General features: G+C 37.8%; 25 protein-coding genes across 25 annotated transcripts; 13 read left to right on the top strand and 12 right to left on the bottom strand.

Annotated features, from left to right (window-relative positions):
• The first annotated feature begins 8,832 nt into the window (after positions 1-8,832).
• Positions 8,833-10,885, top strand: K444DRAFT_622946 (uncharacterized protein). Its single transcript, XM_024882202.1, has 7 exons — positions 8,833-9,262; positions 9,315-9,387; positions 9,442-9,617; positions 9,693-10,084; positions 10,160-10,426; positions 10,488-10,577; positions 10,637-10,885. The coding sequence occupies exons 1-7, from the start codon at positions 9,205-9,207 to the stop codon at positions 10,817-10,819; spliced, it is 1,239 nt and encodes a 412-aa protein (XP_024726289.1). The 5' UTR covers positions 8,833-9,204; the 3' UTR covers positions 10,820-10,885.
• K444DRAFT_299006 (uncharacterized protein) lies at positions 10,742-12,740 on the bottom strand. The gene is made up of 2 exons (XM_024871703.1): positions 11,898-12,740; positions 10,742-11,833 (listed from the first exon to the last, which is right to left on the bottom strand). Exons 1-2 carry the CDS (start codon positions 12,451-12,453, stop codon positions 11,010-11,012), a joined length of 1,380 nt encoding a protein of 459 aa, XP_024726288.1. The 5' UTR covers positions 12,454-12,740; the 3' UTR covers positions 10,742-11,009.
• Positions 12,741-13,444: 704 nt separating this feature from the next.
• On the top strand, positions 13,445-15,165 carry K444DRAFT_298993 (purine and uridine phosphorylase). The gene is made up of 2 exons (XM_024871702.1): positions 13,445-14,543; positions 14,614-15,165. Exons 1-2 carry the CDS (start codon positions 13,532-13,534, stop codon positions 15,111-15,113), a joined length of 1,512 nt encoding a protein of 503 aa, XP_024726287.1. The 5' UTR covers positions 13,445-13,531; the 3' UTR covers positions 15,114-15,165.
• Positions 15,166-42,957: 27,792 nt separating this feature from the next.
• K444DRAFT_622944 (uncharacterized protein) lies at positions 42,958-45,274 on the top strand. Its single transcript, XM_024882201.1, has 4 exons — positions 42,958-43,273; positions 43,350-43,505; positions 43,578-43,639; positions 43,696-45,274. Exons 1-4 carry the CDS (start codon positions 43,056-43,058, stop codon positions 45,132-45,134), a joined length of 1,875 nt encoding a protein of 624 aa, XP_024726286.1. The 5' UTR covers positions 42,958-43,055; the 3' UTR covers positions 45,135-45,274.
• Positions 45,275-47,292: 2,018 nt separating this feature from the next.
• On the bottom strand, positions 47,293-48,271 carry K444DRAFT_605521 (uncharacterized protein). Its single transcript, XM_024878860.1, has 3 exons — positions 48,081-48,271; positions 47,676-47,995; positions 47,293-47,624 (listed from the first exon to the last, which is right to left on the bottom strand). The coding sequence occupies exons 1-3, from the start codon at positions 48,228-48,230 to the stop codon at positions 47,471-47,473; spliced, it is 624 nt and encodes a 207-aa protein (XP_024726285.1). The 5' UTR covers positions 48,231-48,271; the 3' UTR covers positions 47,293-47,470.
• Positions 48,272-49,187: 916 nt separating this feature from the next.
• Positions 49,188-50,211, bottom strand: K444DRAFT_622942 (uncharacterized protein). The gene is made up of 3 exons (XM_024882200.1): positions 49,837-50,211; positions 49,701-49,781; positions 49,188-49,611 (listed from the first exon to the last, which is right to left on the bottom strand). Exons 2-3 carry the CDS (start codon positions 49,779-49,781, stop codon positions 49,507-49,509), a joined length of 186 nt encoding a protein of 61 aa, XP_024726284.1. The 5' UTR covers positions 49,837-50,211; the 3' UTR covers positions 49,188-49,506.
• A 4,624-nt stretch (positions 50,212-54,835) lies between these two features.
• K444DRAFT_577789 (FAD/NAD(P)-binding domain-containing protein) lies at positions 54,836-56,329 on the top strand. The gene is made up of 2 exons (XM_024877585.1): positions 54,836-55,802; positions 55,850-56,329. The coding sequence occupies exons 1-2, from the start codon at positions 54,918-54,920 to the stop codon at positions 56,174-56,176; spliced, it is 1,212 nt and encodes a 403-aa protein (XP_024726283.1). The 5' UTR covers positions 54,836-54,917; the 3' UTR covers positions 56,177-56,329.
• A 457-nt stretch (positions 56,330-56,786) lies between these two features.
• On the top strand, positions 56,787-58,597 carry K444DRAFT_657979 (uncharacterized protein). Its single transcript, XM_024886206.1, has 4 exons — positions 56,787-57,319; positions 57,366-57,406; positions 57,452-57,599; positions 57,643-58,597. Exons 1-4 carry the CDS (start codon positions 57,079-57,081, stop codon positions 58,386-58,388), a joined length of 1,176 nt encoding a protein of 391 aa, XP_024726282.1. The 5' UTR covers positions 56,787-57,078; the 3' UTR covers positions 58,389-58,597.
• Positions 58,598-62,532: 3,935 nt separating this feature from the next.
• On the top strand, positions 62,533-64,998 carry K444DRAFT_577783 (uncharacterized protein). Its single transcript, XM_024877584.1, has 5 exons — positions 62,533-62,817; positions 62,888-63,230; positions 63,345-63,855; positions 63,939-64,424; positions 64,498-64,998. The coding sequence occupies exons 1-5, from the start codon at positions 62,661-62,663 to the stop codon at positions 64,729-64,731; spliced, it is 1,731 nt and encodes a 576-aa protein (XP_024726281.1). The 5' UTR covers positions 62,533-62,660; the 3' UTR covers positions 64,732-64,998.
• Positions 64,928-65,842, bottom strand: K444DRAFT_622936 (uncharacterized protein). Its single transcript, XM_024882199.1, has 2 exons — positions 65,355-65,842; positions 64,928-65,269 (listed from the first exon to the last, which is right to left on the bottom strand). The coding sequence occupies exons 1-2, from the start codon at positions 65,481-65,483 to the stop codon at positions 65,141-65,143; spliced, it is 258 nt and encodes an 85-aa protein (XP_024726280.1). The 5' UTR covers positions 65,484-65,842; the 3' UTR covers positions 64,928-65,140.
• Positions 65,843-67,305: 1,463 nt separating this feature from the next.
• K444DRAFT_605508 (GMC oxidoreductase) lies at positions 67,306-69,307 on the top strand (the record flags this gene model as incomplete). The annotated part of the gene is made up of 2 exons (XM_024878859.1): positions 67,306-67,542; positions 67,601-69,307. The coding sequence occupies 2 exons, from the start codon at positions 67,306-67,308 to the stop codon at positions 69,239-69,241; spliced, it is 1,878 nt and encodes a 625-aa protein (XP_024726279.1). The 3' UTR covers positions 69,242-69,307.
• A 138-nt stretch (positions 69,308-69,445) lies between these two features.
• K444DRAFT_671003 (uncharacterized protein) lies at positions 69,446-71,090 on the bottom strand. Its single transcript, XM_024887699.1, has 3 exons — positions 70,637-71,090; positions 70,302-70,584; positions 69,446-70,239 (listed from the first exon to the last, which is right to left on the bottom strand). Exons 1-3 carry the CDS (start codon positions 70,945-70,947, stop codon positions 69,706-69,708), a joined length of 1,128 nt encoding a protein of 375 aa, XP_024726278.1. The 5' UTR covers positions 70,948-71,090; the 3' UTR covers positions 69,446-69,705.
• A 1,207-nt stretch (positions 71,091-72,297) lies between these two features.
• K444DRAFT_671002 (ketoacyl-synt-domain-containing protein) lies at positions 72,298-79,230 on the top strand. The gene is made up of 8 exons (XM_024887698.1): positions 72,298-72,487; positions 72,547-73,373; positions 73,423-73,533; positions 73,587-73,775; positions 73,826-75,305; positions 75,421-75,494; positions 75,569-76,800; positions 76,857-79,230. The coding sequence occupies exons 1-8, from the start codon at positions 72,364-72,366 to the stop codon at positions 78,913-78,915; spliced, it is 6,096 nt and encodes a 2,031-aa protein (XP_024726277.1). The 5' UTR covers positions 72,298-72,363; the 3' UTR covers positions 78,916-79,230.
• A 1,079-nt stretch (positions 79,231-80,309) lies between these two features.
• On the top strand, positions 80,310-81,946 carry K444DRAFT_549477 (MFS general substrate transporter; the record flags this gene model as incomplete). The annotated part of the gene is made up of 3 exons (XM_024876459.1): positions 80,310-80,633; positions 80,693-81,511; positions 81,590-81,946. The coding sequence occupies 3 exons, from the start codon at positions 80,310-80,312 to the stop codon at positions 81,944-81,946; spliced, it is 1,500 nt and encodes a 499-aa protein (XP_024726276.1).
• A 1,006-nt stretch (positions 81,947-82,952) lies between these two features.
• K444DRAFT_671000 (citrinin polyketide synthase) lies at positions 82,953-91,626 on the bottom strand (the record flags this gene model as incomplete). Its single annotated transcript, XM_024887697.1, has 3 exons — positions 82,953-83,541; positions 84,118-90,921; positions 90,982-91,626. The coding sequence occupies 3 exons, from the start codon at positions 91,624-91,626 to the stop codon at positions 83,062-83,064; spliced, it is 7,929 nt and encodes a 2,642-aa protein (XP_024726275.1). The 3' UTR covers positions 82,953-83,061.
• A 1,238-nt stretch (positions 91,627-92,864) lies between these two features.
• K444DRAFT_622932 (Clavaminate synthase-like protein) lies at positions 92,865-94,301 on the top strand. Its single transcript, XM_024882198.1, has one exon. The coding sequence runs from the start codon at positions 93,214-93,216 to the stop codon at positions 94,210-94,212; it is 999 nt and encodes a 332-aa protein (XP_024726274.1). The 5' UTR covers positions 92,865-93,213; the 3' UTR covers positions 94,213-94,301.
• Positions 94,302-94,642: 341 nt separating this feature from the next.
• Positions 94,643-95,284, bottom strand: K444DRAFT_648989 (cupin domain-containing protein; the record flags this gene model as incomplete). Its single annotated transcript, XM_024885527.1, has 2 exons — positions 94,643-94,978; positions 95,060-95,284. 2 exons carry the CDS (start codon positions 95,282-95,284, stop codon positions 94,643-94,645), a joined length of 561 nt encoding a protein of 186 aa, XP_024726273.1.
• Positions 95,285-95,871: 587 nt separating this feature from the next.
• On the top strand, positions 95,872-97,701 carry K444DRAFT_622930 (dehydrogenase). The gene has a single exon (XM_024882197.1). It carries the CDS (start codon positions 95,927-95,929, stop codon positions 97,403-97,405), a length of 1,479 nt encoding a protein of 492 aa, XP_024726272.1. The 5' UTR covers positions 95,872-95,926; the 3' UTR covers positions 97,406-97,701.
• Positions 97,702-97,816: 115 nt separating this feature from the next.
• Positions 97,817-98,483, bottom strand: K444DRAFT_638861 (uncharacterized protein; the record flags this gene model as incomplete). Its single annotated transcript, XM_024884311.1, has 2 exons — positions 97,817-98,240; positions 98,380-98,483. 2 exons carry the CDS (start codon positions 98,481-98,483, stop codon positions 97,817-97,819), a joined length of 528 nt encoding a protein of 175 aa, XP_024726271.1.
• Positions 98,484-100,147: 1,664 nt separating this feature from the next.
• On the top strand, positions 100,148-102,806 carry K444DRAFT_549608 (uncharacterized protein; the record flags this gene model as incomplete). The annotated part of the gene is made up of 2 exons (XM_024876472.1): positions 100,148-100,994; positions 101,053-102,806. 2 exons carry the CDS (start codon positions 100,148-100,150, stop codon positions 102,804-102,806), a joined length of 2,601 nt encoding a protein of 866 aa, XP_024726270.1.
• A 189-nt stretch (positions 102,807-102,995) lies between these two features.
• Positions 102,996-104,200, bottom strand: K444DRAFT_657971 (uncharacterized protein; the record flags this gene model as incomplete). Its single annotated transcript, XM_024886205.1, has 4 exons — positions 104,018-104,200; positions 103,895-103,963; positions 103,479-103,833; positions 102,996-103,410 (listed from the first exon to the last, which is right to left on the bottom strand). The coding sequence occupies exons 1-4, from the start codon at positions 104,046-104,048 to the stop codon at positions 102,996-102,998; spliced, it is 870 nt and encodes a 289-aa protein (XP_024726269.1). The 5' UTR covers positions 104,049-104,200.
• Positions 104,201-107,338: 3,138 nt separating this feature from the next.
• K444DRAFT_298703 (uncharacterized protein) lies at positions 107,339-109,885 on the bottom strand. Its single transcript, XM_024871701.1, has 3 exons — positions 109,769-109,885; positions 109,072-109,718; positions 107,339-109,000 (listed from the first exon to the last, which is right to left on the bottom strand). Exons 2-3 carry the CDS (start codon positions 109,664-109,666, stop codon positions 107,499-107,501), a joined length of 2,097 nt encoding a protein of 698 aa, XP_024726268.1. The 5' UTR covers positions 109,667-109,718; positions 109,769-109,885; the 3' UTR covers positions 107,339-107,498.
• A 626-nt stretch (positions 109,886-110,511) lies between these two features.
• K444DRAFT_549613 (WD40 repeat-like protein) lies at positions 110,512-112,057 on the bottom strand (the record flags this gene model as incomplete). Its single annotated transcript, XM_024876473.1, has 4 exons — positions 110,512-111,058; positions 111,120-111,434; positions 111,488-111,614; positions 111,670-112,057. 4 exons carry the CDS (start codon positions 112,055-112,057, stop codon positions 110,512-110,514), a joined length of 1,377 nt encoding a protein of 458 aa, XP_024726267.1.
• An 8,895-nt stretch (positions 112,058-120,952) lies between these two features.
• On the bottom strand, positions 120,953-122,914 carry K444DRAFT_622925 (uncharacterized protein). The gene is made up of 2 exons (XM_024882196.1): positions 122,218-122,914; positions 120,953-122,165 (listed from the first exon to the last, which is right to left on the bottom strand). Exons 1-2 carry the CDS (start codon positions 122,475-122,477, stop codon positions 121,376-121,378), a joined length of 1,050 nt encoding a protein of 349 aa, XP_024726266.1. The 5' UTR covers positions 122,478-122,914; the 3' UTR covers positions 120,953-121,375.
• A 1,575-nt stretch (positions 122,915-124,489) lies between these two features.
• Positions 124,490-126,430, top strand: K444DRAFT_549353 (WD40 repeat-like protein; the record flags this gene model as incomplete). Its single annotated transcript, XM_024876449.1, has 4 exons — positions 124,490-124,625; positions 124,680-124,761; positions 124,814-125,687; positions 125,732-126,430. The coding sequence occupies 4 exons, from the start codon at positions 124,490-124,492 to the stop codon at positions 126,428-126,430; spliced, it is 1,791 nt and encodes a 596-aa protein (XP_024726265.1).
• Between the last annotated feature and the right edge of the window lie 11,831 nt (positions 126,431-138,261).

The following is a 138,261-nucleotide window of genomic DNA, read 5'->3' as shown; positions in this document are numbered from 1 at the left end:
GTATAAGATTACTTATTTCGAATTCTTACTTTATTCTTATATATATTCTTTATTCTTAAGAGATTTTGCTTTCTAGAAAAAAGTATAATAATTATTATTACTTATAATACTTTCTTAAGAATTAATAAAAGTTAGTTTATTTATCCTAAAAACTACTATTATTAATCTAAAGAAATTAATAGACTTTATTTAATAAATAGATTCTCTGATTTCTGAGAATCTAGTAATTATATAACTAGTAAAATACAAATTAGATTTATAAGATTTCTCTCTAGTATAAAACCCTATATTATATATATTTTAAATCTAAAGATATCTAAATACTAGAATTATATATTAACTAAGTACTATAGGAATTATAATTTTAGTATTTAAGAATAACTTTTAGGAAAAAAGTTACTTAAATATAATTATTTAAGGAAATATAAAAGAAAACTATTAGAAAGGAAATTAGCTTAAAATTCTTTTATTTATCTAATAATATATCTTTTTTATAAAAAGAAAAGTTATTTGGCTTTCCTTATTTATAAATCCGAGAAAGCTTATTAAAAACTAGTTCTAAAGTTTCCAGATTACTTTTAAACTAGTAATCTCTAATAAAGTTTCTAGAAATAAAATTAAATATTTCTTATATATATACCGAGAACTTAATACTATAAATCTAATAAATATTTTCTTTACTAATTTTTATAAATATAAAATTCGTCTCATTCTAGAAATAAAATCCTAAAATATAGAATAATAGAGAAAATAGCTCTTTTAGTAAAAGTTCTAGCTAAATAAAACTATCTAAAAAAAATATAAATTATAATTTCTTTAAATAAACTATTATTATAAACTAAAAGCTTTTAGACTAGAATATCTAAGCTATTTTTATAAAAAAGGAAAATACTAAAATTACTAAAAAGTATTAAATTATTATTAATTATTAAAATATATAAAAGACTTTCTAGAGTATTATATAATTATTTTTTTAGAAATATATAATTCTTTTTTATACTTAAATTACTAGTATTTTTTTTTAGTATAATATTAAATATATTTATTAGTTTATTAAAATCTTTTCTTTATACTAATAATACTTTATATTATTTATATTAGATTATAAATAGCTCTAGCTTTTTAGGGTATTATAAGAATTAGTAACTATAGCTTTCTTTATAATAGAGCTTATATATATAGTACTTGAACTAATTCCGAAATTATAAAAGGCTATTTAGAAAAGATATAATAATTCGGAATCTTTTTATTTATTTATAAAATTACCTAAAAGTTTTCTACTAACTAAGTTCTATATAAATAATATTTTCTTTAATCTAAAAACTTTTAAGAAAAGATATAAATTTCTTTTAAAATATCTTCTTTTATAATTATTATAGTTTTAACTAAAGCTTTTTTTAAAAAAAATTAAAGCTTTTTATAGACTAAATTATTATTTTAGGTATTATTTATAAAGCTAGAAATCTTATATAAGTTAAATCTAATTATATAAAAAAGATTTACAAATTTCTAGTATTTCGAAATATAATAAATATATAATAATTTATTAGATTAATTAGTATTATATAGTATTAGATTAAAAATTATATAAAGCTATATTATTTATTTAATTATTTTACTAGAAATATAAAATAAAAATAAAAAGATATAGAAATACTATTTTTCTAAATAATTAGAAATAAAGCTATAATAATAGTAAAAACATATAATTAAAACTTTCTTTATAAAATAATTCTTTATTTAGATACTAGTTTCTTTATAGTAAAATATATAATTATATAAAAATAATAAGAAATAAAACTTTCTATTTCTTTTAATTTCTTTACCTTTAGTAACCTATAAAGAAATTATAAGATATTATTAAATTCTTATAAAAATATAAAAATATATTATAAGAAATCGAGATTAGTATTATTTATATAAATTATAAGCTTATTACTTTCTTTCTTTAGTATTTATACTTAGAAGAAATCTATATATAATAGACCTATAAGCTTAAAGAGCTAAATATCTAAGTTTTCTATATTTTAGAAAAAAAGAATAAGATTATAAATATCTTTTCCCGAACTATTTTCCGAAATAAAGAGTATAATAATAATCTTTTTTTATATAAATATATCTTATTTAAATAAAATAAATTCCGGTAAATATAAAAAAACAAAAAGAGAAATTACAAGATTTTTTTCTAAGACTAAAAAGAACTCTTTAATAATTAAGAATTTATAGAACTTATAAGAATATAAATAAAGAAACTTATTAGAGACAAATAAATAAATAGAGTCTTTTTTATAGCCTTATATATGGAAATATTAAAAGCTAAATATATATTTGACTTTTTAAAAATTATTATATATTTATTAGAAATTCGTTTCTAAGTTTCTAAATATAAGAAGTTCTTTTAATACTAATATATTATTATTTACTTTATTAAAAGTATTATTTCCAGAAATCAGGAATTAGTATAAAAGGCTATTTTCTTTTATATTTATATTTACTATAAATAGGAAAATGGGAAATTATAATATAAACTTTAGAAAAAGAATTAGTACTTTTATATTATAAAAAAAGAAGTTATAGATATTCTCTATTATACTTATAATAAGTCCGGTTATTTTACGAGAGCTATTACTATTTAGAAACTCAAAGAATATTATTAGTCCCAATTAGTAATTAATATTATAGATTATATTAAAAGATACTTATTATATTTAAAGTATAAAACTATTTAGTACTTATAGATCTTGAATCCGGTAATATAAATTCCCCTATATAGTTATTTGAACTTAATTTTATTAGTTTATTTCTTGTTTTTCTAGGAATTATCTAATATTATATTCTAGTAATTATAAATTATTTTTTAAGGTTTTACTAGGCCTATTTCTATATTATAAATATCTAGAAAGAAATTATTAATATACTTAAGAACCTATTTAAGAAGAAAGAAGTATTTATAAAGTTTTATATAGATTTAGGTTCTTATTTTAAATCCAGGATATAAGCTTTTATAAAGAAAAGAGAAGCCTTATAGATCTCTTTTTCTTTTATTTCTAAAAAATTAATTAAGATAATTAAAAAAATTAATAATATTTTTTAAAAAATCTTTAATAAATCCGAGAAATTCTATTTCTTTTATCTAAAATTTATTAAGTTTTTCTTTAAATTAAATTATTATAGAATTATATATCTCGGCTTTTCTTTATATAAAATTTATTAAGAATATTAGCCTTTTAAATTATTAGAAAAAGCTTATTCTAACTATTATTAATTCGTATTAATTATTATTATATTAAATTACTAAGACTATATTAAAGCCGGAAATAAATAGAAAGACTTAGTTTTATAATATATTATTTATTTTTTTAAAATCCGAAAAAAACCTAGTAAGTTCTTAAGTAAAACTAAGAACTTATAGAAATAGTATTATAATTATATATAAAAAAAATACTTTATTTTTAAATAATTAATTATATTATATAATTCTAGATTTACTAGAAAAAAGCTATAATCTTTATAGAAAGAATTTTTTATAATTATAGGCTATAGAGAAAAATATTAGAAATCTTATATTATTAGATAAATCTATAGAATACTTATTTATAGAACTTTTTATAAAGATTATTTAAAGTATTTTTATTTTAGGAAAAAATACCTTATTAGTAGTAAAGAAAAAGACTTACTAGTCTATTAAAATATTTAATATAGAATAGATATATATTAATTATCTAGGAGTCTTTATATAATCTCTAAAGCTTACTATTAATAATATTCCTAGAAATACTTTAATTTTTAAAAGTTATTTAAGTTTTATATTTACTTTTTAATTCCGGCTCTATTTTATATACTTAATATTAATTTATTTATTTTTCTAACTTCTTATTTTCAAATATAACCTTCCAAAAATAATATCTTATTTCTTAATTATACTAACTTATTAATTTCTTAATAATTTTATACTAGATATAATTATAAGTTCTAATAATAAAAATAGCCTTCTAGATCTATTTATTATCTAGAGTTAAATACTTATATATTTAGAAAGTTAGGAAATTATTAGAAGTATTTTAGTTTCAAGATACCTATTTATATTAAGATTATTTTAATTATATTTCCTTAACTTTTTATTTTCTTAGAACTTATCTTTTCTTTTATTTATACTAATTATATTATTTTTATATAATAGTCTATTTATAACTAGATAGCTATTTATAAATTATATTTAGAAAATATAATTATTATATTATTATTCGTATTTATTATTTTATTATATCTTTAATTTCTTAGAATTACTTTAATTTAATAATAAATACTAGTATTTAATTTATAATATAATAATATAATACTTTATTTCTAAAAATAAAATAATTCAAAATACCTTATTTAGTTATTCTAATTAAGAATTAAAGAAAGGCTATAAAGGCTATTAATAATAAAGCTAGAATTATCTAATAAAATATCTATATCTAGATAATTTATTAGTTTCTAGTAAATAGAAATAGTAATCCGGTAACCCGGATAGAAAAGAGGCTTATATATAATTTAATTAGTTTTCTTACTAATAAGAATAAACTATTATATATAATATACTACTTATATTAGGATATATAAGCCTAGCTATATCTTAAAATAAGTTAAATAAAATATATTCTAATAATAAATACAGATTATTATATATCCGGCTATATTTTCTAAAAATAATTAATCTATAAATTACTAGTTCTTAATTTAAATAATAATATTATTTAATATTAAAAATATGTTTTTAGTAGCTATATTTTTAATTCTTTACTTAATTTATATATTTTTATAAATTCGGAAAATATTTCAAGTTATTTTATATAACTAGATCTAATAATAAATATTAGTAATAATACTTATTTATTTATAATAAAAGAGGGTTTTAGAAGAAATGAAATAGTATTCTCGAATGCCTTATACTAGTATTCCTATACTATTTCAGTTCTAGCCTTATTTATCCCGGAATAGCTATATATTTAGAAAAAAAAAGATTCCGGAAATTAAAGAATACTATTAAAAATCCGTTTATAGAATAAATAAATCTAGCTAGTAAATTAACTTAGTATAATATATTTATAATCTTAGATTCTTTAGCCTTTTTTAGGAATAATTCCCTTTTTCTAATAAGGCTAATAATAAGCCTTTTTTAGAACTATTCCCTTAATAAATACTTTAGTTCTTAGTTAATACTTTACTTTTCTGTATTCTATATCTGCTCTAAAAAAGATTAAGTTTTCTAATAAGAATTCCTTATTCTAATCTCGGCTTCTTTTATTAGCCTCTTTTATAAATAGCTTAAACTTAGCCTTTTCTAATAAAAGAAGCTATTCTCAGATAATTAAATTAATATTATTTATTTGTAAGACTAGAGCCGTAACCCTGTCTCTTGCTTCTAATTCCTAGCTTGGGAAAGAATAGAAAAGCAAGAAATAGAAAGTAAAAATAAAGAATACCTAAATAGGAATAATACTAGTATTTAAGTATATATCTAGACTTTTTTCTAAAAACCTACCGCTTGCTATAATATATTAGAGAGAAAAGATAAAGAATAAGGAAATCAAGAAACTTTAGACTAAAATCAAGAAATTATAATAGAAAGACTAAAGAATTCAAAATATATTAGAAACTATTTATAAATAATAAAGTAAGTTTCTTTATATATTCTAGTAATTCGCAAATAACTACTAATAAGAAGTTATAGCCTTTAAGAATATAGGATCCATATTTAGTAAGTATTTAAACTAATTATATTTAGTTTATATAACTAGAATTTCCTTAGTCTTAATACTTATTAAAAATAGAAAGATTAATAAGAAGAACTTTAAGTTTTACTAGAAAATAGAAGCCTTACTTAGGAATATAAATAAACGGGAGTAGTAGGATAAAATTATTAACTAATAGCTTAATATATAATACTATTATAAGTAATAATTAGCTAGTTATAAGTAATTAATTAAAGTAGCCCCTAAACGAATTCGGTTTATTTTTTTAAGAAATAGCTAGTATTATTATAATTAAAGAGAATTTAAAGAACCTTAAGAATATTAATAATATAGATATATATAGTATTAAAAATAATACTAAGAAGAAAGATACTAATAAAAATAAAGATAAAATTAAAATTAAAATTAAAAATTAAAAAAAGAACCTCTAAAAAGAGAATATAAGAAAGAAAAGAACCCGGGTTAATAATATAATTAGAAGAACTTGCCTAGTTAATTAGAGGAAAAGATAGCTAATAAAGAACAGGAGGATAAGTACTATAATATTACCGAGAATATTTAAATATATACCTGGAATAGTTATTATTCTCTTATAAAGATTTATATTCTTTTTTAATACGGAACAGGTATTATAGAAAGATAATTATATTTTGTATATTACAGATTAGGGAGGTATTATAGCTGGAGGTTAGCTATTAATTATTTATATACTATTTATAGTAGTTTCTTTATTTCTATATATTCTCCGGACAGATCTTGGAAGAGCCTTGTATAAGGGCCAGGGCCTACTATCTGGGATACGGGAATCGGGAGTCGATAGTATTAGAAAATAGGATATAGAAGGACGGACGGGGTATCCGGTTTTCAGAGAGGGAGTCCTCAATATGGATTACTAAGCTGGGTATATATAGCCGGGCTTCGCCTTACTGAATAGAACCACCATTCTTCCCTCTAATCTCCATCCTTGACTTTCTGGGGACAGTTGCTATGGAGCTGATTAGAGGGGATGCTGGTACGTATGTGATTCCTTCTATGTACGATTACTCCGCGCGATTTGTCATGCCTAACACCTCAGCCGCCCTGCTTCAACTGCGCAGCTTGACCGACTGATGAACGTGACGACTTGCCCCAAGGCAGGGCCTACTCGGTTGAACCTCGGGTCCAACCAAAAAATCAACACGGTTTGTTATATGAGCCAGCGGCTAGGATTCACGTGATCGCAGACCTTGTACCAGCCATATCCCAAATCAGCCATACAAAGAGGCCTGTGTGGGAGTCGTTTCGTACTAAGGGCCTGTTTCGAACGGACTCACGTAAGTTGGATACCGGATATTAGTAACATCGAACTCTAGCGTTCAACGCTCGATATTGAACGCTGGTATCGGTACAATTTAGACCCGTTTCTCAAACCGTAGATACTCAGTATCTATTGTAATTACAGAGGTTTCAGCTTCATCTCCGCTAGCGTTTTCAGCCTCTATTTTCAGCCTCACTAATCTCCCACTTCTCCTTCCCTAATAATTAGCGATTACTCCCTATAATTATAGCGTCTTGAAGCCTGGATTTATTTTATTATTAAATGGAAAAGTAATTAATAAAATAATTACATCTTATATTACTTACTACTAAATAAATTAATCCGAGATTTATTCTACGAGAATCGCAAAATATAAAGCTTTAGAGAGAATTTATGCCCTGGAGTCATTATCAAACTGGTCCCAGAATAATATAGTTGCAGTAAAGGAAGGAATTGATAATTATTAAATGCGGGTGTACTGTAAATTAGGGCATTTGGAGTGCATATGGTGGCCTAAGGCCGTGCGTTCAACTCCCAGTATTTTCAGATTGACCTACTAGAGGTCGTTCTGAAAATACTGGGATTAGTATGGGGGCAGATACTGGTATTTAAATACCAGCGTTCAACTCTAGTATCCAAAAAAATGCGAAATACTTATTTTTGTAATATCTGAATACTAGCATTACGATATCGGCAGTATCCGAATATTCAAGGGTTGCGAAACAGGCCCTAAGTTAACCAAAATCGTTACTCGCTTTGATCCGAGGTACCGATCTGCGTAGCGATTTTGTAAAGATCTCGATACTACAACAGCCACAAGGCTTATAACAGTTACTGGGCTAGTAGAAACGTCCTAAAGCTTAGATATGAACTTTTTATAAGTATTAAGGGTAATAAGAGCTTAATAGTAGAAGTATATAGATAGAACTCTCTTTTGCTATTAAGAGAGATATTCTATAAACTAAGCGTAAGTATTACGGGCCAAGTCTTTATATAAAGGAACTATAGTGCGTATTTGACTAGGTAAGAATTCTCTAAAGAGAAAAGAAAAGAAAAGAAAAGAAAACGTATTCCTAAGAGCTGTCTAAGCTCCCTCTCTCACGTGTTATTGCCCTGGCAACTGGAGGGGGCGAAGGCCTTAGGCCAAGTATAGAATCGGGTCTCAACCCGCTATAGTCCTATTAAGAGCGTTAAAAGCTACTATAGCTATTACCCCCTATTCTATTATAACGATTAACTTGTCCTCGGAATTCGGGGCCGTAGTATAGAGCTTCTATTATGATTAAATACAGCTTCAAAGTTTGAAGACATAGAGTATAAGGAAACCTGCTTACCGGGTTTATCCGGATAAAGGTAAGAGGTACACAAAATACCGCATCTTAATAAGCGAGGAAGGATTTATCGCCCTTACCTAATATTATATTTACAGCCACGTGAGTCGTATTTTATCCTAAATCTTTTTATATGTCATGTAAAGCGTGGCGTGATATGGCGTTCTTCTAGAAGGTTCTACAAGCCCACGCGTCCAATCCTGTACCGAGTTGCCACTCCCGTCGTGCCAAGTTCCAAAAAATAGAGAAGCTCAAAATCTCGCACGAGCCCTGTATGGCCCCACCAGCCTTACTTCTCATGCTGGAGTAATACTGTAATTGGGGTGTTGTGTTGAGTGTGGGGAAAAGCGATCGGGCCAACTTTGGTCCGAGAAATTGAATGGAGCACCGTACGGAGGTAGAACGTCGAAGGTAACAGCGCGTTGAACGAGTCGAAAAATACCGCACCACGTTGCACTGCGCAAGCCTCCTGCAAGTCGCTATCTGCAATACAGCGTCATCCCTGGACAAATAAGTTGCACTACTGAGCTTATGCAGCAAGAAGCTAATATATCCCCCGCACAAGGGATGGCCGATAGCACGCGTGACTGATTGTTGCGCAGAAGGTTTGTCTCTCCTACTGAGCAAGCCTCACTTCACAAATGATCGCTGCGTCACACATAAATGCCAGCTTCCGACCCCGAGTGTTAGCAACAATTCCTACTTTCTTAGTGTCCGTTAGGCAGAGGAATGACGTGAAACTATTCTTGGCTCCTCGTTGATTTGATACATCCGACACCGTTGAGGCCATTTCAGCAACGAAATTAATCTCAGAAAGTCCTTGCCCCAGAAGCTCGCCATGGCCGTTAGACCGGCTACTGCAACAAAAGCTCCTGCAAAAGTACTGGCCTATGACGGTAGGCATTGAGAATCGTAAAACTCGAACATCAAATATTGACGTTCTTCCAGCGGCCACAAAGACCTGGAAGTCCAGCGAACGTGATCTTCTCGAGGGAACCCCTCCGGAAGTGTGGTGCTATATGTAAGAATAAACAATGAGCTTTCCCGGTCATGTAACTAAACTGTTTTTCTTTAGTTTTCTGGAAGATGCGGATTGGTTCGGCAGCAAAAAGTGCTTAAAAGAAGATCGCCTCAAGATTCTGAAGCCATTTGGCTCCCCAGACTTGCTCAGTGACAACCTGTGTGTCCTGCTGAACGGCTATTTCGGCAGCAACAGCTCGCTAAGCTCCGACGGAAAGCTTGAACATCTCAGTAAGACCTCACCCACCCCATCAGTCAGCCAAGTAGAACTTAGATAGCATATTGACGCTTCACACGCATCCACAGGTACCTGGTTTCGATGGCTCACCAAGAAAGTCTTGACGGATAAGGAGATAAAGGAAAAGTCTGACAAGATAAAGGCAAACACGCAAGTACCCACAGGCACATACTTTCCATGGCACAAAAAGAAAGACTCGGCGCCTAAGGAGAACGACGTAAAGGGTTATGAGTGGTATGAGATGGGTTTCTTTACGAGCTGGAGTTATCCGGAGTCCAAGGTGCTGTGCATCGGCACCCCGAAAGAGGTTCGTGAACAGCTCACAGAAGTTCTCGAAGCATCGCCCGAGCTTCAGCTCCGAGACCCTTTTGCCTTGCTTCGCCCCCTATTTGATGAGGTGATAAAGGCCTGTGACCTGTATACCTGGCGAGCGACAAACGCTGTGCGCGACATAGAGAAGGTAAGAGGATTCGCAATGTGCCGCCATGTTGACACTCATCATGGCTCCTAGTAAGTGCAAGCTGACTCTTCATAGGAAAGGTACAACAAGAAGCCGGGGTTTGGAGACCTGCAGGAGTTATACAGGCACGTTGTTCACCTTGTGGAAGTTGAGGAAGTCGCCATCGACACACTAGCAAGCTTGGCCAGGAGGCAGGAAACGAATTTCAGACTGTCCACGGAACTCAGCCAGAAATATCAGATCCAGGCGCAGGAGTATTTGTCGTTTCAGATCCAGCTGATGAGTAGCATGAAGGCGCGAGCAGTGGCCGCTGAGCGTCGACTTGAATCAGAAATCACTCTGGTATTTACGTTCCCAATGCCGAATCAAACGCGCGTTCAAGATTGCTAACGAGCCCATGAAGGCACACAACATGCTGGCCAGCTCGGATAATTCAATCATGAAATCGATCACCCTCCTGACAATGATCTTCCTGCCAGCTACTTTCATATCGGTTGGCGCGCTCTGGCTGGCAACTACGACTCGGGATTTGCATCGCTAACCACTTTTTAGGTATTGTTCAACACTGCCTTCTTTAGCTTCGACAAGGACGGGTGGACCATTTCAAGTAAGTTCTGGTTATATTGGGCCGTTGTGGTTCCTGTGACGGTGGTGGTGCTCGCAGTTTGGTGGTATTGGGGAGGATCGTACAGGAAAATCCGAAGTCGTATTCTACACAATAACTCAATGGTCTAGGGGGTATACACCGACAGGTCGAGAGTCATATTGATGATGCTAGTCTAAAAACCCTTTCCTTCTTCGAGTTCTTTTCATAGGAGGAAAAGGTCCTATAATTTGAAATTCTCATTTCTCACCCACCCGGTTTTATCTCTACATGCGTATTTGCGAGAGTAAATAATATTCTACACCAGATAGAACCGTGGATCTACCACGGGATAGGCATCCCCCTAAGAGCCTCCTTCAAGAGATCATACCTTGAGCATCCAGCGAGCACCGCGTGCCAGTTAGCTTTATCCAGTCCCGGCACACGCGCCGCCAGGACCTGGCCGACGGTGATCTTGCCGTGGTCTTCATCTCCATCATTGCCGAACCGTCGAGCCCGGCGGACGTACTCGGGCGGAAGCGTCACGCCCCTGGACGCGCACGCGCCGGTCCTGTTGGTCGTGGCGTTATGAACAACCCCGATGGCGAAGTCGGCCGGGCGGTCAACGTCCTGCGTCTGGATGTAGTTCTCGATGGACACGGCCATGACGGTTCCTATTCTGTTCTGTGCAAAAACGGCTGCGAACTCTGCGCCGTGCAGTCTAGCAAGGGCGTTACTGACGCGGTGATACGCCCCTAGGGCGCCGGCCTTGTTATAGGGCTGCTCGCCTGCGTTCGATTCCACAGGCACGGTGATGGTGTGAACTTTCAGACCGGTAGGGTTTCGCTCTCCTATACATTCCCGGATGATCGCTTTCTTGCTGTCGTTTTCGGTTGGGATTACCAGCAGAACTTCGTTGCCATGTGTGGGATACTGGTGTAGGGGAAATGGAGGTAGCTGTGGAGCTGGCGGAGCGGGGACGACTTTCTCTGTCCCTTCCAGAGTCGGAATCTCCCTGACTGATGGATCAGCCATGAGCTGGATAAGTTCTTTCGCATATGACGCCGTATTCAAGGCAGCGTTCGGCACCAGGAGGTCACGCCCTGACGACTCCACATCATCAATCCCGAGTACAACAACCGTGGGGGATTTGTTGTCCCAGAACCCTATTGTCCAGTCTATATTAGGTGACTTCAGAACGAAGGTGATACCTATGGAATGTTCACTCACTCAGGCCTGCTTCATCCAACACCCTAAATCTCTTCACCTGGTCGAAATCTTGAAGGTAATGAAGACGCGGAGAGTTCGCAGTGTCTCGTTCGCCGATGACGGAGGCAGGAGACTCGCTTTGTGGATGGTTCGTTGAGAGCCAAGATCCATCATCTCCAGTCTCTCCATGGAGCACACGGAGAGCGCACTGCACCAAGTCTTTTCTGGCCGAGGCATCAGGACCGTTGGCGACTTGTGAGGATGGACTGATAAATAAGTCCCCGGGACAGGCATCCGGCGACTGCTGAGCTATACGACCAGTGATGACGACAGCCTGAAGTGTCTGGAGGTGCGGCGTTATGGTCTCTACTCGGGTCTCGACATCTGCTATCGAAAGCGAAGTCAGAGTATGAAAGACGACGACATGGGCAAGCCCAATCGTGCCGACATAAACTTTGAGGTTATCAGGCTGCGGCGGCGAGGTATCTTGACGGGCATCTTCCAATAGGGCCGCTGCTGCCTCTACCTGGATTGCAGCGAGACAGATCCAGGCAATTGTGGGCGTGGAGTTCGTCATGGCCCTCCAATTCGGGATGGCGAATGGGATATCGCGCCACTTCACTCTCACCGCAGGTGTGGATGGCGTCTGAATGATTAGGCCTTGGAATGCGCACAGGTTAAAGGACAAGACTTGTGCACACAGAGTAACGGGAAAAGTCGCTTTTGATGCGGCGACATGATGGGCACCATAGGCTAGCTGTCGGCGCGGGTGAGATTACCGTATAAATTGGGGAGAGTGGGTTTGGATCTAACTTAATCAAGCGAGCGGAAACGTTGTTTCTGCCAAGCAAAATATAACTTCAGTGCACTTTAGGCTTTACACCGCCAGCTGTTTTCGGTTAGATTCAAACCCACTCTCACCAATTTATACGGTACCCGTACACGATACGTGCGCTGCATTCAGGTCGTGACTCGACTCAAGAGAGAAACCCACCAGCCACGCCACGCCACGCTATGAATGTCGGGAGATGCGGGAGATGCGGCAACACAAGACACGCCATTCTCCACGCTCCACGATTCTGGGGCGTAGGCGTACTGATCAAATATCTCTGCCCGGTCGGACCGAGCCAGTTGAAATCGTTGCCTCGATACACCATTCGCACCGTCAAAGCGGCGTCCCGTGCCGCTGTCTTTCACACCCACCCACACCCACTCCCGCAAGTGGGAAGCTGGAAGAGGCGAAAGTGGTGCACGTCAAACTGACAGGTCCTCTTGCCGAAGATAGACTATTTGCCTCTAACTCTGCAGCCACTATTGGCTCTTTCAAGTTGGGAATCTACGAACATGAGCTGCGGCTGCACTGGCTGCACTGGCTGCAGCATACCGAGTACAGACAGCTGCTTTGTCTGCCACACCTTCTGCCCGACTCTTTCCCTTCTCCGCCTTCCTTTACCGGTCGAGCTTCAGCCAGTCCGTCCTAGTCGAATTCGACTCTCCTAGTCTTTTCAGAGATCCTGTCTTTGCGCATTTTTCCGCCTCGGCGACACACCAAAAGGAACTCCCGCTGCGAATCCGTTTGCCGCTTGACTCCTAGTACGGTCCGTCTCCCTCCCGAGCACCGCACGCCAGAAGCCAGCCATAGTATCTTTTCGCCGATGACTCCCCCGCGTCGCCATCCCAAGGGCAGCTATACCGTGGGCTGGGTGTGCGCCTTGCCAAAGGAGCAGACCGCCGCTCTGCTCATGCTGGATGAGAAACATGCCGATCTTCCAAAGCGGGAGAATGATCCCAACATGTACAATCTCGGATCCGTTGGCCAGCACAACGTAGTCATAGCTTGCCTGCCCAAGGGCACTGTAGGTAATAACGCCTCGGCGACCACTGCGACCTGGCTGATCTCCAGCTTCCCGTCCGTAAAATTTGCTCTAATGGTCGGCATCGGCGCCGGCGTTCCACCACACGTTTGTCTCGGCGATGTTGTCGTCAGCGTACCCGTGGGGGAGTATTCCGGCGTGGTTCAATGGGACTTCGGCAAGGCAATGCAAGACAAAGTTTTCAAACCGACTGGGCACCTAGACTCTCCTCCAAACTTGCTAAGAACCGCTTTCGCCAATATGGAAAGTAAAATTCCGATAAATGGCTCCAAGATACGCAACCATCTAGACAAGCTAAAGGAGTCGGTAAAGAAAGAAGCTAAGCAGTGGAACAACTTCGATTCGCTCAAGAATATCTTATACCGGGCAGATTACTCGCTTCAGACTGCGAAGTCTACAGTTTATCCAGGTCATGCTCCTATCCGGGTCCGGGTATGGGATACTCATGACGGAGGGGAAGAGAGAGAAGATAGGACGCCAGGAGAGATGCTCATACACCAAGGTCTAATCGCGTCGGGAAACCAAGTTATTAGGGAAGCAGATTCCCGCGACGAGATCAATAAAAGACTCGACTACAAAGTCCTTTGCTTCGAGATGGAAGCGGCCGGAGTACTAACAAGTTTCCCCTGCATGGTCATCCGGGGAATTTGCGACTATGCTGATTCTCATAAGAATAAGGATTGTCAGGAATATGCTTCCGCCGTAGCGGCTGCCGTTGCGAAGGAACTTCTGGAGTATGTAGCGGCTAGTGAGGTTGACGAAGAACCTACAGCGACGGAGATACTCCACCGAGGTAAGTTATTCTTAAATTCCAATGTCAAGTCGATTCCTAATTACAAGACTTGAGAATAACAACAATCTAGACCGTTTAAACCCTAATCTTCAGGCGCTACAACATGCCCTGATTGAGATAAAAATACTCTGTGCTCGACTTAACGACCGACTCTCAAATAAGAGAGAACTGATTATCAAGTTGAAACTCGAGCTTAAAAAGACTTATAAAGGGAGAATTCAGGCTCGCGGCTATAAAAAGGCAAAAAAATGGAATGAAAGGTATAGCCGGCTGAAGAGAGAGCTTCGTACGGCTGAGAAGGAGGAAGACGCACTGTGGCGTCGACTGGACAAAGCCAAAGCCGCTAGACAAAAGCTACAGAGACGATTAGATAAGGCCAAACAGGCGGCCGGCGATATGAATAACGGATTTGTAGAGCGTTTACAATCGACCGCGGTGCCCGGGGGCAGAGGCAATCGTCTCACCAAGTCGAGATTCGCGAGCTCCGACAAGCCCCGGATTTATATCGTCCGTCCCAGGAAAACTGCACAGTTCGTCCCTGCTAGTGGAATACACAGGCTTTGGAAGTGATAGGCGAAGATGACTCTGCACTGGAATCTTGGGACGGCCTTTTCGGCTACTGCCAATCCTTCTCTGCAGATGTTGACCACCAGCTCGAGACCTTTGGAGAACGATTAGATGCGGTCAAGAGCCAACAAACTCGATTCCGTGCGACGTCCGGCAGTCATTTTCGACTCCTCCTGTTCCTGCACTAGCCACTTCAAAACGGTGCGAAAAAATAGCTGCTGTGGGCGAGGCCTGCAGGGACTATAAACCCCTTCCCAATTCTTCACTTCAGGGGGAAAGAACTCTGGAGACAGCGCCCGCTGATACTCCAGTAACTCTACCAACCCCAACCATGAGAAACAGGTATACGTTTCGTTCCTCTGTATCGTTCTCAGCGCACCGTCATTTTCTAAGATGATGAGAGAGCAAAGCAGCGGTCGGTTTGTCAACGTTATCGTTCCGTCAGTATGGAACTGGAATGAGCCGATTCGAGGCTGAGGGATATTGGCCAAGGAAAGCGTCAAGCGAGCCATGCCTCGGAAGAGCTTCTGCCTGTGGAATGGGTCATGCCGGTGCTTCTCCCACGTGCTGGAGAGCATCTGGCCCGTATTAGGACCGATATACTCAAGTATCATATATGTAGTAGAAAGTCGTTAGCTCGTTGGGTGGGCGGTATAGGGCGAGAGAGTATGGCATCGAAGAAGAGTGCGGAGACGGCGTTGGAACATGCGCCAAAGGCGGATGTAGAAAGGTTTTTATTGCTCATGGACAAACTATACACCAGTAACACGGTTAGTACGGAAGCTATCAAGCGGTATGTGTAGTAGCTTACATGGCGGCGGTCAGAGAAGCCGAAGCCGTATAAGTGTGGAATGCGAATGTTGGGATATTAATATTGTATCCACGCATACGTTCCCACCTCAGAGCTCCACTTTTCATATACTGTGCCAGGGTACTTGGCTTCAGCAAGCTTGTGTGGTATAGGACAACGAAAGATGAGCTTCCTGTAGTAGCGGGTTAATCGTACCTCGATAGGTATACAGACATTGAAGCTGCCACGAATCCATTAATCCTCTATATTAATAATAACGGTAAATTATATAATAGAATTAGTAGCTTTAGAAGTATTATAAATATAGTCAAATTTCTATTATAAGTATCTAATATAAATTAATTATATCCGGAAAAGAAATTAATTAAAAAAATATAAATATATCTAATAAATTCCTTCGAGATCTTATTAGTAAATAGAAATAGATTAGTATTTTATAAAGTTACTAAATTCATTTTTATAATAGTATTAATTAGTCTATAAGTTCTAGTAATCTTTTTAGTAACTAAGAATTATAAATTCTAGTAAGGTCTATTATATTTTTTAAGGATTTTATAGTTTAGATATTCTAATAGTATTTTTACTATTATTAGTATTAGAGCTTTAGAATATAAGAAATTCTTCTTTTACTAGGTTTTATATTTAATAGTTTTAATTAAAATAAATAAATTAATATTTTTATAAACTTTTCCTATTTCTTTTTAATTAAATATAATTATATTTTCTTAATTAATTATTAATTCTCGGAATATAGCTAGTTTCTTTTTTTTAGAACCAGTTTCTAATATTTAATTATTTAAGACATTTCGGAATAAATTATAAATCTCTTAAAATAGCTAATATTTATAATAAAAAGTAATTCTTATATTTTCTAGTATATTTCTATAAATATTCTCTAGCTTTAAATCTCTTAAACTAGTTCGGATATTTACTAGAATCTTTTCTAGTTCTATTATTAGTATTTATTAATTAAATCTTTTTATTCTTTATTTTATATACTCTTATAACTAGAAATAAATTATAATTTTTTTTTAAAAGCTATAACTATTTTTTCTAATACTATTTTTATCTAATCTCTAAGGTTTATAACTTTTTTATTTAGTTTCTTTTTATCTAATATCTTAAAGTGTTTTTCTTAAGCTTTTATATATTCCAGAATTTTTTCTAGTTTTGGATTCCAGGTTCTATAGCTTCGGAAATATATTTCTTTATTATTAGAAAATACTTTTTTTTTAAATTTTTTTAGAAATGTTTTTATTTAATATTCTTTTTTTATATTTTTATTAAATCCGGAACTACTTTTAATAATACTTTAACTAGAAACATTTCTATTTTAGTTTCTCTAAAAATATTATTAATTTCCTGAATTTCTAAACCAAAAATAAAAAAATCTATAGGAAATCCCAGCGTTTTTTTATTTCTTTTAATATTATTACTAGTTATAATATTAGGCTCTATTTTTTATTTTTATTTTTAGTTTCCTATTTTATATTACTTAATTCCTTAATTCTAGAAGCTTAATATTTTTAAACTATTATTTTCTTTTACTTTTTAGTATTCTTTAAAAATAAAATAATTATAATAATATAAGTATTCTAGTTATTTTTAGGATTAGTAAATCTTCTATTTTATAAACTATTACTTTTATATATAATTTTTGTTTTTATTTTTATTAAGAATAATTAACTAAATAGGATCTTTAAAGCTTTTTTAATTAGGAATAATATATCTTTATATTTTATTCTATTTATAATCTTAGCTTTAAGCTTTACTATTTCTATAAATCCAAATTTAGTTCTAATAATAATAGATATTTAGTAATTTATAATATTATATACTACTTTATTAATATTTCTAGAAATCTTTTTAGAAAGAATATTAATTTTAGCTCTAGTATTAATTATTTCTTTATATTTAATATTCTCTTATTATTCTCGAAATATATATTAAATGTATAGAAATTATATAATATATTTATAAATTAGTAATATTCGAATATTAATACTATTACTTTTAAATTAAATAATTCTATTAGTATTTAATATTTGAGCTAGTATTTCTAATTCCTTAAATATTCTATTTATTATATAAGCTATAGCTACTAGTTTTATAGATCTTCTAATATATTTAACTATATTTAATATAATAGTATTTCTTATTTATAAATGTCGGTTTACTAGTAATATATAATACTATTATATAGGTATAGAAATACTAGTTATATTAGTTAGTAAAGTTATTATTATTTTAGAAGTAAGAATTATAGTATTATAATATTAATATATAATTCCTAAATCTACTAAGCCTAATAAGGTCTAGTCTACTAGTCAAGTTATTTATATAATATAAGATTATATAATTATTGCCTATTACCTATATCCTATTATTTCTAGTTATTTCTATATTATATAACTATATTATATAACTATTAATAACTATAGCTATACTAATAATAAAATAATAAAATAGAAAGTATTATTCTTTATCTATTAGTTTTAAAATATAATAGCTAGATCTAATATTTTTAAAGTATTAATAAATATTCTTATTCTTTTTTAAGTTTTTAGAAATAGAATAATTACTTTTTTTTAGTAATTTTATTAAAATATTATTTGCTTTAAAAATTCTATATTTATTTTAGTTAAGGATATATTAGATTTCTAATTTATTTTATTTATTTCCGGAAGTATTAATATTTATATTTTTAGCTAGACTATTCTTTTATTTATTATTTCTTAGAATAATATTCTTTTAGCCTCTTATATAGAATAGCTTTTTTTTATTTTAATATATTTTTGGAAAACTTCTTTAATTATTTCTATTTCTTTTTCTTTTCTTTTTAATAAGAAACCTATTATAGTATTAATAGAAATACTATTTATAGCCAAATTTTAATATTATTTATTAATTCCAGAACCTGAAATATTAATAATTCTAATATAATTTCCTTTAAAGCAAAGCGGCTATTTAGATTTCTTAAATATAATTTACTTGTTTTTATATATAGATTCTGGTTAGCTAGTTCCTTTATTTCTTTTTTATTTAGTAAACTAGATATCTTCTATTACTTTCTGAATATTCTTAAATTATACTTTCAAGTTATAATTAAATTTTTTCTCTAAATTTAGAAAATAATTTAGTTAAATCATTAGTATTTACTAATAAAGAAAAAAAAAACTTTTTTATTTAGGCTCAAATAGCTTTTTATACTATTTTCTATTAAATTAATAAATATATTTATAATTTATAAACTCTTTTATTAATAGATAATATAACTAAAAAATATAAATATATTTTAGATTAATATTATTATTCTTATTTCTATTATAATACCTATAGTAAATTTATTATCTCGGTTCTGGATCTATATTATAGGCTATATTAATTTGAGTAATATTCTCTAATTATATTTAAAATTAACTTTTTCTAAAATATAATTATCTAGATTATTTATTTATTCTAGTTTAATTACTATAGCTATTATAATATCCTCTATAACTTCTATTATAATTTCTAGTATATTCTTTTTAAAACCCCGAATATATTTATTAAGCTATTAATATTATTATTCTTATTATAATTAGCTAGATTATATAAATAAATTATAGATATTTTCTCGAATTATAATAATAGCTATATTAAGTTATTTTTATAGGTTCTCTTAAGTTATAATAGTAATAAATAGTTTTTCTAGACTTTTTACTAGCTAGTTAATATTATTTCCTTTAGGTTTACTACTTTTAATAAGTTTTATATAATTAGCTATAAGCTGGGTTTTCTTTTTATTTATATCTATAATAGCTTTAGGAAATATAATAAAAGAAACTAATAAAAAATTATTATTTTTTAATTTAGGAACTATATTATAAATTACTATATTTAAATATTCTTATCTGAATCTAAATATATCTAGGTTATTAATAATATTAAAATAATATTTCTTTTTTTTTATATTAATAGAATATTATTATCTTTTTATATATTTTACTATATTTATAAATAGAAGTATTTATAGGCTTAAAATTTATATTTTTAAGAATATAATCTCTTATTAGAATAAATAATATCTTTATAAATTCTCGATACTAAATTTTTATTTTTATTTTTTTTCTTTTTAATAATTCTTTTAATACTTTATTAAATATATTAATATAAGACTTAAAAGAGATTCTTTTATTCTAGACTTATATAATAATTTAATTAAGAAAATTATAGCTAATTTTAAATATTTTCTAGTTCTATTCTCGGAATTCTTTTAATAAAGCCTTAAAGAACTTAGTTTTCTAATAATTTCCTGAATTATTAGTATAGTATTCTAATATAGCCTTAATTTAATTCTTATAAATAAGAGAGATATAATAGATAATTCTTTCTTTTTTAGTATTATTAGAAATATAATAGTTTTTATATATATTTATATATTATTTTAAGAATATAAAATTATTACTTTTCTAAAATTATAGTATTTCCGGAATTCTTATAAATACTAGATTTAAATCCGGTATTAGTATATATTTGCTTTTAGCTATATTAATTTTAATAATTTCTTTTATAATTAATTATAAAGTTTTCATATCTGAAACTTCTATTAATAAGATTTCTAAAAAGCTAATTTTTTATTTAAATATATCTTTTAGTTTAGAAACTAGAATTTAAAAAAAAACTAGTTAATAATAATAAATATAATCTAAATTCGAGTTTTAATATTAGTAATAATAAGATAATAGCTTTTCTAGTTTTATTTCTATTACTTATATTCTCTTTTTTATTCTATTAGCTTAATACCCATAATATCTTTTTTTAATTTTATTAAACTAGAAGTATTTAATAGTATTATTAAAAGTAATAATAATAATAATAAATATAATTTTACTAATTTCTCTGATTTTTTTAAATTCTTTTTTTTATCTCTATTTAATATTTTTTTTTCTCTAAAAGCTTTTCTAGATTATTTATATAATTTCTTATTTCCGATTTCTTTTTAATTCTTATTTCCGGTTTCTATTTACTATTTTATTTAAAATTAAGGATATTTCTTCTTTTAGATATCCTTTCCGGATTTAGATATAAGTTTTATTACTAAAACTAAAGCTGCCTTTATTTCGGTTTTTATTATAACTAAAAATAATATATAAATTAATAATATAACCTTATTTCTATATATTAAAGTCTATTTCTAATTAAGGTCTAACTTATACTATTTTAATATAATATTTCTTATTCTATTTCCTTTATTTCTTTTCCTTTTATAATTAGCCTCTATTCTTATTATTATAGAAAAAAAACTATAATAAAACAAAAACTTATATAAAGTATACTAGAATATAAAAGGTGACTTAATAGTAAAATAATAAGATTAAAAGTATAAATAATAAAATATAAATAATATATAATATATAAAAGCTTAATTAATTAAATATAGAAAAGAAATTATTTTTTAGGACTATAGAAAAACCAGCTTTTTTATATAATTCCCGTAAGTTATATATAAAAGGCTACGGCTTTTACTATATAATTAAAATCTCAAAACTACTAAAATAATATAATTTTTTAGAAAATATAGCTTACTATATTATATCCGATCTCTTATTTATTTATACTTGTTTTCTAAATACTAAAACTAATAAAGAAATTTTATTTAGAATTCAAAATAATAAAATAATTAGAATTCTTTTTTATTAGCTAATTCAATTTCTCTTTAATATATCTAAAATAAGATCTATTATTCTTAAATAATTTTATTTTATATTTTCGAACTTGCTTAAAGGCAATTCAAATCCGCTTAGCTATATTCTTATACTAAATCTAATATAGTTCTCTATATTAATTAGTATTTACCTTTAATTATTACTTAATTTCTGCTTTTACTATTAGGTATTAAGGAGGCTTATTATAGCGAATTATATTATAAATTATACTAATATACTCTAAATAGATAGCTTTTTCGAATTTCGTATTATTTATAGTATTCTTGAATTAATTTTTAATAGAAGAGAAAAGCTCTAGATAAGAAACTTTAATAATCTTATAGAAGATTTCATTTTTATATATTTTATTCTTAATAGTAATTAGACTTATTAGAATTATAATAAAAGGCCTATTAAATAGCAAATTATTATTAAGCTATTCTTTAGTTTTTATATTATTTAAAAATTATTACTTGTTTATAATTCCAGACTTATAAATTACCTCTCTAAAGCTATTTATTTGCCTAATTAAATAGATTATATTTAAAGTTTTTCCTTCTATTACCTTTAGTAAATACTTGTCTATTTCTTTTATTATTTCCGGCTTAAAATTATTAGAAATAGAGAAATAATTAATATTTTTAAAAAACTTTTTATTAAAGATAATAGCTTTTTTATAATTTATAAGAAAAATATAGCTAATATTCTAATACTTTTTACTAAAATAGAATTCGCTATTTAAAGCTTTAATAATAGCCAGATCTTTAGGATTACCTTTATATTAATTATAATTAATATTTCTAGAAATATAATATTAAACTAGCTAAAAATAAATAACTAGGTAAATAGGGTATTTATTTAATATCTTATAAAGTTCGAGCTATATTAATAAATCTGCTATTAAGAATTAAAAGGTTAAGGTAAAATAACTATTATCTAGATTTCTATACTTTAATATTTTATTCTTTTAGAAATAAAATTATAGTATTTCTATTTCTTATATTAAAAGTTCTCGAATATTAAGCTTTTTAATTTATTTTAAATAGTTCTTTTTATAAATATAATTATTTATATCCAGATTACTAATACTAAATTCAAAAATAGAAACTATAATATTAAATTAGAGCTATAGATTTGAGTAGAATTAATTAGAAATATAATATTTATATTTATATTCTATAATTTTCTGGTTTTCTAAAAAGAAATCCCGTATTTTCTTATTTATTTAAGTAATAGAAATATATTTCTTGCCTTTAGTAATTTTATAAATTATAATAACTAGCTTTAGAGCGTTCTTATAAATATTAATATCTCCTATATTAATAAATAAAATATTAGTAAACTATTAAATATATATTTTATAAGAAGCTTTAAGGAATTTATTATTAATTTTATAATATTCTCGTTTATAAATAGGTCCTAAAATACTATTATATATTTCCTTAAAAGTATATTTATTTTATTAAGCAAGTATTAATTTCTATTTAACTAGTATCTTATAAGTATATTTATTATTTTTAATTTCTCTAAAGTTAATATTCTTAGTTTTCTGCTTTTTAGTTTTAGATATAATTATAGGAGTTTTTCTAGATAATATCTTTTTCTTTAAAATAGAGAATTTCTCTTTACTTGCCTCTTTTTTATTTTCCTCTATTTTATTAGCCTTATATTTAGACTAATACTCGGATTTTTACTATTTATTAAAAGTTTTAGACTTAGCTTATTTTCTTTTCTGGCCAGGTTTTTTTTATTTAGTTATACTAGTTTTACTAATCTTACTAGTAGATTTATTATTAGACTATATTAAATTAGCTCTATTCTTATTAGCTGGATCTAATTAAATTAAAGCTGAAATTATAATAAAAGCCTATTTTTTAGGCTTATTTCGGAAAGTAGAAAAAGGCTTATTACTATAAACTTTTTTAATTAGAATTCCGGAAGTATTAAAGATATATTATCTAGCTTTAAGAATATTAGCTAATAGTAGCTTAAAAACCAATTCTCCAGGTTCCAAAATAGCTTTAATATACTTAAATACCTTAATAATATCTGATTTAGTAAATATACTAGTATTTTAATATTTCTTATTTTTAATATATTCTAAAATAGTTTTATTAATTAACTAAATAGCTTTATATACTAAAGCTTTTATTTTAAAAAGGAAATATAATTTCTTATAAATATTTTTATTAAGGTTATTATAAATATTATTAATATATTAGCTAAAGGCTTTACTATATTATATAATTCTATTCTAATTCTTGATTTCTAGACTATTTACTATAGTCTTAATCTTATTAAGCTTCTTTTATTTACTTTTAGTAATATCTTTAATAATATTCTCGAATTTCCTATTATTAGCTTAGTAGTTCTTTAGTTCTTTTTTAGTTAATTCTAGTCTAGTTCTATTTCTAATAAAGGCTTTCTATTTCAAGAGCTTATTATATATATTACTTAGCTTATTTAGGATATTTATATTAAATTCGGTAATTATAGCTATTTTTTCTAGTATTAGTAAGCCTTTTATAATTACTTAAGCTTTCTTAATATTCTAAATTTTAATAATATTATAGCTTATAAGAACTAGCTATTATACTTTATTAGCTTAAGGAATCTATTCTTTGGCTATTTTATTATTTTTAAAGAGGTTATATAAATATTATTAATATAATAATTATAAGTTATAAAATTAAAGATTTTCGAAATTATAAGAAATTCTTTTAAATATTTTCTAAAATAAAAAGTGAATTAGAATAAACTTGAATTATATAAAAGTATTATATATATTCGAGTTTTTCTTTTTTTATTAAAAAATAAAGCTAAAATAGTAGTAGATATAATAGGAAAAGTAGATATAATAATTAGATATATTTAAAGTAATATAATTATAAATTAGAAATAATTATAAAAAATAAAATATAGAATTAAGCTTTTATTATAGAAAAAAAAAACTAATATATATATTTAAAAGAATATAATTTAGGAAATAATTAAGGCAGGTTAAACTAAATAGTAATAATAGGAAAATAAAAAGGTAATATAATAGAAATATAGATATAATAATAGTATTTGAAATATTAGAATATAAAAGAAAATAATAAAAATTTTATAATATAGATAGATCTTAATTTCTTATTTATTTAGAAACGTTTCTATTAATTTAAAGAATAGTATAAAAGAAGAAAAATAATATAGGAAATATATAAAAGATAAAATATATAAATATATTAAAGATTTCGGGAAAGTATAAAATAAGTATTAATAGAAAAGAAATTAGAATAATAGAATTAAAAAATAACTTAAAATAAAGTATTACTTTTTCCGAAACTAATTTATAACTTTTCCGAAAGCTAATTATATTTATTTAGTATTTATTAAAATCGATTTTATATAATAGAAGGCTATTTAGTTAGTTAAACTTTAAAGTAATATTTATATCTAAAAAAAGTAATATTAAAAGATTCGGAGATTATAGAAAAAAGAACTATAAAATAATATAAATAAAGTTTATAATATTATTATTAAGCTTGAAATAGTTAATATTAAAATTAATATAGAATATAGAAAAATTAAATATTCTAAATTAGTATTAAGAATATAGAATTAAAGATATTTTTCTAATTATTTAAATAATATTTAATAGTAAGAATTAATAAATTATATTAGCTTTTTTAAAGAAGTAATTAGTTTCTAGTAATAAAATAGTATTAGAAATAGGTTTTATATAAAAGAAGTTCTTTTTATATAGAAATAGAAATATATAATATACTAATTAAATTTCAATATAGGTTTTAAATATAGCTATAATTATATTAAAAAGAAAATAGGGTTTTTAATATAAGATAGGCTTTAAATAAGTAAATCTAGTTTATCTAATATCTAAAAGATTTCTAGAATTATATATTATTAAATATTTTCGGAAATAATTATTAGATTTAATAAGATTTCTCTTTTTTTTTTTATAAGACTTCTAGTTTAGCTATTTCGTTTATATATAACTTTCTATTAGGAAGTTTATTTAGATATTATAAGTAAACTTATAATAATAGTTTAAGTTAAAATCGAGATTTATAAGTATTATAATTAAGTTTTAGACTGGTATAAGCTATAAGAATAGCTAGTAAAAAAGCAAATAGAGCTTCTAAAAGGCTTCTAATTTAGTATTTACTTCTTTCTAGAAATATATAAAAGGCTCCTTTCTTCTTTTCTTTTCTATATATAATAACTTTCTAAGAAATATTATAGTTCGGAATTAAGAGTCTATAAAGTAATTTCTCGACTCTCTATTTATTTTTATATTAAAAAGAATATTTTATATTTGATTTCCAAGATCTAGTAATAGAATCTTATATTAATAGTATTATTTAGTAATAATAATTAGATAATAATAAGAAATAAATAATAGTAAGGCTTATATAATTTCCAGAATAATAATTTAATAATAGTCGGGAGAAAGAAAATAAAAAGTATATAAATAATTAAAAATAATAAGCTTTAATTCAGATTAAGAAAAACTTCTATTATTAGATACTTTTTTCTAGTTTTTTATAAAAGAAATATATTTTACTTTTTTTAATTCCAGTAATTCTAAAATATATATAATAATACTAGTAGCTTTTTTAATTTCCTAAATACTATTTTATTTATAGTATTTTACTATTATTTCCTTTTTTAATTCTATATCTATTTTGAAATATTTATTTATAGATATATACTTATTATTAATTTCGTTTTTAGGGAAATATTAGAATCTATTTCTTTTAATAAATTACTTAAATTAATTTCCGGTATATATTCTTTAAAATATAATATTATTAAGCTTTTCTAGAATATAATATTCTTTTAGTTAATTCGTATATCTTATTCTATATAGGCCAAGCTAGTAATATAATAGCTTTATATTTCTTGACTTGTTTTAATTTATTAATTTAATATTATATATAAGAACCAGATTCCTTTCGGAAATAGGCTTTAAATAAATCTAATAAATAGTATTAAATTACTTTTTTTTCTCTCGGTATTTTCTGTTCTTTTTTATTTTTATTTCTTATTTATATTCGCTTTATATATATTTCCAGAAATATTTCTCTATTATAAACTTTATTCTATTCAAGTATTTTCTAAATTAGAAAATATATTTCTATAAATAATATAGCTTCTTTACTATAAATTATATAAAAGAAGGTAAATCCAGTCGGTTTATATATAGTAATTCGATTAATAAATATATTTAAGGTTTCTTTCTATTTATTATAAATATAATAAATACTTAAATAATTAATTAATATTCTTTTTCTATTATATTATTTCTTTTGAAATTATAGGCCAAAATTATAATTCTATTAATTCTTAGCTTATTAAGTTCCTAAATTATTATTTCTTTAAATTCCGATTTACTATTTACTTTAAGATATTTAAATAAACTATATTTATAAATAATTTCTTTTTAAATAAATTTAGTAATCTTTTTATTAATCGGGTTCTTTAAAGGTCTAGTTTTAATTTATTCTAAGAAATTGTTTCTAGTAATAACTAATAAATTATATTCTTTATAATTTAGTAGTTTAACTATATTAATTTCAAGGTAATAAAAAAGAAATATAGCTTTTATTAAATATAGAGCTTCTTTTTATCTTCTTTTACTCTTATATAATAGACTTTATAGATACTAATATACTTTTATATATAATTATAATAATTTTTCTAGTAATAATAACTAGCTATTAAATAAAAAGTATTTTCTCTTCTAATATATTTAATTTTATTATATAGCTCTTTAATAATAATCTTTCTTTATTCTTAGTTATTAATAATAAGTCGAAATAGATATACTTTAGATATAATTCTTTATAATAATTAATTCTTTATATTATAATTTAAAGCTTCTTTATTTAATTTTCAAAACTCGGCTCTAGATATTTCTTCTAGTCTAAAGAGTATTATAAGATATTATATAATATTCTAATATTATTTAAAATAGCTATTATCTAGGAAATCTAGTAAAATAGTCGGGTTATTAAATAAAGTATAGGAATTAGTATTATTATTTACTATTTTACTAGAGGTTATATATAAAAGACTATAGCCTTTACTATATAATTTCCGGATATTATTATTTTTTAATATTACTAATTTGCTTCTAGATATAATAAGGCTTTAATTATTAATTTCTAATAACTAGATATTATTATCTAAATATCTAGTAAAGATCTTAGGAATCCGTTTTCTTAAAATAATATTATATAACTAAACCGGAACTATTTCCTTTAACTAAACTTTTCGTTTAATAAATATTATTCTAATAATATTAAACTCTATTACTAATTATTTATTAATATTCTTATTATCTTTAGTATTACTTTCTTATTATAAGTATCTTAATAATTTATTAGTAGTAATATATTTAGTTCTTTTAATATACTTGACTTTAAAATTAAATAATTAAATTCATACTAGCTAGTAAGTAACTAGAGCTCTAGGAAGATCTATAGCCGCTTTATTTAGCTATATAATAAGTATATTAGTATTTAGTTTAAGAATAAAGTAAACTTTATATAGCTAGAATTATATTTTCTATAAATACTTTACTAGCTCTTAGTATTTTCTCTTAGTAATATTATATCTTTATTTAATATTATTTCAGATTCCAGATTTATATTATATAATTCTCTTTTTTCCTTTATTATTATATTAGCCAAAAGTTCTATTTTATCTATTTAAGCTAATATCTACTATTAATATAATTATTCTTTAATCTTCTAATAAATTATAGTATAATTTATAAAGTATTAAAATAGTAATAAGCTTTTTTTAAAGAATTCATATAGCTTATATTTATTTATTATCCTATTTCTATATTATATTTTTTCTTATTAAGTAATAAATGAATTTAGTAATAATTATAAAGCCTTTAATCCAAATATAATAGTAAATAATAATTCTAATAAATGCCTTGCCTTTAGTTATATTATTATAATATTTCTATTTCAAGATCTTAGTAATTCCTAAGCTTAAAGAGCTTTTTCTAAGTACTTTATAAATAAAGCTAATAATAATTATATTATTATAATAGAACTATAATTTTTCTCTAATACTAGTTCTAGCTTATTTAACTTTATCTAAGGTTATATTCAGGTTTTAAAGATATTTAAATATAAAATACCAAATTCCAGGTAAAATAAACTACTTATTATAGTTTATATAAGGTTCTTTAACTCTAATATTATTAATAAATAGTATAGTAATTTTGGGAAATAGATTCTCTAAAATAGTTATAATAACTTATATAAACTATATAACAGAATTAGTAGCTTCCTAAGATAATATAGTTAGTCTTAATAGTTCCAGAAATATTATAAAAGTAATTAAATCTCTATTATAAGCATCTAGTATAAGTTAATTATATCCGAAAAAGAAATTAATTAGAGAAATATAAATATATTTAGTAAATTTCTCCGAAATCTTATTAGTAAACAGGAATAAGTTAGTATCTTATAGGATTACTAAATTTATCTTTATAGTAATATTAATTAGTTTATAAGTTCTAGTAATCTTTTTTGTAACCAAAAACTATAGATTTTAATAAGGTTTATTATATTTCTTAAGAACTTTATAATCTAGGTATTCTAATAGTATTTTTACTATTACTAGTATTAGGGTTTTAGAATATAAGAAATTCTTCTCTTACTAGGCTTTATACTTAATAGTCTTAATTAGAATAAATAGGCTAATATTCTTATAGATTTTTCCTATTTCTTTCTAATTAAATATAATTATATCTTCTTAATTAATTATTAATTCTTGAAATATAGCTAGTTTCTTTTCCCAGAGCTAGTTACTAATATCTAATTATTTAAGATATTCCGAAGTAAGTTATAAATTTCTTAGAATAGCTAATATTCTTAATAAAAAGTAATTCTTATATTTCCTAGTATACTTTTATAAGTATTCTCTAGTTTTAGATCTCTTAAACTAGTTCGGATATTTATTAGGGCCTTTTCTAGTTCTATTATTAGTATTTACTAATTAAACTTTCTTATTCTTTATTTTATATATTCCTATAACTAGAAATAAACTATAATTATTATTTCTTTCTTTAAATATTATAGTTATTTTCTCTAATATTCTTTTTATCTAATTTCTGGAATTTATAACTTTCCTACTTAGCTCCTTTCTAGTTAGATATAAAGAGTGCCTTTTTATTTAGTATTTTAATATACTTTTCTTAAGCTCTTATATATTCCCGAATTCTTTCTAGTTTTAGGTTTTATATTTCTTAGCTTTAGGAATATATTTCTTTACTATTAGGAAATATTATTTCACCTTTTCTTTAGAAATATCTTTATTTAATAATTTTTTTTTTTCTATTAAATCCGGAACTACTTTTAATAATACTCTAATTAGAACCTTTTCTGCTTTAGTTTCCCTAAAAATATTATTAATTTCCTAAATTCCTAAACCTAAAATAAAAGAATTAGTAAGAAATCCCGGTATTTTTCTATTTCCTCTAATATTATTACCAGTTATAATACTAGGCTTTATTTTTTCTCTTTACTTTTAGTTTCTAGCTCTATATTACTTAATTCCTTAATTCTAGAAGCTTAGTATTTTTAAACTATTACTTTCTTCTATTTTCTAGTATTTTTTAAAAGTAAATTAATTATAATAATATAGGTATTCTAGTTATTTTTAGGATTAGTAAATCTTTTATCTTATAAATTATTACTTTTATATATAATATTTATTTTTATCTTTACTAAAAATAGTTAATTAAATAGAATCTTTAGAGTTTTTTTAATTAGGAAGAATATATTTTCGTATCTTACTTTATTTATAACCTTAGCTTTAAGCTTTATTATTTCTATAAATTCAAATTTAGCTCTAATAATAATAAATATTTAATAATCTATAGTATTATATACTATTTTATTAATACTTCTAAAAATCTTTTCGGGGAAAATATTAATTTTAGTTCTAGTATTAATTATTTCTTTATATTTAATACTTCCTTAAAGTTCTTAAAATATAAATTAGAGATATAGAAATTATATAATATATTTATAAGCTAGTAATATCCAAATATTAATACTATTACCTTTAAATTAAATAATTCTATTAGTATTAGATACCTGAACTAGTATTTCTAATTCCTTAAATATTCTATCTATTATATAAGCTATAGCTACTAGCTCTATAGATTTCCTAGTATATCTAATTATATTTAATATAATAGTATTTCCTATTTATAAAATAGTAAAATAGAAAGTATTATCCTTAATTTATTAGTTCTAAAATAAAATAGCTAGATCTAATATTTTTAAAGTATTAATAAATATTCTTATTTCTTTCTAAGTCTTTAAAAGTAAAATAATTATTTTCTTTAGTAATCTTATTAGAATATTATTAACTTTAGAAATCCTATACTTATTATAATTAAGAATATATTAGATTTCTAATTCGTTTTATTTATTTCCGGAAGTATTAATATTTATATTTTTAGCTAGGCTATTTCCTTATCTATTATTTCTTAAAATAGTATTTTTCTAATCTTTTATATAGGATAGCTTTTTTTTCTATTCTGGCTTATTTTTGGAAAACCTTTTTAGTTATTTCTATTTTTTTACTTTTTCTCTTTAATAAGAAACCTATTATAGTATTAATAGAAATACTATTTATAGCTAAGTTTTAATATTATTTATTAATTCTAGAACCTAAAGTATTAGTAATTCTAATATAATTTTCTCTAAAATAAAGCAGCTATTTAGATTCTTTAGATATAACTTACTTGCTTTTATATATAGATTCCGGTTAGCTAGTTTCTTTTTCTTTTTCTTGCCTAATAAACTAGATATCTCCTATTAATCTTTAGATATTTTTGGGTTAAGTATTTAAGTTATAATCAAATTTTTTTTTTTAGATTTAGGAAATAATTTAGTTAAATTACTAGTACTTACTAGTAAGAAAAAAGGAAATACTTTTTTATCTAGGCTTAAATAGCCCTTTATATTATCTTTTATTAAATTAGTAAGTATATCTATAATTTATAAGCTCTTTTATTAATAGGTAATAGAACTAAGAGATATAGATATATTCTAAATTAATATTATTATTCTTATTCCTATTATAGTATTTATAATAAATTCATTCTCTTAGTTCTAGATCTATATTATAGGCTATATTAATTTAAATAATATTCTCTAATTATATTTAAGACTAACTTTTTCTAAAATATAATTATCTAGATTATTTATTTATTCTAGTTTAATTACTATAGCTATTATAATATCCTCTATAACTTCTATTATAATTTCTAGTATATTCTTTTTAAAACCCCGAATTATATTTATTAAGCTATTAATATTATTATTCTTATTATAATTAGCTAGATTATATAAATAAATTATAGATATTTTCTCGAATTATAATAATAGCTATATTAAGTTATTTTTATAGGTTTTCTTAAGTTTTAATAGTAATAAATAGTTTTTCTAGACTTTTTACTAGCTAGTTAATATTATTTCCTTTAGGTTTACTACTTTTAATAAGTTTTATATAATTAGTTACAGGCTAGATTCTTTTCTTATCTATATTTATAATAGCTTTAGGAAATATAATAGAAGAAACCAGTAAAAAATAATTATTTTCTAGTTTAGGAACTATATTATAAACTATTATATCTAAGTATTTCTATCTAAGTCTAAATATATTTGAGTTATTAGTAATATTAAAATAGTATTTCTTCTTTTTATACTAATAAAATATTATTACCTTTTTATATATCTTATTATATTTATAAATAGAAATATTTATAGGCTTAAAGTTTATATTCTTAAAAATATAATCTTTTACTAGAATAAATAATTTTTTTATAAATTCTTAGTATTAAGTAATTTTATCTATTTTTTTTCTCTTTAATAATTCCTTTAATACTTTATTAAATATATTAATATAAGACTTAGAAGAAATTCCTCTATTTTAGGCTTATATAATAATCTAATTAAGAAAGTTATAACTAATTTTAAGTATTTTCTAGTTATATTCTCGGAATTCTTTTAGTAAGGCCTTAAAGAACTTAGTTTTCTAGTAATCTCCTAAGTTATTAGTATAATACTCTAGTATAACCTTAATTTAATTCTTATAAATAGGAAAGATATAATAGATAATTCTTTTTCTTTTAATATTATTAGAAATATAATAGTTCTTATATATATTTATATATTATTTTATGAATATTAAAATATTACTTTCCTAAAACTATAGTATTTTAGGAGCTCTTATAAATAGTAGGTTTAAATCCGGTATTAGTATATATTTATTTTTAGCTATATTAATCTTAATAATTTCTTTTATAATTAATTATAGAGTTTCTATATCTAAGGCTTTTACTAATAAGGTTCCTAAAGAACTAACTTCCCGTTTAAGTATATCTTTTAATTTAGGAACCAGGATTTGGAAAAAACTAGTTAATAATAATAAATATAATTAAAATTCGAGTTTTAGTATTAGTAATAATAAGGTAGTAGCTTTTCTAGTCTTATTCCTATTACTTATACTTTTTTTCCTATTTCTTTAGCTTAATATTTATAGTATTTTCTCTTAATTTTACTAAATTAGATATATCTAATAATATTATTAAAAGTAATAATAAAAATAATAAATATAATTTCGCTAATTTTTCTGACTTTTCTGAATTCTCTTTTATTTTTTTATTTAGTATTCTTTTTTTTTCTCTAGAAGCTTTTCTAATTTATCTATATAATTTCTTATTTCCGATTTCTTTTTAATTCTTATTTCTAATTTCTAATTACTATTTTACTTAAAATTAAAAGTATTTCTTCTTTTAAGTATTTTTTCCGGATTTAGAAATAAGCTTTTTTACTAAAACTAATAATATTTCTAGTCTAGTCTTTACTATAACTAAAAATAATATATAAATTAATAGTATAATTTTATTTCCGAATATTAAAGTCTATTTCTAATTAAGGTCTAACTTATATTATTTTAGTATAATATTTCTTATTTTATTTTATTTTCTTTACTTTTTTTTCTTTTATAATTAGCCTCTATTTTTACTACTCCTATATACTATACTAGTAATTATATCTTATAACTAACCTGTATTCAAGTTACTAGATATATTAGAAATTAATATAAAATACTAAAATTAATATTTATATATTCTTAATATTTCGGTTTTAGGCTTAAGGTATTATAATAGCCCTTTTCTTTCCTAACTTACTAAGCTAATAATCTGCTTTATAAATACCTCTCAGAACTTTATAAAAGTATTACCTTAATTATAAAGTTTCTATCTTTCCTATATTACTTATTATAAAATATATAGAAGAGAAACTATAATAAGACAAAAACTCATATAAAGTATACTAGAATATAAAATATAACTTAATAATAAATTAATAAATTAAAAATATAAATAGTAAAATATAAATAGTATATAATATATAAAAGCTTAATTAATTAAATACTTATAAAGAATTATTTTCTAGAACTATAGAAAAACTAGCTTTTTTATATGATTTCTATAAGTTATATATAAAAGACCGCGGCCTTTACTATATAATCTAAATCTTAAAACCGCTAAAATAATATAATTTTTAAAGAGTATAGCCTATTATACTATAATACTCTATTTATAAGCTTTCTTTATAAATTCGTAATATTATTTAAATTATATTAGTAAAATTACTTTTTAAAATACTAGAAATTTACTTGAATTAAATATTTTATTAAAATAAATTAATAAATCTTAAAAATAAAATTCTAGAAAAGAAATATAATTACATATAACTTAAGAATATATAACGAATCTTGAATATTATAAATATTAATTAGGGAAATTAATAGTTCTTTAATATTATAGGCTTTAGGCTTATAAATTATTAAATATATATATATATTATTAGAAGCTTTTATTTAAAAGAAGCTCTTTTAAATCTTATAAAAAAAACAGAAATTAGTTTTATACTAAATTTAATATTATAGCTTTATAATTTACTAATTTATTTTATTATTTTATTATTTATTAATAAATATTTTATAATTTATGAAGAATTTATATTTATTTAATTAATTATAATATTATTAAGAATTATTTAAGTTTCTTTATTTAAATTAAAGCCTAAACTAGAAAAAGAACTTTTATATCTAGTATTAGATTTTAGTAAAAAGTTTAGTAAAAAGCTTTTTAGTAAATAGCCTTTTAAAGTATTAATAAATATTAGAATTAATAATATATATTTTAGTTTAATAAGAAATACTTATTAAAATTTAATTAAAATAACTAATTTTCGGAAAATATAAAATTATTATTAGTTTACTAGTAATATATAATACTATTATATAGATATAGAAATACTAGTTATATTAGTTAGTAAAATTGTTATTCTTTAGAAATAAGAATTATAATATTATAGTATTAATATATAATCCCTAAATTTACTAAGCCTAAAGGGAACTAGTCTACTAGTTAAATTACTTATATAATATAAAGTTATATAATTATATTATATAACTATTAATAATTATAGCTATATTAATACTAGAATCTTTCTAAAAAATATAAAAAATAGTATTTCTTTCCGATTATATACAAATTGCCTAATCCGGTATAGTATTAGATTTTTTAAATACTTTATATATCTATATTACTTCTAAGGTTTTAGTTATATATTAAAGGCTATAGTCTTTTATATATAACTTCCTCTCTTATAATATTCTCTTGTCTTATATATTTATTTCCTATTTTATTTATATTTAATTTATTTCTTTATATCTAATTATATAGTATTTATATTAATTAGATACTTAAGAATATTTATTAGCTTTAATTTTATTATAGAATTAGTAGAATTTGATTTTTTCTTAATTTATTTAACTTCTATAATCTTTTATTATTTATATATCTAGTAAAGATATATTATATTAATTATTAAATACTTTTCTTAAATAGTTTCTAATTTAATAAAGTATTTATATAATAACTTCGAATTTATATAAATTGCTAGTAGTAATTCTATTTCTAGTATTCTATTAATTATAGATTTAACTAAAGCGCTTATATTAAAGCTATAAGTTATATTATAAAGTTCTAAAGCTAGAATACTTCTAGTAATTCTCTTATATTTAATAGAGAACTAGTAAATAATATTAGTATATCTAGTTCTATTTACTAGAATTAGAATATATCTAATTTAAAAAGAAAGGTCTCTATTATTTATAAATAAAGTATCTATAAAAACGATTAAATATAAGAATTTCTTTACTAGCTTTATAAATCTCAATTCTCTAGTAATATTCTTAATTTGCTATTAAATATATTTATTAAATACCTTTATATTAGTTTCCGAGGATTTAATAGCTTAAATAGTAATTAATAGATTATATAAAGCTTTTAGTTAATAGACTAATATAATATATATTTCTCTAGTATATTAGGTAATATATTAGTTTTTAATAGAAAGATCTTAATAAATAGTACTCCTATTACTTATAATAGTAATATTTTTTATAGAAATAATTTAGAGGTTTTTATACTAGTATTCTTATATAAGAGTAATTCTAGTAGTATTTATATAAATAATACTTTTATTAAACTTGAGATTATAATTAGAAATAAAGCATTTATATTTCTTAGCTAAAAACTTAGCCTTATAGAACTTTAGTTATTCTATTTTTATAAAATTATTAGTTCTAATAAATAGGGTATTATTAGTTTAAAGGCTAATAATTCCAAAGAATTACTTACTATAAAGAAGGCAAGAGTTATAAATTAATTATTTTATAAAAAGCTTATTAATATAATAGAAATAATAAGTTTTAAACTAGTAGTTTCTAGCTTCTAATATATTATATAATAGTTTTATAACTTTTAGAACCGAATTATTATTTAGATTTAGCTTTCTAGTAAGCTTATAAAATGAATTAATATAAAAATTATAGTTAAGTAAAGTTATTAATTAGATATAAGCTTATAAGATATTATATAAATATAGTTCTATAATATTAAGGATAATTCTCTAGCTAATATATTAAATAGTAGGTAATTATATTAATATTATATATTTCTTACTATTATTATAAGCCTAAATAATTAGTCTCGATTTCTTAAACTTTCTCTTTATATCTTTATTCTTGATTTTATTAATAAACCGGGAATTAAAAATATATATTTCTTTTAGTATCTAAGATCTGAAAATAACCTTAAATATATTCTTTTCTAGAAAGCTAGTAATTTTAACTTAATAAGAGTTCTTATATAGGTTATTATATTATAAGAATACTATAAAATCCGGGTTCTTATAAAAATATCCTTTATTATATTTTAGTAAAATAACAGAAATAATAAAAGGAATTATATCCGTATTACTTTTAGCCTTATTATAAAGTTTAGAAACAGATTCAGGTTTAGGGCTATTAGTAATAACCTTAATATTTCCTATATAAAAGAACTTTATAGAGATTAAGTAGAAAGTAGTATTACTATATAGTAAAGCTAGTATATAGTTCTCTTTATTAATGGCTACTAGCTTATATAGCCTATTCTAATTACTAGATTAATTAGTATTTCTTTTATATTATATAAGAATATTCGAATTTAAAGAAAGTTTATAGATATTAGTAGTATTAGAACTATTTCAGGTATTTAGAGTATTTATAATCTAGTATTTAGTTCGAAGTTTTTGAATTTCTACTATTACCTTTTTAAATACTATTAATTACTATAATATAATTAGTAATAGGATATTATATTTAGTTATTCGAGATAAAATACTATAAACTAAGAGAATTAGAATAATACTATTAGATCTAGTAGAATTATTAATAGCCTTAAAAGCTATTTAAAGTATAATATCCTTATTAATTCTATTAATTTCGGCTATAATAATAAGGTAAATATATTAAATTAGGCTATAATAATATTCTGTAATTCTAATAGAATTATAAGCTTTTACGGAAATATTTTTAATCTTAGTTCTTATAGTATTTGCAAGTTAAATAAACTTTTTACTAGTAAACTACTTTCCGGTATTTATTATAATCTAATTAGAAAGGCCTAAATAGATATTAATCTAATATTACTTTAGGATATCCCAAATATATAATATACTAATATTTTAAAGCTATTAGCCGGCTTAATATTAAGTACCTTTATTAATAATATAGAATATAGGCTTACTAGAAATATAGAAAATATTAATAATAATAAAGTAATTAAAGCTAATATTATTTCTTAGATTAAACTTGAATTATTCCGGTAATTATTCGAATTTCTGGTATTATTTATAGTACTTTATAAGGTATTTAAAGGCTTCTATATTAATATTATAGCCTGTTTATTCTAGTATATTTCGGAGCTTACTAATAAACAAATAACTAAAATAGTAATATAGATATTATAATTTAACCTCTATAAGAAAGTAAAGGTTATAAATAAAGAATTCGGAAATAAAGCTTTATAGAATAGTATTCTAAAGCAGAAAAGAATATCTAAAACATTATATTATAGGTATAAAGCATCTAGTAAAAGTAATAAGATAATTAGTAAAATTATTAAAATAGATCCCTAGCTTATTTATATTAGCTAAGCTAAATAGAAATAAAGTCTTTATAGATATAATATGGAATTATACTTACCTAATTAGTATTCTTACTATTATAGATCTAATAGAGGATATAGATCTAATACTAAACTAGATATTAACTTAATTCTTAGTAGTTTTATTAAGTTTAATACTATTATTAGTCTGCTATAAAGCTTGGAATTAGTTAGAAAGAGAACTAGTAATTAAGAATCTAGAGGCTCTAGTATTAATTATAACTTTATAAAAGTAATAAATATTATATCTTAATATATTATTAACTATAAATATTTGAGTATTTTCTATTTATTTAGTAGGTTCTAAAATATAGTTTTTACTTATTATCTAGTATATAAAAGAAAGAGAAGTAAGGTTATCTATAAGAGTATTAGTTATAGAAATAGTAGAAATAGAGGCTATAAAAGTAGCTAGAAAGCTTTTAATAGAAGTAGAATAGAAATTAAAGTAATATTTCTTTTCTTTATTTATTTCTACTAGTAAGGCTTTAAAAGTATTATTTATTAGTTTGTTTTTACTATTCTTATTATTTTTTTCTTCTTTAAATTCCGTAATATACTATATATAAATATTATTAAAGCATTTATTAAAGTTATAGATATTTTGAAATCTAAATTAGTAAATGTTTTTATTCTTAAATTAAGTCTTCTTAGCCTTTTATTTCTCTAATATATACTTCTATAAGTAGTATTTAGGTCTTTTATATATAAAATACAATTTCGGAATATAATTATTATAATTATAGAACTTGAAGTAGTTATTATAGATTCCGAAATTATAGCTAGGTTCGTATTAATAATTTCCGAATAAATAGTAGTTTAGAGAATTTTAAGAATAGTATTATTAATTAGTAAAAAGAATCTGAGTATTAATTTATTATTTCTTTTTATAGGTAATAATAAATAATTAGAGCTTATTAATAAGCTAGCCGAAATTATTAGAAGAATCCGAAACTATATATTAGTATACCGGTAAGCCTTAATAGGAAATAATAATCTTATTATATAGGAATTCGGTATTTCGTAAGGCAGGAATAAAATTATATTATAATTTATATAGGTTATTAATTAGTATTTAGACAAGTTCAAATATTGTTTTTTCAGAATTCTTTATTATTATAGTTACTAAAATAATAGTATTTTATTTGTCTAAATTTTAATAATAGAAACCGGGGCTTTTAAAAAAGCTATAAATATTTATATAAACTTCTTTATATATATAGCTCGAGAGCTAGTTATTATAGAAGTAGTCTTATATTAGTTCCTTTAATATACTAGGAAAAGCTCTTACTAGTACTTCTTCTAAAAGCTTTATATATTAGTAAATATTAAGAAAGATAATAAGTTTATAATTAAAACTACTATTAGTTCTATTATATTTTTATATTTTGAAATATATCTTTATTACTTCTCTAATAAGCTTCCTAGTAGAAATAGTAGATATTAATTAATAGTAGTTCGGGTTTAGTAATAATACTAGTAGTAATAAAAATAGAAGTAGTAAATAGCCTTAGTTTAAAGGAAATAAATAGATAATTTAATTTCTCGACTAAGAATATCTAGTTCTTTTATATCTAGTTCTATCTAGAATAAAATAAACTAATATAATAAGTTCCTAAAAAAGATTATTCTAATTAGACTATTATTAATAATATTAGCTTTATTCTATATATTTTTTATTTTCTCTCGAGTAAGATTAATAAAGAATTATATAATAGTAAGGTTTCTATAGTTCTATTTAATATAAATACTATTATATTAAAGTTAGGCTCGAAGATTTTATATAAGTATATAATTAATTAGACTATATATTATAATATTAAAGTTTTTAAAGTTATTCTAGAATAGATTCTATAGATTATTATTACTTTTCTTATATAAGATATATTAATATATTTTAATAGTTATATATTTCTAAAGATTAGCCTTTATTATAGTTATTAGATTAATACTATTTTTCTATTTCTTAATTAGTTTCTTTTCCTTATTAGTATTTATACTAAACCGAGTTTAGGTTTTCTCTAATATATATATATATATAGTTTATAGTAGGAGGAGTTTAATGGTAAGATAGTTTATAATAGGTTTATAGAAAGGATTTAGTAATAAAGGTATCTAGATATCTGATTTAGATATTAGATATCTAGTTCAGATACTAAATACCTAGTTCAGATATCTAATTAAGATACTCGATACCTGGTTTAGATATCTAATTAAGATACTCGATACCTGGTTTAGATATCTAATTAAGATACTCGATACCTGGTTTAGATATCTAATTAAGATACCAGATACCTGGTTTAAATACCAGATACCCAGATACCTAATAAGAATATTAAAATAAATATTTTATTCTTAAATATTTTATCTATAATAAGAAATTTAGGAAGTGAAATATTATAATTCTGGAAGAGTCTAAAGCTTAAAGAACTTATTTTAATAATAAAATTAAAGTTATAATTAAAGAGCTTTAAGGGTATATATAGGATATATATTTCGGAAAAAGAGTTCTATAGATACAGATATTATATAAGTAAAAAAGATAGTTTCCAAAAAGGTAGTCTTAAGGCTAAAAGAAGTTAGTTTTAAAGAATAATAGAAGTTAAATAGATAGATAGTTAAATAGCTAACTACTTATTAATTAGTAAGAGCTAGATATTTTTTCTATAGGCTACTAAATACTTTTATAAAATTAATAAGTAGTTTCTCTCTTTAATATAAAATAGACTAGATTTGTCTTAGGCTACTAAATGCTTTTAGAACTAATCTAAAATCTTCTCTAATTTATATATATAAACTAATTAATATCGGTTTACTAGTAATATATAGTACTATTATATAAGTATAGAAATACTAGTTATATTAATTAGTAAAGTTATTATTTTTTAGAATTAAGAATTATAGTATTATAATATTAATATATAATTCCTAAATCTACTAAGCCTAAAGGGAACTAGTTTACCGGTCGAGTTACTTATATAATACGAGATTATATAATTATTACTTATTACTTATATCCTGTTATTTCTAGTTACTTTTATATTATATAATTATATTATATAACTATTAATAACTATAGCTATACTAATAATTATAATATAAAATAAAATTAATTTATATTTCTAGATTATAATAGAAATATATTTTCTTATTTATTTTAATTAAATATAATTTATATTTAAATTTATTTTATAAATAAAATTCTAAACTATTTTAAAAATATATTTATATTAAATCTTTATAAATATTTTATAATTTAATTATAAATATATTTTACTTATATTATTTATTAGCTTTAAAAGTAATTTATTCTTTAAAATTAGCTTATTTTATAAAAGTATTTTATATTATAATATTATAAAAATAATAACTTTTTAATAATTTATATATTATTAATTCTAATATTTAATAATAAAGAAATCGTTTTCTTAAAATAGTTTAATATAATATATAAGAGAATTTTTAAAAGTAGCCTATTATAATATATAAAAAGCTTTTTAAAGATATATATATATATATATATAAAAGAGAAAGAAAAAAGTTTTTTATAAAATAGCTTATTATAATATATAAAGAATAATTTATTAATAGTAAATATAAGTCTAAATATAATTTTAATATAATTCTATATCTAATTTCAAATAGTAAATAATTTATAGTTTTAATTTTGCGATTTTTATAATTTTTATAATTTTAATAATTTAATTCTCGAATATTTTAGTTTTTTGGTTTTTAATTACTTATTTAAATAAACTTTTCAAATCCGGTTTTTGACTTTTAATATTTATTCTATTAAAAATTATTTATATATTATTATTATTTTCTATTTATTATTATTATTTAAAATATTATTTTCTTTTTAATTCTTTTTAATTTTTTTATAAGTATAAGAATAAAAGAAAAAAGAAAAAAAAGAAAAAAATAAGATAAAGGAATTTTATTAATAATTTATATTATAAAATACTAAATTTTTAATATTTAAAGATTTATAATTTAATAATTATAGCCCTAAACTTTGCTTTTTGCTTTTTGCTTTTTGCTTTTTACTTTTTGCTTTTCTGCTTTTTACTTTTTGCTTTTTTGCTTTTTGCTTTTTACTTTTTGCTTTTTGCTTTTTTGCTTTTTTGCTTTTTGCTTTTTACTTTTTGCTTTTTATTTTTTACTTTGGCTCTTAATTCCTTTTTCTTTCTTTCTTACTTCTATTTATTTCTTATAATATATTAAAGAATTAATTGTATTAATTAAATTAATTAGATTAATTAGATTAATTATAATTAACTAAATTAATATATAAATAGAATACAATTAATAAATACATTTCATAATTAGATTAGATTAATAGCTATTAATCTAATCTAATCTAATTCTTTAATATACTAATTCTTTATTTTTTGCTCCTCTCTTATATATATATAAATAAGAATTAAAGAGAGAGTGATATTTTAAGTAGTAATAATAAGTAGAGGCACAGAAAGAGGGGGCATAATATATGGGTGATTTTTAATGGAATGAGTACGGGCCAAGTCGGATATCAAAAGTCGAAAACCGGATTCGAAAAGTTCGCTTGGACGAGTGATCCTTATGGCTTTCCGTATTTATCGCCTAAAATCCTGCCCTAACTCTTGGCCTATTGAAAGAGGGCGTGGTAAGCGAGGAGCTGCACAGCCGCTTTCTGCAGAGTACTTTTGCAGGTTCGCGTCCCTCTGGTCATCATCACTTTCTTCTACAATATTTTCAAGATTTCCTCAATATGTCTGCCTGCATTCCTTCTCCATCTCTTGGGACGCGATCCCAATTCCCACGCTCACCAGCCGCAGGCAGCTGGGCCCAACATGGAAGCTATCGGCGATCTGGATCCTGCAGCCTTGTCCTCGAGTGATCTTCTATGCTTGCAGCCTCGACCGCAGAACACTGATCCACCCGCGAGAACCCACACCCGGTCGGAATGGAATTCCCACAAGGAGAATATCAGACTACTGTATTGTGTCAAAGGCAGAAAATTGCAAGAAGTAGTTGAGTTGTTCAAACGTCAACATGACTTTTTTGCGACGTAAGACAAGAATCATTTACTTCATCCATTCCCCTGAACACCGTGTATGGCATTCACTAACAAGTATGTCTGCCAGAGAAAAGCAATTCAAGGATCGAATTCGTGTGTGGGGGTTTGACAAGAAAATCAAGATGCGGGAGATGAAAGCGATTATTCGAAAGCGACACTTCCGGTCTCTACAGGGAAAGGAGAGCAGCTTCGAGGTCAGAGGTCGCCCTGTTGACCAGGCCCAGTATTACACCCCACACCTACTTTCTTCTCACTCCCTCTTGGCTTGTGCGCCCCCGCTAAGACGTACAAATAGCATAAATCGAGCCAGTGCAAGATACGGGAGTTGCCACGCCCCGAGTAGGAGCCCAGACGTAGGTAAGGATCCTAGCATTTAGAGTGCAATTGGCAGTTTCGCTGATAGTCAATTATAGCCACCCCTCCAGATGTACGTTACTACACACCTCCCGAAGAATGGTCGCCGAACTCGACTGCTGTCAATGATGTTATTTTCCCCGTTGCAGATGATATGATCACCTTACAACATCTTCTGCTTCAGGAGCAGCAGATTTCTGGCAGCACCACTCTAGTGAGCACTTTCAAGGAACCTTTATCGACTGGCCGGGAATTCCATTCCATGAATTCCAGCTATAGTTTCAACTCCGTTGATTACGACGTCAGTTATGCAACAGCACCTATGTGGAATACTTCACCAGTTGCATCTGTCCAGTTTGGAACCTGTGCAAACTCCCAATCGTCATTAGCGACTCACATTGATCCTCGTATCCTCCAAAACGAGTTCTCTTGGGACAGTGTCGAGAGTATGCCACCACCACAGGCCCCGGAATGCACCTCGGATGAGGTTTTTGGATCCAACCAAGCGGCCATTCCTGAAGCACACTCACCAACGAATGCCGAAGCCAGTCCACCCACTTCTGCGCCTGCCAAGCGATACGGAGCAAGTGAAGAAGACGAACTCAGTCTTAAATTTGATAAACTGCACGCTGTACATGGGCTCCACCACACTGAGACTATCCGAACGCTAGACAACTTGGCATCTCTTCTCAAGGCCCAAGGCCGCTATTCAGCGGCCGAGCATTTGGCCAGTCAAGTCGAAGTAGCCTGCGAACACACCTTCGGCAAATACAACCGAACCACTCTTCTTGCAAACATGTCCCGAATCGACGCTATAGCTTGTCAAGGCCGGTATTACACTGCAAAAACTGAAATCAATGATCTACGCAGGCGCGCTGGGAGATATCTTGGCTTTACGGACCTGGCCACTATCAGCATAACCAGTCTGATGTCAAAGATCCTGTATGCCCTAGCGGAGTATGTCGAGGCTGAGAAGCTAGCTGGAGAGGTGTATCGAGTGCAATCCAAGAAGCTAGGAAGATTCCAAAGGGATACTCTCGCGGCGAAGGCTTTCTGGGCTGTAGTCTTGGTAGCGTTGAATCGACGTTCTGCAGGCGAAACTCTCCTCCGAGAGGTGGTGGACGAGCAGCGCCCACAGGATGATCTTCGGGCTCTTGATAGAATTGGAGATCTGGCTTATACGCTGTGTATGCAAGGCCGATTCAAAGAGAGCGAGGAGCTAGAGTGCTATATACTCCAACGTCAAACCCCTATCTTGGGACCTGATCATCCAAACACGCTGCGCACAATTGTTCGTCTTGGAAGAACACTGAGTCTCCAGAGAAAATTCAAGGAGGCGAGGGATATGTTGATGGAGGTGTTGGAAAGGCAGGGTCGGGTGCTTGGAGAGAGGCATCGTGAGGTGTGGATTACGTGTGAAGAGATAGCGCGTTGCTTGAGGGATATGGGAAACGGTGATGATGCGAAACAATACTTTAGACGAGCTTGGGGAGAGTGAGAGTGGGTGAGCAAGAGTGACGAGGCGTGTATTGAGTCACATGAATAAACCATACGGAGAGTAATAGCAGCTAAGATAACACATAATGCAATATGTCTCTCTTTGATCAATAATATTAGATTGAGGCCCTTCCAAAATCGCCATTAGCAAAAGAAACTCCCTTCCCAACGTTTCCTCCGAGTCCAGACGAAAAGTAGTAACGTCACGTGAGATGCTTTTGTCTCTTTCCTACTCCAATCCTACCATCATTACATCCTGTTCTTTTTTTATTTTCAAGTGCCTTACTGCTGTCAAATTCTACCTGTTACATTTCCTACACATTCCTGCCTATTTCTAGAAGCACTTCACAGACTCATCCTGCCTGTAACCTCATACAAGAAGGCTATAGATCAAAGAGCGGCAAGCTACTATAGCACATGTAGAGTTGCCATCTGCATTTCCTAGGTATTATACCCATTTTTTCAACCTCCCCACAACTGAGCTTTATATTTTTTCGCGGCTGTTCGCTCTATCCTCCTTTCGTGGAACCTTTAAATTGAGGCGATTCACTTTTTTCCTTTCTTTCAATATCCGTGTACTGGACCCTTCTAGCTCAGAGGGATTGCCGAAAAGGTGGCGGCAGTTCACTGTTCCACTTGGAACTTGTACAATGGAAAACTAGTAAGAAAGGGAAGGGGCATATATTTTAGTGGAGGCTACGCCGAGAGACATCTCAGTCCTGTCTGCATGTGGAGAGCCCATTGTCGAGGTCGAGGGCAATTATATTCGTGTCCGACGAGAAACTCATCACTTCTCCTTTTCCATTAGGATTCCTCAGCCACCTATCGACTAAACCTCATGCTCACATAAAGAATCAGAACTCCCACCACCGACCCAAATATCCAAGAACCACAATTTCATCCCCAATGCAACGCCTCCAAACTTCTTCTTCACTAATACTCCCCCACAGCCGGTGGTTTCCTCACATAATCAAGCACAGCCAACCCCATGGCCGCAAGACAAAGCCCCTAGTCCTCCTTTCTCCCCGCATTCCGCACGACCTGATACCCTCTCCCCTCTCTGGAACACAAAAACCAGCTATTGTTATCTCCCACCCCAAAAGTGAAGACTGGACTCGGGGCCGCTGTCAGGAGTGGGCATGCTGGAGCCTTCGCCGAGGTGCAGGAACAGGCTACGATGGCGGATGGGTGGAAGGTTGAGAAAGAGTGGGGGATGTATGTCAGGTGGGAGGGTGCGTCGGTGGCGGCGTTAAGGTAGATTCATTGTGTGTGGGGGAATATTGTTTGTGGGTTGTTAACTGGGTGTGGAAGGAAAGGTAGTTGGTACAAAGGAGAACTGCACGAGGTGAAGGGGCGGAAGTGCAGACACAATAGTGAACCTAGCCGGTGCCATTTACCAGAGAACTGGGCCTCGCCTGTTTGAACTCGGAGCTGGGAACTGTTGGTTTGAACAGAGAGGTACAAAGGTGTGCTGTCAAAAACCGCAAGATCGCCCCAACTGTGTTCGTGGTTGCAAAGCAAATGGAATGGTTCCGCAGGAAGTTAACAATAACCCAGATATTGACAGTAAATATCGTTCAGTCAATCTTCAATCCTTGAAGCCCTGTTTACTATCTCAATCCTTGAGCGTTCCCCTCAAAGCCTTCTTCGCTAAATGAAAGTTCTGAATGCCTGGTAATCTTACATCAAAGAATCCCAGCTTCACAACACAACACAATACAATAGAAACGAGCATGCTCCCTTGATCGGATCACTCTCTGTCAAGTTCGTGTTGCGAATTGTCTAAGAGCGAAAGAGGGTGCTTATACAGATGGGCGAAAAGTGAACTATTGTACCCGTTTAAGCTGCAGCTTATCAGCTTCTCTGCTTAAGCTCTCAATCAGCGACTGGTAACGCTAAGTGATTGGACGCCATGGTGATACACGCTTCGTCTACAAATATCGATTCTGCACAAAGGCTTGCAATGCGGGGGATTTTAGGGCTGTGGCATGACGATAGCTTGAAGGTGCAGAAGGTGACGGTGGCGTGAGGGGTCACTAACACATCACGTGAACTACCCCTGGATTTCGGGGAAAGAGGGAAGAACGTGATCGAAGGAAAAAAGGAGAAAGTAGACAGGGGATAATTGAAACGTTGTTTCAAGGGAGACAGAAAGGACAGCGAGTAGGATTGTTCGATTAATTTGAGAGTGGGTATATCCTTTAAGCAGCGAAACTACCTCTCCACCATTACCATTTACCAGCCAGCTCGTGCCATTGTCCAGCAACTCTGATCCAAAGAATTTAGCATTCTGTGGCAGGTGCGGGTCGAGAGTGCAAAGCGATGTTGATGCCAACATTATGCAGAAGCAACAGGATACTCGCCCTGAGGCATCTCGTTCTTCGCTTCTGTGAGTGCGGCAGCAGAGCGACCAGGCAAGCAATGCCTACCAGCCTGGCGATGGCGATGAAGCCCAATAGCTGTCATGACGAGGGTGACGACGAAGAAGATACTGTTCACCATTAGCCTCCCTCCCTTTTTTCTCGAGCTCAGAAGAACTTACAATTCCAATCCTCCAAGGCCACTGGCAGCAGCCATAGCATTGCGGTAAGTATAAACATTCGTCGTCTCCCGCTTCTCCAAATTCTTCAAAGCCTGACTGCGCTTGTAGTAGCAAACCCCAGCGGAGGAGTAGATACAATCGCTAGAGCTGTATGTGACGATCGAATATCCGGCAACTTCAGAGGCGAGAAGCGAGAATGAGATGATCCAGAAAACAATAGCGAAGATGTCGAGGCCGAGGATTGCCCAGTAGTTGTAAATGATTGGGGCACCGGTTTGGGCGACGATGATGTAGATTGTGATTATCATGGTTGAGATTGCCTGTGCCGCGTGTTAGTGAGGCTTGGTTGGAGGTGACGGGTGGATAGATCGTTTGGTGAAAGAGGAGGGTAGGAGTGGAACGCACAGTGAAGAGAGTGAGGTCAATGCCATCAAAGGAGAGATAGGTGATGCCGTAGGCAGCGAGACCGAGGATCGCGAGGGCAGTGACGAGCTGCAGGCTGCGGAAAGCCAGCATGAAGCTAGGCAACTCGAGGATATGATCTCTTCCCGCCATTTCGTTTGTATGTATCCGATGTTTATTAGATGGTAATAAATGAAGAGACTCGGGGAGTGAAGATGGAGCTAGGGTGAGAAGAAACGTTGAAGAGGAGGAATGCAAGGGAGAACGAGAGCTTTATACCTTTGCACAAGTTTTTCCCTTGCAGCGGTAAGGCTCCTTTACTTCCCCCGCCGCCGCCCAACTTGACCTAAACAATGAAAATTGCCATAAATATAGAAATAATCCGCTGGCCTCAGCCGCATCAAGTATCCGTGGAGCCCAAGCACTAAAACATCCATTCCGGACCGCAGCTTTCAGCCTCATGCCACTCCTTTTTCTCTCTCTCTAGAAAACTAATGCATGCATAAACCCTGAGCTACTTGCTGGCAAGACTTTCTTTGGTTCGATCCCCATAATTTCTGCCCAAAACATCAGAAATAAAATAGACGGCGGGGAAGTTGCCGAGCGTGTGACTTCCTGCTTGGGATCGGATTTGTTACAGTACTTCATAGAGAAATTTTTCTGCCTTAAAATGTTAAAGCGACGGAGCGCATGAGAAAGTGCATTTGGTAGGATGCGTTTTGGAAGAGAATGTGATAGAACGGGATGTGACAACGCGGCACCCAGTAGCTGAAGGCCACGCGCTTGTACTGGAGTACTACGTGGGTACCACGTGGGTACAAGCACCAATCCTTTGATTAGGCATCTTCTTCACTCGTTTGTTGACCTACGATTGGATGAGATTGATAAGGGTCTGGTGAAGACAGATGAGAACTTTGATGCCGAGTACAAACGGATGGATATGGCCGGTCGAGGGACTTCCTGGTGCTCAATGAAGGCAGCAGGACGCAAAGCATCACTGACTCAGACACTTGTCTCCAATCCCCACACGCCCATAGACACCGCTGGCTGATCGTGGACTTTACTGGTCCCCGGGGAACTGGTATTAAGAAAGAAAGGGAAGAGATTGCCCTTGGCTCCCCCTCAAACTCTCCAAGGAGGTGCTGGGTACCCCTGTATTTTGGTGTGCCCTTAGCGGCTGATCCTCTGGTACCTGAAGTTCTCTGCTCTCCTCCTTCCTCTCCCAAAATAAAAGTATCGCTCGTCGGATTTTGAAATCGTGGACTTGTGTGTTTTCAATGTGTATTCATATATCCCTTTCATCTGCCTCGTCCAAAACAACGCAGCAACGCAACCGTCAATTACCACCGGGTATATCCACTCCTCCTCGATCAATCCACAGGCCACGACTCGGCGGAGCCTCGATGGTGTAGGGGTGTGATCTGGACGCTTAGCAGCAGCTCTCCGAGCATCCGCAGCCACAGCAGTCGCAGGCTCCGTACTCTCCGCCGCGGAGTCCAACCTCGTCGCCTGTGGTCATGGCTGGTGCTGGCTTCTATTCCACCGAAACAATCAGCAATTGCGCTAGGGGAGAGCTTGCAGGAGACACAAAGTGGGGAGAAGGAAGAGGAGAGGAGAGCATACGGGTTGTTGGGTAGTGATGTCGGAGGTGTTGGCGGTCATGGGCTCAGGGGCCTGAACCTGTTGCTCGACGACGGAAGGCATCTACCCCTCGATCAGCACTCTGCACCTTCAATTCCTCTCAAATTCCAAAGCATACCTTGGCTGAATTATCTGCGTATCTGTCTGTTTGGTAGGGCAAGTGCTCGTTGGTGTGAAGTTGACGGAGGTCGGATTGTAAGTACTTCGATTCAGCCCGTCGGACGAAGTGTGAAGTAACTGGGAGGGGAGAGGAGGGGGAGGGGGTGCTCCTCAGCTTATCGCGGAGGAGCCACCGCTATTCTGCGCCAAGAGCGATGATTTGCTTGTTTCTGAGCACCCGTTATGCGGGTGGGGTCTCTGACACGATCTTGTCCAATGAAATGAAAGGAAAAAACCTCGTGAGTTCTCAGCTGAAAAGAGTGGCTTATGCCAAGGAGTTGGCAAGGGAAGGGACATTCTTGGTTTGTGCAAGCACTGGATGAACCACAACACCACCAGGACTGGTCAGATGAGATAAGATATCGAAAGAACCTCATTTCTAGCTTTGAAAAGGAAATCGCTGCAAAAATGTTTGACCTTGAATTCGCTGCTCGGGCAAAGTTGAGCCTGCTCGGTTCCTGCGTCGTGCGGGGTTAAGGGTGCATCGAGGCGGCACAAAATGTCTCACCCCCTCTGGTGTGCTGTCAACCATCGGTTACAACACTTCTCTCAGTCCCACGATATTCATCTCTTTCACTGCTTGTTCTTCGGATCGCGACAGTGAAGGGATAGTACCTTGAGCAGAAGCACGTTATATGGTGACGAGCAGCGCCTCGCCCTTGGCTGACTTGGTGCAACAAAAACTCTACCTGCCTTTTCCGCCCCTATTTTTGATGGATGCGTAGTTGTGAAGATGATTCGCGGTCAGAGTTGTGGGGACTACGTGTAAACGACCCTTGATCTCCAAGGAAAGTCGAAGCTTTGTGTCAATGCGCCAAGCTGCGCCCGTTTTTGTTAGTGATTGAGCTACCCCACTATTCCAGATGCAGAGGACGTGTATGCACATGACCTTCCTGTTATCCTCTGCAATTTATAATCCAGGGACTATCTCCATTGGAGAAAGATAAACAATTGTCCGTGCCCCCCCGAAATGATCCAAAAATCACCGTGGGCGGACGTCCTCTGTCAACTCGAATAACACAGCCCGAGAATTTTACGGCTACGCAGTCCCCAGTGCTGAGATGCAAAGGAAAATGCCACGGTCCAATAGCTGTTTCGGGCAATATCGAGGAGCGTCAATGGCCAATTGTTCCGGACCCTTCAAGAACATTCTGATTCATTGTTCCAGTTACGGTGAGTGCTATGAAAAGACATTCCGGAGAGTCGCAGCGTAGAAAAAAAAAGGGGGGGGGGACCATTTTCACGCTAAGCAGACTCTCCCTGCAAGAAGCAGAGTTTTTTTTAATGGGGTCAAGGCCGTGGTTAGGGTAGTGGTTGATGAAGTAGAGTTATTGATAGCTGAGTCTCGACCTTTCTCGTATTAGGAATACAATTATACTAGTAACTTGGGCCCTGCATCCCTCTGTCGCACGAGTTAAATTTAATTTCTATCAAACCCCAGCGATTCTGAAACCTGTTAGCAGTGAGGATGAGCGCGAGAGCGTTTATAGTTCCAGGCACAGCAAGTCAGTTGGAGGTGGAGGTCCGGGTTTAAATATCTGAGGCACGTCATCAGACGTGTGGACCGTTAATACCCCAAGAAGAAATACTGTGCCGTTTCATACTTGAAAGGCAAGGGGATGTTTTTTCTTGAACATTTTGGGAAATATCCAATACTGATGTGTGAAGCACTGGAGAAATCAATAAGAGATATAGAATAAACCTTGCACACCTAATATTATAGTAAAGGGTCTACCCTTTCAGAGTCTTGATCCCGATAGACAAAACAGGGATTGACAGCGGTGTTATGTTTGACAATTATGGTATTAACTTCCATGTTCGTTATACATGATATATCTATTCACATTGACTTGCCTAGATTCATATTTCTGTCAATATAGCAATGTAATCTTACAATTTTGCGCAGTCTGCAAAGCAAATATGCCCTATACTCTCTTCGCCCTTGGACTTTTCCTTCTCAATAGAGAAGCACCGTTCCGTGCTCAATGCGAAGTCTGAATTTAACAACTGTCATTAGCGTGTTAGTATAGCCAAGATAAAGCGGCGTGACGAAATTGCACGCAAAAACCTCTAGCTTACCAAGATTTCTGGAAGACGAAGCAATGGATAGATTACACTCTGCTTAAAGCAGCAGGACATAGCAACGATTTAACACGACGATCCAGAGAACTTAAGCAAACGAGACAAAGCAGTGTGAGGAAAAATTTGCAGTAAAATATATCCCGACTAATAATATTTCTTGAGGTCAAGCGTTCGACTGCATACAGTGTACTTAAAGCAGCGCCGCAAAGCGACCATTTAACAATTGTACTTCACGCCTCAGCAGCATAATAAGCTGGCAAAGAAGTAGAAGAAGCTGAAGGCACTACCGGAGTGATGCTCATGAGTCCGGCATGGCGTGCCTAGCGGAAACCCGCCCCCTAGTTCTCATCTGAGTTGGCGTGCTCGGCCATCTGATTGATTTGCAAAGATGAGGAAGATATCATTATTATCACCTCAAGGCTCGGATAATAGGTGACAGCAAGAAGGTTATTGACAAAAGCTTATGAAGCATGAAAGGGAGGGGAGACTTGAGCAAGGGGTGGGGTTGAAGCGGGGCGGTGGAATGCCCTCCGCAGTGCGAACCATACTTGCAACAGGATTCAAAACGATTTGGATTCCAAACTAGTCATTTCGAATTTCCTTCTTTAAACCGTTGGTTCCAAACCAGGGGAATTGAATCAACTGGAAAAAATATACAAGCTACCTCGAGGATATTCACAGTACCCAAGTCATCATGAAAACTCCCAAGAAAACCAAACACATGTGGAAGAGAAGAGGTGAAGACGCAGGAGAAGAGGATAGAGATTATTATAGTATGAACAAAGCACCAGAGCATAATACATAGCAAACAGGGCAGCAACGTGGCGGCGCTAGACATTTTCGCCTCGAAATTTTGAATGCTTTTCCGAAGTTGAACAACAATCTTAAAAGTGATAACAGCAGAAACACTGACTTTTACATTTTTTGAGTCAGTAGACTGGCTCATTGTGAAACATTTCTGTGGCTGAGAATCACGATCATTTGGGCGAGTGGTTGTGGTTGCGTCTGGCTGGCTCTGTAGCCAAGGCTTTTTCCGCAGCCATGTTCTTCTTGCTCAGACCCATTTTAAGGTGGAAATTAATAGCGGACTGGAACTCTACTTGAACTCTTTATAGGTCAAGTTCACCTTTTATGGAAAGTTTAGTGGGTGCGCAGCTTACAAACTTAATCGAATTGGGGGGTTTAAGATATACTACGCGTTGGATTTTTGGACTTTTAAGCCGATTTGTATTATTCATTGCTTCATTTATTTTACCTTTACAAGTATCCTCATCTCGATCGCCATAAAATGTTCAGAAATCAAGAAAGTTATCCCAAGGGCTTGCCTTAAGGCTCGTACTTGAGAGATATTTAAACTGCCTACCTTATGAAGCGCGGATGTGAAAATTTAAGGAGGTCTTTGAGTGGCTTCAAATTCCGAAGCTACAGACCTCGTTACTACATGAGCAATGCCAACAAGAGTATTATTGAAACGAAAAAACAGAAGGAATAGGCATGGCAGGTTGCCATTAGTGAGCTTCGAGAACCAAGTTTATTCTTGAGAAATGACAATATTCAGGCTGTCAAAGGAATCATAGAGGCATTAATGAAAAAGGGCAAAAACACGATCGCGCCCGGCCTCTGATACCTTCTTCCAGAAACAGTAGCATGTTTGCGGCGTGTGGAATTACACCCGTAGAGGGCTTTACAGCCTTATAGTATTCATGAAACTTTTGTGACTCAACAAGTAACCGCAATTTTAATTCGTTACACTTGACATCAGCACTTTTCTGCAAGGTGTGTGAGCACCACTATACACTCATGGGTGAGGTTATTCTTCGCAGCTTCAGCAGAGTAAAGCGGAAGATGATCGAAAACGGCAGCTTCAATTCTAGCTCTTCATTTCTGCAAGGACGTCTCCTAATAGAGATTTTCTACCAATTCTTGCGCAAGTAATGACTCTCCGCTACCATATTGACAAAGGCTGGTCAAAAAGGAGTTGATCAAGCCGAGGAAATCACAATCCAGTCGCGTGCTGATCATCCCTTTCTCTTCCAAAAACTTCAAAAACTCAATGCTCCCCGGGAATCGATGCCTTCGATTTTACGTCCAAACAATAAGCAACGGTATTCTTCATGAATGCATTTCGCTTTTGAAGTGCAGAGCAATTTATTGTCGCGAAATCTTGGACGTGTTGGTGTTCTCAGGGAAGCAAGCGAAGTGCTACTTCACAATATGAAATGCCGCAGGCTCCTCATAGTGATCAATCTCACATCGACCATTGACCATCCCCCATAACTCCAAGCGCTGGGGACAGGACAAAATTAAAACTTTATACGAATAAGATCTTCCCCATTCTAACCCTTGCTAACAAGCCATTCAACACAACTAAATGTTTCGAGTTCTAGTACTCGCCTGCGATCGCCGCGACACCTACATCAACAATTTCAATGTGCAAGATCTAGTAAAGATAATAGCACCTAAGTCCCCAAAATCAAATCCACTAGTCTTTTTACCCATAGAGAAATCAATCCTGCCGTCTGATCTACAATTGTCATGATTCGTCCGTTGTCAATTTTCAGTCCGCTGTCATTTCAGCTCGTGTTCGTCTGATACCGTTAAAGGAAAACCTCTGGGGTGTGTAACCCTTGTTCTTTGTAATAGAGGGATGTCTTCAGGTCCAATCTCTACATGCGAGTCTCGAGATCAATCGTTTGCTCTGATTTGTTGTTACAGTTGAGGGCGGAGTGCCAAGATGGACAGGGGTGTTGCTATTAGCGAGGGCGAGAGAACCTAGCGAATACGAACCCCTGAAAGCAACCCAAACTTTACCCCGGCTTACAAAATTGTAAGGCTGCTCGTATCCCTCGTACGTGTCACAATCACAGGCACCAAAGTCACAAAATGATAAGAACAGCTGCCCGCGCTTCCACACCCCTCACCAACCGACGAAATTCAAACTTATATCTTCTCTTTTAAATGTCAAAATCATGTGTCATAATCGGCGGAGGAATTGCAGGCATTTCAGCGGCTTTGGCGCTCACAAAAATCGGCGTCCAATGCACAGTGTACGAGCTCCGAGCAGCGCCGTCAACAATCGGCGGGTCAATAAACCTCACTCCAAACGCACTCCGGCTGTTAGAATTCCTAGAAGTCGAAGTCCAAGGCTGTCGCGTTGATTCGATTGAGATTTTCTCGCTGCACACAGGCAAATTGCTTGGCGAGTTGCCGTTCAGGAAATTTGGTCCTGGATTGAGGGTCCTGAGGGAGGAGCTACTTCGGTCCTTGTTGTGTGCGACAGATAGGAAGGGGATCAAAGTGGTTTATGATTCGAAGTTGGCTGCTATCAAGGACGACAGTGAAGACACAACGGTGACGGCTGTATTTGCGAATGGTGAAGAAGTACAGACGAATTTTATTCTTGGCTGTGACGGAGTGCATTCGGCAGTGCGGGGTCAATACGTCGAGTCGAGTAGAAGACCTGAATATACCGGCGTTGTTGTTGCTTACTCGGTTATTGATGGGTCGGGAATCAAGACGCATTTCCGATCAACAGCTTTGAATTCAGGGAGATTTGGGTCTTTGCTGACGTCGTATTTTGATCCTGACCGGGCGAAGATTTATGTTGGGGCTGTTATGGAGATCAAGGAGGAGAATGATAAGCAGGGATGGAGGGTCAGAGGGAATGACCGCCAGAAGACCATGGACGAGATTGAGAGGAGGTACAAGAATTCAGCACTTCCATGCGTTGACGAGCTCATTAAAGAGGTGAAAGACTTTGTGTTCTATCCGGTTTATAAGCTGAGTCCTGGAGGTATTTGGTCTCGAGGTAGAGTACTATTGCTGGGTGATGCTGCTCATGGGGTACGTTGATTTCCATATCTTAAATTAAGATGCTAATGAGTGATTAGATGCCACCGCAAGGGGAAAGCACTGGTCTAGCGATTGAAGATGCTGTTCTGTTTGCCCGAGTCCTGGAATGTACTCCTCAAACCTCAGTCGAAGCAATCTTCCAATTGTATGAGAAGACACGGCGACCACGAATCGACACAGCATACAAAGAGGCAGTCGCGAGATGGGAGAACGTAAAAGATAGGAGTTGGTTTCTTCAAAAAGTGATCGAGTGGATGATGTGGGTGTATCTGTGGTACAAAATGGGTGATTTCGAGGCTAGTATGTCTTATGACGTTCGAAAGGAGGAGATTGCTATTGAGGCGGAATTCGAGCCACATTCTTAAGACTGGAAGAAAGGGTATTTGTACCAATAGAAGAGTTGCAAAGTTGTTCTCAGCAGCTGATATGTGTCGTGCAGCGTCAATTGGATCGATTTTCGTGAGCTGTTTTGAGGTAATTGCAAGTATTTAAGGCCCGGACAAACTTCAACAACTCGTTTTTCTGAAGATAAGATCATTTGCCGTCTAAATTTTCACCCGAAAGAGCAAGAATTGTCTCGCTTCCCGTACTATAGCCATAGCTTATGCAGGTCGATCACGTGACCAGACCTAGCCCCTCGTTTTTCGCAGTCCTGATCCAATCAAGTTACTCAGTTTGTACGACATGCATCCGTGGAAGCATTGCGGAGAGCTTGGACCATTCTTTGCCAGACCCTGTACCGTCCCTGGCTGCGATGAACATTTGGAAACATATTTCCACATCCGGCCTAGCTCCCTTCAAGGGTTTCGGATTTTAGACGAGGGCTTCGTGCAACCTCACCTCGCTCCATTCATCCACTCTCCGTCATCAATTGACCAGTAAGAGCCGTGGTCAGTGCCACAGACCGTCAATATTCGTGCCTGAAATCGAGCCGCTTCTATCGGTCAATCCGTCCGAATTCATCCGCAGGATGTTTGGAATCAAGCTTTTCCTTTTGCCAGCCATACTCACACTTTCCCGCTTCTGTACGCAAAATGACGTCGCAAGGCCACCTCCACGCTATATGAGCTCAGATATCTTTTGTTTCCCTTGTATCTTGTCACATCCAATTTCCGATGTTACCCTCCACAATCACATTTCCACCATGGCGCATATACGACTCAAAGTGGCAGACGAGCGGCTGTTCGAAGAGATATATAAGGAATGAAGTATCCTCGACTCTCTAATCAACCATATTTCTTCAGGTCAAAGGAATTCTCACTCCAATATGCATGGTCTCATCTTCCTCCTTGCGCCAGTCCTCGTTTCAGCTGCTGTTATCAGCTCCAGAGATGATTCTCGCGCTGTCTATTTCCTTGACAACAATCCAGCAGGAGCAAGCATCATCTCTCTGAAGATTGCCGAAGATGGAACTCTCTCTGACCCAGTTCGAACTTCTACTGGAGGCAAAGGTCTGCTGGCTTTGACTGCAGGGATGAATGGCGCTCCTGCAGCTGCTGGTGGGGCTGGTGAGATGGATGAGTACCCCATCTTAGACCATCTAACATTCAACAGATACTCTCTTCACTCAAGACTCTGTTGTAGTCGACGGTAATGTAAGTAGGCCCCAGATACTTCTCTTCGTGTACTTATTATTTTAGTACCTCTTCAGCGTCAATGCCGGAAGCAACACCATATCGATGTTCTCAATTGACAAAACTGACCCCTCTCACCCCACACTCATCAACACTGCTCCCACATTTGGCGAGTTTCCCTCTTCGGTAGCTTACTCCTCCAAGCTAAGGACTGGTAAGTCAGTCCCCTCCATTGTTCTTCTCAACTGACATCCCAGCTTGCGTCATCAACGGCGGCGCCGTCGCAGGTGTAACCTGCTTCTCAACCGACCATGCCAAAGGCCTTACGCCGCAAGGTAGCCTTCGCCCCATCGCCCTCGGGCAAACCACGCCTCCTGTCGGTCCTCCCGGTACAGCCTCCGACATCGTCTTCAATCCCTCCGAGACGGCTCTCTTCGTGTCAATCAAAGGAGCTCCTCCTATTCCAGGCTCAATATACGTCTATCCTATCGTGGATGGCTATGTATCCATGACACCCGTCATCTCCAAGCCTACCACCCTCCTCGTAGATTTCTCGCTCAACTTCCTCGGCGCAGACAGCAAAGCAGTCATCACCGACCCTGCATACGGAGCATCTCTCGTCGACATTTCAAGCACCTACTACGTCACAGTATCAAAGCAGATCGTCATCGCTGGCGAGAAGGCTATTTGCTGGGCCACGTACTCCGACCGCTTCAGCAGCATTGCCCTTCTCGATGGAGGTTCATCGAACGTTACGCTCATTGACCCTGAGTCAGGCGCAGTCACTGGAGTCGCTGTACTGGATGTGGCTGGCAAGGGTGCTTTTGACGCAAAGCTTGATAGGACTTTTATGTATATTTTGAGGGGTGCGCCGTTTGTTACAGTGTTGAGTAATATGGGGTTGACACATGGGAAGATACCGACTGAGCTTCAGAGCTTTGATTTGAGTTCCCTTGGGAATAGGGCTGGTTTCCAGGGGATGGCGGTTTATCCTGCTAATTGAGGGCAAATCCTCTTCTGTTGAGATGATTGTGAGGAAAAAGTTGATGCTTACGAGTATTGCCGAGCTCGGAACACGCACTGCATGTCGTTATCTAGTTTATAATTCCAGTAATTGCAAGGATGATCTTCTTAATTGACTTTCCATGCGGTAGGCATGAAAAGCAGTACTAAATTCACCGAGTCTAGTAGTGAAAATTCCACTGCTCGCCCTTCTAGTATTCTTAGAAATATTTAAATATTCAATAACTAAACCAACTATTCTCTTATTTTACTCTTATTTCTACTCGCTTCAGCTAATCTTGCTATAGGCTTCAGTCCTTAGGATATGCCTCTGTAATTATTGCTAATTCTTATTAATAGTGGCGTAAAGGCAATGTAGAAGTAGTGCGGACTATATAGGATTAGAGGGCCTAAGTACTCTATCTAGTTGGTTGGAAGGGACGGGATATCCGATTTCCCCCCTCCTTTAGAAGAAACTTTTTACTGGGGGCAGTTTTTGCATGCAGCAAATGTAGATCATAGCTAATAATGTAAAGTGACTGCAAAGCGTTAATGCAGGGACGAAATCGTGTTCGAAGCGAGACTAGGGTGTGTTTGTTTACTTTCTGGCCTGTGCGGCCTTAGAAGCCTTACCTCGCCAGAGCCACCTGGGTAATAGTCGGACTTAACGTCGCGCTAAAGGGGCCCTACCCTTTAGTCGGGGAAAGCGATGTGTCCCGGGAAAGCGAAGTGTCCCGTACCGATCGCAAAAATTTCTAATTTATATGGAATATCCATAGTGAAAATTAATTAATTTAATTACTACTAGCCCAAATTATCCTGAAAATCTGTTAAATTCGATAGTAATGGCTCGCCTAAGTAATCTCCCCAAGAATATACTTCTCCGTAATATACTAGAGAAGAATAAGCTCTATAGGGCTATTTAGTTCCTTAAGGCTAATCCAGAAGAGACTCCTATAACTATAGTATATATATATTATATATAAAATAAAGATATAGTAAGGAAAGTATAGTAGAGAAAGAAGAAGAAAATAGGAATAGTAAGAGTATAAAAGGGGAAGTAGAATAAGATCCTTTATCCTAATTAATATAAGATATTAATTTAGTATATAGTATTATATATAATTAATAGAAGAAAGGAAGCTATAAAGTAAATAATATATAACTATATAATATAGATATAAATAGAGAATAATAAAATAACTTTATCTTAGAAGTAGTTCTCTTAATAGCTAAAAAATACTTTAGAACTTTATATAATTAAGACAAAGCCTATTACAAGCTATTATATTAATCTTTATACCAAATAGAGCCTATATAACTAGTTTGAAACTAAATATTATCCGGTATTAGAGGAAACTAGAATATACTATAGGAATCGGATATATAATATAGATAAGAAAGAAGTATAAATTTATATACCTATAGGAAAGGAAATAGTTATTCTAATTAGAATTAAGAAAATATATATAGGAATACTAGAAAATCATATATCTCTTATAATAATTAAATATATATCTATAGATAATAAGGTAATTTCTTTAGTAGTAATTATCCCAAAAGTCGTAATTATAATTTCTTGATTTTACGAAAATATAACCGGCCATAAGATTATTATAGTCTCTTTTATAGGATATATAAACGAGGGTATTTATATGGTTTAGTTAGATTATTTTATTAAATATAATAATTACGGTCCTAATAAGAAATAGTATATTCTCTTAATTAATAAAGTAACTTATTACTAAGCAAATAATTTTATTTTAAAAGCTATATTTAATAAGATATAAATTATCTAATTTCCCTCTTACTAAATCTATTTACTTTAATTATATAATATTAGTATTTTTAGGGAATGGAAATACTACTAATAGGTTAATATTATAAATGCGATTTGCTTATATAAGCCGAAATATAATATCTAGTACTTCTTTTATAATCTTTCTGAAATAAAGAAGAAGACATTTACTATTTATATAATTAAATATATCTTTTAGAATACTAGAATTTGGCCTATTAGTTTTAAAGTAATATAGAGAAAGCTTAAAAAATATAGTAAAAAGAGAAGGAAAGATACTAGCCTTTAATTCCTAGAGTTTGGATCTGAATTAGAAACTAAATCGGATATAGAAAATATATAATTTACTATACCTGCTCCTGCTCCTGCTCCTATTTATAAATACTAATTACCTACCCTTCCAAAACCTCCTTCTTTATATAACGAATGCATTCTATGGCTCGATAATCTTAATAACAAGATTCCGGATACTTTAAGCTCCTCCTCTCGTAAAGAGTATTCAGTTATAATTAAGGCTACCAAGAACTACCTAATGCTTGGAAGTTTACAAGAGCTAGATGCCCAGAATACTTGCAAGGCACAGGTTAAATATCATAAGGCTAAGCTAAACATATGGCTTAGTTTCCAAAGAGGGGAGTGAATAAATATATCTAATACTCTGGAAAAGAAGAAGATTAAAGTGAGGAACGCAGTAGAGGAGGAGCTAAAGAAGGCTAAAAGATAGCTCGCAAAGGCCGAATTAGCTAGAAAGGAAGCTCTTAAGAGAGTAGGAATCGCCGTACGAGCGGCAGAGAGAGAGAGGAAGAAGATAGTAAGAGATTTGGAGGCACAAGCAAAGAAGTAGGTTATAATTATCCCTCCCGAGCTTTGAATACCAATTCGCGATCCCTAAAACGAACCTACGGAAAGCGAGCTTGAAGCCATTCAAATTAAATACTAATTACTTTACGATAAGGTAGCTAAGGAGCAAGCTGAATTCGATTATATATAGGCCAAAGATCCCGTAATCTTTACCAATATCCCTATTAATCCTGTAATACTCGTATCTGAATAAGCTTACCGGGTAAAGAAGAACCCTCTTAGTTAATTATATATACGGGCAATATCAGAAGAGTCTAGGGGATCAGATAAGAAGGTAGAGGAGGTACGAGAGGATATAAATAGTAGGATTAGTGGGGAGAAGATAGTTCTGTGTTCTTTACTACCTAGATTAGTAATATTAACTGATTCAATAGCTCAAAATACAGATTTTGTAGCATTAGAGTAATAAGAGATTATATCCTCGATTACGCATTAATTTAAGGGTTATTTGGTTGTGTGGTGTAATTCAAGTGTCTGCGATTACATAGAAATTTTGGTGTGGTGCGGGACACTTCGCTTTCCCGGGACACATCGCTTTCCCCGACTAAAGGGTAGGGCCCCTTTAGCGCGACGTTAAGTCCGACTATTACATGGATGGTAGAAACCCCCCTGCCGGCGTAACGAGGCCACCGTCCAAAGTCCGTGTTTTTACGGCATTTCGCAAACGCCAAGCCCAATTTTGTGCTGTTTATATTATTTACTAAATCGTTTTATACATTTTTTAAAACTCACTCTAGCTTCTTTCATGGTGTACGTATAGATTGTAATAGGTTACAATTAATAGTTATTGCATATTTGTTGAGTAATGTAGGAGACTTTGGTTTTGCCAATGCCTGAAAACATCGCTAAAAACACGGAGTTTTGAGGCCGGGCTTATAACGAGCCTGCGCCCTCAAATCCGTGGTTTTCGCTTGTTTTATCGCTTAATTTTTGCTTCTTCTTCAAAAGTCGCAGTTTAATATTAAGTAGTACGCAAGAACAACTTAATAGAACCTTGTAAAATATAGTTCTCTGCCAAGAATTTGCTTGATGTCTTTGTGGTTTGAATTTAGAAACAAACCCCCTGGAATTGAGAAAGTTTAAAGTTTCTTCGGGGGGCTTTAGGCCTGAAAAGCACAGACTTACAGGCGCAAGCTCGTAAGCATGTCTCACCAGACAAAGGGATAAGCATACCTGGCAAACGTATTGGTTCCCCTGAGTAGGATTTCTCTGTTGGTATACTAAGCGGATACGATCCTGCTGCGATGCCGGCCCCTGCTGGTGTTGCGCCGCATCTGGGCATGCCGTGATTCGTGAAGGCCCTGCTGACGCCCACGTTGATGATAAGGAAACACAAAAGAGAGACAAAATCCCCCCACCACCAGCGTATTCCATCCCCTCCAGAACGCTCCGTCATCGTCAGACTGCTGCCCCACTGCACTGTCCACATTCATCGTCTAACACACATCCATTAGGGCGTTGGGTTTTGACTGCCTTTCTCCCTGCAGCCGACGCTGTGGCGCGGGCGGAACGGCCCGCCGAATTTGAGAATCATAGCACGAGGTACTAAGGTGGCGCTAATGGCGCAGCCGCTCTCTGCTTAACCTTACCCAAGATATTTCACGACAAGTAGCCATGGCATGCACAGAATGCAGACAACGCAAGTTAAGATGCGATGGACAACGGCCTCAATGCAGCAATTGTGAGCTGACCGGACTCATGTGCCAAGTTAGCGTCCGTCATGCCCGAGGCCCCAAGAAGGGCCACATGGCAGCGTTGAAGAAGAAAATCGGTTCGTGATCATTAACAGCTCCGGATCTCAGGGTTTCGTTCGCCCAGACTGTCACTGACAACATGCGCAGCCGAATTGGAGGGTCGTTTGGCATCACAAGATGCTGTCGAGGACGAGGAAAGCATGAACTCAATCCTGGACTTTCCCGGCGACCAGAACATCCTTGATTGGAACAACTTCCATGATGTACACTTGCAAACCGGCAACAATACATCAGTTGCTGAAACAGAAGCGTCGTTTTCAAACTTCGTAGCCACCACTGCGGCACAAAGTATACCCGTCACCACCGCTTCGCTAACAAGCACACCCGTCACATCCGCCGCTTCAGCTCCCATGCCTGCCACGCCTGTCATGTCAGTCTCGATGGAGCCTGAGCAGTTGCATACATTAACCGGTTTCATTCCAGCAGAATTGTGAGCACTGCATACAAACAAACCACCCCCTCGCGTGCAGCATAGAATCTGCAATCTCGATCAGATAGATCATGCCCGCACTTCAAAGCAAAAAGCTAATAATCGTGGACCCAGAGACCAGCTTTATTTCGAGCGCATCCACCCAGCGATCCCGTTGTTGCACCAACGCAGCTACCTGTCTTGGTCCAAGAAAGACGTCAAGAAGAAGTCACAAATATGTGTCCAGCGCGCCATGTGGGCCTTAGCCGCCCTCCAGTCGTCCCAGTATCGATACCTCCAAGAACAACTTTACCGAAGCTGTACACAGATGTTGACCGCGATTTGTTCATCCAGCGCCGGCTACGATCCTTTCGACAGGGAGCAGATTCAAGCATGGCTGCTGATTACCATCTACGAGCTGATGCGTTCATTCCATAGGCAGGCTTGGATGAGCGTCGGGCGTGCTTTCCGCCTCGTGCAACTACTACGACTTCACGAGCTCGATAATCCTTCACATGCAGTTACCCCTGCACACGAGGGTTTCGTAGAAAAAGAAGAAGAGCGGCGGGCCTTCTGGTTGGCTTATTTCCTTGACCATTTGTTCGGAATCAGCAGCAACTGGCCAATCACACTGAACGAGCTCGTGGTAAGTTTTGAGTTGTGCACCTTACGTTCATATGTACCCACCACCTTGGAACTTGCAGTAACCAATTTCGCTCGCGCTCTCAGGTTTGCACACGCCTGCCGGCATTCGAGGATGACTTCCAAAACGAGCGGCCAGTGCTCGGGAGTTTTCTGTCCGAAGCAATCACCGAACAGCCGCGCTACCAGTCGCCATTCAACGAAGCCATCATCTTTGTCACGCTCTGCGGGCGTTGGTCATTCTATCGCCAACAGGATCACGTCCGGTCTGCTTATGGTGACATATATTCCAACTGGACGCATTCGGCCCTGATGCTCGATAACATCCTGAGACAACGACTAAAAATCCTTTCGCAGTGCTATTCGTCTCCCGACGAAGCCAGCGGACAGATGATACATTTTGTGAACACAATGGCGCAGATTAGTGTCATCTACTCTTCCACGGGCGCAGATATGCTGCTACGAGTAGACGAGGGAAATCCCATGCAGGAGGAATACAAGTTACGCGCAATAGCAGCTGTTGACCAGATAATCAAACTTGCGCAGGTGCTAACAAAGTCATTCGTCTTCAAGGTGAGTTCGTTAATGGCCGCGCTACTTAGCTCTGTCATTGCCAGATATCACTTTCTGACCGCCATATCCTCAGATACACCCACTTGCCGCGATACCGCTCATGTTGTGCGCCGACTTCCTCTTCACGAACCAGTTTGTGAGCGAAAAATTCTCGTCGCTGCTCGAAAGGCTTTCGGAAGTCTTTGAGCAGATCAGAGACATTGAAGACCCCACACAAAGCTACATTGATGTTATGAGACGGTGGCAGTGCAGTGCAAAAGTTGGCGGCAGGCTGCGGCGGCCTTTAGATGACAGTGCTACTACGTGAAATCCTAGATGGGATTCTCCGGATATGGCAGCATTCCTAGTCAATAGTTTCCACTTACAGTATCTAGACCATATAGAGGCAGGTGAAAATCGTAGATGGGATAGATTCTCCGGATGCAGCAGGCGTTCCTGGTCAATAGCTGACACATGGCAAAAGTGAGTGGGAGAATGGAGCACTTAAACGCATATGCAATTGTTCATTTTCGGTAGTATGAGCCGATGCATTGATTCTAGGCGTATAACTACACGAATGCTACCTGTACACTCGATCGGGTGCTATTTCCCTGCAGGACTCGGTGAGGCTGTATAAATTCCCATCGGCGAAAAGCACCTGAGTCCATTTTCGACTTATCTCATGTGACCGAACGCCCATAGCCAAACCACAGCATGCCATTCCCAGAGGTATCTTTTTACTTCCCAGGACGAGTGCAGATGGCATTGCTGTTACCCTCGGTATCTTGGAAGAATTGGAAGGGTGGCACATGCGGGCTGAGCGAGATGACATCGCTCACTTGCTTGCCACCATTTTTGACAACAGCCTGATAATGTAAAGTGTCAGTCAATGCCATTGCCATCCAAAGCGAAAAGAAATCCAGGGCCATTGGCGCTGGCTCCAAAACTCACATCGATTGCTGCTTTCAAGTCATCGACATTGATGTAGAATTTCGGGGCGCCGGACTTGGGGATCTCGTCAACCTTGGACACCACACCCTCATCCGGGAAGATGTCGCCGGGAGCGGTAAAGGTCTGCATCTTGTCGGCGGGGATCCCAGCTGACGGCGCCTGGAACTTCCAGTCAAACGTTTCGGTGTAGAACTTGGCCGCTGCGAAGTGAGAAGTGCGTTAGTAACTACCGAAGTACAAAGCGGCGCAAGAATGCACGAGCAAAAAAGCGGTCACCTCAAAAAAAGGGGGAGATGGGTGTCGTAATCATCGCAATCATGAGGCCAAGCACGTAGCACGAACGACATCGGTGGCGGGAAGCTCGATTCCCGAAATTTGCCCGTGAAGAACCATGATTGCAGAGAGGAAGGCCCTGATCTGTGGCCGAGTTGACTGGATTCTAGAAAAAAGAGAGACGAAGCTTGCAATGAACTTTTATGAAGATTGAAAGTGAAGTCAAGTCAAGGTGAGGGAGTCAGTTGGATTAGCTGCTCAATATAACTGTCGAATGTTGTGACCACGGCTAGACTGCTACAGCCAACACAAACACCAACAGGGGGAGTAGCCAACGGCATCATAGGGATGCTGCCCTGTCTCAAGGGAGAAGCTGTCCTACTGTGTAGCCAATGAAGGGCCGGCGCATGAAGCCTCCCGCCCAAAATCAGCGGAAGCTAACCGAGCAAGTGGGGGCTGTAAAGCCCTGGCGTTTGACAGACCGGCATAACTTTCCCCGAATCTTTTGTCCGAAACTACAAGAAGACATCTCCGAGTCGCCTTGAAGTGAAAAGGGCTCAAACTTACAGTATGGGAGGGTTAGAATTCGTGGGACACCTCGCACAGACCGTTCGCATTGCAAAGTTACGCCGACGGGACGGAGCCACAACAAGCCAGACGGCCGGACATTAAGGAGATATGATGGCTGGAAAATATTGTAGTCACGGCTTACTGCCGGAGATAGGAGATAGAACTTTAGAATAGCTGGAAGATCGTCGCGTCGTACCACCGGCACCTAGATGTCGCCTGATCAGTCACGTGTTACTTATACACTTCATTTGGTATCTGACCGCTAATTCAGCGACACCCCGGCGGTATTTAGGTTTGACGCTCGACGCTGTGTGGCTAGATACTGTGATGGCTGCATCCGTGAAGAGATGGTCAATTACTATACGGGCTTTGCGGGACTGTCCCCAAGTGTACATACGGCCATCTAGGGGAATGTGTAAACCGACACTCCCCGGGTGTCGATTAGGGGTGTCGATTGGGAGCAGACTAGCCACTAACCTAAAGTAGAGGCGCTCGGACAGGAACACCAAAACTCTGGCTTTTTCATTAATTTAATTTAATTTTATAAGGAATTAATATAATTTAATACTTATATTATTATAAATTTTGGATTAGTAATAGCTCTTCAAATTAAAGTAATTAAACATTTCACATTTTATAACCTAAAAATAAGCTTAAGAAAGCCGAGAAATTTAGTAAATAAGTCCCTAAAACTAGATATAAGAGCTCTGTAAGCTTATAACTTATAGGGTCTTATAAGGCTTAAAAACCAGAACTTAATTAATTAGTATATAAATTTCCTTAAATTAAAATACTATTTTAAGAAATCTTTTTATTATAGGCTAGAAAGCATATAACTATTATCTAAGGGTTATAATATATTAGCTTGTACTTATATATTAGCTTGTACTTATATATTAGCTTGTACTTATATATTAGCTTGTACTTATATATTAGCTTGTACTTATATATTAAAAAAAATCCAACTTAAGATTTTCAGGGAGCTTAGATAGCCAATTACAAGTTGTCAATACCCCTGCCCCAATCGACACCCCAATCAATACCCGAGGGGGTGTCGTTTTACACATTCCCCCATCTAGAGGCAGCACTAAAGCCGGAATCTATCAACATGCCTTACCCGAAGATAGAAGACTTCATAAACACTCCATTCGATTTCGTCATTGTCGGCGGCGGCACAGCAGGGCTGGTCCTCGCGGCGCGCCTTTCTGAAAAAGAGAGCATCAGCGTTGCAGTCATTGAAGCAGGTATCTCGCGTTTGGGGGATCCAAAAGTAGACCTACCAACGGGAGCAGCCTTGATGCTGGGCAATGAAGACTATGACTGGAATTTTCGAAGCATTTCTCAGGTGCGGATTTGCCGCTGTTGAATCAAAGAACCAACTAATAACCATCATCTGCTCTCAGACGGCGAGCAAAGACAGAGTATATCATGTTCCGCGGGGGAAAGTGCTTGGGGGCTCAAGTGGCATCAATTTTATGGCCTATGGACGACCTTATGCAGCAGACATAGACGACTGGTCCGAGAAACTTGGAATATCTGGCTGGTTATGGGACGACTTGCTGCCGTATCTGAAACGAAGCCAGAAGTTAGAAGTTGACCTGCCAAATATAAAAGAGCGGGATGTTGACATTTTTCCTTTTGAGGTAGAGTCTCAAGGCACTGCTGGAGCTATCCACACTTCGGCGAGCCCGTGGCACGTCCCATTTGAAAACGAAATTTTACCTGTGTTGGATAAGATTTCAGGGTATGCTCGACCAAAGGATCCATATTGTGGAAGCCACATTGGTTTCTACCGGTCTTTATGGGCAATCGACCGCAGCGACAAACCAATTCGAAGCTATGCCGCAAGCGGGTACTTGGCTCCTATTACCGAGCGTCCGAATTTGAAGATCTTCGCGAACACTGTGGCCTGCAAATTTCTGACAGAGACCAAGGACAATGGAAAGTTAGCCGCAACAGGCGTCGAAGTTCAACACAATGGAGCTCGCTATGTCATTAAGGCCAAACGTGAGGTAATTCTCAGTGCTGGATCCTTTCAAAGCCCTCAGCTCCTTGAGCAGTCTGGTATCGGGGACCCGGATATTCTACACCAGCTCGGCATTCCGTGTGTTCTTGAGAATCTGAATGTGGGAAACAACCTGCAAGAAAAATTACTATCAGCTGTGGTTTACGAGCTGGCTCCTGGAATTATGTCTCTGGACTCTTTCCTTCGAGATCCTGAGCTTCGCGCAGAGCATCAAAAGCTTTATGCGGAATCCCACTCAGGAGCACTGTCTGGGTGCATTAATCTCACGGGCTTTTTACCATACTCGTCTCTTGTCAGGAAGAATGACATTGATTCCACCATGGACAGCATACTGAACCAAGAAATCGCCAGTGGCTCACCACAGTCACGGGCTCAGAATGCCCCTTTCCAACATCGCCAGCGAGAAGCTATTGCCGAACGGATGAGGAGTCAGAACTCTGCAGACATCCAGTTTATTTGCACTCCGGCCAATTTCGACACTGCTAGCGGCTATCAAAACCTCGCCAAACTTAGTCCCGGGTCTCCAGCTGGGTATAACTCCTGCTACTCTATCGTAGTAAGCCAGATGTATCCCAACTCCCGCGGAAGTGTGCACAGCAGATCAACAAATCCACTCGATGCACCCACGATTGACCTAGGCTTCTTGTCGCATCCAGCCGACGTGGACGTCATGGCGGCTGGCATCCAATTCGCCGATCGTGTCCTTTCCTCTGACGCACTCAAAGGAATGGTCGGAAGAAGAGTGGACCCTCCACCTAGCGTCGATCTACAGGACAAAGAGCAAGCCAGGGACTTTGCACGAGACCACGTTGTAACATATCATCACTCTCTAGGAACGTGCGCCATGGGCCAGGTGGTGGACGAGCGGCTGCGGGTGAAAGGAGTGCAAGACCTTCGTGTGGTCGATGCTAGTGTTATGCCGATGCAGGTTAGCGCAGCTATCATGGCGACTGTGTATGCTGTTGCGGAGAAGGGGGCAGACATGATACTCGCGGATCATGAATCAGTCAGGTTGTGAGAGAGAAAGATTGGTTTGGTGTTATTCCATTGTACATAGGTATGTAGAGAAAAAGTAAATATCCATGTCTACGTCTTTATAACTCTAAGCGTGTACAGTAGTTGTGCAGTCTCACTGAAAATCAATTTTGCTAAAAGAGACCACCCACCCGACATGGATCACTTCCAGATAGCCTTTCGACTCAGGGATGTAGATTCCCATGTAGACACAGGGGCCTCTATTTGACTATGGAAGTTAATACGAAACTATAGATCTATCTCTATATACCACAGGACCACACCATAGAACAGCAAGAATTTACAAACTCCGATGTCTCCTGAGAAGGTAGTGAGCTTCCACGCACTGCATTGACGAGTGTCAAAACCTTTCTTTTCCACCAGAGCAGCACCTATTCGAACGGCAATGCTAAATCTGCCAGAAACGCCCGGGTAAATATCACTGGTTCTACCCCATACACGGTACAACTAAGGACGACTGCGTGCTTGTGGCAAGAGCCGACGCGGCCTATCGCCCGAGATCACTGCTAATGTCTTCGATTTAAAGCCTCCATTAGCCAACTCTCTCGTCAAAGCTGGAATGTTAGGTGAAGGTCCCATAGCAGAGATCACCACCGGTCTTGCCATGTCCAGTTGGAGGCAGATGCCTTGGACCGTGCTATCAATGTCCAGGAGGTTCATTGAAATGTCGGCAATGATCGACTCCAATAACTCTTGTAGGGTCGCCGCGAGGAACGGCTTGCCAGTACTCGTGGAAATGATTGATCTATCCGGCAAAACAGGTGTATTCAGGCCGGGTAGGCTTCCGATTATCCAGTCGATATCCGGGAGAGATAGGTGGGAGGCGTGTACTGCCATGGCAGCAGTTGTTGACACTTGAGACATCTGGCTGAAGATTGGGCAGCTTTCAGACATGTGCTGGATGACGCTCGGCGGCGCAAAAACCGTATTCCACAATTGGGAGGTGACTCCGATGTAAGCTTGTTTTTCTCGAGGAAGATTCTGCAGAGCGTGTTAGCGTCACTGCCGGCTCCTGTCACGAACGATATGTATTCTCCACTGACATGATATAGGTTGTAATCCTCGAGTTGCATTTCCAGCTCCTGTCTCGAGACGCGGATAAAGGTTGTAGCCCATAGGCCCGGCTCCGGCTCAATTGCCTTTGATCTGCGCACTAGTGCAATGACAAGCCTAAAAGAGATAGCCAGCACTTCACAGGTGAGATCGAAAATTGTAATGATATCCTTTGCGCAGGCAGCCACTGCACCAGCCAACAGACCGGTACAGAATCCTGCGATCTGGATGGGGCCTGTTGATTGCCTGGAACCGTCATTGTGCTCGTTGTCCCTGTATTTGGGTCAGTCAGAGGTTGCAAGATGTAGTACGTTTCCTGGCTTACAACACGAGCGCCCCGAAGCGGGCAACCAAGGCGAGAACAGATGCAATGATCTCGTCTGGCTCTTCTGCCTCCGCATATATTTCTGCGATTTCAAGTACGTTTATGCAGTGCAGGAAGAGGGAACCTTCTTGAGAAGCTAGCTTTTGTGTCTCTTCTTGGATGATCTCGATAGCTTGTTGCAGGAACGTCTTCAGCAGGAGAGACGACTCCGAAGCCTTCCATAGTGCCCTGATCACGGGAAGTTTGTTCTCAATCGTCGAGTCCCCGAAGACGAGGACTCGTTGAACGTTGCTAATCTCCTGCAGGAACATTTCACGGGTAGCTCAGAAAATGCAGGGAAAACATTAATGAAAAATTACTGGGAGGATAGAAAGTAAAAGCGTTGTCCTTTGCTACATATGTACCTGATAACCCTGATAGCGTGGTAAAGCCTAGACCGACTCTGGTGCCCATTTTAATTCGTATAAATTCTATACTTGGAGGAATGAAGAGGCGCAAGTGGAGCATCTAGACTACTCAATTAAGGCGACCACCCGTGCCAGCTAGGCTTCTAGAGGATTTTGGCCGACGCTTGACCGGGAGAAGGAGGCGGTGGCGATGCTGACATCTGAATGAAATCCCTTATCTGGCGTCGGTGTATCTATGAGATCGTACGGAGAATTTTCGCATTAAAAATGCGCAAAAATACGCAGATTTTAATCGTGAAGTACGCTTTATATATTAATTAAGCTGACCTGATATAATTAATTATCTATATAATATTTAATACAAAATTCGTATTAGAGTATGCGCCATTAAAATGGTAGAGTTATTCCAACTTTTAGAGGACGTTTGCGGTAGAAAATGGGCATTTTGGTGGGGTTTCCGGGAAAATGTAAAACGACCCCCCTCGCCCCCTCCCCCTCGGTGTCGATTGGAGGCCGGACTAACCTAAAGTGGAGAGGAACACCAAAATAACTAGTTTTCCTTTAAGTTTAATTTGCTATATAAAGAATTATTATAATTTAAATATTTCTCTATATTATGAAATACCAGATTGTAAGCTAATAGGATATAAAGTGTTTATTATATAATAATTAGTAAAATTAAGAAAATCTAAAGAAAGTAAGGGAAGGCGGAATTTTTTAAGGCACTATAAGAGCCTGAAAATTTAGCGATCAAGCGCCTGGAACTAATTTGCCTCGTACGCAATAATTACCTTGCCTGTTCCACGCCCCAAATTAGAGCTCTTATATATAAACTTCCTTATACCTATATTAGGAAATCTGATTCGAGGGAAAGACTTAAGTAAGTACAAGCAACTAATTAGGCTTTATTAAAACTCTAAAATCCATTAATACGTCTAAACGCCCCCGGGGGGGTGTCGTTTTACATTTTCCCGGGTTTCCCATACAAATAAGCTCGATCGGACACTTGTTTCGCCGACTGTGGGCGAAGCGAGCTGAAAAGGAAGAACCGACTACGGAGTATTAATCCCCCCTATCGGGAAAAAGCGCCTCGCTTAATCCACACTATGAAAAGGTTCACCTCACCACATTCCCGTATCGCTATGCAGGACAATGCCGGCGCTGACGAGTTTCACAACGAGGCTCCTATCACAGCACGTCCCGGACGGTTCACGGTGCTGTCAGCCTTAAAGATGAAGTTCAAAGGCGCAGCACCGACTATAACCTCGTGCACTCTGTATTGACTTTCAACCAACATTCACAGCATAGGAAGAAGTAAGGATGGCGGATACTAATGGACCAATCAAAGCTCCGCAAGATGTTGCAATCGTTGGCCTCTCGTGCCGCTTTTCAGGTGACGCTACGAATGCTGACGGTTTCTGGGAGATGCTCTGCAATGGAAAATGTAAGAACACAGTTGGAAAGACTTAAGAGATTGAACTAATACTGACATTGGATCCGCAGCTGGGCATTCAGAAACTACAAGATTCAACCCAAAAGGTTTCAGTGATCCTGGGTTCAGGAAGCACAACCAGAGCGCGACGGCTCACGGCCATTTTCTACAACAAGATGTTGGCGCTTTTGATACGGGGTTCTTTGGGATCACTCCTGAGGAAGCTTCGGCGATAGACCCACAGCAGAGACTGATACTGGAGGTTGCATACGAGGCTTTCGAGAATGCGGGGATTACCACCCAACAGCTTGCAGGTTCGAAAACGAGTTGTTTCATCGCCTCCTTCACGTCCGATTACAGGGAGATAATTTTTCGGGACCCAGATGCAGCTCCTCGCTATACAGTCACTGGCACTGCTGTGTCTATGCTGGCCAATAGAATATCCTGGTTCTTCGACCTCAGAGGCCCCAGTGTAGCACTCAACACTGCTTGCTCATCGAGTTTGGTGGCACTACATCTTGCCCGGAGGAGCCTGCAGTCAGGAGAGGCTGATATCGCAATTGTCGGGGGAACAAATCTCATGCTCGGTCCAGAGATGTTCACGTTCTTCTCGAACCTCAACTTCTTATCCCGCGATGGGCTTTCGAGGAGCTTTGACGCTTCCGGTGAAGGCTATGGTCGCGGAGAAGGAGTCGCTGCCATCATCCTAAAGCGGGTTGATGACGCACAAAGGGATAACGACATAATCCGTGCCATTGTGAGAAGTACCGCGACCAACCAAGACGGCAAGACCAAAGCTATCACTCTGCCGAGCCTTGATGCTCAGGTCGACTTGATACACTCAGCATACTATGAAGCCGGGCTCAATTTCCATGACACAACCTATTTTGAAGCACATGTAAGTTGATACGGCCGCCACTGCTTTCATTAAGCTTACTTTCATCCAGGGAACTGGCACACGCCGTGGTGATCCGGTAGAGCTTGAAGCCATTTCAAAGACGTTGTGTCTTGACCGAGCAGAAGATTCAAAACTCATCGTAGGTTCAGTGAAGTCCAATGTAAGTTCAGCCTCGCTATCTATGAGGCATGAAACAGCGAGTAACTGTTCCAGGTCGGTCATACCGAAGCAACAGCAGGCCTGGCTGGCATAATTAAAGCGATATATATGCTGGAGAAAGGCCTGATTCCTGCAACAATTCATTATAACAAACCTCTCCCCGAATTCGACCTCAGCAGCTCCAAATTGACGATTCCAGTCGAAACGAAGCCTTGGCCGGCTACACCACTACGACGCATCAGTGTTGGCTCAACTGCCTTCATCAAAGTGTTTACGGTGCTGACTTATTACAGATCAATTCATTTGGATTCGGAGGGGCCAATGCCCACGCTGTGCTTGATGATGCACAATCCTATTTGGCATCCAGAGACATACAAGGAGCAAGCCTTCGTACAAAGATACAACCGCTGCCAAATATAAACGAGGGAATGGCTAACGGTAATGGAAAACCTGCAGATCTAAAGTCACTAACAAATGAGCTGTTTTTCGTCTTCAGCGGTCCGGACCAGCAGGCTCTAGAGAGGAATCTTAAAGTCATAGCTCAACACCTTCAGACTAAGACTTTCTCTGATCTTGGGTCCGAGTCCGAATACCTTCGAAATCTGGCATATACTCTGTCCGAACGACGCTCAATGTTCAGACTGAAGGCTGCGATAGTGGCAGTATCAGTCGATCAACTCGCTTCCAGAATTCGAGAGCGATGCATTGTGCGTATCGACAAACACGTAGCGGTACCGACCAAGTCCAATCTAGCGAACGGAAATGAAGGCAAAATCACGCGACGCCTTTTGACAGACCTCCCTTCATACGCGTGGGACCATTCGCGGACATACTGGGCTGAAAGTCGAGCCTCAAAAGAATTTCGACATCGAAAACACCCACAGCGAAGCCTCATTGGAGCACCTCAACCAAGCTACGGAGAGGATGAACACATCTGGAGAGGATATCTGCGCCTATCAGATGAGCCGTGGGTCAAGGACCATCAAGTTCTGGGTGCCATCGTATACCCGGCTGCTGGATACATTGCAATGGCGATCGAGGCGGCACGGGATATCGCCGACAAAGGTCGAGCGATAAGTCGTTACACTCTACGTGACGTGCAATTCCACTCTGCAGCTGTCATCAAAGAGGACGTTCCGCTCGAGTTGATCATTCAGCTGCGGCCTCATCGTACCGCTACAAGAGCAACATCCGCATCCTGGCTCGAGTTTGCAATCTCTTCCTGTCACAACGAAAGAAACATGCGCGAGAATTGTTTTGGTCTCCTATCCATCGAGTATGAAGCTGCAGACGACTCGCCCTTCTCATTAGAACAATCACAGGAGGAAGATCGTATCTTGAAGCAGTACGAGCGCGCCCATGGAAAATGTGGTATCAATCAGAATCCAAAGGCATTATACGAAGAGTTGGCCTCTGTTGGTCTGAACTACGGCCAGGCTTTCCAGCAAATTTCCAAGGTCACGAAGTCAGAAGGCTGTAGCTCTTGCCAGGTAGAGCTCTATACACCCGATCGCATTCCTGATGGAGATTTGCGTCCCGTCATCCACCCGGCCACCCTCGATTGTATGATACAAACCATTTTCCCCGCTCTTGTTGGCCACCGCGCTCGAATGCAAGCGGCGATGGTCCCTACGCTCTTGGAACACATGTCCGTCTCCGCGCAAACGCCTACCTCTACCGGAACCTGTTTCCGCGGCTTTTCTACAGCAAAGTATGGCGGGGCACGAGATGGTTGCCGACTTTGCGATGCTGGACCACGAGACATCGAAACCGGTAGTCATTACCACGGGTCTGCGTTGCACCGCCATTTCCGAGTTACCAAAGCCTACAGTTGAAGCGAGCGAAGTTGGAGGGTGAAGCATTTGCTCTCGGCTTATGTGGACTCCAGCGATGGACATCCTTTTACCAGCTAAGCAATCGCAAGTAATTCAATCAGCTACCTCGCTCCACAAGCTTCGAAATGTGCGTCTCGGTTTTTTTTTTTTTTTTTTGCCCTTCTCAAGTCGGCGGTAATGGGCTCACTGACGATTTCATAGTTCATCCAAATGCTGGCGTTCTCTCGAACCAAGCTTTCCGTGCTAGAACTCGGTACTGCCTCTCAGGATGCGGTTCTGGCCATGATGTCGTCTTTGTCCCATGAGCTGCTGGTGTCTGGAGTGCTGAAGTACACATTCACGTGCAGTGATGAGCATGACTTGCGCAGTGTCAGGGAGAGCCAGCTGTCACGACATGGAAATAAAGTGGCCTACCAAGTGCTCGACCTGAAAAAAAGCTATGAATCACAAGGTTTTCAAGATAGGACGTTTGATGTTGTTATCCTGTCAGACCCGTCATCGGCAATGTTAATTTCGCCGGCTGTGCCAGCCTTGCGGAAACTTTTGAGTCCTACGGGGAAATTATGTTTGCTCGGAGCGCTGGATACGGTCAACGGTAGGGTGGGGACCGTGGGGCTGAGAAGCACTCTGGAGCCTCAGAATTTGGTTATTGACTTTGCCGAGCGAGACTTTGGAGATCCGTACCAAGGTTATGAACTTGTGGTTGCGAGCTGGAAGCCTGATGAAAATCAAGGAGCTCGGGATCAAGATATCTTGGTCTTAGAGGGAGACCAGCCATGTGCTGCAGCCTTGTCCGACGCACTCCTATCTCTGGACCCGGCGAATGGGTCGTACATCCCGATTCCGAGGAGGCTTCTACGATCTAGTTTTCAGGATATGGAAGGCAAAATCTGCATTGCGACACTGGAAATGGGCCAATCTTTCCTTGCGCATGCGACTCCTGAGGACTTCGCCTCGTTCAAAGAGATTATTCGCCGCTGCTCCAGTGTGGTTTGGGTCAGCTCCTCTGATGACCCAATCGGCAGCATCGTGACTGGCCTGGCCCGTACGATGCGGAATGAGAATGCGGCTTTGGTGTTTCGCTCATTGCAAGTGCCTTCGAAGGATATGCACAGTCCGGATTACCTTGCAGAGATTGTTTCGCGCTTAGCCACCTCGTCATGTACAGACAATGAATTCAAGCTTGATGAGGGTATTTTGAAGGTGTCCCGGATTCTGCGAGACCCTGAGATGGACGGCATGGTTGCGTCAATGACCATCGAAGGTGGCGCACAAATCAGAACATCTACATTGAACCGAGTCGGACGGGCCCAGAAACTTGCTCTTCCCCGCCAAGGAATGCTCGACGACATTTATTTTGAGGCAGATGAGGTGGCGGATGGGCCCCTGTTGGACGACGAAGTGGAGATTGAAATCAAGGCTTCTGGAATCAAGTATGTCGACCCGTTCATCTTTCCATATGTGGTCCGTCACTAATGAACTGTAACAGCTTTCGAGACGTCCTCGTGATGATGGGAAATATTGCTGATAATCTCATCGGCCACGAAGCGAGTGGCATCATCTCACGAGTTGGAAGAAAAGTCACCTCGTTCCGAGAAGGTGACCGAGTTTGCACAATTGGCCACGGCTGCCACCGATCCGCCTACCGCACCGCAGCAAATCTGGCTCACAAAATCCCTGACGGCATGTCCTTCGAAGAAGCCGCGACCGTACCTTTGGTATACTGCACAGCATACACCGCGCTCGTCGCAATTGCTCGTGCGCAGAAGGGCCAAACGATTCTCATACATGCCGCCGCAGGGGGAGTCGGTCTGGCTGCGATACAAATTGCAAACCACCTAGGACTAGAGGTCTTTGCCACTGTGAGCTCTCAGCCAAAGCGGCAGTTGATCCAGGATCATGGTGTCATGGAGGATCATATCCTCAACTCGCGTGACACGAGCTTTGCAAAAGGTGTTATGCGAATGACGTCTGGCCGTGGTGTGGATATCGTGCTGAATTCCCTTGCTGGAGAACAGCTTCGGCTATCCTGGCACTGCCTGGCCCCTTTTGGCACTTTTGTCGAAATCGGTATAAAGGACATCACAGCCAACAGCCGCCTCGACATGAGTCCGTTTGCAAAGGATGCCACCTTCGCTGCCTTCGAGATCATTAACATACTGCACCAAGACTCGAAACGAATGGCAAATATCCTGGCCGACGTCTTCCGGCTGCTACAGAATAAGTCTGTCAAACCCGTGAAGCCTCTGCTCAGTAAGCCAAACTCGCAAGTCGGAGAGGCACTCCGTCTTTTGCAGACCGGGAAGCATATGGGAAAAGTCGCTCTTATTTGGGATCGAGATCAGACCATTCCGATGGCCATGACAGCCCCAAGGCCAGTATTACAGGAAGCCGCAACCTACGTCTTGGTAGGAGGCTTCGGAGGGCTTGGCCGAAGCATTGCGAGCATGTTGGCTAACCGCAGTGCTCGTCACCTTTGCATCCTTTCACGATCTGGAGCGCAGTCCCAAGAGGCCCTCGAAATTGTCCAGAAACTCGAAGATCAGGGCGTTCAGGTCCGCTCTTTCGCCTGCGATGTTTCGGATGAGAGATCCCTTCGAAACGCCATCGAAGCTTGCAAGGCGGAGATGCCGCCGATTCGCGGTGTCATACAAGGCGCCATGGTCCTTCTCGATGTCTCTTTCGAGAAGATGTCGCACAGTCAGTGGCATGATGCTTTGAGAGCCAAGGTTGATGGCACCTGGAACCTGCACAAGTTCATGCCAAAGGATCTAGACTTTTTCATCATCCTCAGCTCCTTCATGGGTATTTTCGGAAGCCGCACTCAAGGCAACTACGCTGCCGCTGGAGCCTATCAGGACTCACTAGCACATTACCGACGTTCGCAGGGGCTCAAGGCGGTCTCGTTGGATCTTGGTCTCATGCGTGACGTTAGCAACTTCTCCAAAAAAGAAGCTCTATCTGGGCCGTTCAGGGACTGGCAGAAACCTTTCGGGCTTCGAGAAGTAGATGTTCATGGGCTGTTGGACCACATTATTGCAAGCGAAACAGGTGCAATTCCGACTCATGTCCCAACGCAGGTCCTCACAGGCTTCGGGACTGCAGACGAAGCGGAGAAGGCAGGCATCGAGCCTCCGTACTATTTAGATGAGAAGAGATTTGCGCTACTGCATACCAGCATCGCTGAGATACGACAGGATTCTGCCGCACAAGGAAACCCGGCAGCTACTCCCACGGCAGCAAAGAAAGAGGATTCCGGTGATCTCTTGAAGCAAGCAGGGTCGCTTGTGGAAGCGGCAGACCTGATCCTGGAGTCTTTGATTGTCAAGGTTGCCAAGCACCTGGAAAGAGACGAAGCGGAGATTGATCCCGAGGAGCCCTTGTATACATATGGAGTGGACTCTCTTGTTGCAATTGAGATTAAGAATTGGATCATGAAGGAATTCGCATCGGATGTGGCTTTGCTTGACATCACGGCCGAGGAGCCGGTCTTCGAGCTGGCGGAGAGAATTGCTGTAAAGAGCAAGTTTGTGTCTGTGGCCGCTTGATTTTTGTCAGTTCCGAGGTGTACCTAGCTATGTACACATAATGGAATATGGGAGAATCGGGCAGCTTTCTACGCTTGTTGGATGCATCGTCATTTGTACGTAGAGATAAATTGTACGGTACGGCAAAATATGCCCCTATCATGATTTTCTGTGCCTTTTGTTGCCTCTTATCCTGCTGCGTCTACGTAACCACCGGGTCAGGAGACTCGAAACGAGATTCGGATTGTATGGAGGTTTCTCTTGCAGCCTCGCTATGCGAGCATCACGAATTGTCAGGGATGAGGGCTTGTGAGCTACGTGTGTGGGAGTAGAGGCTGTTGCATAGCGAACAAGCAGGCTATTAAAAAGAGAGTAAATTGTGAGTAGGGAGCGTGCAAGCAGGGAGCGTGCAAGCAAGAAGAGGTTTAGTAGTCTCGTATAAACAAAACGGGTCACGTGGCGGGGTCTGTTTTATACGAATATTCTATTAATATTATATGGATTATGATTTTCTACTAGGGCAAATTTCAAGTGCTTTTGTAATTTTCCATTTCTTGGTTTTGGGTTGTGGGTTGTGGGTTTTGGGTTTTGCATTTCTTGGTTTTGGGTTTTGGGTTTTGGGTATTGGGATTTGGGATTTGGGATTTCGGATTTCGGATTTCGGATTTCGGATTTTCGGATTTTCGGATTTACCACCTAAAATCCGTCCCTGCCTTACTTACGGGAAGCCGTACTGCCTAGAGCCTCAGATATAAGGATTAAGTAAAATGATAGACATCACTTCATTGTTGCTTCTACCGCTGTTGTTCCACATATACGACCCTAGACAGCAGGGTCCATTCCTGTCTTTGTACTATTATTAGTTAGGAAGCTGGCGTTTCTTGTCTTCTCGGGGTAACATTAACTTGGGGTGTGCACTGACTCGGGATCTCGGTTATCTTTACGGAGTATTTATTTCGCACTTCTGGTAAATTAATTTGTCCACGATGCAGGCCAGCATTTGCAACATACCAATGAACCAATTTGACAAGGGGCTGCTTAATCAAGGCTAGGTAGTCCGGGAGTTAACGGCCTTAAGCTTTTCGGCGTCGATCCCAAGGGCGTGCGGCTTAAAGTTGAACCAACCATGCCTCGTCCAATGGTAAGACCACCGGTAACCAGCCGTGGGAAGCCCCCGAACACATCATTTGCTGCATGTTAAAAGGACCACTAATTTTCGTCCAGTGCAAAGTTAATCTTCACTCTCTTGTCCAAGGGAACCCTTTTGCGAAGTCTCGTAGTAGCATAGCAGGACACGAGAAACCAGGCTACGAGAAGTTCGAATTATCGCATACTGGGAATAATACGCATGATCGAGTTTGAACATGAACTCTACACCATCCACCGAGTCTCAGCTCGAGAATGGCACCTTGAAGATGGAAGGCTCATCTACGACTGAAGTTCCGATCGTATCGCTCAATTCATCCAACGCCAGCAATCATGATGCAGCACCGTCAGCGGATGCGGGTCCAAAGAAAGAACTTGAAGACAGCTTGGTATTATGGGATGGACCAGGCGACCCAGAAAACCCTCAGAACATGCCTCAGTGGAAGAAATGGATGATCACCTGGCTCCTCGCTTTTCTGAACGTCTGGGTGACATTTTCGAGCACGATTTTCGCCTCAGCAGTTACGACCACATCGCAAGAATATAATGTATCGAGAGTAGTGATGACGCTTGGCGTCAGTCTCACAGTTCTGGTGAGTCTTCATCGCGGCCGTAACCTTTCCGTGGCAAGACGAGCTGACAGTCTAAACAGGGCTTTGCCGTTGGTCCTTTGATATGGGCCCCTATGTCTGAAGTCTACGGCCGACTTCTACCGTTCTACTCTGGGTATGCAGTCTTTTGCATTTTCCAGATCCCCGTAGCGGCGGCGCAGAACCTGCAAACCATTCTCATTTGTCGGTTCTTCATAGGCTTCTTCGGCACTGCAGCAATGGCGGTCACTCCCGGAGTCTTGGCGGACGTTTTCAGTCCCAAAGATCGTGGCGTGGCAGTCTCAGTGTACGCAGCGGCTGCCTTTATCGGTCCAATCTTTGGCCCAATTGTCGGCGGCTTCATTGTCGACTCCTATCTAGGCTGGCGGTGGACCGCTTGGATTACCCTGATACTGGCCTCGGCTTTTGGAATTGCCTCTCTGATATTGGTCCCGGAGACGTACGGCCCCGTCATACTTCAGCGTCGTGCAGCGCGTCTGCGAAGAGAAACTGGCAACTGGGCTTTGCACGCTGCCCTCGACGAAAATGTTCCCACACTCAAAGACATTGTCTTCAAGTACTTCCTCCGGCCCTGTCAGATGCTCGTGAAAGAGCCTATCCTTTTGCTCGTCACGATCTACATCTCTCTCATTTACGGCATTTTGTACTTGTTCTTTGTTGCATACCTCGGGTATCGAGGTTGGTCAAATTCTGGCGTTGCGTCTCTGCCGCTTCTCGCTGTGATGTTGGGCACTCTCGCGGGCTGTCTCGCCATCATGTTTACAACAAAGCATGTATACGAACGCAAAATGGCAAAAATGGGCCGCGTACCGCCCGAGGAAAGGCTCGTGCTAATGATGATTGGAAGTATATGCCTCCCTGTAAGTCACTACCCATCCCTACTTCCAGAGCGTTGAACAAAGAAAAAGTCTCCCTACTCACGACCTTTTCAACAACAGATAGGTCTGTTCTGGTTTGGCTGGACCAGCAGCCCCTCCGTCCACTGGCTGGCGCAAACCTTTGCAGGGTTCCCGATCGGTGTCGGTCTGGCCCTTATCTGGGTCCAGGGCCTGAATTACCTTGTCGACGTTTACCTCATGTTTGCCAACTCAGCACTCGCTGGCAACACGCTCATCAGGAGTGCAGCTGGTGCAGCATTTCCCCTGTTCGGAGGGTCAATGTATCACAGGCTCGGTGTGAGCTGGGCGTCATCATTGTTGGGGTTTTTGGCAGTTGCGATGATTCCGATTCCATTTGCGTTCTACTATTATGGAGCAAAGATTCGGGAAATGAGTAGATATTCACCGAAGTTGTGATTGGGGTCAGACGTTGTCTTCAAGGGGGGCTAGGGTAAGAGGAAGTATAGTAGGAGTATTTCAGATCAGACGGTTGTATGCTGCTATCCTAGAATTGATGGGCCTAGTTTAAGCATCTTGATATTCTGTAATAATACTTTAAAATATTTGGCTTCTTCCAGCCAGGCATCTACTTTAAACAGCCTGCGTTAGGATCAGCAGGCACGCTGCTGCAGGGGGCAACGATATTCTACCTGCCCAGACGCATCATAATATCCATCGTATGGCTTGGACAGCAGCGCCGTAGGCAAATTAACACATGATGCCTCAAGAGTCCCTCTCAACTCAAAATTGGTGTCTTTAGTTTTATAATCTCTACATATGTCGACCACCACTATGGACTTTACATACACATTGTAATCAGGCTTGGCAACGATTAGCGATATCGCCAACCAATAACAATCCTAACGATTGAGAAACGATTTTAAGCGAGCTAGCCCCTATATACAGGGCCAGCTATCGCTTATCGATATTAGGGGCTTCCAGGGCACCTTCTACTTTAATTATATATCACCTTATAACTACTAATTATATTAAGATACCTTTAGTTATAGAATTATTCTGATTAACTGAAACTTTCTAATAATATAGCCCGCTAAGGATTTAGAGTTAATTTAGTCCTAATGCAGCGATAAGGTTAAGAGGAGTAGGAGAGTTTTCGTGAGGCTCGCTTAACTCCCCGAGGCCTCGCCTGGCCCCTCGATACCTCCTATACAAATTTACTATGCAGGGTACTTAGGAAGAATCGATTCCCTAACGACAGTAATCGATTCCTCGCGATTGTTAGTAATACGATTTCGCTATCGATAGGGAATCGATTGGTCAAGAATCCTTGCCAAGCTTGATTGTTGTTATGTAGGTATTCATGGGTGTTGATTGGTTGTCGGAGTTGAGTAAGAGCAGCGGGAACCTCGAAATTCACTTGCAGTAACAACTCTGTTGAAACGAAAAGAACTTTGTAGATTGACTGAGGGAAAGTCCTCCAGATATACATGAAATACCTAGCTAGGTAGGTATTGGGTGCCGAGGAGCATTGCCCTGCTCTTCAACAACGGTGCAAGCAACGCACCCTTAGCTCATTTCAGAACTCCAGCCTTGCGCCATTCCTCAATATATTTTGTCACCAGATCCGGAGTTATGACTCCCCTTGATCTCAACGTGTGCGAACGTTCCCTGCTCTTGGCAGTATCCAGCACCAAGTCACCACATGACATCCTCAAGAAATGCTCATCAAAGAATTCCACCACCTGTTTTGCCGGATTTTCTGTCGTCGGGGCCTTGGAGTCGCGCACACGTTTGACCCAGTCGTGGAACGGGATAATGTGTGCATAGGGTACGCCAAGCGCATCAGCGAGCACGCGTATCATGTCGTTGTAGGATTGTCGAGAAGGGTTTTCAATGTGGTAGATTGGGTACGCCGCGGCGCCAAGGCGCGTTTGCTTGTCGTCGTTGTTGTTTTCCAGTAGTAGTTCACCAAGCGTCGCGGCGACGGTGTCGACAGGACACCAGGTCAGGTGCCCGCGCAGGTCAGGCAGCGCGTTCAGTGTCTGGCTCGACTTGATGAGAAAGACGAGGCAGGCTTGGCAGTAATACCTAATTTCTGGTATCGATAGGTATCGATGCCAGAATCGTAAGGTATCGATACTATCGATTCCGTATCGATTCCTATCGATTCCCGGAACCCAATTCCCCCCTTTAATTGCAATTGACTTTAGAACCACTTCCCTTATAAGAAAGCTTTTGGTAGCGCAAATATTCTACTTAATTTAGGCTTTCTATTTAGCTACTTATCTTATAGTTTAGACTAAAACTCGTCTCAATGCGGCTATTTTAAGCAAAAAATAGCTTTTGAGATTTTCGTGAGGCTCGCTTATAATAAGCGTTCCGATAAGAGATACGAATACGATACTAAATTTTCCGAATACGAGAGCTTTTTTAAATTAAAATAATATTAGCTTTTATTAATAATATTAAGTAATTCCTTTAATAGAAAGACTAGAAAATAAAGAAATTATATATAAATATATTATTATATAAATTAAATAATAAATGGAAGAGATAATTTAAGGCTAAGTATCGATTCGGTATCAATACCTTATCGATACCAAAAGTATTTTTGCCAAGCCTGAGACGAGGTGCTCGTTGCCGTTCCAGTATCCGCTGCGTGTCGATCCTGCAATCTGGTTGATGCGGACGGCCGAGGGCGTAAATGCCTGTGGGAACATGTATAGTGTTGAGTCGAGCATGCGTTCGCACACGAGCTTCGCGTAGCCGTAGCTAGACGGCACGACGGATTCGACGGGCATGCGCTCTTCCGGGACCAGAGTCTTGCCCGTCAGGATTGGGTACATGCCGACGACGCCGATCGAGGATATGAATTGGAAGGCGAATTTGAAGGGCGCAGGGCGTCGCATCGCTGCATCGCGCGCCAGGTCGATGAGGTTCCGCATGACTCTGAATTGGCCTTCGTAGCTGCGGACACCGCGGTTGATGCTCATGGGCCAGGCGTTGTGGACGATGTCTGTGGCCGAGTCGACGAGGGCTGCGTACGCAGCGGTGGATAGGCCGAGTCGGTCCTTGCTTGCATCGGTTTCAATCACTTGTAATTTGGAGTTTGCGGTTGCATCGAGCGATATGCCCTTTGCGCCGAAGGCCTTTTCTTGACGTGCAAAGCCTTCTGACTGACTTGTACGGTTGAAACAGACTACCCTAGTGACGTCTGGCCGTCCTGCACAATGTGCGACTAAGTGAGCGCCCAAACTTCCCGTTGCACCCGTGATGAGTACGCATCTACCTGCTGGAGAGTCGTGGCCGGCTGGTAACCTCGAACTCCGCCGAAAAGAAAAATTTGCCGTAAAATCGCGCACATAGGAATCAATGACCACTGCTTGCTCTGCTACATCAACTGTCATTATGGAATCGGGTCGTGGTGGGGGAGGGGTGCGGTCATACGCTGGATCAGAAGCCATAGCGAAAATCAGATTCTGAATCTTTGCTTCGGGGCGGCGCCCATCTGTCCAGTCGACGTGGCCAAAGCCGACAGACCTCAGTATCTTTTCCCAGTGTTGTGGGCTCTGCAGAGCGTGTTGTCGCCCGTCTTCAAACAACCACCACCCTTCGACCAACCCAAAGATGACATCGGCCCAAAGCAGTTGCGAGGTCAGCTCGTGGTATATGATGCAACCATCCGGTCGTAACATCTTGTGGATGTTTGACAGCGAGACGGACAGGTCACGAGTCGCATGAATGACATTGGAGCCGAGGACGATGTGCTGGGTGTTGAGCAGCTTCACATCCGGCTGCTTTTCGATATCGACCGTCTTGAATTTCATGAAGGGGTGTTCCTTGAACCTCGATCGCGCTGTGGCCGTGAAGAAGGAGCTGACATCGGTCATGGTGTATTCAACCGGTATGCCCAGACGAGCCAATGCAGGGACTACCTTCATAGTCGTACCTCCGGTACCTGCCCCAACTTCTAGAACTCGAAGGGGTCCAGCATCTTTGGGCCATGTGTTGCCAATCTCCTCGATGAATACCTCGAGCTGTTGCAGGATTGTGCTGCTCAAGGTTGATGTGGCGTATAGTTTTGTTAGAAGAGCGCGACCTTCGGCGGAGCCGAACAGCAATGGCAGTGCATCCGCCTTCCCAGCGAGGCATTTTCCAAATGCTCTACCGGTTATTCTCATAAGCTGGAGTTCTGCATCTTGTGCAGGTCTGTCGCGAAGAAGATTCTCCAGCATAGTCTCGGTGTCGTTGCTAGGACAAGCAACGGATGTGCGAGTGATTTCCTCGCCGTTGATCTCAATCAAGCCAGCGTTCTTCTCCAAAGCTCCGTACATGTAGTCGACAACCTTTTTGTGTCTTGGAAGATGTTGGATGCGCTCGAGCTTTGTGCCGGCTGCTGCAGTTCGGATTGGACATCCGAGATCTTCAAAGGCATTGCAGAAGATTGCGATCGATAACTCATTCGACCTCGGCATGAACTCGGCGCAGTAGGTTTCGAACTTGTTTTTGACAATAAAATCGTCACTGGCCTCTTTGATGCTGCGGAAGGCGTCCAAGACAGTGGCCGAGTTGAGTGGCACTTCCTTTTTGGAAGACACGTCTCCATTACTGTCGGGATGTCCATTTACCCCATTTACCTGAGGTGAATCTTCTTGCAGTTCTTCGTCCTCACTGTCGTCGATTTCGCTCTCGGACTCATCTTTCTCGTCTTGTATGCCGGCGTCGCCACGAACGTCCCGGATGTATTTGACAAGACTGGCAAAATCGGTAAGATCTAGCATCTGCTCCGCATCCAAGCTCACCTTGAAAACGTCCTCAGCATCTCGTATCAGCTCCATGCTCAAGAGTGAATCAAGACCGAGGTCAATGAGATTAGAGTCGTCGTTGATACTGCTAGCTTCGATGCCAGTAAGATTCTCCAGGATGCTGCGAGTCTTGGTTGGGGTTTCCGAATCAGCCCCCCTGGAGAGCTTCTTTGCGGCCTTCTTGGTTGCTTTGACTTTCGTTGCCTTCTTTGGCTTTTCGGGCAGTGTATGCCCATTTGTCAAGGTCGGCAATGGGTTGAGCGGCTTGAAGTTGACTTGTGGTTGTTGAGAATCATATTGAGTGTGGGAAGGTATCTCGCCGTTCATCACAACAGGCTCGGATTTCTTTGTCGGAGCCTGACCACCTAGAATGCCACGCATCACGGACAACGGGACCCTGTTGTAGCTGGCACCTAGGACTACCTCCACTAGAGATCCGTTGAGGGCGTCAAACGCGAAGATATCGCTGACATACTTCTTGTCCGAGACAGGATGATGGACCGCATAGACTTCCCAATTAGTTGGGAGAGACTCGTGCGTCCGAATTTTGGGTGATCGGAGCCAACGATCAATGGTTTCGCACATGAAGATTCCTCGCTCGGTAACGGTGGCATTGTCTGTCATCAGGTTGACGTACATGCCTGCTGTCTGTCCGAGGCCATCAAACAAGAGATAATCGAGCCAAGTCTTGCCGTAGTGAGTTTTGACCACCTTTGCCGCCGATTCATTCTTGTGTCCAACTAGTTTCTTCACAAATTGATAGTCATCCGTATAGTCAATGACCTCTGAGAAAGCTCTGTAAATGTTGGCGGTGCCCTGCATCACATTCTCAACATCCCTAGCTTCAAGGAGTTCGACACAGCGCATCCTGCTACTAAGACGTTCCAGAGTTTCGAACTCGGCGAGGTACCGAGGATCAGTTGCTGAACTGAAGGAGCAAAATCCCGAGGTGCAGCGTGTTGCCTTAGACCCGGACTGGTTCGTCGCATTGACTTTCCACTCCCAGACAAGCCCATTATCGTCTTGTGCCTCAAAGTCAAGCCAATACTGCTTAGAGTGGTCCAATAAGAGCGGCCTGTGATGTACGATGCCATTGATCTGCAGTTGATAGCTCAAGTCTTTGAATTCTTCTCGAAGATTCATCAAGGCATCAATCACCATGTCCATCTGGATGGAGCTGGGCCACACAGCTGCGACGCCTGCACAGATATGGCCATTGACGTGTCGTTGAAATGTTTCGTGCGTCGTGTTGATCTTGAACCGTAAAGAGCGCTGATTTTCATCGAGATAGCCCGCGAAAGTTGTGAACCCTTTTGGCGGGTCAATGATTGGAGCGGCGGCCTTTTCGACCGTGATAGTCTCGGGCTTCGGTGGCTTCTTTGTTTCCAACCAGTGCCGTGACTTCTCGAATTGGTAAGGGGGAAGGATGACTGGCGTGTACTGGTGTGTTTGGGAGCGGTGATGCGGCCAAAAAGTGACGTTCAGCTGTTCTTTCCAAAGTTTCGCAGTTGTGTCGACGAGCAGTTCGAAGGAGTTGTCCGTGGTAATATTCACAGCATGGAATGATGAACTTGAAGAACCTGACGAGTTAAGGGCTCGACTAGCCATGGTCGTGATCGTAGAATTGGAGCCAGCTTCCAGCCAAATGGCGGCAGGGAATTCTTTGGTCAGTCTTTGAACTGCGTGGTCAAAGTACACAGGATTCCTCATGTGATATGCGACATAACCTGAATCTGGCTTCTCGGCCGTCCTGCCCTCAGTGGCCCTTTCAAATCGTATCGTAGGGTCGTTGAATCTGATACCCTTTCCGAGACTCTGCAGCTCGTCATGTAAGTTGTCGACAAGCACAGAGTGGAAGGCGTTGGTGATATTCAGTCTCTTCGATCGCATGTTCGAGAAACTAGGATCCCGCTTCGCGATAGCTTCAGCCAGCTCGATTGCCTTTGTTGTCCCAGCTAGTGTAAAGCTTCGATGACCATTGTAGCATGCGATAGAAGGATCGCTGCCGTTTCCGCTCTTCGCTAGCAGGTCCTTTACACTCGCAAGCTCTGCATCCACAGCCATCATGGCTCCGGAGTCATTGCCCCATTTCTTCTGAATCAAGCGAGCTCGGCCAGCGACCATCTTGATCACATCTTGGAGCGAGACAGCACCGAAGACGCACGAAGCAGTCAGCTCCCCAAAACTGTATCCTACAACAGCAGCAACCTCAACTCCGCAAGCTATCCAAGCCTGGGCGCAAGAGTATTGCATTGCGAAGAGTGCAAGCTGGAGATTGACCAGGTCAGATATGGAAGTCCTTTGGAAAATGTGCGGATAAATGCTTGGGAAACCCAATGAAACACAGGTGGCATCGCATTGGTCCAGAAAGCCGCGAAATATTGCCGCGTTTTCGTAGACCTTTTGGTCCAAACCGATGTAAGTGGAGATTTGGCCGCCAAAGCATAGAATAACGGGCTTTCGGGATGCAATTGCAGACGATGCCATGGCCGTACCGCCCTTCTCGAACGCTGTGAGTTTGGACTCTAAGTCGGACGAAGAGTTGGCTTTGAAGATCGAAACTTGTGGAAGGTCACGGTTGGTCTGGAAGGCCAACTGGAAGGACAAATTGCGCACTGACAAGTCTTTCTTCGAAGAAGAATGCCGTTGAATCCAGGCCCGAAATTTTGCAGCATACCTTTGGATGCTTTTGTCATCAAGTCCAGGAATCCAGAATGGGAATGTTTTGCCTTTCAACAATTCACGGCCATCCGGCCCAGAAGCAGGCGGCTCCGTGACCACCAGCGAAGAGTTGGACCCTGAAGCTCCATAATTGTTGATGAGAGCAATCCGCGTTTCGGGTTTCCACGGGGTCAAACGGGTCGGAATTTCGATGTTGTCCTGTGGTGTTGCTTTGATAGCCGGGTTGATGGAACGAAAGCTTGCCTGTGGAGGAATCACCCCTTCGTGCATCATCAACAGTACCTTGAGAAGTGAGCACACGCCAGAAGCACCTTCGGTGTGACCAAACAATCCCTTGACAGACGATAGGGATAACGCATCAGTGCGTTGGGACCCTCCCAAGATCCTGCAGATAGCCTCGTACTCTGCTGGGTCACCAACTGGCGTACCTGTGCCATGCGCCTCGACTACCGACACCCTTGTCGGATCGATACGGGCCTGTTTGGTAATATCCCGGAATAGGGTAGCCAATGAATCACCATTAGGCACCGTGATTGTCGTTGACCCGATATTCTGGTAAACCTTGGAACCCGCGATGACGCCGTACACCTGATCGCCGTCTGTGATGGCGGTAGACAACTTCTTCAAGAAGACAAGACCAATTCCATCACTTCTGCAGTAGCCATCAGCGTTGGCGTCGAATGGCTTGCACTGCCCTGTAGGACTGAGGAATTGCGCGCCCGACAGATTCTCGTACCACTCCACGCTTGATAAGAGATTACTTCCACCAGCAAGAGCAGCAGTAACTTCGCCACTAAGGATGGAACGACAAGCATAATGGATTGCCACGCAGGAAGACGAGCATGCAGTATCGAGGGTAAGGATAGGGCCAGTCCAACCGAAGTGATGGCTAATCTTGCCGGCACACATGCTCTTTAGGCTGCCTGTAGCTGTGCAGGCATTGGGCGCGTAACAGTTGACGCTACTTGCATAGTCGACGTGTCCAGGTCCCAGGAAGCAGGCAATGTGTTTATTGTAGTCCGGCTTCGAGAAGTAGCCAGCCTGCTCCAGGGCCTGATATGCAGCATGCAATAGTAATCGATGTTGCGGCTCCGTGTTCAAAATTTCCCGAGGCCCCTTCTTGAAGAATTTATGATCGAAAACGTCATAATCCTTGATCAGATTACCGTACCACTTGGTCTTGGTGTACGGCTCCCTCCAAGGCGTCTCGAATTGGAATCGGCCGGTGCCCCGAGGCAATTCCTGATGCTGGGATTGTCCAGCAACCAAAATCTCCCAGAACTCGTCCGTGTCTTCACCGCCCGGAACGTTGCAGGCCATGCCAATGACGGCAACTCTTTCGTCGTTCGGGTCATCAACAATAGGTAGCTGCTGTGGCTTCGCCGACCCATTCGCTAATGTCGGGACTGTTGTTCCATTGACAGAGGGTGTGATGACCGACCGAAATAGCTGCTTGGGCAGTTCGGAACTAGATAGATCCAAGTCCAAGACATGGGTCAATTTTGAGCCCAATCTGCGCACCAATGCAGGCGGCACGCAACGCTCCGGCCCAAAACAGGTCACTGACTTTATTCTTTCGGCCGAGTCGGAATCATAAGCGTTGGCGATGGTTTTATGCCATTGAGACAGGTCGACAAGGATCGCACGCAGCGCTATTGTATGTAGGTTTCCATCGCTTTCGGTGATGTATTGACCCCCAGTAATTGAGCGGCTTGGTAATACCATTTTGGATGGATGAGGAAATTGAAACTGGGCATGTTGATCACAGTATTGTACCAGCTCCAGGAGGGTGCTCTCGTGCCCGTCCCAGTGGAATCGTCCACGCATGGAGACTTCGGCAACGTAAAGACCGGATGACCTGAGTTGTTGCATATGATTTAGGGCTGTCGATTTGGACGTCGTGATAGTGGAGCGTTTCTCGTCAACCGCAACCGAAACATATGCCTGATAAAGCTTTTGATCAGATTGTGCTCATATAGATCGTCTTGAGGGCGTTTGACTTACCTCTGGAATGGCTTTCAACGTATCGAGCATCAAGTTGTGTAACTCGGTGGATTTCCAGAATACCGAGAAAGACAAGGCTCTTTCCTCAGGATTCCGTGACAGGTCTTCTGCATCTCCCACAGCTCCGACAAGCATCGCAAGTCTGATTGCAACAGCGCCATACTTTTCAACGTCAGAAAGAGTCGACGACGAGGAAATTGCAAAGGCGCTCAGAGTGCCTAAAGAGAGGCCAAGTGTCTCCAGAGATTTCTTTGCTGCCGCGGGAAGCTCTTGGTCGTCGTCCAAGTCGGGAAAAGCTGAGTGTAAGAAGTCCAGATATGAAATCACATGGTCGGTCACTACCAACGGAGCCAGAAGGACGTTCGGAAAGGGTACTGTCGATGGTGGGACATGACCTGTCTTCAGCCATTCGTTCAGGTCCTGTAAAAGCTTTCCACCATCATATTGCTTCAATATCGCAACACTGCTGGAGACGGCGTTCCATTCGGTAGGTAATGTAGCTATCGCATTCAGAGCCCATTGACCACGACTGTTCTTGACCAGTCTAGAGCGCAAAGTGTTGAAGGAACCGAGGTCGAAGCTCATTGCCTGAGGACCAAATATCAAGGCCAAGATGGCAGACTGTGATAGCGATTGCGGCGCCATTGTTCCGGACGGCGGTCAAACGAACGCGAGAAAGGATTTGAGTTGGGTATAGAACCGGCGTGGAACCTTAGAATCTGATGAAGGAGGAAGGATATTGCTGGACCAGGCAGTTACAACACAAGACTGCATCAAGCGTGATCAGAGAGCGTGTTGAAGTGGCGTGGTTGCTTCTGCTTCCGACTCCAAGACTTTATTCTGGCTTCCATGTCGACTATAGAAATATACCATCTAGCTTACAGAGGAGAGAACCTGAGTAAAGCCGAATCGATCAAACTGTGGTCATCACGATAGATAACATCGTTTCTCCAAATCTCCGAGCATTATTTGCTCCATGTTCGGGCCCTACATATTCTCACCTACCAACCCGGGTATCTCCTCAGTAGGTCAGCTTTCGTGTTCGGGACAACGTTAAAGTCCTAACGAGCCTGCGCCCGTAAGTCTGTGCTTTTCAGGCCTGAAACCCCCGAAGGAACTTTAAACTTTCTCAATTCCCGGGATTTTGTTTCTAAATTCAAAGCACAAAGATATCAAGCAAATTCTTCGCAGAAAACTATATTTTACAAGGTTCTATTAAGTTCTTGCGTACTACTTAATATTAAACTGCGACTTTTGAAGAAGGAGCAAAAATTAGGCGAAAAAACGAGCCTGGAAACCACAGACTTACGGGCGCAGGCTCGTAAGGCTTCGAAGTTCGATACGGATGCGCCGGTCAGTTTTCTTCTGGGCAGCAAGTATAATGCACGGATGATTGTCAGATTCTAGAAGCTTTGTGTGCTGCGTTGAAGGCAACTTTTATCCGAAACAAAAGCCCGGCTCGATGATGAGGCGCCAGAACCTTAAGGTTACTTAATAATTAAACTGCCGAGTTTCTCAGCCTGCATGCAGCCATACTCCTCCCGGAAGAACGACTATTGCTTGGCGCAGCCTGAACTCGCATCTCAGAATCTGACACCATGACCGCTATCGCTGTGGTCGCCATGGAGCCCCAGTGGATCGAGGACGATGCTGTGCGACTGCTCGTTCAAACTCTAGAAAAAAACACGTTGACGATGGCAAAACTGCTAAGGCGACGGGCGAAAAAATCCTTCCATTTTGATTTGCTGTGCAACCGAGCATTTTTGCTAGCGAACCCCACTAAAACTATTCCCCCGTCGCCTTCGTACAGCGTGTACTCCATAATGGTCTGAATCCTACGGGCTCATCAAATCAGCCGATACTCGTGAGCGGCGCAAGCTTCTGGATCTCGCTTGCAACGCGCGAAACTTCTTTGCGCTTCAATAATACTGTGTCAGGAAAGCCACGGTGATCACTTCTAAGCTTTTATTTCACTTCTTTTCCCCCGAGGAAACGCTGCGCCTAAAGGGGCATGGATTTCACCCAAGCACCTCTCAACATGGATGGAAGTGATTATCAACAGTCGAAGTCAGCTAATCAGTTGCACAGACAAACACCGTGATGTCTGCAATAACAGGACCTCTGCGGGTGTGGTCGTTCATCAAGATCGCGGCCCCGTATAGCTCCAAGACTCCCAGGTTGCATCCAATTCACACCCCATTGCATTTCACCTGTCGATAAAACTTGTGCACAATGCCTGCTGCCAGTGCCACCACATCCTCCTTCTACCTCCCCGATATCAACATCGCCCCTTGGCTCGAAGACCCTGGCAGCCCATCTGGCCAACATGTCGTCAATGAAGTTCGCAGAGCCTGCACATCAACTGGCTTCTTCCAACTGACTGGCCACGGCTTCCCCCCTGCCGTTATAAAGGATATCTTCGCCGCGGCGGCCAAGTTCTTCGCCCTTCCAAAAGAAATCAAACAAGACCTCAACTTCACCAAAAACGCCGGTTTCCGCGGATATGAGCTAGTTGGTGCCCAAGTCTACGAGACCGACGTCCTGCCCGATCTCAAAGAGGGCTTCCTCGCAGGCATCGACTTGCCGCGTGACGATGTGCGTGTGCAGAACAAGCGCTTCTTCGCGGGACAGAACGTCTGGCCATCGCCCGACGTGCTCCCTTACTCGGAGTTTCGCACACCAGTAGAGACTTACTACAAGAGCATCATGCAGCTGTGCTGGACGGTCATGGACCTCATCGCCTCGACGCTGCCCTACGGACCCAACGTCTTCGACGAGTGGAAGGCTCATGAGCCAGCGTGCCCCCTGCGGCTCCTGCACTACCCACCCACCCCGAAGCATGTCGCTGGCAAGACCAGGCAACTCGGCAGCAGCGCACACACGGACTTTGGCGGTGTCACGCTGCTCCTACAGGACTCGCACGACGGCTTGGAAATCCTCGACCGGGAAACGCGTTCTTGGGTACCTGTGCCGCCGAAGCCTGGTGCTTTCGTGATCAACGTAGCTGATATGATGACAATGATTACCGGTGGGGAGTACAAGAGCAGTATGCACCGGGTCATCAACCAGAATGAGACAGATCGGTATAGTGTTGTATTCTTCATGGATGGCAATGTGGATTACAAGTTGAGAAGGTTGGATAAGATTGGTCAGCCAGTAGGCGAGGATGAGGAACTTATAACCGTGGAGGAGTACATGCTTGGGAAGAGGAACACGACTTATGTCAAGTAGGATTGCCCCATGCTCAAAGCACGATTTAATTATGTACCTTGTCGACTTGAACTGAGGATCAGAATTTCTCTTTGAGTTATTTGCTGCCCTGATAATCCTCGATGGAACGTGAATGGCAAAGAGCCAGAAAGACTTCACATATCGAACGGCCGCAGTTCCACGACATTTCAATACCTCGTACCCTTTGTACTCGTTACAAACCACCAATCCAATCAACTGAGAGAAGCAAAGGCGTAGTCTGTCTGTCTATCAACGCGAGATCATTGAAGATGCGAGATCCAATGCAGAAGTTACAAAAGTTTAAACAATCCTTGCTCTCTAACTGAATAGGCCCTTCTGTGAATGAATGGATGTATTCAATTCTGGATTTTACACGACTTTGCGAAGATAAGAACTGAAGAATCGATTCCACGGGTTTGTGAATCGTTGGCTACTTAGAACCCTCCTGGTACTCTCCCGAATGTTGCCCCATTTCATGCTTAAGGAGTTTACCATTAATATGGGTAGGAGTAACATCCAGTAGCACCCATAAAGTGCGACAAGGCCGAGTGGTGGATGGATTGCGGACTTTGTGAGACGGACCGCGCACAAGAGTAGTGTCCCCTGGGAGCAAGACCTTCGACTCGCCGCCATCAAGGCTAAGCTCGAACTCCCCTTCCACGACGATGACAAACGCGAAAAGTGCTGCGCGATGCCAATCGGATCCACCTTCGGGTGCGAAATCCGTCATGCGAAAAGCCACGCCGTTGGGTACGTGTAAGCCTGGCTGAAGAAAACTTGTCAATAATGGCTGTACGCTGCGTCTTGGAACAGCCGGTACACCAAAAAAAGAGGGGGTATTCGTTACCTGGTTCGCAGCAGAGTACTTGATATCTGCATCGTCGTTCATGTTGACGGGGACCTGGTTTGCCTGAAAAAGGTCAAACCGAGCCACTCTTCCGTCTCCCATGGTTGCTTCGAAGTCCCCCTGATCGGCTTTGGTGAAAACACCCTTTCCATTGGCGTCAACGGAGGTCGTAAATCGCGTTGCGGGGCGCAGCCCAAAGTGCGTGATAGGCTCTTTACTCGCCATGATGCTCAAGTGAAACTGCAATATGTAGAAAGAAGGCTTTCGGATTGATGCAACTTAAAGTCATAGACCTGACACAGGCGAACTTTGCGTGGAGATGGTATATATGCCATAGAGAGCCGTTAAGAAATCAGCCATCCCACCGCAACACTGGAACGGATATCATGGGTACCACCTGTGGACCCTGCTATGCAAAGAGGAATCGGCACTATGCAACACTTGCCTTAGTGCTGACACAAAGATGCAGGTAGTTATTTGTCCATGTACCGTTCGCAAGGGCATATTAAAACTCCGCTCGAATTAAGCATGCAGCCGGAGTTAAAGAATTGCCGTTAGCGAGCAACCTCGTCAATGTAGTGTAGGCGTTATTACATAGAGTTTCCTGATGCTAACAACGCTGACATTCGGGGTTAACAGCGGCTTCGGGACTTTTGATTTTCATGTCCTTTAATTCCGTTGGCCAGGCTACTTTTATCCAAAGACTTTAGAACTGATGGCCTGATTGTATTTATGTTGACGTCTGGACCAGGATAGGTAATACATTACAACAAACCAAGTAAATCTTGCCGCTCTGGCTTCGTTCCCAGATCACTTTCACCGTACTTCCATAGGTCGATCGAAAGAGCAAGGAATCCAGCAGCCACAATGGGAGCACCAAAGACCATCATTTGCGAATACTCCTCGTCAGACCCGACCAAGGACTTTGAAGTTCACAATCCAGCTACAGGCGCCGTAATCGCAACCGTACGCGCCGGTGACAAGAGCACCTTGGACAAGGCTGTTCAGGTCGCCCACGTCGCCTTCAAAGAATGGAAAAAGACGCCACTCACACGGCGCTCGCAGCTTCTCTTCCAGTGCGCCGACGCGGTCGAAAAGCATGTTGATGAGCTCGCCGAACTGTTGTGCTCAGAGAATGGCAAGCTCGTTTCCGATGCGCGCATGGTGGACGTCAACTTTGTCAGCGCCGTTTATCGATACTTTGGCTCGCTCGTCGACAAGCTCCCGGGCGAGTTCTACGACTCGGGCTCCGTGTACCGCTCCGTGACCCGCGAGCCGCACGGCGTGTGCGGCGGCATCCTGCCCTTCAACTGGCCGCCCATCCACACGGCCGGCAAGAGCGCGCCCTGCATTGCCATGGGCAACACCATCATCATCAAGCCCGGCGAGCAGGCGCCGCTGACCTCGATGCACATCATCGACATCCTCAACACGGTGCTGCCGCGGGGCGTGGTGCAGTACGTGCCGGGGCTCGGGCCGGAGGTGCCCCAGGCGCTGACGGCCCACCCGCTGGTGAAGATGGTGTCAATCACCGGGTCCACGAGCGCGGGCGCTGCCGTGGTGAGGACGGCGGCGGCTCTCGTCAAGCCGACCGTGCTCGAGCTCGGCGGCAAGAACGCTCTGGTCGTGTTCCCCGACGCCGACCTACATCGCGCCGCGCGAGACGCGCTCGAAGGCGCGTTCTTCAACAAGGGCGAGGCGTGTACGGCGACATCGCGGCTGCTCATCCATCGCGACGTGCACGACGCGTTTGTGGCCAAGCTCGCCGCGGCGGTGCGGCAGCTGCGCGCCGGCAACGGCATGAAGAAAGGCACGCACCTGGGGCCGTGCATCACCCAGGCCCAGAAGGACCGCGTGATGGAGTATATCCGCATCGGCGAGGAGGAAGGTGCCACGATTGCAGCACAGGGGAAGCTCCCAGACGATCCGGAGGAGAAGGACGGCTACTTTGTCCCGCCGACCCTGTTTACCAACGTCACGCGCGCCATGCGCATTGCGCAGGAGGAGATCTTTGGCCCGGTCGTGACGGTATGCAAGTTTGACAGCGAGGAGGAGGCAGTCTCCATCATCAATGAAGTGCGATGGGGGCTGACCTGTGCCATTTACTCTGGCAACCAGGAGCTCGCGCTCCGCATGTGCAGACAGGTCGATGTGGGCATGACATTTATCAACAACTACTTCCGCAACACCCTTGGGATCCCGTTTGGAGGCGTGAAAGAGACGGGCTACGGGAGGGAGCACTGCATCGAGGCAATGAAGGACTGGTCGACGGCAAAGGTGATCCAGATGCCGTCCGGGCTGGCTCCGGTCCCATCGTGGCCTCCGGTCAATGAGCTGTTGCCATAAATGGTCGTGATGGTTTCTTGATTACAGTGCACGGGTAGATAGGTTTGATTTGAAGTTCGGCTTCAACGGCGCGATCCGGGCGTGCATCTGTAGATTGTACTCAACGTACTTAAGTACCAAACGAGACTATTAAGTATAGAACCGGCCAGCCTCTAATAAGGCACTTGCCAAATACAAAGTCAGTATAATACAACAGAGATCTCCAAGCAAGACTTTGTTAGCTGCCATAGACGGGATTCTCCTCTTTAGGTTAGCTCAGCTGCAGAGGCATACTTGCCTTAGATAATAGAAAGAAGGCTTAGAACTCCCAGAATTAGCATAATAGCTAGTTGATTAATGAATTTGTTGCTGTAAGTACAAGAATCCCCCAACAACCAACTTGTCACTTTAAGCACGGCGATCAAGAGTAACTTAAAGCTTCCTTAGCTTGTGGGCCTTGCATCTGCAAGCAACAGACCGCCCTTGTCTAGTGCTAGCAGCGAGTGCTCTTTGCACAAGGATCCTCAACATTGTGATAACCCTTTGGCGCTTCAATCTGAGCTTCTGCAGCACCAACCTCAGCCCCTCCAGCATCATGGCGTAATTCTGCAATATCACCTCCTGCTCGTTGTGGACAAATTCCAAGCTTCGAAGCATCTTGAACAGCCCCTCTCGTGCTAGCGTCTGTGCCAGCTGGGACTCCTTCCCTTGAGACAGTATCTGCAGCAAAGATTCACATGCCGTTGATGCTCGCTCGCGCAGATCCAAGACCGCCGGGACCAGAGACATGACCTCTTGAGCAGCGCGCTGGATAATATTGAATTCGGAGTTCTTAGCTGCAATGTCGCGGTTAAAGCTGCGTATAAAGTCTGAAAGGAGAAAATGTTAGATTAATGGCTTTGTGGATAGAACTGGAGTAGTGGGAAGGAAAGATGTTCTTCGTACTTATATAGCGAATAGCCTCTGGATTTGCGATGATTAGTCTCTGCACATACATTGCGTCGGTGCAGCCGAGAGGGTCTCTTATATTTTCGCAGAGAGTGTGGGCGCAAATTCTTGCGCCATGAATCTTGCAGGCGATAGGTTCGACAAGGCACATTACGTCAAAAGCTGAAAAGAAGCTCAGGATAGTGAGCAGACTTATTTATCGGAAAGTAAACCGATTCAAATCGGATGAAGTAATAAGTATAAGAAAAGCTGTCTTGGATCAAGTAGAGCGGTGCCTCGCGGCCTTTATAGTATTCTAACTCTATTACCTTAGCACTACCTCGTCTGGAAACGTGGTTAACGAAGGTGGTAATACCCTCAAGAAGATGATGGTCTTGATCATCCTGATCATTCTCCTTCATTGCTAACCGAATGCGGCATTAAACCATCCCGAGGTCATCGAAGACCCACTTGAAATGACCACCAAATGACTACCGACGGGACCCTTCAAAGAGACCATCCATCCAAAAAAGATGTATTCAAAGGACAGGAATATGTAAAACAATTACCTCCCCCCTGAGGTATCGATTGGGGCAGGGCCGGGGCATTAGCGACTTGTAATTTGCTATCTAAGCTCTTTAGAAATCTCAAGTTAAATTTTTTAATATAAGTATAAGCAAGTATATTATAACCCTTGTATTATAATAACATGGTTCCTAATTTATAATAAAAAGATTCCCTAAAATACTATTTTAATTTAAGGGAATTTATATACTAATTAATTAAGTTCTAGTTTTTAAGCCTTATAAGGCCCTATAAATTATAGGCTTATAGGGCTCTTATATCTGGTTTTAGGAACTTATTTGCTAAATTTCTAGGCTTTCTTAAGCTTATCTTTAGGCTACAAAATGTAAAAAGTTTATATTTGAAGAGCCCTTAATTAGAGCTATAGGGAAATGAAACTAGTATTAAATTATATTAAATCCTTATAAAGTTGAATTAAATTAAAGAAAAAGCCAGAGTTTTAGTGTTCCGGTCCGAGCGCCTCCACTTTGGTTGGGTCAACACCCCTATCGATACCGCGGGGGCGGCCCGGGGGTCGTTTTACTTTTTCACCAAAAACGATTTGTCATTGCGGCTGAAATTTGCGATCGCCCGGTCGCATCGTCCGTAACAACAACCACCTGCCTACCGAATGTCCTCAAGAGATGGGTCGGACTTCAAACTCGAGTGCCTACTTTGAGAAGTGGATGATCGAGTAAAGCAGGAAGGAAGACTCGACGGACGCGATATCGACAAGAAGGCTGAAGCCGAGCCTTGCACGGAGATCGAGGAAGAGAACATACGTCCTATAACACTGCGAGGAGTGCATACATGCCTGCTGTACACGTCTCGAGACCCTACTTCGTATTTGGACAGAAAACCGCCTCCGTGCGGAAGGCTCCATCACCTGTCCAAGAGCAAACATCACCCATCCTACTCCAACCCTCGGGCATTCTCCGGCACTATAGCAGTAACATTTTGACAGGATTCGTTGTTTTTTGTTCGATCAGACCTCAAGATGGATACCCCTAATGCTGGAGTATCGTCATATCCGGAGGTGTCTGGTGCATTACTGCCGGAGAATCCGCCTAGTGAGAGGATTGACTTTTCATGAGGCTCAAAACTAACCTTTGAATAGACGAAGAACCTCGAAGTCAGTCAAACATGGTACAGCATGTCAATTCCTCGGAAACTGCACAAGCTTCTCTGCCCCATCCTGAGTCAGGATCGGATTCAATCTCAGAATCCAGCACAACTTCTCTTCCCCAAGTTGACCACAGACCATCTCCAGTGATGACAACGAGAAGAGCTCATACTATCGGTCCGCCTATAGAGTCTCAATGGCTAGCAACCTCTGGTCCGCCTCACTTGCCAGAAACCGCTGGACTTGATTCGACACACACACCATCTTCAGTACTACTGGTGTCGCCCATCACTGTTGGGAGAAGCCACGAGGAAGATCAGATTACGCAGACCTTCGATGACATTATTGAGAAAGCAAGTAGATTCTGCGATCACTTGAAAAATGGAAAGCTAAGTAAGCGTTCCCGATGGAACAGCGGGGTCGTCAATATTCTGGACTTCGGCGGGTCAACCGACCGTCAACTGTACGAGTTTGTGGATGAAAAAACGGAGCCACCTGATGATGAGGCCGTTCTTAGAAGCATCCCTGAAGATGTCACACAGCGCCTGATAATAATCGAGGATCTCTATTCACGGATCATTGCCCTCCTCGTTGCTAAGTTCGGAGTCACCCCGGAGTTCTTTGAGGAACATCTGTTAAATTCTGGCTACGCCGGCGCACAATATGACGATTCCAGCTCACAGTCGTGGAGTACATCTTTCTTGAATAAATCTTACGTTTCTATGAAATGGTTCCGTCCAGCTTGGAGATTACCTGTGGCTCCATTCTCGAAGCATGACTTGGAAGATTTGTTGGACTTGGAAGTCTCCAGTCTGAATTTCCCTGGTGGGAAATCAAATGAGACGAGGACCATTCAAGCAGAAACGAACATTTTTCGCTCACAATGGGATCTTTGGACTGATTCAAAAACAACTACCCGTGCGAGGCGAATTTGCGGGTGGGAGGAACGAGCTTCTATTTGGAAGGGCAAGGCACCAAACGGCAAATGCGATCTCGGTATTCCATCCAACTTGAATGAAGCCTCCCTAAAATCACATTTACTGACCTTTCCAAGTGATTTTGTTGCTAGACCCGTTACCCACCTTGAAGAGAACATCGCATCGAACGGTGCTCGAAGCTACAACTTTATCAAGTAGCCAGGCTTCTTCGAACGAAGGGACAGGCTCTCGAGAATCTGGTAGTCACCGCTCATTTACTGACCCGGAAAGTGGACAAAGCGAATTTTCCGGTGCTTCGCAATCTCTACATTCAGCATCTCTGAGGTCAAGGAGACGCCCTGAAATGAAGCGCTGGTTCAGTCTTGTCCCTCAATGGTTACTGCAACTGGCAGTGAAGGATCAGAGAGCCAGACCCGAAGAAGTGATCATCGATCGTGAACTTCCCTCACAGCCAGTTATTGAGCAGATTGGCCCAAGAGTCCACCTTGATTTCGGCCTGGAAGAAGCGTTGCAATCGCCAATACTTCTCACAAAATTACGAAATCAACTATTCGAGACAAAATCTACCCTGAGCAACTTCAATGACTACCTTGACAATGGAGAACATGAGCACGATGCCCAATTTGGCACCTTGAGTCCTCTCTTTGGGATAGTTCGCAAAGACCTGCTTGGATTTGTGAAGCTATTGCACAACATTCTGGACAGCATAAACTCTGAGATCTTGGACGATGCGAAGATGGAAGACCGGCTCACGATATGGAGACAAATAATAACCAGGGCTGAGCTTGAGCTACCAGAAATAAGGGCCTCAATGGTGGAGTTCTTCATGTTCCTCCCACAAGCTGGAAGAATCAACCCAACTACGAAAGCGAACTCTGAAGAGACTTTTGTCGATAAAGAATTTCAAGAATGCTTGACAGAGATTGACCGGACTCTGGAAAGGCTTCAGACCGTATCCAGGTCCCTGACTTCCAACATGGCCCTGCTCGACAGCCGAAGATCAATAGCTGAGGCTCAGAATGTCACACGACTGACCGAGCTAGCCTTCTTGTTCATCCCTCTGACGTTTGCGGCTACTCTGCTTGGGATGCAAATCGATCAATTCGAGAACCGGGTGCCTTTATCCACATTCATCCTTCTGGGTGTATTATTCACTGGACTCTCTTACGGTGTCAGGTTGACAATCAGAAGCTTCTGGTTTCGGATGATCGTGGAGAGGTCGAAAGAGAGCATCAAAATCTATGCGGATCGCCAGCAACAGCCGGTTCAGAGAGGCTACGTCCCTACCTCTATGTTCTTGCGATGGTTGCTGCAGTCATCTTGGATGTGGGCCAAGTCCGCCGTCGCTGGCTTTGGGATTTCCGTTTGGGCAGTGATAAGGTTGCTATGGAGGCTGTTGATGATATCTACCATCAGACCATTCACGACGATTGGTCTCACGTGTGTATTGCCGTTGACAATTCTTTGGACCCGAGACTTGGACTACGAGATCCAGGTGTTCTTTACAATTGCACTTTTTCTCTCGGTTTCAATGGTGGTCTTCATCATATTCTGGTGGTATGCCGGCCCCAAAGAGCAAGAGACATTTCCCAGACTGTTCAAAAAAGAGTTTGACAGGTTTGTAAAAGGAAATTCAACGATGTTCCCATTGATTATTTGGGTAGGAAGTGCTTGTATCTTCCTAGCGCTGATTATCATCCTCTGGAGAGGGCCAACTTCATCCGGTATCAAGGCCTTTTTCACTATTGCTTTAGTTTTAAGCATTGTTCTAGGTCTCATTTGTTTCGCCATTTATAAACTAGTAGGGAATGTTATAAGTTATGCTCAAAGCGGTGGCGGGGGGGGATCTGAGAGTGAAGATTCCTCTTGATTCTTTTCCAGCCAGCCGAGCGCAGCTTGGGTATCTTGATTCGGTTCATCTAGTCTAATCAGATCACAACAGCAAATTTTATTAGCTATTTCAGTCTCGTACCAAACATCCTGGTAGTGCAAAACGGTCATAGCTCTTCCGTACATGCCTGAGAGGTCCTCGTATTTCTTTCGCCAGGACTCTCTTGTCTTATTCTTGCAATGGTTCGCTCTCGGGGTGATTTGGTGTCCTCGTCTTAAACATACCCGACAGCACCTCGATCGACCGAATCATAATCCACACGCCAACTGCAACAACTATATAAGCGCATGCTCCTACCCATCCAAGTATCATCGCAGCGGTCCCCACTTTTGCTTTCGCAGTTCCATACGACAACGCCTCTACCATTGTTGACCCAGTAGCGCTTGCGACGTGTTGAACGAAGATGGAGATAACGGAGAACAACGAGGCAGCTAGCACAATTGCAAGCACTAGGTAACTGATTGGGCGAGATGGAAACGGCTTGACCTCCTTCTCATCGCTAGCCACGTCCTCTTCCTCATGCCAGCCGGGGAAGGTGGCCAGAAGAAGAGTCGCCACGAAAGCGAAGGGGATAGCAGTTAATCTGAGATGGTCGACTTGAGTCTTAATACCTGTGCATGTGGAAGTAAGATGGGGAGGGTATAGACTTACAGTAGTCCAGGAAATAGCACCGCATCTTTGAACCGCCCCCCAATCCAGATCAGATTTAACGGGTCGTGTTCGCCACTTGCTGGGCCACCATATAATTTTATCAAGTTCGAGAGCGTGAGTGCGTCATGCGCACATAACCACTGGGAGGTCACTTGCGAGATGCAGATTCCAAGGTAGCTCACTCGGACTTCCAACTGGCTGTGAGTCGACGCGATTGTGGAGAAGGTGGTGCTGATGTTCGGATTCAGTTGAATATTGGATGGTGGAGGCTTAGTAGCTGAGGGGAGGTAGGAAAGTGAGAGTATATAGATGTTGGGAAGGTTGTTGGATGTTGTGCATCCGGCTGTGTTGATTGCTAATACTGCAAGTAAGTGCTGTTCACAACACCAAAATCGCCCAGGTAGAGGGCGCATTACATTGTAGTGCAATTCCAACTGTCAAACAAATCATGAGGACATGGTGGTAGCCAAGGAAAGGCACAAATTCTGTGTAGGTTAGTGATTGGCAGAGAAGCATTGGACAAGGCTGCATTCACGTACTCATCCAAGTTGGGGCAGGATCGTTATCCATGATTCCAAAGGACGATCAGACGATAGTGGGGACAGTAGTGAAATGGTCGTCAGGGGTTTCAGATAGTTGAGATGAGCGAGGCTTGGGCTACCAGGTGTCGCACTTCGTGGATAACGGTTTGCAGGGACTTGGACCCAGTATATAATCTACAGCTGTGCTGCGTATTATGTATCACAGAGCTCCAATCGCGAAAGAAGATAACGTGAAGTTGATGTGGCTTGGTGCATTGCATATGCCACGTGGAATCGAGACTTGCTTTTGACTTCCATTTCCCCTTTATGAGGAGAGCCTATTGGCCGTTAACCCGGGAAAAACTAAAACGACGCCCCCCTTCTGGTCACGTAGCGAGGGTCATGTGACCTCCAAACGTTGTGAGGTGAAATTCGCTTGAGCCTCAGGCACACATTTCGCTTAATTATGGCGCTAAGGAGTATTTAGCCTTGCTCCCAAGCTTCTACGAGCTTCACGCTTCTCTTCTAGAAAGAATCAGAGTTCTAGAAATCTCTCCCGTATTTCGTAACGTGTGTTTTAATCTGGTACTTGGTTCACTTCTGCCTATTTCTTCTGAGGATCTTCAACGTCCACAGTTCGCATATATATTACCCCGCTCTCCTCTGTTCTTAGAAATCAACTAACCTTCACTCTTTAATTGCTCGTCTCACCTGTACATCTGCAATCCCACGCTGTGGAAACCCATTCTTCTCTATGTTACTCCTTGTTTAATATCCCCTTTATAGTAGCTATTTCATTAACTAAGGTAGTTCCTAAATATATTAAGGCTATAAATTCTATTAATTTCTTACAAAGTAAATTAAACTTAAAGAGAAGGTAAGGTTTTTAGTATTCCCACCCAAGCACCTCTACTTTGGGTTAGTAGGTTAGTCTGGTCCCCAATCGACACCTTTGGTTGGGGGTTATTACTTTTTTCCCTCAGAAAGTGGGGTCCTGGCCGCACCTTGTATCCGGTCACGTGCCAATTCAGTCACGATTGTCAGAAATCCAATAGCAAACCTTTTCACTAGTGAGGCGTCCAGTCAGCGTACAAGCTGGGCGATATGCTAGGTTCTGAGCAGCTGAAATCCATGGCACCAGCGTTGCGGGCAGTCGATCGTATTTCGATCCTTCTGTGGGTTATTTTCATGTCACGTATAAAGCTTCGAACAGCTTTAATTCGAGAACCCAGCTTCTTTTACCCTCTCAAATCACACGCGACCTCTGAAAACATCACATGAAACTTTGTAGTTAATGATATTATTGTCTATGGCTTCTCCCACGCGTTTCGAGGTGTTACTGACCGCTATCCTACGCCTGTGCTGGGCACATAGCCTTGTGTCATACTCTAGTGCCCAGATTATTCTTCCGAGACAAATAACAATTAGCGATGGACCTTCCATAGCGACTCTCCTTTGCAATCCAGCGCATTCTTATCCAGAATGCCAGAGTTGTGTAGGCGGTACAGCGTGGGGGACCACGTCTGGTTGCGGAGTATCAGCAGCGGCTTCAAGTACCACTCCAAGCACAACAACCTCTACTCCAGTGACAATCTCTACTCCAGTGACAACCTCTATTCCAGTGACAACTTCTACTCCAGTGGCTACTCCTGCTCCACCAACCCCTACCACTCCCAGCGACCCATCAAGCACAAGCTCAGGCTCAAGCTCAAGCACACCTAACCAAGTTGTCGTCACAACCACTCAGCTCAAAATATCTAGTTTCACAAGCATGATTGTACCTTTAGTGTCACCGCTGAGTACCACTACAAAGGCAACTGGATCAGAGAGTATCTCAACCCCGTCCTCAACACACATTACCTCCCCCAAAACACCATTCACCGGTCAAGCGCTGCTCGTGGGAACATGCACGATTCCAATATACACAGCGCTTGTATTGAGCGGAGGTGCAATTCTAGAAGCGCCCATTATCGGTTGCGCCGATAATCGACCAGACTGTTGCCCGTCTCTGAGCACATCTTCGAACGTTATTTCAACAATACCGCCTACAACTTCCACAAGTACAGTCATTGTACCAGTCTATGAAGGGACCGTTGTGGTCGCGGCGCTTTCGGCCGACCCGATCACGGCCTGTCCTTCTGATTACAATGATTTGGGCTCTGTGTGCTGTCCTGTGTATGTCACGATCTGGGTATATTGTCACATCTGCATCCGTAGACTGACATAATACAGCGGCTTTACCCTCTACTCCCAAGCCAAAATTGGCCAAACCCCTTGCTACACTGTTCTCCCCACCGAGCTCAACACCAACGCCGCCAGTGCCGCAATCGCCTCTATCTCCGCACAAATCGCCGCAACGGCCTCCCCGGGCTCCACACCTACGGTTTCCGTTCTGGTAATTACTGATCAGGTCTTCGCTCTTTCCCTCCCTCACACACCGCACAAATCCATTCTTAGCACACAGATCGGCGCCGGCGTTGGTTCTGGAGCGGGTGGATTGCTACTTCTGCTATTGTTGGTCTGGGTCTACTCCCTGCGGAAGAAACTTAGAAGAGAAAGGGAGCCGAAAGGATTGAGCGCGGCTATTTCAAGTTCAGCAGCGACTAGAACTAGTGGACCGACACCGATCGCGAGCGAGAATTTAAACTCGGGAGGGATGAGCCAGCAGCCGAGTTTACCCTCTACAGGACCTACGCCACCAGCCGGTCCAAGTCCGCCTGAGCTGCCGAACAGGAACTACTCACCTTGGGCACCGTATGTGCCATCCGGGGTCCAACAGCCATATCAACAGACCTATCAACAGTCGCAGCCTGGCCAGCCATGGCAGCAAACACTAGGCCCTGCTCTACGCCTGGTACAAGAGCAAACCGGCCCACCGCACACGGCAGCGATGCCCGAGGCTTATGACGAGGGTTTTCTCAACGGCTATCGTGTGATGCCCGTTGTGCAGACTAACGTCTACGAGGCGAATACGAACTTGCCACGACCAGGAATCTCACGCATGCCAGATGGGACGGTATATACAGACCCGGTAGAGATAGGACAGAGTAACACGCCACGGGTTATTTAGAGTCTTTATAGTAGAAATATTACTATAAGCATTTAAAACTTTAATAATAAAAGTATTAGTTATTATAGTTACTACTTTACTCTACTTTTGGTTTTATATACTAAATATTACTTTTTATAATATCTTTATTAATTTATTTCCGTTTCTTAAATACTTAAACAATAAAATATTATTATAATTATTACGGCTAGCTTATTATTAGCTTATAATTAAACTAGTAATAGCTAGACTATAATTAGCTAAACGTATAAGTCACAGTTTATACCTATCTTAATCGACCTCAAGCGAAGTGCCGCAGAAAGTTGAGGTTTTGACCTCGATCTTCTGAGGATGCTCGCCTCAAAAAATATAGTATAATTTGTGGCTAATTATACGAATTACTATATATTGAATAAGCTTCATAGCTTAAGCTTGGGCGGCTCTCGTACGTCATTCCATTTTCGTGCTTTCTGTTCTGTTAGGAAATGGCCAATGGAAAGTTGCGCGTCTAAGTCTGTTACTGTTTTGTATCGAGCTTCGTTGATTTCGGCAATACTCCGCCACGCCGAGAAAGCTCCCGGAACTTTTTGTCACCGCAGAGATGGGCAACTGCAGAACTTGTGGTGAAGATATAGATGATGCCGCGGGAGCTTTGGGTCGGTCTACGCTGTTTGCAGCAGTCGCCTCCTCGGTGCCATTTGATGCTGTGTTGGCAATTGATCCTTTGCCACTATCTGGGGGAGTCGGGCCGTTTGGCATTTTGGGCCCGGTGTTTTGTGGCTCATTTGCCGTGAGCTGAACGTCGAAATGATCCCGAACGGGGGTGCCTTGATTCGGATATGTCCATGTAAATGCCCTGCTTCGACCAAAAATGACTCCTCCTCGTCCCTCTGCGAACGGCTCTGGACGCCTGATGCGAGTGGAAAATGGCGGTAAAAGTACCTGGACCCGGTCACAAGTAGAAGCTCCAGGGACACAGCAACATTCCTCGAAAAGAAGGTGGGGTTTGTGCCAGTGAATCCCATTTGCAAGCCTGAAAGGCTCGGCCTGACTGTTCCCGTGTCTTCTGCAAATCTCATCCACGGTCGATACGCAGGTTGCAAGGTAATCTTTGCCTTTGGGAACTTGCTTCCAACCCTCGCACAGTGTAATTCCATCTTCCGAGGGTTGTATCAGTGATCCAAATCCTCGCCCGAGCAGATTAATGGTGTGAATCTCTCTTGTGAAGTCAACCCAGCTTCTACCAGACGCTGTCAAAATTTCGAATCGAGGTTTCAAAGAACTTTCACCACTGGCGATTTCGAGAAAATCCCAGCCTTCAAGTTTTTCTCGGTCGATCCGTCGGAAATCTTTGCCGTCGGATTCCATGAGCAGCTTTTGATAGTCGTGCAGCTTCTCAAATAGAGACAAATTTCGCTGCACCAACTCGTGAAAGAGAAGCTTTTTGACAGTTTTCTTGATCTCTTTACTTGTGCTTCCGTCCTCCTTTGTGGTTTCTTCGATGACAATCTCAGGGGGATCGAAACTAATTTCAAGCAGCATGTTGGACTCGTCCAGCAAAGCGTCCACGGCGGCATCTGCCCCACTTCCGCTATGAGCGTGATGAAAATCTTCCAAATTTAAAGCCGGACTTCCGCTATGGGGGCTGCTGTCATGTGTGAGCTGCGTGCGCGAAATGTGAAGCACTGTGCTTGCTCCGTCGAGAAGCCAACCACGACGGCCGCCGACGTCGAATATATTTACATATATGCTCTGACGTGCGTATTTGACTGCTTCACGGTATGAACGTTTTACTAGGTGTAAAATCCGGTGGTTTCTCATGCCTGATCCAATTGTGGCACCTACTGTGACAAATTTTCCCGCATTCAGTGTCATCTTTTCTAAAGCACAACCGGCAGAACAGTAATTTGATCTACTCCAGCATATCTCGTTGTAATTGACTTCCGGAGCGCCTATATCACCAACATGTTATTAAAATTCACCTTGGATGCCTTTTTTGTGACAACCTTCGGCTCGGACTTACCTGCAAACCTATTGACTGAGGTGGCCCAGCCAACAAAATTTCTGGTCGTAGTCCAAGGAAAAGGGCTGAACGTAGAGCTATCATGGTAATCTTGGCAGTAATGCTGCGAATTCAAGTAGGATATTCGATCCCCATCCTGGTTGCACAAGAAGTGCCAGACCACTGCATTATCTGACACTTCCGTCGCAACAAACATAGTCGAGAAGCCTTTTAGCACGGGCATATCGTTGAATTCGGTCAGGTAATATGCGTCGCCCAAACTTGCCATCAGGTCCATAGAAATCTCCAATCCTCGTTCATTGTGTATTCGAGCTGGGATAGGATAGCCCTGTACAATAACTGGGTTTTCGAACAACAAGTGCCAGCAGGACCCGCTTGTGTCTGGCCCTGGATCATTGTCCCCGAGCACCCCAAGATGAGAGCTAACCTCATAATAAACAGTCCGTTCTTGGGACTCTGACTGTTCTGTGGTGGGTGTCTGCAATACTGTAATTTGTGCTGTCGAGTAAGCCATTTTGTCGCTGCTTGGTGACCACTTCAGTGCAGCACAGAGCCAGGCAAGCTGCTCGCCGATTTCAACTAGGGAGGGTTGCATGCCTGTCGCCGTGATGAACAGGTGTGTCTCGCTTACAACGCATTCAAATTGGCTGTCATCGGTAAGCCTGCCTGAGCCAAGTCAGCTTTTTGATGCTCTTACAGTAACAGGCAAGCCTCTCACATTTATAAGGGCCGGCTGAATCGTTGGCTAGGGATTTCCCCAAAGCTCTGAGTATTTCAATACCACTGTCAGGCCATATTTGTTGCATGTACAGTGCACAAGGAACTGCCTGTGCATTGACAGCGCATCCAGTAAGTACTAAGACATCCCCGATATCTCGGCATGGATCATCTTGGTAGTAGTGGTCGAGGAAAGCACGTAACCTCAATGCTACATGAAATACTGCACCATAAATTGGAGCTGGATTCTTATGCCCTTTTGGCGTAATGTGGTCGAGGCTTGCACAAATCTTGTTGTTGATGTCCAAAATGACAGTGCCGTTTCGCATGGTTAGTTTCGCAGCTGCACGTATCTTTTTCAACAGCCATTGGTACTCTCTGCTTTCTCTTAACAACTCGCAATGTTTCGAGAATTTTTCAAGGTGGTCGCTCTCGGGCCCAAAAGAGTCTTCTTTATCTTCCTGGATGATTTCGTCGCTGGGAGGGTCCAAGTCAGTTGCCGGTATCGTCTTCCAGAAATTTACCTTTTCCTCAACGGAAATTAGGTCAGAAGATCCAAAGGGTACCACTTTGTCGTGAGCATGTGCTTGGTCCTCTGTCTCATTCGATTCTATCGCCGTTCGAAATGAAGCAGAGATATAACTAACGCAGAGGAGTTAGTACATCAGCCAAATTCCTATAAATTAGACGTGTAGATTCATTTGAACCTTTTCGGTGGTGCACCTACTTTCGATTTTGGCGGACGAACGAGACTGCTTGGGCGTGCTCCTTTTCAACCGCAGTGTGGGTGACCCTGGCTGCAAAATCTCTTAATAGGGCAGGAAGGGCCTTGGAAATAATAGACACAGCATCGGGGTATTGCATCAAAGGACCAACATCACGATACAACCCGCTAGTGAAATTAGAAATCACGGCCTCCTTTTCGTCATAGGGCAGATAAAGTTGCTCGCCATCTGTTATAACTGTTCTCCCATCATCCTCATTAGTGTGCTCATTTTTATTTTGAACATTGACAGTTGAGGCATATCCAGAGTCCGTTGGGGGCGCAGTACTATCCGGAGGTTCGTCAATTGGCACATGGAAGCTATGCTGCACATTGGCCACTAATCGAGCAGGCTGATTGAGGTCGAATTGCTGTACCATATTGTTCGGACCAAGAGTAAAGAGAGTTGCAAGGGGCCCATATACTGTCAGGCCCTCAACTCCACTCGAGGTTTGAATATCTTCCCTGATCACTTTTTTCGTTCTTATATCCCATGAAATAATCTTGCTGTATAGGAAATTGTTTGTAAGCCTTGTTTACAGGGATGGGATGTTTGAAAAAGACGTACCCCTCCGAATACTCAATAATACGCCCATTTTTGGACCATCCCATCCACTTCCGACCTGACAGACGTTTTTCTAACCTGTCTAGAATCCTAATAACTCTTGCACCCTTTTGGTTCATGCCAGGATGTTTCTCAATAGACCAAAGTCTGAGATCTCCATCATCTAGCTGGGTGGCCAACATTTCTGAATTTTGGTGTATTGAGGATGCATGCCAGGCTAGTGTAACAACAGGTGATGGATATATTGAAGTTGTTAGATTGTGAAGAATCGTGAATCTTGGCTGCAAAGTAGCAATAAGAAGCGAACCATTCGAGTAACTATGACCTTAGGGATCAGCGAAAATTCCTTTAAGCCAAGATTACAAGGTTACCCAATCGCGTATGTGGTACAATTTTGAGCAGGTGCTATTGCCGTGATTGGTACCTCATCTATGGTCTTTGTTGAAATGCTGAGCGATTCCGAAAGTTCAAAGAGGGTTATAGTGCCTTGATCACTTCCTATAGGCTATCAGTACATTTACGTACGAGCACTTAATAAAATCTCAAATCGTACCAAGAGCAATAACTCCGTTGCGCATCCATGCTACTGCAGTTAAGGCTTCATACGATTCAAGTCTTCCAATCTCATCCCCAGTAAGACAATCCCACGCAATTGCTACCTGTTCCTCACTACAGCTGACTACTAAACGACCTCCTTCCTCACTCGCGGTGTGTGCAGCTAAGAGGGTGACATTTTCTGTATGTCGTGAAAAGCGCCTTTCGATTATGAGCGTATCGTAAGGTGCACATATTACCGAATTCCCATGAGCGTATAGCAGCATCGATGCTGTGGCCGCACATGGTACGAAATCGTGATAGCCTCGTGCTTGAAGTTCCGTAAAAACAGGTGCAGTTCCCTCCGGGAGGCTTGAGACCGGAGAGGTAGGTGGCTGCGAGGACATGGCGATAATATTGGCCGCGTTATCCACTGTGATACTGCAGGCAGCATTCGCTGGAAGATTGTTTGAAGCTCAAAGACACGTTTGTGCGAAAAAATCAGGATTTAGAGACGGTGAAGCGGCTGCAGTGCGGCTGTGCCCAAAGTGGGATGCGGCCCTGGATCTGGGAAAATGTAAAACGACCCCCGACCCCGGGTGTCAATTGGGGGCCGGACTAACCTACCCGTCGGCAATTCCTCGCTTTGCTGGGGCCGACTTGCACTAGCAAGTCGGACCAGCAACTCCGATATTTGCGATAAAATATTAATTATTAAATTAACCACATAAAATACCGAAATAACAAAATTAGATTATTATAGCCCTCAATCAAGTCTATAATTGCCTAATAAAACTTTTTGCGATATAAGAAGGTTTTGGTATAAATTATTAATAATTCACTTCAAAATCATAATATTATTTATATTTCTCATAGAAATCAGTTTATAGCATACTAACTAATTGCTATATTTATTAATATTAAATCATATATTACTATTAAAATTAGAAGTCTATATATCTTCTTGCATTATCTGAATATTAATAGCTTTAATCTTATACTTCTTGCCCTATAGCTTTTTTCCTTATATTAAAGCTTCTTATTTTCTAGTTTCCTTAGCCTTCTTCTCTATTCTCTTCTTCTTATCTCTTTTTGCCTTCTCCTTAGCCGTCTATTTCTTCTTTTTTTAATTTAATTATCTTTTGCCTTTTAAGTCTTTTTTAATTACTATTTTATATTAGTTTTTAGCTAGCTCTAGCTCTTTTCTTATTCTAGTAAATTCATCTTTTTCTTCCTTATTATTTCTAGCTTTAATATTATATAAACCTTTTATAAAGAAAATAATACGGCTTTTATAAATAGATTAAATATATTATTTATAATTTTCTTTATTTATAAAAAGAGAATTACTAGCCTAAAGATCTCGATTATTCTTATTTTATAATTATTATTTAGTAATAGCTTTTAAATTAGCCTTAATTTGGGCCCCTTTTTTAAATTTCTTATTTAAAAGCTTTCAAAAGAGGAATAATATAATATTTTTATATTTTTCGAGAAAATTTATATATATAAAAATTTCTTTTACTTTATAAAAAGTTTATATAAAAGCGGTTTTAGTATATTATTATAAATTAAAACCTTTAATTCCAGAATTCTCTTTATTATAATTAGTAATATTAGTTTTAGAAAAGAATTAAATAAAGTTATTAATATTATTAATACTTTACTTTTAAGCTTAATTAAATAAAAAAGCTTTATTTTATTATTATTTAAAAGAATATTAAAATAAAAAGGCTTAAAATCAGGAAAAGTATTAGGCTATTTCTTTTATATTAAATATTTAGAAGATTTTATTCTAGTTTAGGGCTTATTTAATATAGATATATAAATAGCTTTATTAAAATAGTTTTTATTAAAGATATAAACTTGTTCTTTAATTTCTTAATTACCTAGTTTCTTTTTATATAAAGCTTTATAGCCCTAAGAACTAGCTTAAAATTAAAAGAATAAATATTTCCTTTAATAAAAGTTATTATATGAATTTAAATTAATATTTAAAGAAATATAGTTTTTATAAAGTTATTTTTCCTTATATAAATTCTATTTTTAATAAAGTATTTATATTAGTATTTTGTTTATAAAAAATAGCTTATATTTAGTAATTAATAAAAATATATAAAATATACTAATAAATAAAAGAATATTATATCTAATTACTTATAAATAAATTTAAATTTATAAGTAATATAACTATTATAGCTATTAAAAATAAAAAGATAATATTTGCTTTTTTATATATTTTTAATTTAATAATAAAAGTATTATAGCTAGCTAATAGCTAGCTTATTATTTATATAGTTTATTTTGTTTTAGGTAATTTTTATATTATTAAAAAAGTTATTATTAATTTTTTTTTTAAATATTTTATAAAATATAATAATAAAGCCTTTAATTATAAAACCTTTAGCTAAAATATATTTTATTATTATAATTAATTCTCGTTTAACTAAATCCTTAATATGAATCTAGAATTATTAATTAATAAATACGAAATATAAAATACTAAATATAATTATTAAGTATTTATTTCTAAAATATTCTTATATATAATTATTATTAAACTAGTAATATATCTAATATAAAAACCAATTTTTATTAATATTATATATATTAAATATTTATATTTTATATTTATTTAAAATAGCCTAGAACTATATAAATATTTTTAAAACTAGTTCTAGAATAAATATCTTTTTCTATTAATAATCTATAGGCTTTATATATATAATATAATATTTTTTAAACTTCTTTTATTTTTTTATATAATAAAAAGCCTAATTATTTCTAAAGTAATTATTATTTCTATTAATTAAACCTATAGCTTCTAGAATTTATATAATAGCTCGAGTAATTATATTATATTAAAATAAGAAATTCTTTTTAATAATTCTTTTTATATATTATATTTTTTATTTTTCGAAAAAGGCTTTATTTCTTATTTTCTTTTATATAAAGTTATATAAGAAATATTAAATATATCTATTATAATTTATAAGCTAGTAATTTCGGGTTTAAATAAATTATAATATATTTTTAAGGCCTTCTATATTTGAATCTCTTTTTTTAAATATAGCTTTATTTTATACTTTAGTATTTTTCGAAGCCTTTTAATAAGCTTTTTAATTTATTTTCTTAATATTTAATATATGGCTTTTAATATAATAATTAATTTAATAATTAATATAATTAATATTTTATAATTCTTGGTATTTTTTAGCTTTAGTATTAAGTAAATTCTTTTTAAAAAGAATTCTAAAAATCCCATTTTAATTTATAATATAATATTATATAATTATAGAATCTAATATAGCCCATAATTATATAAGAAAATTATCTTTATTAAATATATAATTATTTCTTAATCTAATATATAAACTGAAAAATAAATATTAAAATTATTAAAATATTAGAATTAATAATATTATTAAATTAGTAAACTAGTCTAAATTAAATAAAGAAATACTTATAAATAAAGCTTTATTAATTACTTGAGAAATAATATTACTAGCTATTTATAAGTGAAAATATTAATTAATATTATAGTAATTATTATATTTATAAGAAATTATATATATTAAAAAATAAGAAATCTAGTCTATTTTATTTTCTTTTAGTTTCTAGTTACTTTTAATAATATATTATTATAAATTTTAAAAGCTATTTAAAAAGCAAAGCAAATTTTATATAAGAATTAATACTAAAATTAAGCTTTTAATAGCTAATTACTTTTAAATAAATAAATAAATAGAGATTATTAATTAATACTTTAATTAAAAATTATATTTATATATTATTTATTACTAAAATAATTAAAATAAATAAATAGCTATAATTAATTATTAATAAGCCTTTTTTAATATAAAACTATTAGCTAATTCTTATTTATAACTAAAAAAAGCTATAAATCTTATATTTCTTTTAACTAAAACTTTTTATTAAAGCTAGTTTATCTAAAAAGAAATCAAATAGAAATAAAGCTAAAATATTAATAAATTAATTATATATATTATAATAATTTGCTTAAGATTATATAAAATAAATATAAGAATAATATATAATATAAGTTAATAAATACTACTATTTAATTAATTTTGAAATCGGAAATAAAAAATATAAATTATTATAAAATACTAGAAATCTAATTATTTAAGCCAAAAGCTAAAGAATTAAATAAATAATTTATTTGAGATTTTAGAAAAATACAGCTATTTATTTCTTTTAAAGCTATTAGAAATTATAAAGATATATTTAATTTTTTATATAAAGAAGTTATTAAAGAATTCTTAGAATTCTTATTAAATTAAATAAATTCGAAACTGCCTTTATTAATATTAGAAAATAGTAAATAAAAATATAGTATTAAATAAATTATTATAATTAACCTAATAAGAAATAGGCTAAAATATAGAATCTAGTAAATTAGTTAAAATAAGAATTTAATATAATATTTAGATTTAATATTAAATAATAGCTTTCTGGTTTTATAATACTTTTATAATAATAATATTAATATATTAGAACTTTTATAAAATCTGTAATATTAGCTAAATTATATAAAAAATAATACTTATTTGAAATTATATAGAAATAATAATAAATTCTTTTAAATTATATATTAAAAATATTTGTTTTTTATATATAAAATACTAGTTTATTTAAGAATTAAAAATGAAAATAGTATAAAATTAAATAAATTAATAGCTTTTATAAAACTCGGAAATAAGCTTATTTTAAAAAAGAAAATAATATTATAATTTAGCTTTTTGTTTTATTAATTAATATAATTAATTAATAATTACTTATATTTTATTACTTTCTAAATATATATAATATAATTACTTTATTAAAGAAATATACTTGAAATATATTAGAAATATTTAGAAAGCTAAGTCTCTTATAAACTAGTATATTATAAAATATATATATTTCTTTATAGCTTTTTATATTCTAGTTTTCTCTTTCTTAACTTTAAATTATTTTTATAAGAAATTTTTTATTTTGCTTTTTAAGCCCTAAATATTATATTTATAATAATTTACTTCTTTTTTATTATTAGATTCTTAAATAATTACCGAGTATTATATTTCTTATTTAGGTTACTATATAGCTTCTTTAAATAAATATATAGTTCTTTAATAATCTTATATATATATTAATTATTCTAGTTTAAATAAAAGAAAATTAATATAAAAATATAATTACTTATATAATCAGAAATATAAATAATTTTAAGGTTCTTTATTTAGTAAATATTAAAGTTATTATAAAGTTTGTTTTTAATTTAAATTAACTAATTATTAGAAGTAATATTATTTTTTAATTATATTTTTAAAAATAAAAGAATTAGAAAGTTTAATTAAGTATTTATTTTCTAAAGTAAGGAAATTAGTTATTTTTATAGGTTATATAATAAGCTTTTTAATAATAACTTTTTTTTTATAAGGCTTATTTGATTTCTTTAGCTAATTATAATAATTCTTACTATAAGTAAAAATATTACAAGTTTTTAAAATTAGCTTAATAATTTCTTTATATAAAGCTTCTAAATTTCAAAGTAATTTTTAGAACTTTGCTTTTAATAAGGCAAATTTCTTTTCTTTTTTAGCTTTTTAAAAGAAAGTATTTCTTTTATTATAAGTATTAATAAAATACTTAGATTTCTTTTAGAAACCTTAATAAAAGGCATTAGTTTACTTTCTAGTAATATACTAGTAATATCTTATATTATAGATTCTTTTAATTTATCTAACTATTTTAAAACTTGCTTTTTTATAAATCTTTATTTAATAATAAAATTACTAGCTTATTTGCTTGCCTAGCCAGTTTAGGGCTTTTTTATCTAATTATTCTAGGGTTTTCTTTTATTCTAATATTAGTTAATTAATATAAGAATAGCTATAATATATTATATTTATATTTATTAAAAACTAATTAAGTAAATATTATTTAAATTCTTTATAAAATTAATAAATAAATAAGCTTTAAATTATATTATAAGTATAAGATCTAGGGCCTAAAAGGCATAATTAAATTATTTCTATTTTAATAATTTAAAGCTAAAGAAAAGAAGAAAATCTCGAAAGAGCTTTAAATCTAAATAATTGCAAGTTATATATGGGCCCACGTAATTGCTAAGCGAAATCGCGACACGTGACCTTGACTTTGCTTCCCGACTTTAACTTTATATATCTAGCTAGTTTTAGTCTAATTTCTATTTCTATTATATATTATAATAATTATAATATTTATTATTTAATTATTATTAATTATATCTTAATTTATTATTATTATATAATAATTACTTATAATTACTTATATTATTTATAAATATATATTTTACTTTATTTAAATTTTACTTATATTACTTATAAATATTTATAAATAATTCTTTAATATATTAATAAAGTATTAATTAAAGTTATAAATACTTAAAAAGCCTTATATTCTTTTATTTATTATTAAAGCTTTTTAGTTCTTAATAATAATTATCTTTTTTAGATTTATTTTAATTCCTTTAAAAAAAAAGAATAATAAGGCTACTTTATATTATATATTCTAATATAAAATATTAATTAAGGGCATATTACCCTAATAATAAAAGAATATAATTAGGTGCTAATTAATAAAGCACTATTAACTTCTGCTATAAGTGCTTTAATTCGAGATTATTTATATGTCTTATAAATTGTACTCTATTTCTCAGCCCTATTTATATATCTTCTCTTTCTCAACTCACTTAGCAAGAAACCAAATCCAAAACTAGTAGAGACAAGCAAGTACGTTTGGGGTGGGAATGAAGGCAGAACGGTAACGATTGAAAAGGACCACTATTAATATGCTTAGCTTAGCCCAAGAGGTGGAAAGGGGAAAGTGGAAGTGGAGTGGTTTTGCCTGGTAGAGGTGACTTGTATAAAAGTCTCTGCAAGGACATTGCAAGTGCATAAGCAAACGGTCATTGAGGGCATCAATCGCCATATTGGTTGGCAAGGTAAGTTATTTCTATTTATCATCCAACGCAGTCATGGGTATCGAGATACACTGGTGCTGATTCATGGAAGGGGAGTTAGGAAGGAAGGTTAGGTGGTGTGGTGTAGAAACACCATATGGAAGGGGGTGAGGAATGCCATGACAGTGAGAAGAAGGTAGACAACAACACCGTTCAGAGCTAGCTCTAGACTCACCGGCGTTGTGTTTTCCTTGCCTAAGAAGCTCACAGTGGTAGAGGCGGAGGTGGATCGCCGTGGTCTTTCCATTTCGATCGAGGCCTGAGCACATACTCGAGCCAACGATGGGCCCACCAACGAAAGATACTTCCGGATCCACGGATAGTGATGAGTCCAGATCGATGCATGCTCGCCTTTTATTCCTCGCCCCACCTCGAAAATCTCCGGCATTAGGATTGAGGAAGAAATCATATCACACTGAGCAGCAGTGGGAGGTGAAGACAAGAGAGTGGTGAATGGCTAAAGAAAAAGATTATACTGCTTCTGCATAGCTTAACGGAACTTTGTTGTGCGTTGGGTTTAAATGGAGGAGACGCGGGGTATATAAAACCTTCACTAGAAAATTCGGGCTTTGTTAAAGACTAGGGATTGAGTAAAGCGGTTTGTAAGAGGAGCAAGTTGAGAATTGGTTTACTAGCATGTTTGAGGGGAGGAAGGGTTAGGCTCCGAGGCACACTTATACCGATAAGGATATACAGATAATGCGCTGCGGGACTGCTCAGTAGGAGGGAGGTAAGAATAAAGATAGAAGAAATGACAGGAGAACAGCACTTGAAAACAACATCCCTAGCTAAGACTTCTAATGCTGCAGCTAAGCTCTGCAAATAAAACACACGGCTTTGAGAAACAGAGAGGAAGTTATTGCTTCAAGATATAGCAGCCGTGCCTATTAAGAGAAGCTGAAAAGCGCCCCCATGAAAACGTCCATTAGGTGCAGTTCCAGCAGGGTTGGAAAGCTATAGAGCTTTGAGAGCGAAGATTCTCTCTTTATATATACCTTGTCCTCCCTACTCATCGGACAAGGAGTCGACTCGCTCGAAGCTAAAAGTGAGAGCAAACGAACAGCGAATAGAGGGACTGCTACAATTATACTATGCACAGCTTAACCGAGGAGGCATTATACAATACAGGGGTATATGACCCCCTCTCACGTTGCCCACCTTAAGAAATCATGAATCTGCACGTACGAGTTAGGAACGAAATCAAATATAACTAATTGCTCTCTGTGTTCCTCTCCTTTTGAGTCAGAGAAACATGGGTTCGAAGCACTTCTGTTAGTTTGAATAGGAATATTATATATAATAACTAACATATCCTACTAAATTGAATACTGTCCTCCTTAATGGCGACCCCCAAGTCTCCGAGTTATCAATAGTCGACTGAAGTTATAGCCATTATTAATTGTGAGACGACGGGTGGTAATAAATATATAGCGAAAATGCAGTCTGAGCTCAGCTGAGCGTAATAATAGATAAAAAGAACAATAGCAATGCGAGATACTTGACAAGAAGGAAAGCAATACGTAGGTATACTAAAAGCGCAAGTGAAGTCCACTCAATCTCAATGCTGTCGACTCTGCTTCGACATAGTGAGTGAGTAAGAATATCGGCAGGAGTCCGCACTTGAAATATCGTGCTCCACTTCTACCTTTGAAAGCGTGACTCCTTGTCCAGGAGGTGTAGCGGGGGGGTAAGAAAGGCGTTGGAGAGCGATGCTGAGAGATTACCTTTATAAGAAGAATATAGAAAGAATGAAACTGGGAACTGTATAGTCTTGTTGCAGAGCTCTATGCACCTCGCTACTATAATTTATCAAAACCAGAAATAGAAAGACATGAAGCACACGAGGGAGATATAGCTGAAGCGAAGACAAGCGAGGACTGAATTATCTTCATGAAATGCGCAGAGGTATGAAAGTGCTTTGTTTGTATCTAAAGTAACTTGGAAGTGGATTGTTCTCTACATAGATATTATAGGTATAAAATCATTTCATTACCTATTTTGCAAAACACTTAAGCAAAAACCGCCGAGAAGGCAGAATATAACTTGTTGGCAAGGTTTCTCTCCTAAAGGGATGTGTATGACGAAAAGGGGGGTGTGTTCAAGGCACGCTTGTGCTAATGAATACGAAGCTGGTACATCACTGCAGGACTGCTGGACGGCATGAGCTGAGATGTAGAAAGACCGGATGAAGATGTGAGAAATGACAGTGAGAGGGTATTCGACAACAGAGCTGTACTTCAGTATGCTGACTCCGTAAGCAAGACTCATTCGGATCCAGAGGTATCTCGACATCGACAAGAACCGTTGAATTTGCGATGGGGACCATGGAGCACAGCAGGTTAAGCGGTGCCCCAGACACCGACCCACCATGGAAGTGGGTGGAGAAGCAACTGTCCACTGCAGAGCTTCTGAGGTCTCGAGGCTCTCCTCATCTACCCGAGGAAAGACGCCACGCACAGTCAGACTTGAACTGGACTTGAAGGCAAAACGAGCGGTGAATTAAAAGGACTATATGTGCCCAACCCTGCCCAAACGCCAATATGCACACCTATGTTCGACTGCCACGTATTTACAATCTCTCTCCCCCATGCTTGCCTCTCGCCGCTTTGCAACGGCTTCCAACGACATTATGCAAGCTCCTCGCATTCCTCGTCAACTTCTCGTGACCTCTTCTCCACTCATAAACTCCCCCACATGTTCACATGCTCGTAAACTCGCCTCACTTCGTCTTCCTCTCCTCCCTAACCGGCGCATAACTCCTATCATCCTCGCCTTCAACCTCCAAAACCTTCTCCTCCATCTCCTTGACTTGCCTCTCCCACTCCTTCTTTCCCATCTTACTCTCCCGACTAAACAACTCCTCATTCGGCTTCCTATAACTTCCTCCAAGTCGATCCCACAGAGTCGTGTATTGCCCATAATTATAATTAAAATACAAATGATGCATCGTGTGGCACGCCGCACCATTGATTATGGGAGAATTGGCGACATACTCGCCGTCATGGATGAAGACGGTCCAGACCTGGATGAAGAGGAAGAGGGCTAGGTAAGCGAATTTTTGGAGCGGGAAGATGAAGGGGAAGACGTGGTAGGGAATCGACTGCGCCCAGCCGTCGACGGGGTGGAAGGCGATGGCGGCGTAAGGTGTGGGCATGATCCATTTGTGGTGTGGCTTGTGGAGCGTTTTGTAGACGGATGGGTGGTGCAGGCTGCGGTGGATGAAGTAGACGAAGCAGTCCGTAAATAGCAAGAAGAGCGGGAACTGCAACAAGTTGTACCATGGGAATGGTGCTTCGGACGGTGCGTCGTAGAGTTTGGAGTAGCCGCGGACTTCGGCGAGAAAGAAGGGCGCGGTTAAGGCGGACATGTAGGGCATGCTGTTCACGGCTTGCGAGATCTCCATGCGCACTTGGTTTTGTAGGAACTTAGGGTGTTTGAAGGTGGTTTTGTCGAAGATGAAGATGTAGGAGAGGGTTGCGACGATGAAGTAGAGGAGCGCGCCGAGGAGCCTGGAGATTGTCAGAGGAGGTTCGCAAGGGGAGAGAATCTGGGGGAACGTACCACATGATGAGAAAGAGGGAGAAGAATTGGCGGTAGGCGTTATCTCGTGGCAGCTGGCTCATCCAGGCTGCGTCTCGCGGCGTCCAGGAGAGGTATTTGCTGGAGGGCGTGTGCTGCCATGATGAAGCGACTTTCAGGGCCTCGATAGTGGAATTTCCGAAGCCGTTCTGCAGGAGGTAGGGAGCGGGTTGGGCGGGGAGAACGGCGGAGTAGAGGTAGTCGAAGAAGAAGGTATCGCAGAGCTCGAGGAGGATGTCCATGGTGGCGAGTGGTGTATCAGTCGGTGGGTGTATTCGAGATGATCCGATCGTCGGAAGTCGAAGGGATTCGCAGACACAAACTCCAAATCAATGGGTTCAATCCGAGGGTCCAAGGTCGTTGAAGGAGAGTCAAGAAGTGAAGCTGGGCGGACGTTGGGTATTTGAATTGCCTCTTGCTCAGACACTGGCGAAATTTGTTGATCGACGTTCCTGACAAAAGCTGCTTAGCGTTGCGAAAGGTGATGGCTGACGAATCACAGGCATCAATCCCCGTTTTAAAGGGGGGCTACGGTGGCCACTCCAGCTCCGCAGATGAACAGAATCGTGGGCCGATTATTAGCGTTCGGTTGGCTTCTGATCCGGACCACCGAGATCAGGACATAGCAAAGGTACGAGGACGATGTGCCAAGAATGTGCAAAAAGGTACGATGTCTTCCACGAGCAATTTGAATGTTTGATGGAACCGGCCGACGGCGCAGTTTGTCCTTCTACCCCCCCTCAGCGTGCAGTCTGTGGAAAGGTGTCGGGTGAAATTGTCCCATAGGTTCATGTCGTGGTGGGGGGGTTGCGCGGACCAGTAGTCAGCACTCTGAAACATCTGCACGACAAGATCTTGCCGATCGTCAAAGATGTTGCATAATTGCTGCGATTCGAGGTTTTTCGGTGTTTCTTCCGTGTTGGCTGGATTGGAGGAGAGCATATAGTCATGTGACCGCATCTGGGGTAGTCACGTGGAATGAACGAACACTTTGCCTTTCTTGGGCCACAAACCCTGGTATGAGTTGAGCAGCTCATCATGGCCTCTCTTTTGATGGTATATATGCTTCATCAACAATACATGATCCCCCCTTTTCACCCCGTGACCACTCACCCCCATCCCTCGCTTGAGTGATTGCGCAAGACAGCGCACCCGCCCGGACGCCGCGGGATTGATCCAGAGGCTGCATGTTACAGCGCCTGACACCCTGTGCCTGTGCTGTGCTGCACCCCATGTCGGATGGGCAGTGGTTGCCTGCTTCGGGCCAGCTTCGGGCCAGCTCTATTTGAATCGGCTGCGGTTCGGGCGGCTGGCGAAGAAAGAGGGCCCTGGAAGGCCACTGTCTTGGGATGGAGATTGGGTGTACCGAGGTCAAGATTCAAGATATTACAACTCCACCGGAAAATTTGAAGTCTGGACAGATTCATATTGTGATTTAGTTTAAGTGGTGTTAGAACTCCAGAGACCACAAGCTCTTGTGTTGGTGCCCGTCCTGAATCAGACAACGCTCCTAGTACCAACCGGCTTAGCGCAGACTGCAGGTGGGATGGAGGGAAAGTGGCGGGGATTATCTGATGTGCCCGTGATAGAGCTGCCCCTGCTTTGTCTATACGTCTGGCCCGCGGCCTGCGGGATGTGGCTCGAGTGCGCACGACATCGGCATCGGCACCGGCAGGCGGACCCTTGCATCTGCTTCGTCCACGCGGTGTGGCCGTATCGCCGCATCGCCGCACGGCTCGAAACCGCGGGTGCACTGTGGATCGCCCCCTGCTCCCTGCTCGCTTGTCGTCTTGGGCAACGCCTGCTCCGCTCTGACTAGCGCTGGGTAAGGGGAGTTGGGGAAGGAACAAGCTGTCGTTGTGCCGCAAAGTTGATGAAGCCAAAATCGCCGCTTTGCTTTTCGCACCACATCTTCCGTGCTCCCCTTCCTGTCATCTCCCCTTCCTCCTCCTGCTCCATCTTCCATCCTCCATCTTCCACACTCGATCTGCAAACAACCTCCTCTCAATTCATCACCACCAAGAGATTATCTGCGATCCACAGCTATTGTCTGCAGCTGCAAACACTCACCAGTCTCATCGCCGTCAGCCCTGTTTGGCGCACGTCCGCGTGCTCAAGTCGAGGCGCTCCCCAATCACCAGCAGCGGCCACACCTATTTCTCCATCGATAATACATCGAGAAACTCCACGAACGAAAGTTGCAGACGTGCTGGAGTGAGCGTGTTGATCAGCTTCACGAGAACAGCGCCCACATATGGCAATGTACAACCCACACCGTGGGCTGGGTCCTGCCCCGAGCGGTGGAAATGCTCGTCTGAGCGAGTTGCTGGATGGCATCCGGCAAGAATTTGAGAATCAAGCTCGAGCAAGTTCCGACTATGAGCATTCAAGTAAGTGAAACATTGGGCCGGAGCTTGAAGCACGGAGTTTGCTAACCTTTCCAGTGGCGCAACAAATAAACGAGATGCAAATGGTCAGGGAGAAGGTGTACTCTATGGAACAAACACATTTGGCCTTGAAGCAGAAGTAGGAGTCCTCAATTCGATGGCCTAGGAGAGAGAATATTGACATTTCACAGGTACGATGAAGAAATCTCACGACTCCACCGCGAACTTGAGGCGAGAGGTGGCCAGCCTCAGCGCGCCGCAGGCATCGGCGGTCCTCCTCAAAATGCGGGCTCATCTCAACAAGCTCCTCCGGCAATCGGCCTCGGTCCAAGCAATTTATTCGGCGGAATAATGGCAGGGACAGGTGCGCCGGGCCTGGCGCCTCCTCCCCCTCAATCGGATCAGCATGGCCCCCCACAACATCAGATGCCTCAACCTCCTCCTCCTCCCCAACCAAGTCTTCAAGGACCTCCACCGCAGCAACCTCCCTTCCAACAAGGTGGTTATCCCGGACCAGCCAATGGGTACTCTCAACCTCCTCAATCTTCATCCTCTCCTGGTCCTAACAAGAGTAGGGGTGTTTTGAACCGTGGACCTGGCGGACCAGCCACACCTCAGCTGAACCAGCCGATCCCATATCCCGACCCAAGAGCAGTAGCATCGCCGCAGGTTGGACACCCTGTTCCAAACCAACATCCACAGTTCCGAGTTGGTAATGCATTGGCGGAATTGGACCTTGAGCGCCTTCCAGGACATCAGAAGAAGGTGGAGTCAGATTGGTTTGCGATCTTCAATCCAGAGGTACCTCGTGTGCTCGATGTTGATCTCGTCCACACTCTTCAGCACGAGAGTGTTGTTTGCTGTGTCAGATTCAGCCATGATGGAAAGTACGTTGCTACAGGCTGTAACAGATCAGCACAGATCTTCGATGTCGTTACCGGACAGAAGATTTGCATCTTGCAAGATGAATCAGTGGATGCCGTTGGAGATCTTTACATCCGAAGCGTCTGTTTCAGTCCTGATGGCAGATATCTCGCCACCGGCGCAGAAGACAAGTTGATTAGAGTAAGCAAAACCATCACTTTCTACGCGCACAGCTAACGATACAGGTGTGGGACATTGCCTCCCGAAGCATTCGCAACACCTTCGCCGGCCACGAGCAAGACATCTACTCCCTTGACTTCGCCCGCGACGGCCGCACCATCGCCTCCGGTTCCGGCGACCGCACCGTCCGCCTCTGGGACATCGAGGCAGGTCAAAATGTTCTTACCCTCTCCATCGAAGATGGCGTCACCACCGTTGCCATCTCGCCCGACACCAAGTACGTCGCTGCCGGCTCGCTCGACAAGAGCGTTCGTGTCTGGGACGCCACTACTGGCTATCTCGTGGAGCGTCTCGAAGGTCCAGACGGCCACAAGGACTCCGTCTACTCGGTTGCTTTTGCACCAAACGGCAAGGACCTCGTCTCCGGCTCTCTCGACAAGACGATCAAGATGTGGGAGCTCGTCGCTCCTCGCGGTGGACATCCCAACAACGCCCCCAAAGGCGGCCGCTGCATCAAGACGTTTGAAGGCCACAAGGACTTCGTTCTCTCAGTTGCTCTCACACCTGACGGAAACTGGGTCCTCTCAGGGTCAAAGGATAGAGGCGTGCAGTTCTGGGACCCAAGAACGGGCAGTACGCAGCTTATGTTGCAGGGGCATAAGAACTCTGTCATCTCGGTGGCACCTAGCCCGAGTGGTGGGTCTTTTGCGACGGGATCTGGGGATATGAGGGCTAGGATTTGGAGTTTTAAACCTTATCCGTGAGTGAGCAAGGGAGCATGCTACGGAGTGGGTGGAGGAGTGGAATTTGTTTTGGGAAGATGAATGGAATGGCGTACTGGAGGAAGGGGAGAAAGGGTCTCTTTTGTTTGCCTTAGTTTTGTTGGGTTTCTTTTGAATGTGTGAGTATGGAATCGAGACGATATTGGGACAGGGGGAAGGAGTGTGAGAATAAGAAATGAAAAGCTTGAGTGAGAATTCAGATAGGAATTGAATAAATGAAGAGGGATTGGTACAATCGGGTGTGTGCTGCTGTTATGTTATCTTTTTCTCTCTATCTCATTCTGGCTAGGGAGCTCAATGCACCAAGTGGTGCTCGTACATTATGAAGACACGAGATGGATAGCAGTAACGGCTGCCAATGAGCCACACACAAGGAAGGGACATATTTATATATAAAGGGTATTTATATATGAAGCGCATTTACGTGCGAAGCGTATGCGTGTACTTGAAGTGCACGCGCGTGCCTTGAGGATATACTTTTAAGTAATTACAAGGGGCAAGAGAGGGACGTGCTTCTTGCTTACCTTTTGTGCGCGTGCCGGGGGCTGAAGAATAGCCGGAAAAAAAAGCTTTACTTGATAATAAAATTACAAAAATTAGATTGCTAAGCGCGGGGAAAGGGGGCTAGAAAGAAACCAAAGTCTCAAATGCAAAAATACCATCTCTGGACAGACCCTAGAACGGGTGCTTATGCATCTAAAAGAGAGTCAAAATCAAAAATTATCGCTTTGGGCGTATACCCATATTTTAGGAAAACTACGCGAGCAGAACAGGGGTGTTGCAGGGGTTGGCAGGGGCACACTGATATGATATGTATAAATAAAATATGCCTTGAACTGAACCTCTTTTCGTTCCAGGAAATCCTCCTTTCCCGCAAGTGTATCTGTGTCCAACATCGCCTCGCCTCGGCCCTCTTTATGCAGCATCTGCCAGTAGATTTGATCGACGTCGACGCTATTCCGCGATGCAAGGTTAAACCAGAACCGGCCGCTGTCCCACCAGTTCTTTATTCGAGCCGAGAAGAGTGGCTCCCTAGCTAATCGGGCTGACCTGGCCTCGACGCGTTCCATTACTATCCCCCCCCCCTAAACACTTAATCGTTCGGCGCTTCCCACCCAGTTTCTCGCTTAGCACGCTTAATGGGTGAGGGTCAGCAATACGCAAAGCACAGCAATGCGCAAAACACACCAAAATCAGACCAAAATTTGTATGGGGAACTTGTACAGACTACGCAACGATAACGCCTTTATTTTTTGCCTTTCAAATTTGACTTACGGAAAGGCCCATATCTTATTATTAATTGCCACAACTTAAGTAATTATTAATTGTGTTAGGTTTTAAAGGGCGAGGCGGACGATTTTGGTGTGTCCCCACTAAAATTTGGATTTGCGCATTGCTGTGCTTTGCGTATTGCTGACCCTCACCCATTAAGCGTGCTAAGCGAGAAACTGGGTGGGAAGCGCCGAACGATTATCCCTTCGTCCGGTGAGACATTGCCAGGCGCTAGCAAGGGAGGGTCCCGCACTGAACAGGGGGGGCTCGCCTGGCACACGGAGCATAATAATTATGTACCTTTGCATACAAATTTATTAGTAAGCTACATCGCGTGGATGAAATCGCGTCCAATAATGCCCCTCCAGTACGCGCTCATGCAGCCAGCAATGGACCATTCTTCTAGCCCACCACCAGAGCCCAAGGGGCTAAAAACCACCCAATCACTTGCGAATATACTTCATAAACTTGGACCAATCACAGACGTTTCCTACGAGCCTTTCCAACCCGAACCTAGACAGCCAGCAAGAGTGATTTTACCTCCTAATTTTCCACGAAAACCACACCCATTCGATTACTTTAGTCTATTCTTTACTCCCGAGCTTTTCCAGACAATTACTACAAATACCAATCGATATGCGAGCATATAAAGGCTATATATAAAGGAGAAGAGGGTACGAGAATAGACAGATTTGCTTCTGGAAGAATTACACGTGTTTCTCGGTACTATTATATATATGGGAGTATATAATAAGCCTCAAGTTGAGATATACTGGAATTCAGACTTTAATAAAGGTCCCTTGCACTCAATTACAAGCCATATATCGCTCTGCTGCTTTGAATAAATCAAGCGGTATTACCATATTTCGTGCTCTATAAATAACGAGCAAAATAGGTACCACTTACCAAATAATAAGTTTTGGTGATATAAGCTTGAACCTCTTGCTTCGTCCATACAAGCTTCCTGTTAACTATATTACTCGCCTTTATCTGAAGTGAGTATTAATGAACTTATGATACGGTGCTTTGGCAGGTACTGTGATGGGCACACGTGATGGCGCATGGACAGGTGTCAGATGTCGTGGATCTAGTTTCCTATTTTAGGTAAAGCTTGCGATCGGAATCGTACGGATCGCAGGGGATCGTGTTTCCTAGTTAAGTAAAGTGCTTCGCAGGCTTGGCTAAGTACTAGGGAACATATAGGGAGACGCTCCTAGCTTTAGAAAGGGGCATTAATTAGTCTTTTATTAAAATTAATTCTTGGAATCAGTTATACTTTGTGAGGCACGTAATAGCAGGGTAATGCACAAGTAGTCAAGGTAAGTAAGCTGCGGAGTGACGCTTGCAAGTGTAACTGATTCCAAGAATTGATTCTAACAAGAGACTAATCGATGCCCCTTCCAAAGCTAGGAGCGTCTCCCTATATATTCCCTAGTGCTTAGCCAGGCATGCGAAGCCCTTTACTTAATTAGGAAATCCCATGCGATCCATATGATTCCGATTACAAGCTATACCCAAAATAGGAAACTAGATCCACGACATCTAATACCTGTCCATACGCCATTACGTATACCCATTATATTAACCCCCCTTCTAGGCCCTTATCCCCAAGAGGCCTGGGAAAACTGCAAATAGCTTTACAAATATCCCCCTGAAACTTTCCTGGCTACTAGCTTTCCCCAAAGACTTCCTATAATTACCCTATTATTATACCAGGTAATGGAATTAAGGATATAGTTTACTAACCCTTCCCAGCTAGTTCGTAAATCACCTCTGGTAATTCCCCCTTATAAAGGTAATACGAATATAGTATATACTATCGGACATAAAGCTTATCCGATCTCCTAATTAGTTTATAAATCCCAACTTAGCCTCTATTCGCGAATAAATCGTTATTCTATAGGCCCAAGAGCTTGGAAAAGTTAATCCGATCTTCTAGTTCGTTCGTAAATTCCTTCTTTAGAATTTTCTGGGTATTCCTGGTATAGAGCCGGTTCCGAATTTGCGATTACTATTCGGGAAGAGGGTATTATAAAAAGGCCTCCCTTTTCCCACTAACTAACCTTCCTTTTTCTCAACTATAATACTATACCCAGCTTCTCCTCGTCCCTTGCCTTCCTTCTTTAAGCCTTCTTCAAGCTCCTTTAAGCTTCTTTAAGCCTTATTTAAGCTTTATTCAAGTCCCCTTCTAATTCCCTCTTCTATTTCTTTATCTATTAAGATAAATACTTCTCTTAGTACTCGTTAGCCTATTACTACCTGTTCGGCTAATACTCCTATATCCTTAATTTGCCCTTACTATCTTTAATATTCCAAGAATATTACCAAGTTTCCTGACCTTACTTATATTAAAAGTAATAATTACTTAGTATATAATTACTATTACTCTAAGAATAAGAAATATAATCCTATAAGTTATAAATTCCTTTTTTTATTTCTTATTCTAATATTATTCAAGGTTCCTTAAGTATATATAATATAATTAAACTACTTTCTTTAAGCTATTAATATATATAAGCGTTTTCCCTATCCTTTACCCGAAAGAGAGAAGGCTATTACTGCCTTTCTTCTATACTAAACTATATATACTTCTTATATTAAAGCTATTATTTAAAGCTAATAAATTCCCCTAATAATCCAAGAAATAGGTTAAGTAATTCTTATTAGTTTAGTATAAGTATAAAATACTCTTAATAATATAATTAATATTCTTTAGTATTAAGTAAGCTTATTTCTTCTTTATTTCTTACTAATAGCTAATAGCTTTATAGGCTAATTTATTACCTATTTCTCGAGAGAATTCTAATAAGAATAATAATAAGGATAATAAAAAGTAATTATAAGAATAAGATATTTATAGAATATAGAAATTAGAGTTTTTAATAATTTTTATATAGTTTTTCTAAAAATAAATATATGGTTTTTTAATAGTTTCCTAATAAAAGCATTTATCTTTTATACCTTTATTTAGCTAATAATATTATAATATTACTCTTTTTCAAGTATTCTTGTAATTCTTAAGCTATATTCTCTAGATTACTTAGTAATTCCTATATATTATTTACTAGTAAATAGCTCTTCTAATAAATAAGATATTTCCTTCCTTTTCTGCCCTCTTTATAGGCCATAATAGATTCTATCTCGAATTTCTCTTTACCCTTAATCTCGACTAGCTCTGGTTTTATTATAGTATTAGCTTACGGGTATTATAATTCCAAGAGGGAAATATAGAAAATATTATAGATCTAATATAATAGTAATAATTCTAAATAATATACCTATCTATATATTTCTATAATTTCCAGAACTTTAAAGAAGCCAAGATATCTATCCGCTAGTTTTATACTAGGTTATAGCTATTAAATATTCTTTATATAAAGTATGACTTTATTATATATCTTAAATTCCTTATTAATATATTTCTTATTATAGTACTTTTTCTATATATCTACTACTTTTTATTATTATTTCTCTAGTACCTCTCGTTTTACTTAAATTCTTTATATTCTTTCTTATATTACTAGTATTTCTTTTTTTAGAATATTATCCTTAATATATAGTTTAATACTAGAATAGAATTCATATAAGATATAGAATAGGAATATTTCTATTATTAAATATATAAAGTTATTATATATAAATTCTATAAGAATAAGCTTTACTATTCAGTTATCTTACTAGTAGCTAGTATAATACCTCAAGTATTATTCTAGAGTTTAGTTTAGATTCTCTATTTATTTATTAGTTTATAAATAGAATATTATACTTAGCTATTATTAAACCTTTAAATAAAAGTATAGACTTAATTAGAACTTACTTATAAAAACAGATTCTCTATTAAAAATTATATTTATAAATATACCAAAGTCTTTAATAATATAATATATAAATAGCTCTACTAGCTTAGGAGCCAAGACTTTTTTAGTAATCGGAATATATTATATTATTTTCATATATTTATTAATAATAATAAATATAGAATTATATACTTTACTATAAAACCTAGAAAAAAATAGCCCTATAATAAAGTCTATAGTAATTTCTTATTATAGCTTAGAAAGAAAGGGAAATAAACTAAATATACTATATAATAGATATTTCTTTATCTTAGTTTATTAATATATAGAATAGATTCTAATATAGTCTTTTATATTCTTTCTTATACTTTACTAAAAATACTTTTTCTAGAGAATCTCTAGTATCTTACTAGTACTAAAATGCCTACCTATAGGATTATTATAGTTAGCTTATAGTAATTCTTTTTTAAGAGCCGGCTTATTTAGTATATAAATAGTATTCTAATATCTTAATAACTCAGATATATTAAGTTCCCAAGTCTTAATAGCTCTAGTAAAAGTCTTTTTTAAGAACTATTTATACTACTAGTATTATATTAATAGATTAAGCCTTTAGTACTATAATAGTAGTTTAAGTAATATCTTTTTACTTTTCTTATATACTATTTCGGATCTAGCTACTTATATAGCTAGAATCCATAGTATATACTATTTATAACTAGCTATATTAGTAATAGACTCAAGTAGCGGTATTTCCGGTACTATTCCATTACTAAAATAGACTTTCTTTTCGGAATTCCTTAGTATTTCGCTAATTAAGAAGTACTTATTTTCTTTCTCCTGGGCCTTATATTATAGTATTATAGAAATAGTATAGTATTCTATTACTACTACTTATAGAGTTCTCTATTCTATATTCTATAGCTTATTATAAAATATAAATAATAAAATATCTTTATTTATACCTATTATAAAGTCTAGCCTTCTTAATAGCCTATTAGTAAAATTACTATATCCCGGCTAGTATTCTAAGATAAAGTTAAAGGCAGCCAGCTCCTCTGCCTATTTTATTTATTAACTATTTAGTTTTCTCTTAGTTATAAAATATTTCAAGTTATTATAATTTATCTTAATAATAATAATATACTAGGTATATATTAGGTAATATTACTAAATATAAAATACTAGAATAATAGCCAAGAGTTTAGAGTTATATATCTTATACCTATTCTTAATTATAGTTATCTTTTTTAAATAGAAAGTAATAGGGTATTACCTGGCTTCTGTCTCTTTATTAAAGAGCTAGGAAATTATACCTATAATTATAAATCCTGAAGTATTCGTTTCTATATAAATCTTTAAGGCTAGATTAAAATAATAAAGAATTAGTACTATTATAAATATAATTTATAGCTCTCTAAAAGCCTTATTTGCCTTATCTATCTAGCTAAACTAATATAATAGTTTTCTGCCAGTTTTTAGTAAATTAGTTAATTCTTTTATTACTCTAGAATATCTATAGATAAATCTCTAGTAAAAGTTAGTAAAACCCAGAAATACTTAGACTTCTCGAATATTATTTTTTGGGGCTAGCTATTCCCTAATAGCTATAACCTGGCTAGCTTTTATTTCTATACTATCTGGGCTAATTATAAATCCTAGGAACTCTATTCTCTCTATATTAAACTCGTATTTTACTAAGTTTATAAAGAGCTAGTATTATTATAATTACTCGAATATATATTAGACTACTATTATATATTATTCTAGGTCCTCTAAATAAATTAAAATATTATTTAGATAAACTATATAAATAATATCTATAAGGCCTACTAATATATAATTAATATATATCTAGAATATTACCAGAATATTAGATAGTTTAAAGGATATAATATAGTACTTAAAATATTTATAGTATATTCGAAATACTATTTTTTACTTATTATCCTCTTATATTTATAACTAATAATAAGTATTCTTTAAGTCTAGCTTTATATATATTTTTATTCTATAAAGCCTATTTATTATCTTACTAATAAATAGTAATAGTATTTGGTTCTTAATAGTAATCCTATTTAGACTCCGGTAATTAATATATAGATATAGGCTGCCTCTTTTCTTTAGAACAAATATAATTAGGATACTAGCTAGGCTAGTAAAATAACGGATTTATTCTTTTTTCAAGCTAGTATTAAGATATTCCCGAAGAACTTTAAGCTTTCTTTCTAATAAAGTATATATAGGACTATATAATAATTAGGATTCTAGTTCCAGATCTATATAATATTCTATTATATAATAGTTAGGTAATATACCTATAGCCTCTATAGAAAATACTTGGAAAAGGTCCTAATACTTCCTGGAAAATATAGCTATTCCGTTTATAGTAATAGTAGTAATTCTTTAGCTATTTATTATAAGATAGGCAATTAATAAAAAAATATATACCTTATACTTTACTATTTTAGTAAATTTTCTGGTATTTAGAACTTTAATCTTCTATAATTAAATCTAGTATTTCCATATTACTTCCCTAAAAGAAATCAGGGAATTAATTTAGTAAAGCTATAGGAATCCAAGTATTATATTAATATAATTTAGATTAAAATCATATAATATAAAGTATATATTAGCCTCTTTTTAGTTCCCTAGTATATTCTTAGTAATAACCCCAAGAATATAATCTCTATATAAATAAATCCTTTTTTTTTCTAGTAAGAATAAGGAAATTACTCTTAATATTAACGGAATACCTATATCTAAGGCTAACCTTCTCTTTATATAATTAGCTTTTATATCCGAGTTAACTAATACTCTAACTCTTTACTTATCTTTCCTTATCTTAATAGTAACCTTAATTACTATTCTCGTTTCAGGGGCCTTGTCCTTTATAATATAAACGAGTATAATTACTATAGGATATACCCGTTTCCCGGCTTCTTTAGTTCTAGGTACTTATATATCTTATAGCCAGATTTATTATAGTTATAGTAAGTCGGTTTTCCCCGATTTAGATAGGTAATAATATAGTAACTCTTTTTCTAGTAGGTAAAGCAAGTTATATCCGGTCTTATAAATCCTAATACAGGTACTATATTAGACTCTATTACTATACTTTTATTACTCCGGTTATATAAACCTTATAATAGGAATATATTTCTCTTTTATTTCCCTTTATTATTTTTTTTCTCCTTTCTCTAATTTCCTTTCTTTTATTAACTTATTAGCTTATTATTATATTCCCGTTAAGTAGACTAGTTTAAGTTATTCTCGATTCTTATAGCCACAGAAATAAGCTTCTCTCTTTCTTATAGAATATTCCCTTAGTAATTAATCTCGTCCCAAATCTCCTGCCTTAAGCTACTAAATAAGTTATTCCGCTTTTATAGTAAATCCGTATATTTCAAGTTATCTAATAGGCTATCTAAGTAAAATATAAAGCTTTAAATACTCTAACCTGGCTACTATTTTATATCTTTAAACTTAATAAGAGTATTATTACTATGGTTCTCCGGATCTAAGATAGAATTCTTTATAAACTTAATAAAGGTCTCCTAATCTATAGTATTAATACCTATTAATTACTTCTTATACTTCTAGATATCTCTGGCTATATTCTCAAAGCAGGAAATATAATATATAATTTTTACTATATCTATAGCCCAGGTAATCCTACTATCTTTATACTATTTTAGCTCTGCCTAATAGAAGAAGTCCTGGGCTTCCTTAATACTCTTCCTCTTATAAGTTAGTAATTCTCGGGTTTTTAGAGCCCTATAAACCAAATATACTACCGGTAATATAATAGGTTCTATAATAAGTATCCGAATATTCTTAAAATAGTAAATCTAAGCTTCCAGATCCTCTAGATCCTTCCTCTATTATATCTCTACTTCTAACTCAGTAATATAATAACAAGCCGCCGCTAGCTTCTCTATTATTATTATTCTACTAGCTAGTTCTAGGGATATCTGAGTTCTATTTCCTTTTCCTAATTAGATAGTAGCTAGAGTAGCTAACTAGGTACTTCCCTAAATACCCGACTAGGTTATTCTAGTAATAGTAAAAGTGCTTCTTCTAGTTAATACTCTAGCTATTAGTGGTTTTGTCTATTAATGGCTTGACTACCTTATAATAAACTACTTCCCGAAGGTTAGATTAATTAGAATATAAGATATATAATAGCAAGGTAATATATAAGTAATTAAAGTAAGTAAGCTACGGAGTAATACTTATAAATATAACTAATTCCAAGAATTAATTCTAATAAGAGACTAATTAATACCCTTTCTAAAGCTAGAAGCGTCTCCCTATATATTCCCTAGTACTTAGCCAGATATATAAAGCCCTTTACTTAATTAGGAAATCCCATATAATCTATATAATTCCGATTATAAGCTATACCCAAAATAGGAAACTAGATTTATAATATCTAATACCTATCTATATACTATTATATATACCTATTATATACTTATAAGTATTACTCTATAGCTTACTTACCTTAACTACTTATATATTACTCTGCTATTACGTGCCTTATATTCTAATTAATCCAATTTTCGGGAAGTAGTTTATTATAAGATAATTAAGCTATTAATAGACAAAATATTAATAGCTAGAATATTAACCAGAAAAAGCGCCTCTACTATTACTAGGGTAATCTAACCGGGCATCCAGAGGAGCGCCTAGTCAAGTACTCTTTATACTACCTAATTAGAAGAAGGAAGTAGAACTCAGATACCCCCAGAACTAGCAGGTAAGATAATAATAACAGAGAAATTAGTAGTAACTTACTATTATATTATTAAGTTAGAAACAGAAATATAATAGAGAGAAGATCTAGAGAAGCTAGAAGCTTAGATCCGTTATCTTAAAGATATTCGGATACCTAATATAGAACCTATTATATTCCCGGCAGTATCCTTAATTTAGAGGACTTCAAAAACCCGAGAACTATTTACTTACCGGGAAAAGAGTATTAAAGAAGCCCAGGACTTCTTCTATTAGGTAGAATTAAAATAGTATAAAGATAGCAGAATTACCTAGGCTACTAATATAGTAAAGATTATATATTATATTTCCTATTTTGAGAATATAGCCAGGGATATCTAGAAATATAGGAAGTAATTAGTAGGTATTAATATTATAAATTAGGAGATTTTTATTAAATTTATAAAGAATTCTATTTTAAATCCGGAAAATTATAATAATAATATCCTTACTAAGTTTAAGAATACTAAATAATAGCTAGGCCAGAGTATCTAAAACTTTATATTTTATTTAGATAGCCTATTAAATAATTTAGGATATATGGGTTTATTATAAGAATAGGATAACTTATTTAATAGTTTAAAATAAAAGATCCGAGATAAGATTAATTATTAAGAGAATACTTTATAAGAAAAAGAAAAGCTTATTTCTATTATTATAAAAATTAAGAATAATTTAAACTTATTTATTTAATAGAAATATAATAATAAGCTAATAAAATAGTAAAAGAAAGAAAATAAAAAATAAAAAATAAAAAATAAAAGAAAATAAAAGAGAAATATATTCTTATTATAAGATTTATAAAACCGGAATAATAAAGATATAATAATAAGATTTAATATAGTACCTATATTAGAATTTATAAGACCGGATATAATTTGCTTTATTTATTAGAAAAAGAATTATTATATTATTATTTATTCTAATTAAGGAAAACTAACTTACTATAACTATAATAAGTCTAGCTATAAAATATATAAGTATTTAGAACTAAAAAAGCCGGGAAATAGGTATGCCTTATAGTAATTATACTTATTTATATTATAAAAAGCAAGGCCCCTAAAATAAGAATAATAATTAAAATTATTATTAAGATAATAAAAAATAAATAAAAAGTTAGAATATTAATAAACTCGAATATAAAGGCTAATTATATAAAAAGGAAATTAGCTTTAAATATAAGTATTTTATTAATATTAAGAGTAATTTCCTTATTCTTATTAGAGAAAAAAAAGAATTTATTTATATAAAAATTATATTCTTAGAATTATTACTAAAAATATACTAGAAAACTAAAAAAAGGCTAATATATACTTTATATTATGTGATTTTAATCTAAATTATATTAATATAATACTTGAATTCTTATAGCTTTACTAGATTAATTCCCTAATTTCTTTTAGAAAAATAACATAAAAATACTAGATTTAATTATAGAAAATTAAAGTTCTAAATATTAGGAAGTTTACTAAAATAATAAAGTATAAAACATATATTTTTCTATTAATTACTTATTTTATAATAAATAACTAAAGAATTACTACTATTATTATTAATAGAATAGTTATATTTCTTAAGAAATATTAGGACCTTTTTTAAGTATTTTCTATAAAAGCTATAGGTATATTATCTAACTATTATATAATAAAGTATTATATAGATTTAAAACTAAAGTTCTAACTATTATATAGTTCTATATATACTTTATTAGAAAGAGAGCTTAAAGTTCTTTAGAAATATCTTAATACTAGTCTAGAAAAGAAATAAATCCGTTATTTTACTAGCCTAGCTAGTACCCTAATTATATTTATTCTAAAAAAAGAAGGTAGCCTATATTTATATATTAATTACTAGAATCTAAATAGAATTATTATTATTTATTAGTAAAACTATAAATAGGCTTTATAAAGTAAAGATATATATAAAGTTAGACTTAAAAAATACTTATTATTAGTTATAAATACGAGA

The sequence above is a fragment of the Hyaloscypha bicolor genome (genome assembly GCF_002865645.1).
Source record: "Hyaloscypha bicolor E unplaced genomic scaffold K444scaffold_191, whole genome shotgun sequence".
Lineage (NCBI taxonomy): Eukaryota > Fungi > Ascomycota > Leotiomycetes > Helotiales > Hyaloscyphaceae > Hyaloscypha > Hyaloscypha bicolor.
The sequence above is the reverse complement of the archived record's forward strand: the minus strand, read 5'-3'. Positions and strand labels throughout refer to the sequence as shown.

What these genes read in the sequence shown, in the direction of transcription:
- K444DRAFT_298993 (XM_024871702.1), top strand. Translation starts at nt 13,532, where the DNA reads ATGACTCCCCCGCGTCGCCATCCCAAGGGCAGCTATACCGTGGGCTGG. An exon ending in GACGGAGATACTCCACCGAG is followed by an intron (nt 14,544 to 14,613) that starts GTAAGTTATTCT and finishes ACAACAATCTAG; the next exon opens with ACCGTTTAAACCCTAATCTT.
- K444DRAFT_657979 (XM_024886206.1), top strand. Translation starts at nt 57,079, where the DNA reads ATGCATGGTCTCATCTTCCTCCTTGCGCCAGTCCTCGTTTCAGCTGCT. An exon ending in TGCAGCTGCTGGTGGGGCTG is followed by an intron (nt 57,320 to 57,365) that starts GTGAGATGGATG and finishes AACATTCAACAG; the next exon opens with ATACTCTCTTCACTCAAGAC. An exon ending in CTCCTCCAAGCTAAGGACTG is followed by an intron (nt 57,600 to 57,642) that starts GTAAGTCAGTCC and finishes CTGACATCCCAG; the next exon opens with CTTGCGTCATCAACGGCGGC.
- K444DRAFT_622944 (XM_024882201.1), top strand. Translation starts at nt 43,056, where the DNA reads ATGGAAGCTATCGGCGATCTGGATCCTGCAGCCTTGTCCTCGAGTGAT. An exon ending in CGCCCTGTTGACCAGGCCCA is followed by an intron (nt 43,506 to 43,577) that starts GTATTACACCCC and finishes ACGTACAAATAG; the next exon opens with CATAAATCGAGCCAGTGCAA. An exon ending in GAGTAGGAGCCCAGACGTAG is followed by an intron (nt 43,640 to 43,695) that starts GTAAGGATCCTA and finishes AGTCAATTATAG; the next exon opens with CCACCCCTCCAGATGTACGT.
- K444DRAFT_577783 (XM_024877584.1), top strand. Translation starts at nt 62,661, where the DNA reads ATGGCATGCACAGAATGCAGACAACGCAAGTTAAGATGCGATGGACAA. An exon ending in AGCGTTGAAGAAGAAAATCG is followed by an intron (nt 62,818 to 62,887) that starts GTTCGTGATCAT and finishes CAACATGCGCAG; the next exon opens with CCGAATTGGAGGGTCGTTTG. An exon ending in GGTTTCATTCCAGCAGAATT is followed by an intron (nt 63,231 to 63,344) that starts GTGAGCACTGCA and finishes TCGTGGACCCAG; the next exon opens with AGACCAGCTTTATTTCGAGC.
- K444DRAFT_299006 (XM_024871703.1), bottom strand. Translation starts at nt 12,453, where the DNA reads ATGACGAACTCCACGCCCACAATTGCCTGGATCTGTCTCGCTGCAATC. An exon ending in GTTGGATGAAGCAGGCCTGA is followed by an intron (nt 11,834 to 11,897) that starts GTGAGTGAACAT and finishes ACTGGACAATAG; the next exon opens with GGTTCTGGGACAACAAATCC.
- K444DRAFT_622942 (XM_024882200.1), bottom strand. Translation starts at nt 49,781, where the DNA reads ATGCCTTCCGTCGTCGAGCAACAGGTTCAGGCCCCTGAGCCCATGACC. An exon ending in ACATCACTACCCAACAACCC is followed by an intron (nt 49,612 to 49,700) that starts GTATGCTCTCCT and finishes TCGGTGGAATAG; the next exon opens with AAGCCAGCACCAGCCATGAC.
- K444DRAFT_671002 (XM_024887698.1), top strand. Translation starts at nt 72,364, where the DNA reads ATGGCGGATACTAATGGACCAATCAAAGCTCCGCAAGATGTTGCAATC. An exon ending in TAGGTTCAGTGAAGTCCAAT is followed by an intron (nt 73,534 to 73,586) that starts GTAAGTTCAGCC and finishes TAACTGTTCCAG; the next exon opens with GTCGGTCATACCGAAGCAAC. An exon ending in CACCACTACGACGCATCAGT is followed by an intron (nt 73,776 to 73,825) that starts GTTGGCTCAACT and finishes GACTTATTACAG; the next exon opens with ATCAATTCATTTGGATTCGG.
- K444DRAFT_622930 (XM_024882197.1), top strand. Translation starts at nt 95,927, where the DNA reads ATGGGAGCACCAAAGACCATCATTTGCGAATACTCCTCGTCAGACCCG.
- K444DRAFT_622936 (XM_024882199.1), bottom strand. Translation starts at nt 65,483, where the DNA reads ATGCAGACCTTTACCGCTCCCGGCGACATCTTCCCGGATGAGGGTGTG. An exon ending in ACTTGAAAGCAGCAATCGAT is followed by an intron (nt 65,270 to 65,354) that starts GTGAGTTTTGGA and finishes TTACATTATCAG; the next exon opens with GCTGTTGTCAAAAATGGTGG.
- K444DRAFT_298703 (XM_024871701.1), bottom strand. Translation starts at nt 109,666, where the DNA reads ATGCAACCCTCCCTAGTTGAAATCGGCGAGCAGCTTGCCTGGCTCTGT. An exon ending in CTCAGTCAATAGGTTTGCAG is followed by an intron (nt 109,001 to 109,071) that starts GTAAGTCCGAGC and finishes TTGGTGATATAG; the next exon opens with GCGCTCCGGAAGTCAATTAC.
- K444DRAFT_622925 (XM_024882196.1), bottom strand. Translation starts at nt 122,477, where the DNA reads ATGGACATCCTCCTCGAGCTCTGCGATACCTTCTTCTTCGACTACCTC. An exon ending in TCCCTCTTTCTCATCATGTG is followed by an intron (nt 122,166 to 122,217) that starts GTACGTTCCCCC and finishes GACAATCTCCAG; the next exon opens with GCTCCTCGGCGCGCTCCTCT.
- K444DRAFT_671003 (XM_024887699.1), bottom strand. Translation starts at nt 70,947, where the DNA reads ATGTTCCTGCAGGAGATTAGCAACGTTCAACGAGTCCTCGTCTTCGGG. An exon ending in CGCTTCGGGGCGCTCGTGTT is followed by an intron (nt 70,585 to 70,636) that starts GTAAGCCAGGAA and finishes ACCCAAATACAG; the next exon opens with GGACAACGAGCACAATGACG. An exon ending in AGGATTACAACCTATATCAT is followed by an intron (nt 70,240 to 70,301) that starts GTCAGTGGAGAA and finishes CACGCTCTGCAG; the next exon opens with AATCTTCCTCGAGAAAAACA.
- K444DRAFT_622932 (XM_024882198.1), top strand. Translation starts at nt 93,214, where the DNA reads ATGCCTGCTGCCAGTGCCACCACATCCTCCTTCTACCTCCCCGATATC.
- K444DRAFT_577789 (XM_024877585.1), top strand. Translation starts at nt 54,918, where the DNA reads ATGTCAAAATCATGTGTCATAATCGGCGGAGGAATTGCAGGCATTTCA. An exon ending in TGGGTGATGCTGCTCATGGG is followed by an intron (nt 55,803 to 55,849) that starts GTACGTTGATTT and finishes ATGAGTGATTAG; the next exon opens with ATGCCACCGCAAGGGGAAAG.
- K444DRAFT_622946 (XM_024882202.1), top strand. Translation starts at nt 9,205, where the DNA reads ATGGCCGTTAGACCGGCTACTGCAACAAAAGCTCCTGCAAAAGTACTG. An exon ending in TTGAATCAGAAATCACTCTG is followed by an intron (nt 10,427 to 10,487) that starts GTATTTACGTTC and finishes GAGCCCATGAAG; the next exon opens with GCACACAACATGCTGGCCAG. An exon ending in TGCCAGCTACTTTCATATCG is followed by an intron (nt 10,578 to 10,636) that starts GTTGGCGCGCTC and finishes ACCACTTTTTAG; the next exon opens with GTATTGTTCAACACTGCCTT.
- K444DRAFT_605521 (XM_024878860.1), bottom strand. Translation starts at nt 48,230, where the DNA reads ATGGCGGGAAGAGATCATATCCTCGAGTTGCCTAGCTTCATGCTGGCT. An exon ending in TTGACCTCACTCTCTTCACT is followed by an intron (nt 47,996 to 48,080) that starts GTGCGTTCCACT and finishes CACGCGGCACAG; the next exon opens with GCAATCTCAACCATGATAAT. An exon ending in GGCCTTGGAGGATTGGAATT is followed by an intron (nt 47,625 to 47,675) that starts GTAAGTTCTTCT and finishes AATGGTGAACAG; the next exon opens with TATCTTCTTCGTCGTCACCC.